The 131,212-nt window shown below is 52.4% G+C and overlaps 5 protein-coding genes across 6 annotated transcripts; 2 read left to right on the forward strand and 3 right to left on the reverse strand.

The window, feature by feature from the left end:
* The first annotated feature begins 728 nt into the window (after positions 1 to 728).
* RASL10B (RAS like family 10 member B) lies at positions 729 to 14,345 on the forward strand. Its single transcript, XM_038759401.1, has 5 exons — positions 729 to 761; positions 2,576 to 2,917; positions 11,311 to 11,435; positions 13,278 to 13,610; positions 14,282 to 14,345. Exons 2-4 carry the CDS (start codon positions 2,702 to 2,704, stop codon positions 13,546 to 13,548), a joined length of 612 nt encoding a protein of 203 aa, XP_038615329.1. The 5' UTR covers positions 729 to 761; positions 2,576 to 2,701; the 3' UTR covers positions 13,549 to 13,610; positions 14,282 to 14,345.
* A 440-nt stretch (positions 14,346 to 14,785) lies between these two features.
* On the reverse strand, positions 14,786 to 33,499 carry GAS2L2 (growth arrest specific 2 like 2). The gene is made up of 9 exons (XM_038758853.1): positions 33,115 to 33,499; positions 30,169 to 30,386; positions 26,276 to 26,383; positions 22,633 to 22,729; positions 19,567 to 19,847; positions 16,937 to 18,049; positions 15,792 to 15,817; positions 15,428 to 15,561; positions 14,786 to 15,348 (listed from the first exon to the last, which is right to left on the reverse strand). Exons 1-9 carry the CDS (start codon positions 33,497 to 33,499, stop codon positions 14,786 to 14,788), a joined length of 2,925 nt encoding a protein of 974 aa, XP_038614781.1.
* A 1,189-nt stretch (positions 33,500 to 34,688) lies between these two features.
* C17H17orf50 (chromosome 17 C17orf50 homolog) lies at positions 34,689 to 40,634 on the forward strand. Of its 2 annotated transcripts, none has more exons than XM_038759749.1 (4): positions 34,689 to 34,752; positions 36,795 to 37,155; positions 37,759 to 37,916; positions 40,484 to 40,634. In XM_038759749.1, exons 1-4 carry the CDS (start codon positions 34,689 to 34,691, stop codon positions 40,573 to 40,575), a joined length of 675 nt encoding a protein of 224 aa, XP_038615677.1. In that variant the 3' UTR covers positions 40,576 to 40,634. The 2 variants fall into 2 exon arrangements, with proteins under 2 accessions (XP_038615677.1, XP_038615678.1); XM_038759750.1 differs by having other exon boundaries at positions 40,487 to 40,634.
* A 2,444-nt stretch (positions 40,635 to 43,078) lies between these two features.
* MMP28 (matrix metallopeptidase 28) lies at positions 43,079 to 59,277 on the reverse strand. Its single transcript, XM_038759520.1, has 8 exons — positions 59,025 to 59,277; positions 55,082 to 55,161; positions 54,834 to 55,009; positions 51,304 to 51,528; positions 50,786 to 51,031; positions 48,720 to 48,869; positions 47,274 to 47,441; positions 43,079 to 43,618 (listed from the first exon to the last, which is right to left on the reverse strand). The coding sequence occupies exons 1-8, from the start codon at positions 59,160 to 59,162 to the stop codon at positions 43,224 to 43,226; spliced, it is 1,578 nt and encodes a 525-aa protein (XP_038615448.1). The 5' UTR covers positions 59,163 to 59,277; the 3' UTR covers positions 43,079 to 43,223.
* Positions 59,278 to 88,013: 28,736 nt separating this feature from the next.
* Positions 88,014 to 121,038, reverse strand: TAF15 (TATA-box binding protein associated factor 15). Its single transcript, XM_038759066.1, has 16 exons — positions 120,935 to 121,038; positions 107,698 to 107,737; positions 106,094 to 106,145; positions 105,920 to 106,004; positions 105,703 to 105,808; positions 103,639 to 103,832; positions 102,646 to 102,766; positions 96,945 to 96,979; positions 96,185 to 96,217; positions 95,206 to 95,315; positions 94,951 to 95,080; positions 93,579 to 93,674; positions 90,576 to 90,660; positions 90,395 to 90,483; positions 89,915 to 90,302; positions 88,014 to 88,390 (listed from the first exon to the last, which is right to left on the reverse strand). The coding sequence occupies exons 1-16, from the start codon at positions 120,942 to 120,944 to the stop codon at positions 88,351 to 88,353; spliced, it is 1,614 nt and encodes a 537-aa protein (XP_038614994.1). The 5' UTR covers positions 120,945 to 121,038; the 3' UTR covers positions 88,014 to 88,350.
* Positions 121,039 to 131,212: the final 10,174 nt, after the last annotated feature.

Raw genomic sequence — 131,212 nt, forward strand, 5'->3', positions numbered from 1 at the left:
CTAAGCGCTTGGGAAGTCCAAGTTGGCAACAGAGAGAGACGGTCCCTACCCAGCAATTCAAATTCAATCGTATTTATGGAGCGTTTACTGTGTGCGGAGCACTGGACTAAGCGCTTGGGAAGTCCAAGTTGGCAACATAGAGAGACGGTCCCTACCCAGCAATTCAATTCAATCGTATTTATTGAGCGTTTACTGTGTGCAGAGCACCGTACTAAGCGCTTGGGAAGTCCAAGTTGGCAACAGAGACGATCAATCAATCAATCGTATTTATTGGGCGCTTACTGTGTGCAGAGCACTGGACTAAGCGCTTGGGAAGTCCAAGTTGGCAACATCTAGAGACAGTCCCTCCCCAACAGCGGGCTCACGGTCTAGAAGGGGGAGACGGACGACAGAACCCAACATATTAATAAAATAAATGGAATATAAATCTGCGCTCTGCCCAAGCGCTTAGCCCAGCGCTCTGCACACAGTAGGCGCTCAATAAATACGATTGAATGAATGACTGCTCCCAGTCCCCGCTCCAGGAAGACGATGGAATGAGGGAATCTTCCCGACTGGGGGACCCAGCGGAATCCCGGCCTGGCCGCGCCCCTTCCCCATCTGTCCCATTCCTCCTCCTCCTCCTCCTCCTCCTCCTCTTCCTCCTCCTCTTCCAATTCCCAGCCAGCGTTGTTCCAGAGGGAGACCCGGCCAGCCGGAGCCCCCCACCCCCCAACCACCACCAACACGACGCCTCCCTGCGGGACCCCCGGGACCCCCGGGTAAGCCGAGCCCCCCCCCTCCCCGGCTGGAGGGATGATGGAGAGAGAGGAGGGGAGCGGAGGGGACGCCTCCACGTGAGCCGCGTTATAGGGAGGGAGGGAGGGAGGGGCTCTAGTGATGCTGACCCGCTCTCCCATCCATCCCCCCCTCCCCACCATCCCAGGCCTCGGACACGTGTGCACATGTGACCCCAAACATGCCAGCTGTGCCAGCCTGGGGGGCGAGGCTGGAGACCCCAAAGGTGGCTGCTCTTTGATGATGATGATGATGATGGCATTTGTTAAGCGCTTACTATGTGCAAGGCACTGTTCTAAGCGCTGGGGAGGTTGGGTTGGGGAGCCGCCCCCTACCCACCCTGGCAGGCCCAAGCCCTGGCATCATCTTGCCCCCCTGCCATCCTGGCTCTGGCCAGGGGCCCACTTGGGACCCCAAGGCTCCCCCCCGTTAGAGAGCACCCCTTCCTCCAAAGCCTCAGGCCGGGGACCCCCCCGGGGCCCCCACCCGGCTCCTGCCATCAGAGGATGGCCGCCCACCTGTCCATGCCCGGGAGACGGCATTCCTGGCTCCCGTCGCCTCTATCGTGTCCGTTTGTCCGCCACGTCCCCCCTCACCATCACCCACCCACTCGCTCCCACTCTCTGCTGACCCCTCTCCCAGCCCCTGGGCTGCAACGGGACCTGGAGGGATTGGGATGCTGGAAGAGGCCGGGCCTGGAGCTGGGAAGGGAGGCCTGGGGGGCTGGAGGAGGTCAGGCCTGGAGCTGGGAGGGAAGGAGAGATGGAGAGAGGGATGGAAATGCTGGAGGAGGCCGGGCCTGGAGCTGGGAAGGGAGGCCTGGGGGGCTGGAGGAGGTCAGGCCTGGAGCTGGGAGGGAAGGAGAGACAGAGAGAGGGATGGGAATGCTGGAGGAGGCCGCACCTGGATTTAGAAGGGAGGGCCGGGAGGCCGGGACCAAAACTGGGAGAGAAGGAGAGACGGAGGGAGGGATGGGAATGCTGGAGGAGGCTGGGGCTGGGAAGGGAGGGCCGGGAGGCTGGAGGAGGTCAGGCCTGGAGCTGGGAGGGAAGGAGAGACAGAGAGAAGGATGGGAATGCTGGAGGAGGCCGCACCTGGAGTTAGGAGGGAGGGCCGGGAGGTCGGAGGATGCTGGGACCAAACCTGGGAGAGAAGGAGAGACGGAGGGAGGGAGGGATGGGAATACTGGAGGAGGCCGGGCCTGGAGCTGGGAGGGAGGGCCGGGATGGAGGGAGGGATGACAATGTCAGAGGAGGCCGGGCCTGGAGCTGGGAGGGATGGAGGGCCGGGAGACCGGAGGAGGTCAGGCCCGGAGCTGGGAGGGTTGGGAATACTGGAGGAGGCCGGGCCTGGAGTTCGGAGGAGGGAGGACTGGGAGGCTGGAGGAAGTCAGGCCTGGAGCTGGGAGAGAAGGAGAGACAGAGGGAAGGATGGGAATGCTGGAGAAGGCCGCACGTGGAGCTAGGAGGGAGGGAGGGCCGGGAGGCCGGAGGAGGTCAGGCCCAGAGCTGGGAGGGATGGGAATACTGGAGGAGGTCGGGCCTGGAGTTAGGAGGAGGGAGGACTGGGAGGCTTGAAGAAGTCAGGCCTGGAGCTGGGAGAGGAGAGACGGAGGAAGGGATGGGAATGCTGGAGGAGGCTGCACGTGGAACTAGGAGGGTGGGAGGGCCGGGAGGCTAGAGGACGTCAGGCCTGGAGTCGGGAGGCTGGAAGAGGCCGGGCCTGGAGCTGGGAAGGAGGGAGAGCCGGGCAGGCCCGGAGGGAGCCAGCCGTGTTTGTGTCGCTGTCGCCCTGGCAGGGTGGGGCGGGGCCCGTCCGGAGCGAGGAGAGATGCTTGCGGCCCGGGTCTGACCTCGCCGGCCCTGGACTATGCCGCCGCGGACGCTTCCTGGCAGCGCAGACACGGCGGGCCGGGGCGGGCGGCATGGTGGCAACCTACCGGGTGGCTGTGCTGGGGGCGCGAGGCGTGGGCAAGAGTGCCATCGTGCGCCAGTTCCTCTACAACGAGTTCAGCGAGGTGTGCGTGCCCACCACCGCTCGACGCCTGTACCTGCCCGCCGTGGTCATGAACGGTCACGTGCATGACCTGCAGATCCTCGACTTCCCGCCCATCGCCGCTTTCCCCGTCAACACCCTGCAGGTACGGACGCCCAGGAGCAGCAGGGCGGCCCCGCGGGTAGAGCCCGGGCCCGGGGGGCGGAAGGCCCCGGCTTCTAATAATAATAATAATTATAGCATTTATTAAGCGCTTACTATGTGCAAAGCACTGTTCCAAGCGCCGGAGAGGTTACAAGGTGATCAGGCTGTCACAGTCTTAATCCCCATTTCCCAGATGAGGAAACTGAGGCCCAGAGAAGCAAAGTGACTTGCCCGAAGTCACACAGCTGACAACTGGTGGAGCCGGGATTTGAACCCGTGACCTCTGACTCCAAAGCCCGGGCTCTTTCCACTGAGCCGCGCCGCTTCTCTGTCCGGCTCTGTCGCTGGGTGACCTTGGGCCAGTCATTTCGCTTCCCTGGGCCTCGGTTACCACACCTGTAAAACGGCGACCCCCACGTCGGGTAGGGATTTGCTTTATCCACCCCGGCGCTTAGTACAGTGCCTGGCACATAGTAAGCGTGATTATTACTACACGACCGTCCAGGCTCCGCCACTCTGTCTCGGCCCCCTCGCTGTGGCAATAACTGCCAAGTGTTAAGTGCTTCCGCTGTCCTGAGCCCTGGGCTAGATATTCATTTGTTCATTCAATTGTATTTATTGAGCGCTTACTGTGTGCAGAGCACTGTAACAATAATAATGATGATAATGGCATTTATTAAGCGCTTACTATGTGCCAAGCACCCTTCTAAGCACCGGGGAGGTTACAAGGTGATCAGGTTGTCCCCCGGGGGGCTCACAGTCTTCATCCCCATTTGACAGATGAGGGAACTGAGGCCCGGAGAAGTCAAGTGGCTGGCCCAAAGTCACCCAGCTGACAACTGGAGGAGCCGGGATTTGAACCCATGACCTCCGACTCCAAAGCCCGGGCTCCTGCCACTGAGCCACGCTGCTGTACTAAGCGCTTGGGAAGGACAGATAGGATTTTCTGTCCCCCCCCTTCTAGACTGCGAGCCTGTCGTTGGGTCGGGATCGTCTCTATCGGTTGCCGAATTGTGCTTTCCAAGCGCTTAGTACAGTGCGCTGCACACAGTAAGCGCTCAATAAGTACGATGGAATGAATGAGTGAGTGAAGAAGATAATTGGGTCAGATACGACCCCTCCCATCTCATTCGTTTGTTCATTCAGCCGTATCTACTGGGCGCTTACCTTGTGCAAAGCACTGTAATAATCAATCAATCAATCAATCGTATTTATTGAGCGCTTACTGTGTGCAGAGCACTGGACTAAGCGCTTGGGAAGTACAAGTTGGCAACCTATAGAGGCAGTCCCTACCCAACAGTGGGCTCACAGTCTAACAATAATAATAATAACGATGGTATTTAAGCGCTTACTATGTTCTAAGCACTGGGGAGGTTACAAGGTGATCCTTCCCTTCCCCACAGCACCTGTATATATGTATATATGTTTGTACGTATTTATTACTCTATTTATTCTATTTATTTTACTTGTACATATTTATTCTATTTATTTTATTTGGTTAATATGTTTCGTTTTGTTGGCCGTCTCCCCCTTCTAGACTGTGAGCCCGCTGTTGGGTAGGGACCGTCTCTAGATGTTGCCCACTTGGACTTCCCAAGCGCTTAGTACAGTGCTCTGCACACAGTAAGCGCTCCATAAATACGATTGAATGAATGAACGAATGAATTTTATTTGTACATATTTATTCTATTTATTGTATTTTGTTAATATGTTTTGTTTTGTTCTCTGTCTCCCCCTTCTAGACTGTGAGCCCGCTGTTGGGTAGGGACCATCTCTAGATGTTGCCAACTTGGACTTCCCAAGCGCTTAGTACAGTGCTCTGCACAAAGTAAGCGCTCCATAAATACGATGGAATGAATGAATGACTGAATCAGGTTGTCCCACGGGGGGCTCACAGTTTTAATCCCCATTTTCCAGATGAGGGAACTGAGGCACCCGAGAAGCGAAGGGACTGGCCCAAAGTCACACAGCTGACAGTTGGCGGAGCCGGGATTTGAACTCATGACCTCTGACTCCAAAGCCTGTTTCCTTTCCACTGAGGCACGCTGCTTCTCCACTGTACTGAGCGCTTGGGAGAGTATGCTATAACTGTAAACAGACACGTTCCCTGCCTACAACGAGCTCACAGTCCAGGGCAGGGGGGAGAACGGGGCTTCATCCCCATTTTACAGGTGAGGCAACCGAGGCCCAGACAAGTTAATTGACCTGCCCAGGGTCACACAGCGCACAGGGGGTGGAACTGGGATTAGAACCACGTTGAAGCAGCGTGGACTAGTGGAGAGAGCCCAGGCCTGGGAGCCGAAAGACCTGGGTTCTAATCCTGGCTTGCTGTGTGACCTTGGGCAAGTCACTTAACTTTTTGGGTGCCGCAGTTTCCTCAGCTGGAAAATGGGGGTACTCAGACAGTGAGCCCCATGCAGAACTGGGACTGCGTCCCACCTAATTAATTAACTTGTGAGAAGCAGCGTGGCTCAGTGGCAAGAGCCCGGGCTCTGGAGTCAGAGGTCGTGAGTTCAAATCCCGGCTTCGCCAGTTGTCAGCTGGGTGACCTTTGGGCAAGTCACTTCACTTCTCTGGGCCTCAGTTCCCTCATCTGGAAAATGGGGATGAAGACTGTGAGCCCCCCGTGGGACGACCTGATCACCTTGTAACCTCCCCAGGGCTTAGAACAGTGCTTTGCACATAGTAAGCACTTAACAAATACCATCATTATTATTATTATTATTATTCTCGGTGCCTCAGTTCCCTCATCTGGAAAATGGGGATGAAGACTGTGAGCCCCCCGTGGGACGACCTGATCACCTTGTAACCTCCCCAGCGCCTAGAACAGTGCTTTGCACATAGTAAGCACTTAACAAATACCTCATTATTATTATTATTATTATTATTATTCTCTGGGCCTCGGTTACCTCATCTGGAAAATGGGGATGAAGACTGTGAGCCTCCCGTGGGACCACCTGATCAGAGAAGCAGCGTGGCTCAGTGGTAAGAGCCCGGGCTTTGGAGTCAGAGGTCACGGGTTCAAATCCCGGCTCTGCCACTTGTCAGCTGGGTGACTTTGGGCAAGTCGCTTCACTTCTCCGGGCCTCAGTTCCCTCATCTGTCAAATGGGGATGAAGACTGTGAGCCCCCCGGGGGACAACCTGATCACCTTGTATCTCCCCAGCGCTTAGAACAGTGCTTTGCACATAGTAAGCACTTAACAAATACCATCATTATTATTATTATTCTTGTAACCTCCCCAGCACTTAGAACAGTGCTTTGCACGTAGTAAGTGCTTAATAAATGCCATCATTATTATTATTATTATTATTATTATTATTATTATCTACCCCAGGGCTTAGAACAGTGTTGGACACATAGTAAGCCCATCTCTAGGCTGGAAGGACATCGTGGGCAGGGAATGTGTCTGTTTATCGTTCTGTTGTCCTCTTCCAAGCGCTTAGTACAGTGCTCTCACACAGTAAGCGCTCAATAAACGCGATGATTGAACGAATGCCTCGTCCCCAAACCTCTTAAGTGCCGGACGGGGCCAAGGCAGTTGGGTTTCTGCCGGGAAAAAGCAGTGTGGCCTAGTGGGTAGAGCCCAGGCCCGGGAGTCAGAAGGACCTGGGTTCTAATCCTGGCTCTGCCATTTGTCTGCTGTGTGAAGTCACTTCACTTCTCCGGGCCTCGGTTCCCTCACCTGGAAAAGAGACCGTCTCTATATGTTGCCAACTTGTACTTCCCAAGCACTTAGTACAGTGTAGCACACAGTAAGCGCTCAATATATACGATTGATTGATTAACTGTGAGCCCCGTGCGGGACGGGGGCTGCGTCCAGTCCGATTTGCTTGGATAATAATAATACTAATGGCATTTATTAAGCGCTTACTATGTGCAAAGCCCTGTTCTAAGCACTGGGGAGGTTACAAGGTGATCAGGTTGTCCCCCGGGGGGCTCACAGTCTTCATCCCCATTTTCCAGATGAGGGAACTGAGGCCCAGAGAAGTGAAGTGGGTTGCCCAAAGTCACACAGCTGACAGTGAATAAAAATAATACAATTTGGTATCTGTTAAGCACTTACTATGTGCAAAGCACTGTTCTAAGGTGATCAGGTTGTCCCGTGTGGGGCTCACAATCGTAATCCTCATTTTACAGATGAGGGAACTGAGGCATAGAGAAGTGAAGTGACTTGCCCAAAGTCACCCAGCTGACAAACGGCGGAATCGGGATTTGAACTCATGACTCTGACTCCCAAGCCCGGGCTCTTTCCACTGAGCCATTGGCAGAGCCGGGATTCGAACCCATGACCTCTGACTCCAAAGCCGGGGCTCTTTCCACTGAGCCACGCTGGATCCATCCCGGCGCTTAGTACAGTGCCTGGCACATAGTAAGTGCTTAACAAATACCGCAGTTATTATTATTATTATTATTAGGAGGAGGAGGAGGAGCGGGCAGCTCCCACAGCCCCAGCTGCCTTTCCACACCCCTGGCTCCCGACCCCACCAATCAATCAATCAATCGTATTTATTGAGCGCTTACTGTGTGCAGAGCACTGTACTAAGCGCTTGGCAAGTCCAAGTTGGCAATATATAGAGACAGTCCCTACCCAACAGTGGGCTGACGGTCTAAAAGGGGGAGACGGAGAACAAAACCAAACATACTAACAAAATAAAATCAATCAATCGTATTTATTGAGCGCTTACTGTGTGCAGAGCACTGTACTAAGCGCTTGGGAAGTCCAAGTTGGCAACATTTAGAGACGGTCCCTACCCAACAACGGGCTCACAGTCTAGAAGGGGGAGACAGACAACTAAACAAAACACGTGGACAGGTGTCAGGTCATCAGAATAAATAAAGATAAAGCTAGATGCACCTCATTAACAAAATAAATAGAACCAAAACCTGGAGCCCTAGCACTAAGCCAAGCCCTAAGCGCTTAGTACAGTGCTCTGCACACAGTAAGCGCTCAATAAATACGATTGAATGACCGGTCATGTCGTCCATCGCCCTCTGCGCCGCCCTCGTGCCGCCCCGTTTCCCCCCCTCAGCTTTTATTTTTTGTATTTATGGTACTTCATTCATTCAATCGTACTTATTGAGCGCTTACCATGTACAAATCACTGTATTAAGCGCCGGCGTGGATCTAAGCAAATCGGATTGGACGCGGTCCCCGTCCCAAACGGGGCTCACAGTCTTCATCCCCCTTTTACAGAGGAGGAAACCGAGGCCCGGAGAAAGGAAGCAACTGGCCCCAGGTCATGCTTATTAAGTGCTTACTATGGGCCGGGCACCATACTAGACGCTGGGGGAGAAGCAGCGTGGCTCAGTGGAAAGACCCCGGGCTTGGGAGTCAGAGGTCATGGGTTCTAATCCCGACTCCGCCACTTGTCAGCTTGGTGACGTTGGGCGAGTCACTTCTCTGGGCCTCAGTGACCTCATCTGTCAAATGGGGATGAAGACTGGGAGCCCCACGGGGGACAACCTGATCACCTCGTATCCCCCTAAGCACTTAGTACAGTGCTCTGAACACAGTAAGTGCTCAAAAAATACGACTGAATGAGTGGTCATGTCGTCCATCCCCCTCCGCGCCACCCGCCTGCCGCCCCGTTTTCCCATCAGCTTTTATTTTATCTATTTATGGTACTTAATTCATTCAATCGTACTTATTGAGCGCTTACCATGTGCAAAGCACCGTACTAAGCGCCGGCGTGGATCTAAGCAAATCGGATTGGACGCGGTCCCCGTCCCAAACGGGGCTCACAGTCTTCATCCCCCTTTTACAGATGAGGGAACTGAGGCCCGGAGAAAGGAAGCGACTGGCCCCAGGTCATGCTTATTAAGCGCTTACTATGGGCCGGGCACCATACTAGATGCTGGGGGAGAAGCAGCGTGGCTCAGTGGAAAGACCCCGGGCTTGGGAGTCGGAAGTCATGGGTTCTAATTCCGACTCCGCCACTTGTCAGCTTGGTGACGTTGGGCGAGTTAGTTCTCTGGGCCTCAGTTCCCTCATCTGTCAAATGGGGATGAAGACTGGGAGCCCCACGGGGGACAACCTGATCACCTCGTATCCCCCTAAGCACTTAGTACAGTGCTCTGAACACAGTAAGTGCTCAAAAAATACGACTGAATGAGTGGTCATGTCGTCCATCCCCCTCCGCGCCACCCGCCTGCCGCCCCGTTTTCCCATCAGCTTTTATTTTATCTATTTATGGTACTTAATTCATTCAATCGTACTTATTGAGCGCTTACCATGTGCAAAGCACCGTACTAAGCGCCGGCGTGGATCTAAGCAAATCGGATTGGACGCGGTCCCCGTCCCAAACGGGGCTCACAGTCTTCATCCCCCTTTTACAGATGAGGGAACTGAGGCCCGGAGAAAGGAAGCGACTGGCCCCAGGTCATGCTTATTAAGCGCTTACTATGGGCCGGGCACCATACTAGATGCTGGGGGAGAAGCAGCGTGGCTCAGTGGAAAGACCCCGGGCTTGGGAGTCGGAAGTCATGGGTTCTAATTCCGACTCCGCCACTTGTCAGCTTGGTGACGTTGGGCGAGTCACTTCTCTGGGCCTCAGTGACCTCATCTGTCAAATGGGGATGAAGACTGGGAGCCCCACGGGGGACAACCTGATCACCTCGTATCCCCCTAAGCACTTAGTACAGTGCTCTGAACACAGTAAGTGCTCAAAAAATACGACTGAATGAGTGGTCATGTCGTCCATCCCCCTCCGCGCCACCCGCCTGCCGCCCCGTTTTCCCATCAGCTTTTATTTTATCTATTTATGGTACTTAATTCATTCAATCGTACTTATTGAGCGCTTACCATGTGCAAAGCACCGTACTAAGCGCCGGCGTGGATCTAAGCAAATCGGATTGGACGCGGTCCCCGTCCCAAACGGGGCTCACAGTCTTCATCCCCCTTTTACAGATGAGGGAACTGAGGCCCGGAGAAAGGAAGCGACTGGCCCCAGGTCATGCTTATTAAGCGCTTACTATGGGCCGGGCACCATACTAGATGCTGGGGGAGAAGCAGCGTGGCTCAGTGGAAAGACCCTGGGCTTGGGAGTCGGAAGTCATGGGTTCTAATTCCAACTCCGCCACTTGTCAGCTTGGTGACGTTGGGCGAGTTAGTTCTCTGGGCCTCAGTTCCCTCATCTGTCAAATGGGGATGAAGACTGGGAGCCCCAGGGGGGACAACCTGATCACCTCGTATCCTCCCGGCGCTTAGAACGGTGCTTCGCACGTAGTAAGCGCTTAACAAATGCCGTCATCATTATTATTATTAGAAACGGGGTCCAGTGGGAGACGAGGGTGGCCGGAAGCGGGGATCCCGGGTGGCCGTTCAGCATCATATATATGCCGTATATTCAATCGTATTTATTGAGCGCTTACTGTGTGCAGAGCACTGTACTAAGCACTTGGGAAGTCCAAGTTGGCAACATCTAGAGACGGTCCCTACCCAACAGCGGGCTCACAGTCTAGAAGGTATATATACCTGTATATATGTTTGTACGTATTTACTATATTTTATCTGTACATATTTATTCCATTGATTTTATTTTGTTAATATGTTTGGTTTTGTGGTCCGTCTCCCCCTTCTAGACTGTGAGCCCGCTGTCGGGTAGGGACCGTCTCTAGATGTTGCCGACTTGGACTTCCCAAGCGCTTAGTCCAGTGCTCTGTGCACAGTAAGCGCTCAATAAATACGATTGAATGAATGAATGGTGACCGGGGCGATTGGGGCTTTCTGGTCTGGCAGCCACCCCTGCCCTGTGCCAGGCAGGGTGGGCACGGGGGGCCGGGGCTGGGGGGCCCGCCCTGACCCTCCCCGCACCTTATTTATTTATTTTACTTGTACATATCTATTCTATTTATTTTATTTTGTTAGTATGTTTCGTTTTGTTCTCTGTCTCATCATCATCAATCGTATTTATTGAGCGCTTACTATGTGCAGAGCACTGTACTAAGCACTTGGGAAGTACAAATTGGCAACATCTAGAGACAGTCCCGACCCAACAGTGGGCTCACAGTCGAAAAGGGGGAGACGGAGAACAAAACCAAACATACTAACAAAATAAAATAAATAGGATAGATATGTGCAAGTAAAATAAATAAATAAATAGAGTAATAAATCTGTACAAACATATATCCATATATACAGGTGCTGTGGGGAAGGGAAGGAGGTAAGGCGGGGGGGATGAGGAGGGGGAGAGGAAGGAGGGGACTCAGTCTGGGAAGGCCTCCCCCTTTTAGACTGTGAGCCCGCTGTTGGGTAGGGACCGTCTCTCTATGTTGCCAACTTGGACTTCCCAAGCGCTTAGTCCAGTGCTCTGCACACGGTAAGCGCTCAGTAAATACGATTGATTGATCGATCGATTGATTGATTCCCTCCCCCCGCCGCGTCCGTTCCAGGAGTGGGCGGACGCTTGCTGCCGGGGCCTGCGCAGCGTCCACGCCTACATTTTGGTCTATGACATCTGCTGCTTCGACAGCTTCGAGTACGTCAAGACTCTCCGGCAGCAGATCCTGGAGACGAGGTGAGGGGCCGGGCCCCGCTGCCCCCCGCGCCCCGGGGGGCGGCTCGGGGGGCGAAGGAGAGGCGCGGGGCGGGCGGCCGCTGGCCCACTGGACACGAGAAGCAGCGTGGCCTCGTGGCTGCAGCCTGGGCTTGGGGGTCAGAACGACCTGGGCTCTAATAATAATAATAATAATGGCATTTATTATTTCTGTCTCCCCCTTCTAGCCTGTGAGCCCACTGTTGGGTAGGGACCGTCTCTACATGTTGCCAACTTGGACTTCCCAAGCGCTTAGTCCAGTGCTCTGCACACAGTAAGCGCTCAATAAATACGATTGATTGATTTATTAAGCACTTAGTATGTGCCAAGAACTGTTCTAAGCGCTGGGGAGGTTACGAGGTGATCGGGTTGTCCCATGAAGGGGCTCACATCTTCATCCCCATTTGACAGATGAGGGAGCTGAGGCCCAGAGAAGTGAAGTGACTCGCCCGAAGTCACCCAGCTGACAATTGGCGGGGCCGGGATTTGAACCCACGACCTCAGACTCCAAAGCCCCGGCTCTTTGCACTGAGCCACGCTGCTCTAATCCCAGCTCTGCCATTTAATAATAATTATAATAATAATGGCGTGTATTAAGCGCTTACTCTGTGCCAAACACCGTTCTAAGCACCAGGGAGATACGAGGTGATCAGGTTGTCCCACATGGGGCTCACAGTCTTCATCCCCATTTGACAGATGAGGGAACTGAGGCCCAGAGAAGTGAAGTGACTCGCCCAAAGTCACCCAGCTGACCAGTGGCGGAGCTGGGATTTGAACCCACGACCTCCGACTCCAAAGCCCGGGCTCTTTCCACTGAGCCACGCTGCTCTAATCCCGGTTCCGCCTTTTAATAATAATAAGAATGATAATAATGATGATGGCATTTGTTAAGCGCTTACTCTGTGCCAAACACCGTTCTAAGCACTGGGGATATACGAGGTGATCAGGTTGTCCCACGTGGGGCTCACAGTCTTCATCCCCATTTGACAGATGAGGGAACTGAGGCCCGGAGAAGTGAAGTGATTTGCCTAAAGTCACCCAGCTGACAATTGGCGGGGCCAGGATTTGAACCCATGACCTACGACTCCCAAGCCCGGGCTCTTTCCACTGAGTCACGCTGCTCTAATCCCTGTTCCACCATTTAACAATAATAATAATAATAATAATAATAATAATGGCATTTGTTAAGCGCTTACAATGTGCCAAACACCGTTCTAAGCGCCGGGGAGATACAAGGTGATGAGGTTGTCCCACCTGGGGCTCACAGTCTTCATCCCCATTTTACAGATGAGGTCACTGAGGTCCAGAGAAGTTAAGCGACACACCCAAAGTCACACTGTGACCTTGGGCAAGTCACATCGCTTCTCTTAGAGAAGCAGTGGAAAGAGCCCGGGCTTTAGAGTCAGAGGTCGTGGGTTCAAATCCCGGCTCCTCCGCTTGTCAGCCGGGTGACTTTGGGCGAGTCACTTCACTCCTCCCGGCCTCAGTCCGAGGTCAGAGGTCGTGGGTTCGAATCCTGGCTCCGCCACCTGTCTGCTGTGTGACCTTGGGCAAGTCACTTAACTTCTCGGAGCCTCAGTTCCCTCATCTGTAAAGTGGGGATGATGACTGTGAGCCCCACGCGGGACAACCTGATCACCTTGTATCCCCCCAGCGCTTAGAACAGTGCTTTGCACATAGTAAGCGCTTAACAAATGCTATGATTATTATTATTATTATTAAGAAATACCGTTAAAAGACAGGGGCGCGGGAGAAGGGGCGCGTCTTTCGCCTCCACCCTCAGCCGTCCGCCCTTCTCTCCCCGTCCGGCCCCGCCGGCCGCAGAGTCATCGGCACCTCGGAGACCCCCATCATCATCGTGGGCAACAAGCGGGACCTGCAGCGGGGCCGGGTGATCCCGCGCTGGAACGTCTCCCACCTGGTGAGGAAGACCTGGAAGTGTGGCTACATCGAGTGCTCGGCCAAGTACAACTGGCACATCCTGCTGCTCTTCAGCGAGCTGCTCAAGAGCGTGGGCTGCGCCCGCTGCAAACACGTCCACGCCGCCTTGCGCTTCCAGGGCGCCCTCCGTCGCAACCGCTGCACCGTCATGTGAATCTCCCTCCACGTGCCCGCCGGGCCGGGCCGCGTGCCCGCCGGGCCCGGACGCCCGACCAGGTCAGGCCCTGCCCGCGCCCCCGCCGTCCCCGGCAGGCCCCGGCCTCTACCGGAGCAGCCCGGGGAGGGAATTGGGCCCGACCCCCGCGGCCCCTCGGCGGGAGGGAGACCCCGAGGCCGAGGACGGGTGGAGAAAGCGGGTCGTCGCCCCCAACTTCCTCTCAGCCCGTCCCTTCCCGCTCTGGAAGCGATGGGCCCACGGAGCGTCCCCTCCCCGTTCCTCCTCTCCAGCCCCCAGTGCCTTCCCAGCGTGTCCGTCCCCTTCCCGGCCGCAGTCGCCCGCCGGCCCGGGTGTCCCCTCCGACCGTCCGTCCGTCCATCCCGCCTCAGGTCTGTCCTTCTGCGCAGCTCTTCCGTCGAGCGTCCGTCCGGGTCTGGCCCTCGGCGCGTCCGTCCGTCCGTCCCCTCCGCTCCACGCCCTCGCACCGGCCTGCCCTTCCACGCCAACCCCAGGGGGAAAGGGGCGACCCCCGGCCCGGGCCCGCGGGGTCAGGGGTCAAGACCGAGTTGGGATCCTCCCGGCCCACCCCGTCCCCCGTCCCCCACAGACACAACCAACCTACCCACCAGCCTTAACTCCACGGCCCAGCCCACCCCCAGCCCCGCCGGAGACCCCCGGGGGAGGAGCCTCGGCCCGACAGTGCCCGGGTTTTTAATTTTTTTATTTCTAGACAGTTCGAAGACGGAGCCAAAAAACACAGAAATCCCACCCCTCGTCCTCCCGGCCGGTTTTCCCGGGCCTACCAGCAGGGATGGCTCCCTAGGCCTCACCTGCCTTCCCATCCGGTCTCCGGCCTCGACCCCCCCCTTCCCCCGACCCAGCTGCCTCCCGTTTTCCCGGCTCCCAGCCGGCCTTCTACCTCTCGTCGCCGGAGCCGACCACTGTCCATTTTGTACCGATTTTGAGCTCACGATAACTTTCCCGCAGCGACGCCGGAGATCGGGGTCCCCGGGGCCGCCCCGGAGGGAGGGGGAGAGAAGACCCAACGACGCTTAGAGGCCGAGCCCACCGGGCAGCGTGGATATAAGTCGACCCCAGGCGGGGCTGGGGAAGGCCCTCCGGCCCGCGGCTTCTAGGGGAAGATGCCCGGTAGCCCTCGGCAGGCAGCTGCCTCGAAGGGCTGATGGATGGAGGCAGCGGAGCCCCGGGGAGGGCGCGGTATTTACTGGCTCCCTTAGGGGAGGGGGCCTTTCCCCTCGATCTGTTTATTCCCCAGCTTGGGTCGAGGGGCTCTTCTCATCCCTCCGTCCCGCAGCTTCTCTGCTAGGTAGAGCCGCCGGCTCCCTTGCTCTCGGGTCGGTTTTCCCAAGTCCTCGCCCTTCCTCACTCCCATGTGCCGCGTGACCTGGGCCCAGATGCTATCCTCCTCTGAGCCTCTGAAACAGGGATAAGGCTCCCCCTTTTTCCTCACCCGCCCCGGGGCTCCCGGAGGAAGGAAAGAGCGGGCGCCGTGGTTGAAACACAAGGGCTTGTGACCCCCGACCCCCGCCAGACCCCCCCGCTGCCGGAAGCACAGGCCACCCGCCGGTCCCTCGCGGCGGCGGCGGCCCGATCCTGCCCAGCTCGACCCGGGCACCCGAGGGTGGGTTAGGAGGAGGCCTTTCCCAGCGGGATGCCGGGACTTCTGTAATTCCGGAAGCCCGGGGCACAGACGCACATGCACAAAGAAACACGCGCCCTCCGGCCTTCTGCGGGCATCGCCGTGCCCCCCACCCACCCCCAGCCCTTCGTAGGCCCCTAAACGGGGAGAGCGTGAGGGTGAAGGGGCGTCGAGCTCTGGCCGAGCGGGCCGGGCCGCCCCCTCTCCGCCTCCCACCCGGGGCAGCTGGGGTGACCCCGGCCCCAGAAGATCCTCCAGAATGTATCACGCTGGATTTCCCTTCCCCTGCGCCCCCGCCCCTGGTTTTCCTGCCCCGGGGGGCTGGGAGGGTGCGTTGAGCCCGCACCCCGCTGTAATTGAGAGTCGGATTAAAATCAGGGAACGTTTTCCCTCGTTTCTGTACCGAGGCCTCTGTTCTCTCCCAAGGCGGGACCCCCAAAGTTCAAGGCCTCGACCCCGTGGGCTCACGGCCTCTCCTCCCCGTCCCACCCTGCGCCGTCTCCTTGGTAGGATTTGCGCCCAAACCCTTCCCGCTGGGCCCCTCCGTGGCCTTCCTGCCCTCTCTGGGGGGAAGTCTAACCTGAATCTGTTCTGCTGCAGTTTCAGCTGGGAATAACATCGATTGTGGCACTCATTAAGGGCTTAGGGCGTGCCAAGCGCTGCACTGGAACCGGGGTAGGTAAGCGATCGTCAGGTCCCACACGGGGGGCTCGCTGTCTAATCAATCAATCGTATTTCAATCAATCGTATTTATTGAGCGCTTACTGTGTGCAGAGCACTGAACTAAGCACTTGGGAAGTACAAGTTGGCAACATATAGAGACGGTCCCTACCTAAGCAGGAGGGAGAACGGGGATGGAATCCCCATTTTGCAGATGAGGTAACTGAGGCTCAGGGAAGCAAAGTAGCCAATGGAGCCTGCCTGTGAGCCAGATACAAGGGGAAGCAGCGTGGCCTAGTAGCTAGAGTCCGCTCCTGGGAGTCGAGAAGGTCGTGGGTTCTAATCCCGGCTCCGCCACTTCTCTGCTGTGTGACCTCGGGCAAGTCACTTGGCAGCGTGGCTCGGTGGAAAGAGCCCGGGCTCGGGAGTCAGAGGTCATGGGTTCTAATCCCGGCTCTGCCGCTTGTCAGCTGGGTGACTTTGGGCAAGTCACTTCACTTCTCTGGGCCTCAGTTACCTCATCTGTAAAATAGGGATTAAGACTGTGAGCCCCGTGAGGGACAACCTGATCACCTTGTAACCTCCCCAGCGCTTGGAACAGCGCTTTGCACATAGTAAGCGCTTAACAAATGCCATCATCATTATTCTTTGGGCCTCAGTGACCTCATCTGGAAAAGGGGGATGGAGACTCTGAGCCCTACGTGAGGCAGGGACCAGGTCCCACCCGATTTGCTTGTATCCCCACCCGGCGCTTGGTACAGTGCCTGGCACACAATAAGCGCTGAAAAATACCAGGTTCATTATTATTACGAGGGGGAATTAGGGGGACTGGCAGATTGGACTGGGTGGTGGGGGTCAGAGATTGGGTCTTGCCCCTTCTGAGCAGGGGCAGGGCATCCTCTGGGAAGACCCTGGGGGAGGCGTGGGGGGGACATGTGAGGACCCAGGAGGACCCTCCCTCCCAGTCCAGTAGTAAAGGCCACGTCAGGCCCTCGGGCCCCGTCCCTTCCAGCCGGGCCGCCTCGTCCGGTGTCCAGGGGTGGACTGGACCCGGCCTGTTCAGACCCAGGCCTCCTCGTCCTCATTTGGGGGCTCGGACCCGCTGCTGTCGGGCCCGGCGGCCTCCCCGGCTGAGGCCCCATCCGCCCCGCTGCCCGGCCCGGCCGACCTCCGGCCTCCGGCCCCACGCCCCCCGCCCCGGCGGAAGCCCACCGGGGTCGGGATCCTCGACGGTGGCCTCCCGGCCCGATGGTCCCGCCGGGGCCGGCCCCGGGGTCGCAGCTTCAGCTTGTAGATGGATGGGATGCGCTCGGGCTCGCGGAGGGTCCGGCGGGTCTTGTCCGGAGCCGGGCCTGGCCCCGGCCCTGGCCCTGTAGAAGCGCTGGGGGTCTCCAAGGAGGCCACAGTAGTCTCCCGGGAGACCCCTCCGCTGACTGCACCCTCTCCGGCCCAGTTTCTCCCCAAACTGTTGCCCTCCCCCTGGGCCCGGGCTACGGCCAACAGCGGGGGCAGCCCCCGGCTCAGCTCCTGGACCACGAGATCGTAGGGGGACCCCGGGCCGGGCACGTGGACACCGCTCTGGGGGGTCCCGGGGGCTCCGAGGGGGCAGGACGCCCTCCCCGGGTGGGCCTCGGCCGCCCTCATTCCCTGGGCCCGCACGTGGGCTGTGACCTCGGCCTCCGGGCGCCCAAAAGGTGCCCTCTCCAGGGACCCGGAGAACGGCCGTGGTGGGCCCCCTCGGTCACCAGGGCAACAGCCCGGCCTGGTCCTGCCCTTCAGTACCGGGGCAACTGAGAGGTGGGGGCTCTCCTCCTCCCCAGGGAAGGAGGGACGAGGGGACGAGACCGGCTTTTGGGGTCTCTGTGGGTGAGGGGGCCGCCCGGGAGTGGGGGGCTTACTGGAGGGCTTGGTGGCCCCCGGGGAGGGGGACCGGGTAAGGCTGGGGTCCCTGGGGAGAGGCGCTGCGGCCCCCTCCGCTTGCCCCCGGAAACCTCGCCCGGCCTCCGGGAGGACCGATTGGAGGGGAGGGGGCTTGGTCGGACTCGGGGGGCAGAGGGGACGAGGTGAGATGGCCTCCTGGGGGTCCCGTGGCCTCCGGGGCGTGGGGTCTCTCAGCCCGCAGCCCCTGGACTGGGAGAGTCCGGGGTCAGTGGGGGGCTGGGCCTGCTGGGACCTCGGCTGTGGGTTCGAGGGACCAGGGGCGTCGACGAGGCCATCTTCGAGAGGCGCTGGTTTCCGGGCTGGGGTCGCGGATCTTCCCCTCTCCCTATAACAAAAAAAAACCCCCGAGTCCTCGACCCGGACGATGCCTAGACGAGGTCATCCCCGCCATTCCCCTGCCTCCGGGAATGGCAGGGCCTACCCTAATTCAATCCGAAAGGTGGGGAGAAAGCAGGAGTCCCCCTGTTCAAAAAGACTCTGCGGTCCCCTGCTCCCTCTTAGGGTCAAGAAGTTTTCCCTCAGTCCAACCTAAATCCACCCCGCTGCAGCTTAAGCGCATTTCTGAAGCCCTGTATGGAGCTGGAAGACAGGTGTTCTCCATCCCCCGGTCAGAGCCCTGAAGGCGGTGAGTTTCAATCCTCAGTCTTTTTCAACCCTGACTAAAAGTAATAATAGTAGCGGTATTCGTTAATCGCTTACTGTGCATCAAGCACTGTTCTAAGCGATGGGGCGAATCCAAGATAATCGGGTTGGACGCATCCTGCCCAACTGGATAATCCGCCCAATTTTCCTTCTGATCCCAGAACGACTCTCGTCTGTATAATAATAATAATGATGGCATTTGTTAAGCGCTTACTATGTGCAAAGACTGTTCTAAGCGCTGGGGAGGATGCAAGATGATCAGGTTGTCCCTCGTGGGGCTCACAGTCTTCATCCCCATTTTACAGATGAGGGAACTGAGGCCCGGAGAAGTCAAGTGACTTGCCCAAGGTCACAGAACTGACAGTAATAATAATAATGATGGTATTTGTTAAGCGCTTACTAAATGCAAAGCACCGTTCTAAGCGCCGGGGAGGTTACAAGGTGATCAAGTTGTCCCACGTGGGGCTCACAGTCTTCATCCCCATTTTACAGATGAGGGAACTGAGGTCCGGAGAAGTCAAGTGACTTGCCCAAGGTCACAGAACTGACAATAATAATAATAATGATGGTATTTGTTAAGCACTTACTAAATGCAAAGCACCGTTCTAAGCGTTGGGAGGTTACAAGGTGATCAGGTTGTCCCACGGAGGGAGTTTTAATCCCCGTTTTACAGATGAGGTAACTGAGGCACAGAGAAGTGAAGTCACAGTCAATTCTAGACCGTAAGCCCACTGTTGGGTAGGGACCGTCTCTATATGTTGCCAACTTGGACTTCCCAAGCGCTCTGCACACAGTAAGCGCTCAATAAATACGATTGAATGAATGACTGGATGAAGTGACTTGCCCGAAGTCACCCAGCTGACAGTTGGCGGAGCCGGGATTTGAACCCCTGACCTCTGACTCCCAAAGCCCGGGCTCTTTCCACTGAGCCACGCTGCTTCTCAGTGTACGCCCGCCCCGACCCTTTCTCCAGCCCGATGGACGCGGTCCGGAGAATGGGGGGGAAAGGGGAGGAGAAAGGGGGCTCCCCTCTCCTCTGCCACGTGGCAGAGGAAGCCGAGTTGGGAAGGGGTGGAGACCCCACGCCCCCCACCCTGTTTGGACGCCGGTACCTTGTGGAGGGCGAGCCCGTCCTGGGCCCGGGCGATTCTCGGGCCCGTGAGGGCCGACGGCCTTGAGGGTCCGGGGAGGAAGGGGCGACCACGGCGGGGGGGGAGGCCGAGGCCTTGGGGAGCGTAGGTGGTCCAGGCCACGGGGGCCGGCGGGCTCTGAGCGCGACGGACGGTGACCGTGGGTGGCTGCCGTCCGTCGGGACGCCCGGGCCGTCGGCGGACTTCCACCTCGTGCTGGGCCGGCGCGGGCGGCGGGCTCTGGGGGCTCCCCGCTTTGTGGGCTGCCAATACAGAGCCCCCAGGGAAGGGGTGCAGAATCAGCCCCCTGCTTGCCCCCCATGCCACCCTAGGCCGGCGACGACCACGACGCCCGCCGTAAAAGTGTGAACCCCACTTGGGACAGGGCCCGTGTCCAACCTGATTTAATCGTATCCACCCCGGCGCTTCGAACAGTGCTTGGCATATAATAATAATAATGGCATTTATTAAGCGCTTACTATGTGCAAAGCACTGTTCTAAGTACCGGGGAGGTTACGAGGGGATAAGCTTGTCCCACGTGGGGCTCACAGTCTTCATCCCCATTTTACAGATTCATTCATTCATTCAATCGCCTTTATTGAGCGCTTACTGTGTGCGGAGCACTGGACTAAGCGCTTGGGAAGTACAGGTTGGCAACATATAGAGACGGTCCCTACCCAACAGCGGGCTCACAGGCTAGAAATGAGGTAACTGAGGCACAGAGAAGTGAAGTGGCTTGCCCAAAGTCACACAGCTGGCATATATATATATATGTATATTTATGGCATATATGGCATATATAGTGAGTGCTTAACAAATACCGTAATTATGATTATAATAATAATAATAATAATAATGGCATTTATTAAGCGATTACTATGTACCAAGCATTGTTCTAAGCGCTGGGGAGGTTACGAGGTGATCAGGTTGTCCCACGGGGGGCCCACATAATCCTAATTATATGATTATAATTCTCTCCTTTAGTTCAGACCTCAGTGTCCCTCTCCGGTCACTGGGTGCCGTCTGTTGGATATGCCCTATTGCGTCAGCTCAGGTTTCGGTCACCCAGTATCTCTGGGGAATAATAATAATAATAATAATAATAATAATAATAATAATGGTGGCATTTATTAAGCTCTTACTATGTGCAAAGCACTGTTCTAAGCACTGGGGAGGTTACAAGGTGATCAGGTTGTCCCACGGGGGGCTCACAGTCTTCGTCCCCATTTTCCAGGTGAGGGAACTGAGGCCCAGAGAAGTGAAGTGACTTCCCCAAAGTCACACAGCTGGCATATATAGTGAGTGCTTAACAAATACCGTAATTATGATTATAATTATCTCCTTTAGTTCAGACCTCAGCGTCCCTCTCCGGTCACTGGGTGCCGTCTGTTGGATATGCCCTATTGCGTCAGCTCAGGTCTCGGTCACCCGGTGTCCCTGGAGAATAATAATAATAATAATAATGATGGCATTTATTAAGCTCTTACTATGTGCAAAGCACTGTTCTAAGCGCTGGGGAGGTTACAAGGTGATCATGTCGTCCCACAGAGGGCTCACAGTCTTCATCCCCATTTTCCAGATGAGGGAACTGAGGCCCAGAGAAGTGAAGTGACTAGCCCAAAGTCACACAGCTGGCAGTTGGCGGAGCCAGGATTTGAACCCACGATCTCTGACTCCAGAGCCCGGGCTCTTTCCACTGAGCCACGCTGCTTCTCCCCTCCTCAAAGTTCAGGGCTGGGGGTGGTCTTTCCTTTTCCCTAAAAAGTCCTCCCGCCACCTTGACGGGTGGGCCCTGCCCCTCTTTGAAGTCTCCCCCAATTTGGGGGCTGGGGATGCCCCGGGGGCTGGGGGGTGGTCTTTCCATTCCTCCTGGACAGCCTTCCTCCTCTCCCCCAACTCCACCTTTAGGGGTGGGCCATGCCCCTCTTGGGAATACTAATAATGATGAGGATGGTATTTGTTAAGCGCTTACTGGGTGCCAGGCACTGTACTAAGCGCTGATCTCCCCCAATTTCGGGGCTGGGGATCTCCTGGCAGGGGGAATATCGTGGCTCAGTGGAAAAAGCCCGGGCTTTGGAGTCAGAGGTCGTGGGTTCAAATCCCAGCTCCGCCACTTTTTTTTATGGTATTTGTTAAGCGCTTACTATGTGCAAAGCACTGGGGAGCTTACAAAGTAATCAGATTGTCCCACGTAGGGCTCACAGTCCTCATCCCCATTTGACAGTTGAGGTAACTGAGGCCCAGAGGAGCTAAGTGACTTGCCTAGGGTCACCCAGCTGACAATTGGCGGAGCCGGGATTTAAACTCATGACCCCTAACTCCAAAGCCTGGGCTATTTCCATTGTTATCAGCTGTGTGGCCTTGGGCAAGTCGCTTCACTTCTCTGGGCCTCATTTCCCTCATCTGTCAAATGGGGATGAAGACTGTGAGCCCCACGGGGAACAACCTGATTATCTTGTATCTACTCCAGCGCTTGGGACGTAGTAAGCACTTAACAAATACCAACATTATTATTATTATTATTATTATTATAATCCTCCCGCCCCCTACACCACTTTCAGGGGTGGGCCCTGCTTCCCTTGGGGACAGGGATCCCTGGGTCCCCGGCTTATCTGCTTGGCCCCGATCCGGCCTTCCGTGGCCTCCCCGCAGGCCCATGTCTCCCCGTCCCCGGCCCCCCGAAAGGAGAGGAGGGACGACCTTGGGCGGAGGGGAGAGAAGACCTCAGTATATAGTGAGTGCTTAACAAATACCGTAATTATGATTATAATTATCTCCTTTAGTTCAGACCTCAGCGTCCCTCTTCGGTCACCGGGTGCCGTCGGTTGGATATGCCCTATTGTGTCAGCTCAGGTCTCGGTCACCCGGTGTCCCCGGAGAATAATAATAATAATGATGACGGCATTTATTAAGCGCTTACTATGTGCAAAGCACTGTTCTAAGCGCCGGGGAGGTTACAAGGTGATCATGTCATCCCACGGAGGGTTCACAGTCTTCATTCCCATTTCTCCCCCATCTCGGGCGCGGGGGAGATAGAGGGAAACTCACAGAGGGAGGTGCAGCGGCAGGGATCGTGCTTGTCTAAGTAATGGTCCAGGGTGTCCCAGCCGCCCCCAATGCGCACCATCACATGGCTCCGCAGGATCTAAAGGGGACATAATAACGATAATAATAATAATAATGATAATAATAATAATAATGATGGCATTTGTTAAGCGCTTACTATGTGCAGAGCACTGTTCTAAGCGCTGGGGGGGAATACAAGGTGATCAAGTTGTCCCACGTGGGGCTCACAGTCTTAATTCCCATTTTACAGATGAGGGAACTGAGGCTCAGAGAAGTTAAGTGACTTGCCCAAGGTCACACAGCAGATACGTGGCAGAGCCGGGATTAGAAATTCATTCATTCATTCAATCGTATTTAGTGAGCGCTTACTGTGTGCGGAGCACCGGACTAAGCGCTTGGGAAGTCCAAGTTGGCAACATCTAGAGACGGTCCCTACCCGACAGCGGGCTCACGGTCTAGACGGGGGAGACGGGCAACAAGACGTGTTAACAAAAGAAAATAAATAGAATAAATAGGTACAAGTAAAATTAATAGAGTAATAAATCTGTACGGACATATAGCCAGGAGCTGTGGGGAGGGGAAGGAGGTGAGGCGAGGGGGAGAGGAAGGAGGGGGCTCAGTCTGGGATAAAGAGGTGAGAGAGACGTGAAGGATGAGAGAAGAGAGATGAGATAGAGACAACCTGATCACCTTGTAACCTCCCCAGCGCTTAGAACCGTGCTTGGCACATAGTAAGCGCTTAATAAATCCCATCATTATTATTATTATTCTCTGGGCCTCAGCTCATCTGTCAAATGGGGATTAAGACTGTGAGCCCCCCGTGGGACAACCTGATCACCTTGTAACCCCCTCCAGCGCTTAGAACCGTGCTTTGCACATAGTAAGCGCTTCATAAATGCTATCATTATTGTTACTATTATTTATGATAGATAATTTAAGGACCTGTACATACGTGCTGTTGGGTTTGGAGGTGAGGCGAATAGCTGAGCAATCAATCAATCGTATTTATTGAGCGCTTACTGTGTGCAGAGCACTGGACTAAGCACTTGGGAAGTACAAGTTGGCGACATATAGAGACGGTCCCTACCCAACAGTGGGCTCACAGGCTAGCTGATAATAATAATAATAATGATGATGGCATTTGTTAAGCGCTTACTATGTGCAAAGCACTGTTCAAAGCGCTGGGGGGGGGGATACAGTGTGATCAAGTTGTCCCACGTGGGGCTCACAGTCTTAATCCCCATTTTTACAGATGAGGTAACTGAGGCTCAGAGAAGTTAAGTGACTTGCCCAAGGTCACACAGCAGACTTGTGGTGGAGTGGAATTCGAACCCATGACCTCTGACTCCAAAGCCCGGGCTCTTTCCACTGAGCCACGCTGCTTCTCTAGAAGATGTCCAAAGGTCACAGATTGAAGGGCACGGATCTGCCCCAAGACCCTGTCCTTTGGGGTGCCACCAAGGACCCCAGAGACCTTCCACCTCCCCTGCAAATCCCCCACCAGGGTCCCCTCCCTCAAGTCTAGACGCCATCCCTCTTCCCTAGAGAACCAGCGCGGCCTAATAGGTAGATCCTGGGCCTGGGCATCAGAAGGACCCGGGTTCTAATCCCGACTCCGCCGCTTGTCCGCTGGTTGCCCTTGGGCCAGTCACTTCACTTCTCTGGACCTCAGTTCCCTCATCTGTAATAATAATAATAATAATAATGATGGCATTTATTAAGCGCTTACTATGTGCAAAGCACTGTTCTAAGCGCTGGGGCGGAGTTACCTCATCTGTAAAATGGGATTAAAACTGTGAGCCCCCCCCCCCCCCCTGTGGGACAACCTAATCACCTGTATATATGTTTGTACATATTTATTACTCTATTTTATTTGTACATATTTATTCTATTGATTTTATTTTGTTTATATGTTTTGTTTTGTTGTCTGTCTCCCCCCTTCTAGACTGTGAGCCCGCTGTTGGGTAGGGACCGTCTCAACTTGGACTTCCCAAGTGCTTAGTACAGTGCTCTGCACACAGTAAGCGCTCAATAAATACGATTGAAAGAATGAATACAAGTAATGAGCCCGTTGTTGGGTAGGGACCGTCTCTATATGTTGCCAACTTGGACTTCCCGAGCGCTTAGTACAGTGCTCTGCACACAGTAAGTGCTCAATAAATACGATTGAATGAATGAATACAAGGTGATCATGTTGTCCCATGTGGGGCTCACAGTTGTAATCCCCATTTTACAGATGAGGTGAACCCACGGTTGGGTAGGGACCGTCTCTAGATGTTGCCAGTGTGTACTTCCCAAGCGCTTAGTACAGTGCTCTGCACACAGTAAGCGCTCAATAAATACGATTGAATGGTTGAATGAATGAATGAATGCCATCGTTATTATTCTTATCTCTCTTTCTCTCTCCCCTTTGTCTCTCTCCATCTCTCTGCTCACTATCTTTCATCTCTCTGTCTCTCTTCATCTCTCTTCTCTCTTTCATCTCTCTCTCTCCCCTTTGTCTCTCTCCATCTCTCGGCTCACTGTCTTTCATCTCTCTCTCCATCTCTCTTCTCTCTGTTTCATCTCTCTCTCCCCTTTGTCTCTCTCCATTTCTCTGCTCACTATCTTTCATCTCTCTCTGTCTCTCTCCTCTCTGTTTCATCTCTCTCTCCCCTTTGTCTCTCTCCATCTCTCTGCTCACTATCTTTCATCTCTCTCTGTCTCTCTCCTCTCTGTTTCATCTCTCTCTCCCCTTTGTATCTCTCCATCTCTCTTCTCACTATCATCTCTGTCTCCATCTCTCTTCTGTCTGTTTCATCTCTCTCTCTCCCCTTTGTCTCTCTCCATCTCTCGGCTCACTATCTTTCATCTCTCTGTCTCTCTCCATCTCTCTTCTCTCTTTCATCTCTCTCTCCCCTTTATCTCTCTCCATATCTCAGCTCACTATCTTTCATCTCTCTGTCTCTCTCTATCTCTCTTCTCTCTTTCATCTCTCTCTCTCCCCTTTGTCTCTCTCCATCTCTCTGCTCACTATCTTTCATCTCTGTCTCTCTCCATCTCTCTTCTCTCTGTTTCATCTCTCCCCTTTGTCTCTCGTCATCTCTCTGCTTGCCATCTCTATTTATTCTATTGATTTGATTTTGTTAATATGTTTTGTTTTGTCGTCTGTCTCCCCCTTCTAGACTGCGAGCCCGCTGTTGGGTAGGGACCGTCTCAGTATGTTGCCAACTTGTACTTCCCAAGCGCTTAGCCCAGTGCTCTGCAGTAAGCGCTCAATAAATACGATTGAATGAATGAGGCCCAGAGAAGTGACGTGACTTGGCCAAAGTCACCCAGCTGACAAGTGGCGGAGCAGAGATTTGAACCCATGACCTCTGACTCCAAAGCCCGGGCTCTTTCCACTGAGCCCTGCTGCTTCTCACAGTAAGACCGTGAGCCCCATGTGGGATGGCGACTGTGTCCAACTGGATTACCTCGCCCACTCTAGCGCTCAGTACAGTGCCCGGCACGTCGTTGGCGCTTAGCAAATACCAATAAAAAAAATAGAGGCCTCAGCCCCTTGTTGGGCTCCCCAACTCTCAGGGTCCAGGGGTGGGGAAAGGGACCCCCTCCCACCCCAAAGTTTGGGACGGGGTGGTCTCACCCTGATGAAGATGAGGGTGCTGGAGTCCCCCACGCGATATTTTCCCTCCGACACCTTGACCATGGCGAACTGGACGGGACAGGTGCAGCGGCTCACCAACTTCTGGACCTGGGGGATAATAATAATAATAATAATAATGTCGGTATTTGTTAAGCGCTTACTATGTGCAAAGCACTGTTCTAAGCGCTGGGGAGGCTACAAGGTGATCAGGTTGTCCCACGGGGGGCTCGCAATTTTAATCCCCATTTTACAGATGAGGTAACTGAGGCACAGAGAAGTTAAGTGACTTGGCCAAAGTCACACAGCTGACAGTTGGCAGAGCTGGGATTTGAACCCATGACCTCTGACTCCAAAGCCCAGGCTCTTTCCACTGAGCCACAGTAGTGGGGAGGACGGGTGGACGTTCAAGACCCCCCTCCCCAGACCCCCCCCCAACCTCAGCCTGCTCCGGTCCTTTCCCAAACCATCGCCCCCCAAGAAGATTAAGTCGCCAAGGGGTCTTGGATTGGAAGCCCATCCCCATGGCAAAAAAATCTGGGAGGGGGCCGGATGATGATGGTATTTGTTAAATAATAACAATGATAGCATTTATTAAGCGCTTACTATGTGCAAAGCGCTATGCTGAGCGCTAAGGAGGTTACAAGGTGATCAGGTTGTCCCACGGGGGGCTCACAGTTCCAGATGAGGGAACTGAGGCCCAGAGAAGTGAAGTGACTTGCCCATTTTACAAATGAGGAAACTGAGGCCCAGAGAATAATAGACTGTGAGCCCACTGTTGGGTAGGGACTGTCACTAGATGTTGCCAACTTGGACTTTCCAAGCGCTTAGGACAGTGTTCTGCACACGGTAAGCACTCAATAAATACGACTGAATGAATGAATGAATGAATAATAATAATAATGATGATGGCATTTGTTAAGCGCTTACTCTGTGAAGTGACAATAATAGTAGTGATGGCATTTATTAAACGCTTACTATGTGCAAAGCACTGTTCTAAGCGCTAAGGAGGTTATAAGGTGATCAGGTTGTCCCATGGGGGGCTCACAGTCTTAATCCCCATTTTACAAATGAGGGAACTGAGGCCCAGAGAATAATAATAATAATAATAATAATAATAATAATAACGGCATTTGTTAAGCGCTTACTATGTGAAGTGACTTAATAATAACAATAGTGATGGCATTTATTAAACGCTTACTATATGCAAAGCACTGTTCCAAGCGCTAAGGAGGTTACAAGGTGATCAGGTTGTCCCACGGGGGCTCACAGTCTTCATCCCCATTTTCCAGATGAGGGAACTGAGGCCCAGAGAAGTGAAGTGACACGCCCAAGGTCACACAGCAGACAAGTGGCGGAGCTGGGATTCGAACCCATGACCTCTGACTCCCAAGCCCGGGTTCTTTCCACTGAGCCATGCTGCTTCTCAGCGGCCTAGCGGATGGAGGCCCGGTCTAGGAGTCCGAGGGCGTGGGTTCTAATCCCGGCTCTGCCACACGTCTGCTGCGTGACTTTGGGCAAGTTACTTAACTTCTCTGTGCCTCAGTTACCTAATCTGTAAAATGGAGATTAAGAATGTGAGCCCCCCGTGGGACAACTTGATCAACTTGTATCCTCCCCAGTGCTTAGAACAGTGCTTTGCACCATAGTAAGCGCTTAATAAATGCCATCATCATCATTCTTATTATTAGAACAGTGCTTTACACATAGTAAATGCTTAACAAATGCCATCCACAGTATTATTATTATTATTACAGTTCCTGGCACATAATAAGATCTTAACAAATACCATTATTATTATTATTATTATTCTCTGGGCCTCAGTTCCCTCATCTGTCAAATGGGGATGAAAACTATGAGCCCCCCATGGGACAACCTGATCACCTTGTATCCTCCCCAGTGCTTAAAACAGTGCTTTGCACGTAGTAAGCGCTTAGCAAATGCCATCCTCATTTTTATTATTATTACTATTACGGTGCCTAGCACATAATAAGTGCTTAACAAATACCATTATTATTCTCTGGGCCTCAGTTCCCTCATCTGTCAAATGGGGATGAAAACTGTGAGCCCCGCATGGGACAACCTGATCACCTTGTATCCTCCCCAGCGCTTAGGACAGTGCTTTGCACATAGTAAGTGCTTAACAAATGCCATCCTCATTATTATTATTATTATTATTATTATTATTATAATTACAGTGCCTGGCAATAATAAGCGCTTAACAAATACCATTATTATTATTATTATTATTCTCTGGGCCTCAGTTCCCTCATCTGTCAAATGGAGATTGAGACATGTATAATAATAATAATAATAATAATAATAATAATAATAATAATGATGGCATTTTATTAAGCACTTACTATGTGCAAAGCACTATGTACTAAGGACTGTATCCACCCCAGCGCTTAGTACGGAAGCAGCGTGGCTCAGTGGAAAGAGCCCGGGCTTTGGAGTCAGAGGTCGTGGGTTCAAATCCCGGCTCCGCCACTTGTCAGCTGTGTGACGTTGGGCAAGTCACTTCTGTGGGCCTCAGTTCCCTCATCTGTCAAATGGGGATGAAGACTGTGAGCCCCTCGTGGGACAACCTGATTACCTTGTATCTACCCCAGCGCTTAGAACAGTGCTTTGCACATAGTAAGCGCTTAACAAATCCCAACATTTTTATTATTATTACGGTGCCTGGCACGTAGTAAGGGCTTAACGAACACCGTCATCACCGTCATAATTAGTAATAATAATAATAATAATACTGAATATTATGATTCATTCATTCAATCGTATTCATTGAGCGCTTACTGTGTGCAGAGCACTGTACTAAGCGCTTGGGAAGGACAAATCAACAACATACAGAGACGGCCCCTACCCAACAATGGGCTCACGGTCTAGAAGCGGGAGCAGATCAACAAAATGATCTGTTGGCTCACGGTACATGCCCTACATAAGGCTCACACAGTCTTAATCCCATTTGGCAGATGAGCTAACTGAGGCACAGAACCATTGCCCAAGATCACACACGAGGTGGTGAAGCAGGGATTAGAACTCAAGTCTTCACCCCGAGGCCCATGTTCTTTCCACTAGGCCACTTTGCTACCCTTTAGTAATAATAATAATAATAATAATGGCATTTATTAAGCGCTTACTATGTGCATGCTCTTTCCACTAGGCAGCGTCGCTACCCTTTAGTAATAATAATAATAATAATAATGGCATTTATTAAGCGCTTACTAAGTGCATGCTCTTTCCACTAGGCCACATCGCTACCCTTTAGTAATAATAATAATAATAATAATAATAATAATGGCATTTATTAAGCGCTTACTATGTGCATGCTCTTTCCACTAGGCCACGTCGCTACCCTTTAGTAATAATAATAATAATAATAATAATGGCATTTATTAAGCGCTTACTATGTGCATGCTGTTTCCACTAGGCCACGTCGCTACCCTTTAGTAATAATAATAACAGTAATGGCATTTATTAAGCGCTTACTATGTGCATGCTCTTTCCACTAGGCCACGTCGCTACCCTTTAGTAATAATAATAATAATAATAATGGCATTTATTAAGCGCTTACTATGTGCAAAGCACTGTTCTAAGCGCTGGGGAGGTTACAAGGTGATCAGGTTGTCCCACGGGGGGCTCACAGTCTTAATCCCCATTTTACCGGTGAGGGAACTGAGGCCCAGAGAAGTCAAGTGACTTGCCGAAAGTCACCCAGCTGACAATTGGCGGAGCCGGGATTTGATCCCGTGACCTTTGACCCCAAAGCCCGGGCTCTTTGCCACTGAGCCACGCTGCTTCACGACCAATGTGGAATTCTGGGGCAGGATGAAACATTCAATGCAGGGGCCACGCAAAAGTATTTTAATTTCGGGGTGGGTGGGGGTCCTCACTATCTGGTCCAGGTTGTGGAAGTGGCAGGGTCGGCGCGGAGGGGGGTCCGGGTCCGGCTGGGGCCTCAGTTCTTCCTCGATCTCCGCCTCCATCTGCACCAGGGTGGGGGCCGCCACCCCAAGCCGTGCCCCCTGCCTTGCCAGCTCCAGGAGGCACAGCACCACCTGCTTCTCGTTCTTCCGCATCACCAGGTCATCCGTCTCGAACATCAGCACCTCTGCCGGGACCGGACCGGGGGTGGTCTTCCTCAGGGGGGTCCGGCCTGCCCCCCGCCCACCCCGGCGGCCACCCCCGTTACCAGGGAGGCTGCCCAGCTGGGTAAGGGGAAGACTGGGGAGAAGCAGAGAGGCAGGCCGTCTCCTAAGGACAAGGAGGGACTGCGTCCGCAGCAGGAGGGATTGAGGTTAGACTCAATAATAATAACAATTTTGGTATTTGTTAAGCGCTTACTATGTGCAAAGCGCTGTTCTAAGCGCTGGGGAGGATACAAGGTGATCGGGTTGTCCCACGTGGGGCTCACAGTCTTCATCCCCGTTTTGCAGATGAGGTCACTGAGGCCCGGAGAAGTGAAGTGACTTGCCCAAAGTCACCCAGCTGACAAGCCGCAGAGCCGGGATTTGAACCCATGACCTCTGACTCCAAAGCCCGGGCTCTTTCGGGCGCCCTTCCTTCCTTCCTTCCCTTCGTAGACTGTGAGCCCGCTGTTGTTGGGTAGGGACCGTCTCTCTATGTTGCCAACTTGGACTTCCCAAGCGCTTAGTACAGTGCTCTGCACACAGTAAGTGCTCAATAAATCAATCAATCGTATGTATTAATATTTATTAATATTTATTATATACGTATATATATTAATATATATATTAATTCCCTGACTCTTCTGGGACTCGGAAGCCCCCATCAATCAATCAATCGTATTTATTAATATTTATTAATATTTATTATATATATATTAATATTTATTAATACGATTGATTGATTGATGGGGGCCTCCGAGTCCCAGAAGAGTCCGGGAGGAGAAAGGGTTGGGCGGGTGGACTCTCTGGGGGCAAACCGGACTTGTAAATTCTGCATTGAATGACCCTTGGAAGGCTCTGCACGCGTCCCCCACTTCCCGCCGTCGGCGGGCACGACGGGGCTGGACGAGGGGGGCCGGTGGGGAAAGGGAGTCTAACCTCAGTCCCCCCAATCCTCGCCCGGAGAAGGGGCCCGAGGAAAGAGCCCACCAGGGGCTGGAGGAGGCCGCGGCCAGGGCGGGCTGAAACGCGGCCTAGTGCGGCCTGTCCCTCTGCCACGCTCAGAACAGTGCTTGGCACATAGTAAGCGCTTAACAAAGACCATTATTATTATTATTATTGGGGTGGTGGGGCCCCGGGGGTGGAGGGAGGGACCTCTGCCGTCCTAGCTACCCGAGGAAGGGATGTGCCAGTGTGATAGACAGCTAAGCCCCATGCTCAGAACAGTGCTTGGCACATAGTAAGCGCTTAACAAAGACCATTATTATTATTATTATTGGGGTGGTGGGGCCCCGGGGGTGGAGGGAGGGACCTCTGCCGTCCTAGCTACCCGAGGAAGGGATGTGCCAGCGTGATAGACAGCTAAGCCCCACGCTCAGAACAGTGCTTGGCACATAGTAAGCGCTTAACAAAGACTATTATTATTATTATTAGTAGTAGTAGTAGTAGTATTATTAGGGTGGTGGGGCCCGGGTGTGGAAGGAGGGACCTCTGCCATCCTAGCTACCCGAGGAAGGGATGTGCCAGTGTGATAGACAGCTAAGCCCAGAGCCAAGTGGGTGGGTGGGTGTCTTTTAGACTGTGAGCCGACTGTTGGGTAGGGACTGTCTCTATATGTTGCCAATTTGTACTTCCCAAGCGCTTAGTACAGTGCTCTGCACACAGTAAGCGCTCAATAAATACGATTGATGATGATGATGTTTTGGAGGGAGGGCCAGGCCTCAGTGGGCTTGTTTGTGTGTCTGTGTGTTTGTGTGTGTTTCTGTGGGAGAGGGCACCAGGGCCCGATCAATCAATCGATCAATCGTATTTATTGAGCACTTACTGTGTGCAGAGCACTGTACTAAGCGCTTGGGAAGGACAAGTTGGCAACATATAGAGACAGTCCCTACCCAACAGTGGGCTCACAGTCTAAAAGGGGGAAACAGAGAACAAAACCAAACATCCTAACAAAATAAATAGAATAGATATGTACAAGCAAAATAAATAAATAAATAGAGTAATAATTATCATCATCATCATCAATCGTATTTATTGAGCGCTTACTGTGTGCAGAGCACTGGACTAAGCGCTTGGGAAGTACAAGTTGGCAACATATAGAGACAGTCCCTACCCAACAGTGGGCTCACAGTCTAAAAGGGGGAGACAGAGAACGAAACCAAACATCCTAACAAAATAAAATAAATAGAATAGATATGTACAAGTAAAATAAATAAATAGAGTAATAATTATCATCATCATCATCAATCATATTTATTGAGCGCTTACTGTGTGCAGAGCACTGGACTAAGCGCTTGGGAAGTACAAGTTGGCAACATATAGAGACAGTCCCACCCAACAGTGGGCTCACAGTCTAAAAGGGGGAGACAGAGAACAAAACCAAACATACGAACAAAATAAAATAAATTAGAACAAAACATGGAGACAGGCGTCAACGCCATCAGAATAAACAGACAGCATGCTTCCCAAGCGCTTTAGGCCGGTGCTCTGCACCCAGTGAGCGCTCACTAAATACGACTGAATGAATGAATCATGAAGAAAAGAAATGCGTGGAAAATAAATGGACTAGTAAAGGAATTCTGCCTTTCCCTTGGGAAGGAGGGATGCCGGCCCGATGCCACTGGGTGTGTTTGTGTGTTGGGGTGGCGCGATCCCCGGGGGAGGAAATGAGGCCGGTGGGTCGGGGGTTAGGGGGTCGTCGGGGGCGGCTACCTCGGATGCCCATCTCCTCCCGGCACCAGCCGATGAAGTTGGAGACGTTATCCCGGGCCTGGAAGGTGCCCGGCCGGGCCTCCGGGTTGCAGCTGACCCCGCGGCGGGGCCGGCGGAGGCCGGGGCCCGGGGTTCCGGGGGCGAGGCCGGCCCGGGCCACCCGGGTGACGTGGTTGGCGTGGTGGCACAGCACCCGTCCGGTGGCCAGGACGTCCAGGAAGTTGTCTTTGTCGACGCGCAGCGGGTACAGGCCTCGCAGCCACTCGGCCAAGTCCTCCTTCACCGCCGCCACGTACTGGGAGCTCGACGCGAAGGCCCGCGGCCCACGTGGCCACGCCGGGGGCACGGGGGGCAGCGGCCCGGCCCACGCCGGTGCCCCCCACATCTCCCCTCCGGGCCCAGGGCCTGGTGCCCGAGCCCCAGCCCGCCGGTCCTGCCCGGCTCGGCCCCCTTCTCCTTGGCGACCGGCCTGCTACAAACCGCCCGGCTAACCCGGCCCTGCCTGGACTTGCCCGACGGGAGGCCGGGGGGTGGGGGCAGCGCCCAGAGAAGAAGGGGGGACCCCAATTACCCCCCCAAAAGGGGCAGAGCATATGGCTGCTGTTATCGACAAGTAGGGTGCCAAATAGGTTAATCGGTGTCAATCGGCCGCAGGGTTCGTGTACCCAACGTGGTGACGCAGACAGTAATAACGGCAATTATTAAGCGCTTACTATGTGCAAAGCACCGTTCTAAGCGCTGGGGAGGTTACAAGGTGATCAAGATTGTCCCCCCGGGGGGGCTCACAGTCCTCACCCCCATGATTGATTTATTACTCTATTTATTTCACTTGTACATATCTATTCTATTTATTTTGTTGGTATGTTTGGTTTTGTTCTCTGTCTCCCCCTTTTAGACTGTGAGCCCTCTTTTGGGTAGGGACTGTCTCTATATGTTGCCAACTTGTACTTCCCAGGCGCTTAGTACAGTGCTCTGCACACAGTAAGCGCTCAATAAATACGATTGATTGATTTATTACTCTATTTTACTTGTACATATCTATTCTATTTATTTTATTTTGTTGGTATGTTTGGTTTTGTTCTCGTCTCCCCCTTTTAGACTGTGAGCCCACTGTTGGGTAGGGACTGTTTCTATATGTTGCCAACATGTACTTCCCAGGCGCTTAGTACAGTGCTCTGCACACAGTAAGCGCTCAATAAATACGATTGATTGATTGATTTTACAGATGAGGGAACTGAGGCCCGGAGAAGTGACTTGCCCAAAGTCACCCAGCTGACAAATGGCGGAGCCGGGATTTGAACCCCTGACCTCCGACTCCAAAGCCCGGGCTCTTTCCACTGAGCCACGCTGCTTCCCGGTGACTAGCCAGCGCTTAGAACGGTGCTTTGCACATAGTAAGCGCTTAACAAATGCCATTATTATTATTATTACTATTATTAGAGGGGAAACGGGTGTAGTGAGCGGGTGAGTGAGCCCACCATCCCCCCCTGGGATGCCCTTTGACCCCCAGGGTGCTCCATCCCGTGTGACCCAACAGGAGGATGGCACGGTTGCCCAGCAACCGAGGTGGCACGATGGGGGTGGTCTCGGGTTCCCACAGGCCCCCGAGACCTCTCTCCGCAGGGATGGATCAGCAAGGTTAGAGCTCGCCAACGGGGCAGCCCATCCAGCGGTGCTATTTAGTGAGCGCTTCCGCCCCATCCTGAGCGCTGGGGAGCCTACACCGCAACAGAGTTGGCCTCCCCTTCCCGGCTCCTGCTGGTAGAGAAGCAGTGTGGCCCAGTGGAAAGAGCCCGGGCTTTGGAGTCATTCACTCATTCATTCAATCGTATTTATTGAGCGCTTACTGTGTGCGGAGCACTGGACTAAGCGCTCGGGAAGTACGAGTTGGCCAACATTCATTCATTCATTCATTCAATCGTATTTATTGAGCGCTTACGGTGTGCGGAGCACTGGACTAAGCGCTTGGGAAGTACCAGTTGGAGGTCATGGGTTCAAATCCCGGCTCCGCCAGTTGTCGGCTGGGTGACTTTGGGCCAGTCACTTCACTTCTCTGGGCCTCTGTTCCCTCATCTGGAAAATGGGGATAAAGACTGTGAGGCCCATGAGGGACAACCTGATCACCTTGTAACCTCCCCAGCGCTTAGAACAGTGCTTTGCACATAGTAAGTGCTTAATAAATGCCATTATTATTATTATTATTATTGCACCACAACAGAGTTGGCCTCCCTTCCCGGCTCCTGCTGGAAGAGAAGCAGTGTGGCTCAGTGGAAAGAGCCCGGGCTTTGGAGTCATTCACTCATTCATTCAATCGTATTTATTGAGCACTTACTGTGTGCGGAGCACTGGACTAAGCACTTGGGAAGTACCAGTTGGAGCTCATGGGTTCAAATCCCGGCTCCGCCAGTTGTCAGCTGGGTGACTTTGGGCCAGTCACTTCACTTCTCTGGGCCTCAGTTACCAAATCTGTAAAATGGGGATTAAGACTGTGAGCCCCCTGTGGGACAACCTGATCACCTTGTAACTTCCCCAGCATTTAGAACAGTGCAATGCACATAGTAAGCGCTTAATTAATGCCATCATTATTATTATTATGTTACAGTCTAGAGCCGTGGCTTCCTTGCCCCCAATACCTTACACACCTGTAATTACGATAAAAGGCGATTATTATGCTGTTGGTTAAGCGCTTACTATGTGCCATTCATTCATTCAATCATTCATTCAATCGTATTTATTGAGCGCTTACTGTGTGCAGAGCACTGGACTAAGTGCTTGGGAAGTACAAGTTGGCAACATATAGAGATGGTCCCTACCCAACAGCAGGCCTCACAGGCTAGAAGATGTCATTCAATCGTATTTATTGAGCGCTTACTGTGGGCAGAGCACTGGACTAAGCGTTTAGGAAGTACAAGTTGGGCTGTACTAAGCGCTGGGGTGGGTTAGAGAAGCAGCGTGGCACAGTGGAAAGAGCCCGGGCTTTGGAGTCAGAGGTCATGGGTTCAAATCCCGGCTCCGCCGCTTGTCGTCTGGGTGACTTCGGGCGAGTCACTTCACTTCTCTGTGCCTCAGTTCCCTCATCTGGAAAATGGGGATGAAGACCGTGAGCCCCCCGTGAGACAACCTGCTAATAAGAATAATAATAATGATGGCATTTATTAAGCGCTTACTATATGCAAAGCACCGTTCTAAGCGCTGATCACCTTGTAACCTCCCCAGTGCTCAGAATGGTGCTTTGCACATAGTAAGCGCTTAATGAATGCCATTATTATTATTATTGTTGGGTAGGGACTGTCTCTATATGTTGCCAACTTGCACTTCCCAAGCGCTTAGTACAGTGCTCTGCACACAGTAAGCGCTCAATAAATACGATTGATTGATTGATTGATTGATTATCAGAACCTCTGTCGGGTAGGGACCGTCTCTAGATGTTGCCAACTTGGACTTCCCAAGCGCTTAGTCCAGTGCTCTGCACACAGTAAGCGCTCAATAAATAGGATTGAATGAATGAACCCGGGTCCCCCCGGCTCCCGGGCCCGGGCTCTGATCGCTTACGTTGCCAACTTGTACTTCCCAAGCGCTTAGTACAGTGCTCTGCACACAGTAAGCGCTCAATAAATACGATTGATTGATTGATTGATCGCTTCTGGGCCGAACTTTTCCTTTCTCCGCCCGACGCCCAGACCTGACCAGCCTCCTGCGAATGGAGGAGGGAAGGGACGAGGACCCTCTGGAGCTGGAGGGCGAGGAGGAGGAGGAGGACGAGGAAGAGGAGGAGGAGGAGGAGGGAGAGGAGGAGGAAGAGGAGGACGACGAGGAGGACGAGGGCGAGGAAGAAGAGGCAGACGCGGAAAGGTGGCCGGGGGAGCCGGCCAAGTCAGGAAAGGACTCAGAGGACACCGTGTCTTACCTGCCCCTGCGTCAGGCGTCCAGCACAGAGGAGGGGGCGGAAGCGGAGCCGACGCTGAGGCGCTCGGAGAGCAGTTTCTGGACCTGGTTTTCCCCCCTCAGCCTCCTCTCCGGCCTGGGCGCCGCCTCCGACAGGTACAATCAATCAATCAATCAATCAATCGTCTTGATTGAGTGCTTACTGTGTGCAGAGCACTGTACTAAGCGCTTGGGAAGGCCAAGTTGGCAACACAGAGAGACGGTCCCTACCCAACAGTGGGCCCACAGTCTAGAAGGCTGCGAAGCCAGGGGTCCCGGCCCTAGCTCCATCCGTTCGGGCGGGGTCGTATCTCTTGGGAAGCAGCGTGGCTCAAGTGGAAAGAGCATGGGCTTTGGAGTCAGAGGTCACGGGTTCGAATCTCGGCTCCGCCACATGTCTGCTGTGTGAACTTGGTTAAGTCACTTCACTTCTCTGGGCCTCAGTGACCTCATCTGTAAAATGGGGACTGTGAGCCCCCCGTGGGACAACCTGATCACCTTGTAACAGCCCCAGCGCTTAGAACGGTGCTTTGCACATAGTAAGCGCTTAATAAATGCTATCATTATTGTTATTATTATTGAGCACTGACGTGTGCCCAGCACTGTACTAAGCGCTCAGGAGAGGTCAACAGGGCGACGCACAGACACATTCCCCGCCGCCGTCCGCGTACGGCTTCGCGCCTGACCTCCCGGGGCCGGTCCGACCCCTTCCGCCTCCAGGAAGAGGTCCCCCCCGGGATCGGAGCTGTGCTCCCTGGAAAAGCCGAGACCCCCCGGCCGCATCTGCCCCCGCTGCGAGATCCTCTTCTGCAGGAAGTGCGAGACCTTACACAGCGACCCGGCCTACGTGGACCACTGCGTGCTGGCTCACGGCGAGGGTGAGGACGAGGGCCCGGGCGGGCGTGGGCATTCAGTCAGTAGCCGGTATCTGGTGACTGTGAGCCCACTGTTGGGTAGGGACCGTCTCTATATGTTGCCAACTTGTACTTCCCAAGCGCTTAGTACAGTGCTCTGCACACCGTATGTGCTCAATAAATACGATTGATTGATTAATGAGTGCTGGACTAAGCGCTTGGGAGAGTCCGACAGGACAGACCCATTCCCTGCCCACGACTAGCTCAATAATAATAATAATGTTGGTATTTGTTAAGCGCTTACTGTGGGCCAAGCACCGTTCTAAGCGCCGGGGAGGTTACAAGGTCATCAGGTTGTCCCCCGGGGGGCTCCCAGTCTTCACCCCCATTTTCCAGAGGAGGGAACTGAGGCCCAGAGAAGTGGATTCACCCAAAGCTAAGTGGCAGAGCCAGGATTCGAACCCGTGACCTCTGACTCCAAAGCCCGGGCTCTTTCCACTGAGCCATGCCGCTTCTCTAGTTTACAGTCTAGAGGGGGAGACCGACGTGACCAGTAAGAAATACAGGACGGATGCGGGCGTGAGCGGTGTGGGGCGGGGAGGGGGCATTCGGGACGACGCAGAGGGGAGTGGGAGACGAGGAAAAGTGGGGCTTATTCATTCGTTCATTCAGTCATATTTATTGAGCGCTTACTGTGTGCAGAGCACTAGACTAAGCGCTTGGGAAGTCCAAGTTGGCGACGTATAGAGACGGTCCCCCCCAACAGTTTGTGAGCCCGCTGTTGGGTAGGGACTGTCTCTCTATGTTGCCAACTTGGACTTCCCAAGCGCTTAGTACAGTGCTCTGCACACAGTAAGCGCTCAATAAATGCGATTGAATGAAAGAATGAATGAATGAATGAACAGCGGGCTCACAGTTGGGGAAGGCCTCTCGGAGGAGACGGGCCTCGGACGTGGGGGTGAGGAATTGTCTGTACTTGTACTTAACTTGTACTTCCCAAGCGCTTAGTCCAGTGCTCTGCACACAGTAAGCGCTCAATAAATACGATTGAATGAATGAATGAATGAATGAATGAATGAATGAACAGCAGGCTCACAGTTGGGGAAGGCCTCTAGGAGGAGACAGGCCTTGGACGTGGGGCAGAGGAATTGTCGGTGGGATTGTACTTGTACTTAACTTGTACTTCCCAAGCGCTTAGTACAGTGCTCTGCACACAGTAAGCACTCAATAAATATGATTGAATGAATGAATGAATGAATGAATGAACAGCAGGCTCACAGTTGGGGAAGGCCTCTCGGAGGAGACAGGCCTTGGACGTGGGGCAGAGGAATTGTCTGTGGGATTGTACTTGTACTTAACTTGTACTTCCCAAGCGCTTAGTACAGTGCTCTGCACACAGTAAGCGCTCAATAAATACGATTGAATGAATGAATGAATGAATGAACAGCGGGCTCACAGTTGGGGAAGGCCTCTCGGAGGAGACGGGCCTCGGACGTGGGGGTGAGGAATTGTCTGTGGGATTGTACTTGTACTTAACTTGTACTTCCCAAGCGCTTAGTACAGTGCTCTGCACACAGTAAGCGCTCAATAAATACAATTGGATGAATGAATGAATGAATGAATGAATGAATGAATGTACAGCAGGCTCACAGTTGGGGAAGACCTCTAGGAGGAGACAGGCCTTGGACGTGGGGCAGAGGAATTGTCGGTGGGATTGTACTTGTACTTAACTTGTACTTCCCAAGCGCTTAGTACAGTGCTCTGCACACAGTAAGCGCTCAATAAATACGATTGAATGAATGAATGAATGAATGAACAGCGGGCTCACAGTTGGGGAAGGCCTCTCGGAGGAGACGGGCCTCGGACGTGGGGGTGAGGAATTGTCTGTGGGATTGTACTTGTACTTAACTTGTACTTCCCAAGCGCTTAGTACAGTGCTCTGCACACAGTAAGCGCTCAATAAATGCGATTGAATGAATGAATGAATGAATGAACAGCGGGCTCACAGTTGGGGAAGGCCTCTCGGAGGAGACGGGCCTTGGACGTGGGGCAGAGGAATTGTCTGTGGGATTTTTACTTGTACTTAACTTGTACTTCCCAAGCGCTTAGTACAGTGCTCTGCACACAGTAAGCGCTCAATAAATACGATTGAATGAATGAATGAATGAATGAATGAATGAATGAATGAACAGCAGGCTCACAGTTGGGGAAGGCCTCTTGGAGGAGACGGGCCTTGGATATGGGGGTGAGGAATTGTCTGTGGGATTGTACTTGTACTTAACTTGTACTTCCCAAGCGCTTAGTACAGTGCTCTGCACACAGTAAGCGCTCAATAAATACGATCGATTGATTATCTGGAGTTCCAGGCCAGAGGCGGGACGTGGGCGAGGGGTTGGCGGCGAACGAGGTTGGCATCAGACGAGCAATGATTTTGGGCCCAACACGGCGTCCCCCCCAAGCCCCCACGTTGATGCTACCCACTGGGCGACCCCCTCCGTGCCTCAGTTACCCCGGGGGTGGTGGGGATGGAGTGGGGGTCCGCTCTGGGGTCCGGGTGATGGGGGTGACTGTGCCCTTTCACCCCTCACCAGCAGCAGAGCTCGATGTGCCATCGTCCCGGGCCTCGGCGGCCGAATCCCAGACGGCAGAGTGGCCGGGTTTGGGAGGAAACGAGTCGCCCTGATCGTCCTGTTCACAGGACACCCCCCCAAGACCGTCCAATAAAGTCCCACCTCTCCCCAGGTCTCCGATCCTGGCTTCAGCATAAAGACGGGCGGCACGGGCGGTTCTATAGTTCATTCATCCACTCAGTCGTATTTATTGAGCGCTAGCAGTGTGGCTCTGTGGAAAGAGCCCGGGCTTTGGATTCAAATCCCAGCTCCACCACTCGTCAGCTGTGTGACTTTGGATGCCTCAGTTCCCTCATCTGTAAAATGGGACCCCCCCGTGGGACAACCTGATCACCTTGTGAGCTCCCCGGTGCTTAGAACAGTAGTAAGCGCCTAATAAATTCCATTATTATTATTATTACTGTGTGCAGAGCACTGTAGCTTGGGTGGCCCGGGCCCCAAGTTGCCCACGACCAATCAATCAATCAGTCGTACTTATTGAGCGCTTACTGTGTGCAGAGCACTGTACTAAGCGCTTGGGGAGTACAAGTTGACCACCGGTTCAGAGCTGCAGGAGCTATTATAACAGCGCTGATTGTTAATAATAATAATAATAATAATGGCATTTATTAAGCGCTTACTATGTGCAAAGCACTGTTCTAAGCGTTAATCACCCCGGCATTTATTAGACACTGCGCTGAGCGCCGGGGTGGAGGCAATACAATCAGATCAGACCCAAGCCCTGTCGCTCAGTGGAAAGAGCCCGGGCTTTGGAGTCAGAGGTCATGGGTTCAAATCCAGGCTCTGCCAATTGTCAGCTGTGTGACTTCGGGCAAGTCACTTCTCTGGGCCTCAGTTCCCTCATCTGTAAAATGGGGGTGAAGACTGTGAGCCCCATGTGGGACAACCTGATCCCCCCAGCGCTTAGAACAGTGCTTTGCATATAGTAAGCGCTTAACAAATACCAAAAAAAAAGGGGGCTCACAGTCTAAGAGGTAGGGAGGGTGGGTATCTTACCCCCTTTGGGTCGACGAGGAAACGGACGCTCAGAGAGGCGAGGCGACTCACCTAAGGTCACACAGCAGGCCCGTGGAGGAGCCGGGACTAGAACTCGGGGCTCCCGGGCTCCGGTCTCGTGGGGGTCCCGCTTGGTTTCCTGTCTGCATCCTGGGCCTGGGCCCGTGGGCGCTGGAAATGGACCCGCCCCACGTCCAGCTCCCCGCTCAGGAATCTCCGCTATTCCCAAGGCCCCATTCCAGAACGCAAGGAATGCCAGGCGCACAGCTGGCCACGCTCAGTGGAGAATGAGGCTGTTGTCGGCACTGACCTCAAGTTGGGTCCCCTCGAGAGCCTCAGTGTGTCCGTCCAGGCAATGGGGAGAAGTGAGGGGAATAATAATGACGGCATTAATAAGCGCTTACTCTGTGCAAAGCACTGGGGCCTGCTCCCCCGGGGAAAGCCCTAGGCCCCACCGGACAAGAGAAGCAGTGTGGCCTAGTGGTCAAAACCCAGGCCCGGGACTCAGAAGGACCCGAGTTCTACTTCCGGCCCTGCCACTCATCTGCTGTGTGACCTTGGGCGAGTCTCTTTACTCCTCTGCACCTCAGTTCCCTCCTCTGGAAAACGGGGATAATAATAATAATAATAATAATGATAGGCATTTGTTAAGCGCTTACTATGTGCAAAGTGCTGTTCTAAGCGCTGGGGAGGATACAGGGTGATCAGGTTGTCCCACGGGGGGCTCACAGTCTTCATCCCCATTTGACAGATGAGGTCACTGAGGCCCAGGGAAGTGATGTGACTTGCCCAAGATCACACAGCAGACCCGTCAGGGAATGAACAGGCACAGAGTCAACTGAAGGTGCTTTCTATGACTTTCTAGGCATCGTCCTTGAATAATTTCAGCCTAGGAATCCTGAAATTCTTGAAGCAAACGTGATACCCTAATCCTCAAATAATCCGGATGCTGTTTCTCCCCTAATCATCAACTCCAAAAGTTTGCAGGCTCTTTGTGGACAGGGGACGTGTCTCCCAACTTTGCTGTACTGTACTCTCCTGAGCCTTTAGCACAGTGTGTGCTTCACCCAGCAAGTGCTCAGTAAACAGCATGGCTCTGGATAGGCCTGGGAATCAGAAGGACCTGGGTTCCAATCCCGGCTCCTCCGCCACTTGTCTGCTGAGTGCCTTTATGAAAGTCTATTACCCTATTTATTTTGTTTGTACATATTTATTCTATTTATTTTATTGTGTTAATATGTTTTGTTTTGTTGTCTGTCTCCCCCTTCTAGCCTGTGAGCCCACTGTTGGGTAGGGACCGGCTCTAGATGTCGCCAACTTGGACTTCCCAAGCGCTTAGTCCGGTGCTCTGCACACAGTAAGCGCTCAATAAATACGATTGAATGAATGAACGTGTGGCGGAGTCGGAATTCGAACCCATGACCTGACTCCAAAGCCCGGGCTCTTTCCACTGAGCCACGAAGAGCTGAGCCCCAAGGGGGGGCTTAAAAGCGTCCAACCGGATTAGCTTGTACCCACCCCAGTGCTCAGTGCGGTGCCTGGCACCTAGTAGATGCTATATCTTGTAACCTCCCCAGTGCTTAGAACAGTGCTTTGCACATAGTAAGCGCTTAATATTATATACCCTTAAAAATAGAAAGTGGGGCCGCGGGGGTCCCAGAGACAGTCTGTTCGTGCGGGGGGCGAGCGGGATCGGGCCCGCGCCTCAAAACAGAGCACCCCCCGAGTTGGCGTCCCCGCAGCCGGTCCAGGCCAACTCGCTGGCCCAATGCCCGGTGCCCACCACCCTCAGCCGGGCCTGGTCGAAGCGCCAGTAGCGGTCGGCCCGGAAGAAGTAGACGGAGCCGTCGGGGCGGGGCAGGGCGCCGCGGACCCCCGGGGGGACCCCCTTCCAGTCCCGCAGGTGGCGGGGGTAGTCGGGCTCGGGCCGCAGGGCCCCCTCGGCCAGCACGAAGTACCGCGAGTCCTTGAAGACTACCAGGCGGCCCAGCGGGCCGAAGAAGAGGGCCGCGTCCGGGTGGCGGGGGACGCCTCCTCCTTGGCAGCGCTGGGGGAAGCCCGGCTCCAGCGTCGAGCCCCGGAAACGCCAGCAGCGGCTCCCTGGGGGAACATCCCGATGGTAGCTGGTGAGCGCTTACTACGCGTCCCGGGCGCCGCGGCGGACACGGGCTAATCAGGTTGTCCCACGCGGGGCTGGCGGCCTTCGTCCCCGTTTTACAGATGAAGTAACCGAGGCGCAGAGGGGTGAAGTGACTTGCCCGCGGGCACAGTCAGGCCGGGTCATCGTCATCAATCGTATTTATTGAGCGCTTACTATGTAAGCGCTTGGGAAGTACAAATTGGCAACATATAGAGACAGTCCCGACCCAACAGTGGGCTCATTCCTCTATTTATTTATTTTACCTGTACATATTATTTATTTTACTTGGGTCATATTTATTACTCTATTTATTTTACTTGTACCTATTTATCCTACTGATTTTATTTTGTTAATCTGTTTCGTTTCGTTGTCCGTCTCCCCCTTCTAGGCTGTGAGCCCGCTGTTGGGCAGGGACCGTCTCTAGGTGTTGCCAACTTGGACTTCCCAAGCGCTTAGTACAGTGCTCGGCACACAGTAAGCGCTCAAGAAATTCGATTGGATGAATGAATGAGTGAATGAATGAATGAATCCCACCCAAGCTGGAAGCCGAGAGGGAGGTGGGGGGTCATTCTTTCATTCGATCGTATTTATTGGGCGCTTACGGTGTGCAAAGCACTGTATTAAGCGCTTGGGAGAGTCCCTATCGGGTCCGTCCGGACTGTAAGCTCATTCATTCCTTCTGTCGTACTTATTATTTTTTTAATGGCATTTATTAAGTGCTTACTATGTGCAAAGCACTGTTCTAAGCGCTAGGGAGGTTACAAGGTGATCAGGTTGTCCCACCGTGGTGGCTCACAGTCTTTATCCCCATTTTCCAGATGAGGGAACTGAGGCCCAGACTCGCCCAAAGTCACCCCGCTGACAATTGGCGGGGCTGAGATTTGAACCCATGACCTCTGACTCCAAATCTCGTGCTCTTTCCATTAAGCCACACTGCTTCTCTTGAGCGTTTACCGTATGTAGAGCACTGTACTAGCGCCTGGGAGAGTACGACAGAACGAGTGGACACGTTCTCCGCCCACAACGAGCTCAGAGGGGGAGACAGACAGGAACCCGTCTACCGACTCCGTTGCGTCGGACCCTCCTATGCGCTTAGTACAGTGCTCTGCACACAGTAGGTGCTCAATAAATGTGACCGATGGAATTGCTGGGGTGTCGTTTTCTGAGTCCTCCGCAAAGGTCTCTTTCTTCTCCTCTTCCCGCGCCTCCCGCGGCCAGGGTGGAGGCCCGGAGGCAGAGGCCGGCACCCCCAGGGTCACGGGTTCCAGTTCAGCTGCGGCCGCGCCGTTCCCGGAATGGGGAAGAGGGAGGAGGCGGGATGGGCCGAAATCGGGAACAAAAGGGTTTTTCACAGTCCATAGGGAGAGCCGGGGGTCGGGAGGCAGGAAGACTAGGCCCAAAAGCCCTGGCTAGAACCCGGGCCTGGGAATTAGAGAAGCAGCGTGGCTCAGTGGAAAGAGCCCGGGCTTTGGAGTCAGAGGTCATGGGTTCAAATCCTGCCTCCACCACTTGTCAGCTGTGCGGCTTTGGGCAAGTCACTTCTCTGGGCCTCAGTGACCTCATCTGGCAAATAGGGATGAAGACTGTGAGCCCCACGTGGGACAACCTGATCACCTTGTAACCTCCCCAGCACTTAGAACAGTGCTTTGCCCATAGTAAGCGCTTAATAAATGCCATTATTATTATTATTATTATTATGGGTTCTAATCCCAGCTCCGCCACTTGTCAGCTTTGTGACTTTGGGCAAGTCACTTCACTTCTCTGGGCCTCAGTTCCCTCATCTGGAAAATGGGGATTGACACTGTGAGCCCCACGCGGGACAACCTGATGACCTTGTATCTACCCCAGCGCTTAGAACAGTAAATACTCTATTCATTTTACTTGCACATATTTACTATTCTATTTATTTTATTTTGTTAATACGCTTTGTTTTGTTCTCTGTCTCCCCCTTCTAGACTGTGAGTTATTTATTTATTTTATTTGTACATATTTATTCTATTTATTTTACTTTGTTAATATGCTTTGTTTTGTTATCTGTCTCCCCCTTCTAGACTGTGAGTTATTTATTTTATTTGTACATATTTATTCTATTTATTTTATTTTGTTAATATGTTGTGTTTTGTTCTCTGTCTCCCCCTTCTAGACTGTGAGGCCGCTATTGGGTAGGGACCATTTCTGTATGTTGCCAACTTGGACTTCCCAAGCGCTTAGTCCAGTGCTCTGCACACAGTAAGCGCTCAATAAATACGATTGAATGAATGAATTTGCCAACTTGTCCTTCCCAAGGGCTTAGTACAGTGCTCTGCACACAGTAAGCGCTCAATAAATACAATTGAATGAATGAATGAATGTTGCCAACTTGTCCTTCCCAAGCACGTAGTACAGTGCTCTGCACACAGTAAGCGCTCAATAAATACGATTGATTGAATGAATGAATGTTGCCAACTTGTCTTTCCCAAGCGCTTAGTACAGTGCTCTGCACACAGTAAGCGCTCAATAAATATGATTGAATGAATGAATGAATGAATCAATCAATCAGTTGTATTTATTGAGCGCTAACTGTGTGCAGAGCACTGTACTAAGCGCTTGGGAACTACAAGTTGGCAACATATAGAGACAGTCCCTACCCAACAGTGGGCTCAGAGTCTAAAAGGGGGAGACAGAAAACAAAACCAAGCATACTAACAGAATAAAATAAATAGAATAGATATGTACAAGTAAAATGAATAAATAAATAGAGTAATGATTCTGTACAAACATATATACATCTATACAGGTGCTGTGGGGAAGGGAAGGAGGTAAGATGAGGGGGATGGAGAGGGGGACGAGGGGGAGAGGAAGGAAGGGGCTCAGTATGAATGAATGTTGCCAACTTGTCCTTCCCAAGCGCCTAGTCCAGTGCTCTGCACACAGTAAGCGCTCAATAAATACGATTGAATGAATGAATGAATGTTGCCAACTTTTCCTTCCCATGCGCTTAGTCCAGTGCTCTGCACACAGTAAGCGCTCAATAAATACGATTGAATGAATGAATGAATGTTGCCAACTTGTCCTTCCCAAGCACCTAGTCCAGTGCTCTGCACACAGTAAGTGCTCAATAAATACAATTGAATGAATGAATGAATGTTGCCAACTTGTCCTTCCCAAGCGCTTAGTCCAGTGCTCTGCACACAGTAAGCACTCAATAAATACAATTGAATGAATGTTGCCAACTTGTCCTTCCCAAGCGCTTAGTCCAGTGCTCTGCACACAGTAAGCGCTCAATAAATAAGATTGAATGAATGAATGTTGCCAACTTGTCCTTCCCAGGCGCTTAGTCCAGTGCTCTGCACACAGTAAGCGCTCAATAAATACGATTGAATGAATGAACGTTGCCAACTTGTCCTTCCCAAGCGCCTAGTCCCGTGCTCTGCATACAGTAAGCGCTCAATAAATATGATTGAATGAATGAATGAATGTTGCCAACTTGTCCTTCCTAAGCGCCTAGTCCAGTGCTCTGCACACAGTAAGCGCTCAATAAATATGACTGAATGAATGAATGAAACAGTACTCGGCAGAGAGTAAGGGCTTAACAAATACCAGAACTATTATTATTATTATTATTATTATTATTACCTTTGAAGAAGTAGAACTTGCCGTCGACCTCGGACACGGCGGCCGCTTCCACGCGCGGGGGCAACCGGGGCCACCTCGTCCGCAGGGGCCACGGCCCCGTGGCGTTGCCGTCCACTCCCACCTCCCAGAAGTGGCCCCCCTTGAAGACGTAGACCCGCTGCTCCCCATCTGTCGCGGCAACGAGAGAGCCAGCGTTCGTCCAGTCCTATTTATTGAGCGCTTACTGTGCGCCAAGCACCGGACTAAGCGCTCTGCAAAGTACAGCAACAGACACGCTCCCTGCCCACAGTGAGCTCACGGTCTGGAGGGGCGTCGCGGCTAGAGCCCGGGCCTGGGCGCGGGTTCAAATCCCCGCTTGGCCACTCACCTGCTGTGTGACCTTGGGCAAGTCAGTCTGCTTCTCTGGGCCTCAGTGACCTCATCTGGAAAATGGGGATCGAGACCGGGAGCCCCGTAGCTGTGTGATTTTGGCCAAGTCACTTCACTTCTCTGTGCCTCAGTTCCCTCATCTCTCAAATGGGGATTAAAACGGTGAGCCCGCTGTGGGACAACCTGATCACCTGGTAACTTCCCCAGCGCTTAGAACAGTGCTTTGCACATAGTAAGCGCTTCATCATCATCATAGAGAAGCAGCGTGGCTCAGTGGAAAGAGCCCGGGCTTTGGAGTCTGAGGTCGTGGGTTCAAATCCCGGCTCCGCCAATTGACAGCTGGGTGACTTGGGGCAAGTCACTTCACTTCTCTGGGCCTCAGTTCCCTCATCTGGAAAATGGGGATGAAGACGGTGAGCTCCCCGTGGGACAACCTGATCACCTTGTAACCTCCCCAGCGCACACAGCGCGGCTCAGTGGAAAGAGCCCGGGCTTTGGAGTCAGAGGTCATGGGTTCGAATCCCGGCTCCGCCACACGTCTGCTGCGTGACCTTGGGCAAGTCACTTAACTTCTCTGGGCCCTCAGTTACCTCATCTGTAAAATGGGGATTAAGACTGGGAGCCCCCCGTGGGACAACCTGATCCCCTTGTAACCTCCCCAGCGCTTAGAACAGTGCTTTGCACATAGTAAGCGCTTAATAAATGCCATTATTATTACTTAACTTCTCAGAGCCTCAGTTCCCTCGTCTGTAAAATGGGGATGATGACTGTGAGCCCCCCGCAGGACAACCTGATCACCTTGTATCCCCCCCAGCGCTTAGAACGGTGCTTTGCACATAGTAAGCGCTTAACAAATGCCATCATCATCATTAGAACAGTGCTTTGCACATAGCAAGCGCTTAACAAATGCCATCATCATTATTATTATTATTATTAACTACCGTAGTTGTTGTTACGATCGCCTCGGGGCAGAATCTTTGCCCGCCGGGCAGCGAGATGTGGGGGCTTTGGGGGGCAAAGCGAGGAATCCAAGGGAAAGGAGGGAGTAGGGGCGGGAGGGTGGTGGGGCCGACTCACCCACGGTGATGGCGTCGAAGAAGGAATGGCAGTAGTGGGGTCCCCGGACCCCTGACCGCTCCTGGTCGCCGGGACCGTCGGGGCTCCAGGCCTCAAAGTCCGTGAAGAGACTCCCGGGGAGCTGCACGGCTGACCCCCGCAGCGGCTTCCCTGGACCCCGTGGGAGAGACGGTCAGGCGGACACGCGTGGGCACGCGTGGGCTGCAAGCTCGTTGTGGGCAGGGAATGTTCATTCATTCATTCATTCATTCATTCATTCATTCATTCAATCGTATTTACTGAGCGATTCATTCCTTCATTCATTCAATCATATTTATTGAGCGCTTCCTGTGTGCAGAGCACTGGACGAAGCGCTTCCCTTCCCCACAGCACCTGTATATATGGATATATGGTTGTACATATTTATTACTCTATTTATTTATTTATTTATTTATTTTACTTGTACATTTCTATCCTACTTATTTTATTTTGTTGGTATGTTTGGTTCTGTTCTCTGTCTCCCCCTTTTAGACTGTGAGCCCACTGTTGGGTAGGGACTGTCTCTATGTGATGCCAATTTGTACTTCCCAAGCGCTTAGTACAGTGCTCTGCACATAGTAAGCGCTCAATAAATACGATTGATTGATTGATTGATTGATATGTTTGTACATATTTATTACTCTATTTATTTTACTTGTACCTATATATTCTATTTATTTTATTTTGTTAATATGTTTGGTTTTGCTCTCTGCCTCCCCCTTCTAGACTGTGAGCCCACCGTTGGGTAGGGACTGTTCCTAGATGTTGCCAACTTGGACTTCCCAAGCGCTTAGTACAGTGCTCTGCACACAGTAAGTGCTCAATAAATACGATTGATTGATTGATTGATTCCCTTCAAGGCCCTACTGAGAGCTCACCTCCTCCAGGAGGCCTTCCCAGACTGAGCCCCTTCCTTCCTCTCCCCCTCGTCCCCTTCTCCATCCCCCCATCTTACCTCCTTCCCTTCCCCACAGCACCTGTATAGATGGTTATATGTTTGTACATATTTATTACTCTATTTATTTATTTATTTTATTTGTGCATGCCTATTCTATTTATTTTATTTTGTTAGTATGTTTGGTTTTGTTCTCCATCTCCCCCTTCTAGACTGTGAGCCCACCGTTGGGTAGGGACCGTCTCTAGATGTTGCCAACTTGGACTTCCCAAGCGCTTAGTACAGTGCTCTGCACACAGTAAGCGCTCAATAAATACGATTGATTGATTCCCTCATCTGTAAAATGGGGATTAAGACTGTGATTCCCCCGTGGGACAACCTGATCACCTTGTATCCTCCCGAGCGCTTAGAACAGTGCTTTGCACATAGTAAGCGCTTAACTAATACCATCATCATCATCCTCGTCATCACGGGCCTGGGCATTCTGATCCCGGCTCCGCCACTTGTCCGCTGTGTGACCTTGGACGAGTCACTTCATTTCTCCGTGTCTCAGTTCCCTCGTCTGTAAAATGGGGATGGAGACTGGGAGCCCCACGTGGGACGGGGACTGCGTCCAACCCCATCTACTCGGATCAGATTCGCTTGTATCCACCCCAGCGCTTAGTAGAGTGCTTAGTGAAGCGACCCGCCCAAGGTCATATTCATCCATTCAATCGTATTTATTGAGCGCTTACTGTGTGGCAGAGCACTGGACTAAGCGCTTGGAAGGGGCGGAGGTGGGATTAGAGCCCAGGCCCGGGCTCTATCCGCCACGCTGGCGCTCAGTACAGTGCTTGCCCCCGGGAGGCGCTTAGAGGAGATCACAGTCATCAGAGAAGCAGCTTGGCTCAGGGGAAAGAGCCCGAGCTTTGGAGTCAGAGGTCACGGGTTCAAATCCCGGCTCCGCCACCTGTCAGCTGTGTGACTTGGGGCAAGTCACTTCACTTCTCTGGGCCTTCTGGAAAATGGGGATTAAGACTGCGAGCCCCCCGTGGGCCAACCTGATCACCTTGTAACCTCCCCAGCGCTTAGAACAGTGCTTTGCACATAGTCAGCGCTTAACAAATACGATCATCATTATTATTATTGTCGGGGAGGGGGAGGCGCGGCTCACCGTACAGGTTCTGGATGGCCAGGACGTCGTCCCGGCTGAGCACGGCGGCCCGGCCCAGCTTCTTGTAGTAGGGGGCCATGAGGGCGCCGCGGGCGGGCGAGTGGGCCAGGCCCAGGGTGTGCCCGACTTCGTGGGCCAGCACCACGAACAGCCCGCGGCCCCGCCGGCTGTACAGGGACCAAGGCTCCTCGCTGTCGAAGTGGGCCTCCCCGCGCCGGGGCAGGAAGGCGTGGGCCAGGGTACCCCCTGAGAACGGGAACGGGCACGGCCGCCCGGGTCAGCGGACGGGGCAGCCACGACGGCCCAAGCCGCGAAGGCCCGGGGCCTACTGGCACGTGCGCCCGGAGAGAAGGAGGGTGCGAGGGTCGGAGTGGGGGAGGCATGCAGCAGGATGGATTTGGGCCAGACTCCCCAACCGTTGGGATGGTGAGACACCCCCCCCTCCCCCCACCACCACGCGTCGCCAACCCCGAGACCCCGGTGTAAGAGAGCGGCTTACGGGGGGGAAGGGTCAGCACCTGGCCCGTCAAAGGCGTTGGCCAGCCCGTCGTTGTGGTCGCCCCGGAAGAAGGTGAGGCGGATGTCGGCGGGCCCGGACGGCGCCTCCCAGAAGTCCAGGGCCGAGACGTTGGCCCACAGCTGGAAGGCCGCCCGCACGGCCTCCCTCACTCGCCCCTCGGGGAGGTGTCGCGGCCAGTTGACCAGGCGGTAGGACAACTGGAGCTTGTACCACTTCCCGTTGGCTGGGAGGGGCGACACCGGGAGGGCGAGCCTGGGGTGCGTGGGCCGGGCCGGGGGGGTCTATCCCCCGGCCCGTCCCTCGCCCCCGACTCCCCTCAGCTTTTGTGGGTGTCCGCCGCCAGACCGATGGGGTCAGAGGTGGCAGAAACTCCTCACCCTGGGCTTCAAGGCTGTCCATCCCCTCGCCCCCTCCTACCTCACTTCCCTTCTCTCCTTCCACAGCCCAGCCCGCACCCTCCGCTCCTCTGCCACCGCTAACCTCGTCACCGGGCCTCGTTCTCGCCCGTCCTGCCGTCGACCCCCAGCCCAGGTCCTCCCCCTGGCCCGGAATGCCCCCAATCCCTCTGCCCATCCGCCAAGCTCGCTCTCTTCCTCCCTTCAAGGCCCTACTGAGAGCTCCCCTCCTCCAGGAGGCCTTCCCACACTGAGCCCCCTCCTTCCTCTCCCCCTCCTCCCCCTCCGCCTTACCTCCTTCCCTTCCCCACAGCACCTGTATATATGGATATATGTTTGTATGGATTTATTACCCTATTTATTTATTTTACTTGTACATATTTATTCTACTTTTTTTATTTTGTTAATATGTTCTGTTCTGCTCTCCGTCTCCCCCTTCTAGCCTGTGAGCCCACTGTTGGGTAGGGACCGTCTCTAGATGTTGCCGACTTGGACGTCCCAAGCGCTTAGTCCAGTGCTCTGCACGCAGTAAGCGCTCAATAAATACGATTGAATGAATGAATGCATGCATTTATTACTCTATTTCATTTGTACATATTTATTCTATTTATTTTATTTGGTTAATATGTTTTGTTTTGTTGTCCGTCTCCCCCTTCTAGACTGTGAGCCCACTGTTGGGTAGGGACCGTCTCTAGATGTTGCCGACTTGGACTTCCCAAGCGCTTAGTCCAGTGCTCTGCACACAGTAAGCGCTCAATAAATACGATTGAATGAATGAATGGCGGGGAGACCGAGGTGTCGGGGGGAGGTGAAGGGAAGAGTACCCCAAACGGAGCTTATTTTTACCCCATTGCTCGCCTCGTTCTCACCCCCTGGCATCGGTCCGTGCCCAGGAGGAGGAGTGGCTATCTGGTGGGGGTGGAACTGGGGCCCAGGGAGGAAGTCACGGCCGAAGAGGAAGAAGTCGGTCGGACGCCTGAGTTATCAACACCGGGCACTCGCTGGGTTGGGTTTCCTCTTCCCTGACGCCCCGGTGGGCGGGAAGGATTCGTGGGGGGAGCAGGGCCACCGGCCCCCTCCTCTTTTTCCCCTCCCATTCCTCCCCCAAAGATCCCCAAGCACTTCACGCTACCACCCTCACCGTCCCGGGAGTGTGTGTGTAGTGGGGAGGAAAGAGATGAACCAGGGATGAATAACTTAAAGCGGGCAGGGCCTGGTTTCTGTCCGGGGGCCAGATATAATAATAATAATAATAACAATGGCATTTGTTAAGCGCTTACTACGTGCAAAGCACTGCTCTAAGTGCTGGAGGGGATACAAGGAGATCAGGCTGCCCCACGTGGGGCTCACGGTCATCATCCCCATTTTACAGATGAGGTCACTGAGGCTCAGATAATGATAATAATGATGGTATTTGTTAAGCGCTTACTATGTGCAAAGCACTGTTCTAAGCGCTGGGGGGATAAAAGGTGATCAGGTTGCCCCACATGGGGCTCATGGTCTTCATCTCCATTTTACAGATGAGGTCACTGAGGCTCAGAGAATAATAATAATGATGGTATTTGTGAAGCGCTTACTATGTGCAAAGCACTGTTCTAAGCACTGGGGGGGGATACAAGGTGATCAGGTTGCCCCACATGGGGCTCATGGTCTTCATCTCCATTTTACAGATGAGGTCACTGAGGCTCAGAGAATAATAATAATGATGGTATTTTTTAAGCGCTTATTATGTGCAAAGCACTGTTCTAAGCGCTGGGGGGGTTACAAGGTGATCAGGTTGGCCCACGTGGGGCTCACGGGCTTCATCCCCATTTTACAGATGAGGGAACTGAGGCTCAGAGAAGTTAAGTGGCTTGCCCAAGGTCACACAGCGGACAAATGGCGGAGCCGCGATTTGAACCCATGACCTCCAACTCCAAAGCCCGGGCTCTTTCCACTGAACCAATGAGGTCAGAGTCGGGGCCACGGGGCGGGCGAGGAGGGCGGCCCCGATCAGAAGGTGGTGGGGAGGGGAGATGAGGTCAGAGGTCAGGGCCCAGAGAGGCCGGATAGGGCGAGGAGGGTGGGAAATGGAAAATAACCCCCAACTCCTCCAGTTTGGCTGCCAGCTGGCCCGGAATAATAATGATGGCATTTATTAAGCACTTACTATGTGCAAAGCACTGTTCTAAGCACTGGGGAGGTTACAAGGTGATCAGGTTATCCCCCTGGGGGGCTCACAGTCTTCATCCCCATTTTCCAGATGAGGTCACTGAGACCCAGAGAAGTGAAGTGACTTGCCCAAAGTCACACAGCTGACCATTGGCAGAGCCGGGATTTCAACCCATGACCTCTGACTCCAAAGCCCGGGCTCTTTCCACTGAGCCACGCTGCCTCCCTTCCTTCCTCTCCCCCTCGTCCCCCTCTCCATCCCCCCTGCCTTACCTTCTTCCCTTCCCCACAGCACCTGTATATATGTATATCTGTTTGTACATATTTATTACTCTATGTATTTATTTCTTTTACTTGTACATATCTATTCTATTTATTTTATTTTGTTAGTATGTTTGGTTTTGTTCTCCATCTCCCCCTTTTAGACTGTGAGCCTGCTGCTGATGTTTGGTTTTGTTGTCCGTCTCCCCCTTTTAGCTTTTAGACTGTGAGCCCGCTGTTGGGTAGGGACCGTCTCTATATGTTGCCAACTTGTACATCCCAAGTGCTTAGTCCAGTGCTCTGCACACAGTAAGCGCTCAATAAATGCGATTGATTGGTTGATTGATTCTCACCACCCCCGCCCCCCACTTTCACCCGACCGCAGCCTGACATCGCCCCTCCCAGCCGGGCAAGACTTGGATAAATCCAGGGAGCAGGAGGAGGGGGCTGGGGGTTTGGGGACAGGAAAACCGCGGCTTCGGCCCTGCCCCGTGTGCTGGGCCTGGGGAGGATGGGGCCGGGCCGCTGTCGGGGTGCTGGGAGATGGGCCTCGCATGCCCTCCTCGAACCCCGGGGGCTGGGGGTCTTTTAGACTGTGAGCCCAATGTTGGGTAGGGACTGTCTCTATATGTTGCCAATTTGTACTTCCCAAGCGCTTAGTACAGTGCTCTGCACATAGTAAGCGCTCAATAAATATGATTGATTGATTGGGGGGTCTCACCCCGCGGCTGGACGTAGCGTTTCCGCAGCCTCGGGGCCCGCCGGGCGGTCACTCTCCGGGCCCAGGCCTGGCGACTCTCGGCGTCGGCCACCCCACAGCGCGGGCGCTTCATCTGGCGCAGCGTGGCCGCGTCCAGGACCCCGCTGACCGGCAGGTGGGCGGTCCACTGGAACTCCCTGCGGGGGGACGGCGGGGGTCCGGCTCGGGCTCCCGGGGCACCCCTCGGTCCCCTCCTCCGTCCCGCTTACCTGACGGCGTCTTCGAAGCTGTCGGGGCTGGGGCCTTCCCCATTACCCTCCCGAAAGTAGCCATATCGGCCCAGGAACACCTGCCAGGGAGGAGTGGGGGTCCCACGAGTCAGCGTCTTGGACGGGGTCACCCCACCGCCACCCCCATCTACTGCAGAGGACTGTACTGAGCGCCCGCTGAACCACCTACTGAAAGCAGAAAGAGCCCGGGCTTCGGAGTCCGAGTTCATGGGTTCAAACCCCGGCTCTGCCAGTTGTCAGCTTTGTGACTTTGGGTAAGTCGCTTCACTTCTCTGGGCCTCAGTTACCTCATCTGTAAAATGGGGGTTAAGACTGTGAGCCCTACGTAGGACAACCTGATCACCTTGTAACCTCCCCAGCGCTTAGAACAGTGCTTTGCACATAGTAAGCGCTTAATAAATGCCATTATTATTATTATTATTAATTCACTCAACCGTATTTACCGAGCGCTAACTGTGTGCAGAGCACCGACAGCGAGCGAGTTCCCACTGCGGACAGTGAAGACGGTCGGTCCGTCTGAAATAATTTCCACGAGGCTCCGGGGCCGAGGAGCGCTTCCGTTGACGAAGGGGCTGGGCCGAGTTCTCGCCCTCAGAACTCCCGATCCCTGCGGCTCTCCCCCTGTCTGCCCTTTCCCAACCACCTTCGTGGAATCATCCGGCCCGGAGAAGCTTCGGAAACCACCCCAAACAAAGAACGTTGCCCCGGAAATAATAATAACGATGGCATTTGTTAAGCGCTTACTATGTGCAAAGCACTGTTCTAAGCGCTGAGGGGGATACGAGGTGATCAGGTTGTCCCACGTGGGGCTCACAATCTTAATCCCCGTTTTACAGATGAGGTAACTGAGGCTCAGAGAAGTTAAGTGACTTGCCCAAGGTCACACAGCAGATATGTGGCAGAGCTGGGATTCGAACCCATGACCTCTGATTCCCAAGCCCGGGCTCTTTCCACTGAGCCACGCTGCTTCTCCAAAAAAGCGCTTACTATGTGCAAAGCACTGTTCTAAGTGCTGAGGAGGTTACAAGGTGATCAGGTTGCCCCACGGGGGGCTTCACAATCTTCATCCCCATTTGACAGATGAGGTCACTGAGGCCCAGAGAAGTGAAGTGACTTGCCCAAAGTCACACAGCTGACAATCGGTGAAGCTGGGATTTGAACCCATGACCTCTGACTCCAAAGCCCGGGCTCTTTCCACTGAGCCCCGCTGCTTCTCAGCTCAGGAAAACTCTTGACCTTAGAACGACTCGTCTACAGACACACATGGTTCACATTTCCATTTAGAGCTTTCAAAGCCTTTCTGTTCCCACCCTGATTTTTCAACGGCTGCCGGGCTCCCAACTAAATTAAATTAACTGGAAGAAATGTGAAAGGAATTAAGGACCCCCCCAACACCGGAAAGCACATTCCCACTTCCCTCAACCCATCACTCCAAGAAACATTCTCCTTCGGAGCCCGGTTTTCTCTCTTTCTCTGGCCTCTCTTCCCTCCCCACTTCCAACAGAGCTATTATCTCTGTCCCGGAGCCAAAATCTGTCTGGAGTTGCGGAGGGCGGCAGTCCCAGAAACATTTCCCCGGCTGGACGGGCGCCAAAACTTCCAGAGACGTGAGAATCCTGTCGGGAACGTCGCAGGCCCTCCGCTTGGGGAAAATGGGAAGTAGAGCTGGCCTGAGCCTCTTAGGGCCCAGAGGAGTGGGAACCCGGGGGTCCCGCTTCTCAGAGCCGGTTCCCAACACCGAGCCCGGCTCTGTGCCAGGGATGAGGGAGGATCTGGCCCAGCTATTCCTGGGAACTTGGTGCCCCTCGACTCTGGCCCCCCCCCGGGATGGAAGGGGCAGGCCTCACTGGCTGTTTCTGCGTGGGGAATCCGGCTGCGGAAAACCCCTCGTCTGTCTGGCCTGAATTCCCACACTGCTGTGTGACCTTAGGCAAGTGGTTTGACCTCTCTGGGCCCTGGTGTCCCCTTCCCTCCTTTCTGAAGATGCCGCGAGGCCAAAAAAGATGCCACAAAGTCTTGGGAAGGTTGGACAGCCCTGTGGATAGGACAGACTTTCACCAGCCCCACCGAATGTCCACCCAAGTACCCAATTCCTCTACCCGGAGGAGGCTACGTAATAATAATGATAATAATGAGGGCATTTGCTGAGCGCTTAGTGGGTGCCAAGCACCGTTCTAAGCGCTGGGGTAGATACAAGCTCATCAGGTTGTCCCACGTGGGATTCACGGGATTAGAAACCCGTTCTCCCTCCATTTGTCTCCTGGGTGAACTTGGGCGAGTCACATCACTTCTCTGGGCCTCCGTGAACTCGGCTGCAATAATAATGATGGCATTTGTTAAGCGCTCACTATGTGCAAAGCACTGTTCTAAGCGCTGTAAAATGGGGATTAGGACCGTGAGCCCCACGTGGGGCATGAAATCTGTCTTCTCCACAACCGGCTCCACACTCATCTCCCGACTCGATTATGTTGTTCTCTCCCAAGTGCTTAGCCCAGAGCTGTGCGTGCTGTAAATGCTCAATAGATATGATTGATCGATTGACGGTGTTGATTGATTGGCGCTGCCCTGGTTCCGTACTGCGCGTCGCGGGGAAGGGGCTGGTTAAATCCCAGTCCCGGGGCCGCTACCGAGCCACAGCGGAGACCGTCGGGGAAGACGCGATGCTTGGGGATGGCGGGGAGGGAAAGCATGCAGCGGGGAAGCAGTGTGGCCTAGTGGAGGGTGCAGAGGTCTGGGATTTGGAAAAATTTTAGCCCCCTTTTCCTTTTCTTCCACTCCCTTCCGCATCGCCCTAACTGGCTCCCTTTATTCATCCCCCCCCCCCCCCCCCACTCCGGCCCCACAGCACTTATGTCTTTATCCATCATTTATTTATTTCTATTCATTCATTCACTCAATCAATCGTATTCATGTCTGTCTCCCCCTCTAGACTATAAACTCATGGTGGGCAAGGAAGGTGTCTGTTGCATTGTCCTCTCCCAAGCGCTTAGAACAGTGCTATGCACCCGATAAGCGCTCAATAAATACGATGAAGTGACTGATTGGGGTCCTAATCCCGCTCTGACACTTCTCTGCTGTGTGACCCTGGGCAAGTCACTTCTCTAGGCCGCAGTGACCTCATTCAGCGCTTAGAACGGTGCTTTGCACATAGTAAGCGCTTCATAAATGCCATCATTATTATTATTATCTGTAAAATGGGGAGCGAGACTGTGAGCCCCGCGTGGGACAGGGACCGACCCAATTTGCCTGTGTCCACCCGGGCGTTTGGTACAGTATCTGGCTCATAGTAAGTGCTTAACAAATACCACAATCATTATTATTTTTGCCTCAGTTCTCTCCTCTGTAAAACGGGGCGTGAGACTGTGAGCCCCACATGGGACAGGGACTGTGTCCAACCCAATTTGCTGGTGTCCACCCCAGCGCTCAGTACAGTGCCTGGCACATAGTCAGCGCCTACCAAATACCCTTATTACTAAAATGGGGATGAAGACTGTGAGCCCTGCGTGGGACACGATCCGTTTAGCTTGTACGGGGGAAGCGGCGTGGTTCAGTGGAAAGAGCCCGGGCTTTAGAACCAGAGGTCATGGGTTCAAATCCTGGCTCCGCCGCTTGTCAGCTGTGTGACTTTGGGCGAGTCACTTCACTTCTCTGGGCCTCAGTTCCCTCATCTGTAAAATGAGGATTAAGACTGTGAGCCCCACATGGGACAACATGATCACCTTGTATCCTCTCCAGGGCTTAGAACAGTGCTTTGCACATAGAGCTTAACAAATACCAAAATTATCATTATTATTATTATCTCTCCCAGGGTCGAATTCGGTGCCTGGCATGTAGTAAGCGCTGAACAGAAAATCGAGGCCACCCGCGCGTCCTGGGCAGTTCTGGGCCCCCCACCCTTCGGGCCTTGGGGCCTTGGGCTTACCTGGGCTGCAGTCTGGGGGTCTCCATCTCCTTGGTCCATTGGGTCTCCGGGGGCGGCCCTTCCCAGGACGGGGCCCGGGCCTAGGCCCAGTCCCAGCAGCAGCGGGAGCAGCAGTGGGGTCCTGGCGGCCGCCCCCATCTCTCTCTCTCTCTCAGTCTCCCCCCTTCTTGGGGGTCGGGCTTCCTCTCCTCCCTCCCTGGACTTTGGGGGGGTGGAATTTAGGGCACCCCCATTGCTTCCCCGGAGGGGACGGCCGGTCCTACCCACCCTTACCTGGCCCTTGGGATCCTGGGGAGGGGTCGCCTCTGCATGCCACTGCCAGGCCCTCTGCCCCCCTTTCCCCCCTGCTTCCCCTCCTCCCCCCCCACACCGCTTCCCTTCCCCTCCCCTCTCTGCTCCCCCTCCTCTCGTCCCCTTCTCCTCGCCCCTCTGAAACCCCTTCCTCTTCTGCTCCCCCTCCTCTCCCTTTCCCCTGGCCCCTCTGAGCCCCTTCCTCTTCTGCTCCCCCTCCTCTCCCTTTCCCCTGGCCCCTCTGAGCCCCTTCCTCTTCTGCTCCCCCTCCTCTCCCTTTCCCCGGCCCCTCTGAGCCCCTTGGTCTTCTGCTCCCCCTCCTCTCCTCTTCCCCTGGCCCCTCTGAGCCCCTTCCTCTTCTGCTCCCCCTCCTCTCCCTTTCTCCTCCCCCCTCTGCTCCCCTTCCTCTCCTCTTCACCTGGCCCTTCTGAGCCCCTTCCTCTTCTGCTCCCCTTCCTCTCTCCTTCCCCTCACCCCTCTAAGCCCCTTCCTCTTCTGCTCCTCCTCCTCTCCCCTTCCCCTCGCCCCTCTGAGCCCCTTCCTCTCACCCCTCTGAGCCCCTTCTTCTTCAGCTCCTCCTCTCCCCTTCCCCTGGCCCCTCTGAGCCCCTTCCTCTTCTGCTCCCCTCTGAGCCCCTTCCCCTCGCCCCTCCTCTCCCCCGGCCCCTCTGAACCCCTTCCTCTTCTGCTCCCCCAACTCTCCCCTTCCACCGCCCCTCTGAGCCCCTTCTTCTTCTGCTCCCCCTCCTCTCCCCTTCCCCTTGCCCCTTCCTCTTCTGCTCCCCCTCCTCTCCTTTTCCCCTGGCCCCTCTGAGCCCCTTCCTCTTCTGCTCCCCCTCCTCTCCCCTTCCCCTCACCCCTTCCTCTTCCTTTCCCCTGGCCCCTCTGAGCCCCTTCTTCTTCTGCTCCCCCAACTCTCCCCTTCCCCCGCCCCTCTGAGCCCCTTCCTCTTCTGCTCCCCCTCCTCTCCCCTTCCCCTCTGAACCCCTTCCTCTTCTGCTCCCCCTCCTCTCCTTTTCCCCTGGCCCCTCTGGGCCCCTTCCTCTTCTGCTCCCCCTCCTCTCCCCCTCCCCTCGCCCCTTCCTCTTCTGCTCCCCCTCCTCTCCTTTTCCCCTCGCCCCTCTGAGCCCCTTCCTCTTCTGCTCCCCCTCCTCTCCCCTTCCCCTCTGAGCCCCTTCCTCTTCTGCTCCCCCTCCTCTCCCTTTCCCCTCTCCCCTCCTCTCCCCTTCCTCTTCTGCTCCCCCTCGTCTTCTGCTGTCCTCCTGCCCAGTCCTGCCCAGTGCCCTGCTGGTCCAGGCCGGACCCTGGGAGAGCAGATGGCCTGGGCAGCGGCCGGCGGGAGGGCGACAGCCCATGTGGACAGACCCACCCCCGGGCCCGGGCCCGGCCCCAACTGGGCAACTCCCCCCCTCTTTCCGCTGACCATGTCCGGCCCCGCCAGCCGGCCAGACCGAAAAAAAACCAGACACAAAGAACATGGGGCCTTGGGAAAGGTGGAAAGAGCCCGGGCTGGAGAGTCAGAAGTCATAATAATAATAGTGATGGCATTTGTGAAGCGCTTACTATGTGCAAAACACTGTTCTAAGCGCTGGGGAGGTTATAAGGTGATCAGGTTGTCCCGGGGGGGCTCACAGTCTTCATCCCCATTTGACAGATGAGGGAACTGAGGCACAGAGAAGTGAAGTGACTTGCCCAAAGTCACATAGATAATAATAATAGTAATAATAACTATAGTAATAATAATAATGGCATTTTTTTAGGCACTTACTATGTGCCAAGCACTGTCCTAAGCACTGGGGAGGTCACAAGGTGATCAGGTTGTCCCACAGGGGGCTCACAGTCTTCATCCCCTTTTGACAGATGAGGGAACCGAGGCCCAGAGAAGTGAAGTGACTCGCCCAAAGTCACCCAGCTGACAGCTGGCGGAGGCGGGATTTGAACCCATGACCTCTGACTCCAAAGCCCGGACTCTTTCTACTGAGCCACATTGCTTCTCAGCCACGAATGAATGGACTGGTTCTTGGGACAAGGCCCCTTTCCTGGGCGGGGAGGGAGGGCAGATCTTCCTGCACAAAGGGCAGGACGTAAATTCCCGTTCCATGGAAAGCGAGTTTATTTTATTTTGTGACTATGTTTTGTTTTGTTGTCCGTCTCCCCCCTCCTAGACTATGAGCCCACTGGTGGGTAGGGACCGTCTCTAGATGTTACCAACTTGGACTTCCCAAGCACTTAGCACAGTGCTCTGCACACAGTAAGCGCTCAATAAATACGATTGATTGACTGATATGTACAAGTAAAATATTATGACGATGATTGATCTAGACTGTGAGCCCACTGTTCGGTAGGGACCGTCTCTAGATGTTGCCAACTTGGACTTCCCAAGCGCTTAGTACAGTGCTCTGCATACAGTAAGCGCTCAATAAATATGATTGAATGAATGAATGAATGAATGAAACCAAGGCTCTGAGCGGCCCCGACAACCGTTCGGTTGAATCCCGTTTGATGACTCAAAAACATTCCTTTCCTCAGACATACACACAATAATAATAATAATAATAATGGTGGTATTTGTTAAGTACATATTTATTTACCTGTATATATGTATATATGTTTGTACATATTTATTGCTCTCTTTATTTATTTTACTTGTACATATCTATTCTATTTTATTTTCTTAGTATGTTTGGTTTTGTTCTCTGTCTCCCCCTTCTAGACTGTGAGCCCACTGTTGGGTAGGGACTGTCTTTATATGTTGCCAACTTGTACTTCCCAAACGCTTAGTACAGTGCTCTGCACACAGTAAGCGCTCAAGAAATACGATTGATTGATTGATTATTACTCTATTTATTTTACTTGTACATATCTATTCTATTTATTTTATTTTGTTAATATGTTTGGTTTTGTTCTCTGTCTCCCCCTTCTAGACTGTGAGCCCACTGTTGCATAGGGACTGTCTCTAGATGTTGCCAACTTGGACTTCCCAAGCGCTTAGCACAGTGCTCTGCACACAGTAAGCTCTCAATAAATACGACTGAATGAATGAATGAATGAATGAAACCAAGGCTCTGAGCGGCCCCGACAACCGTTTGGTTGAATCCCATTTGGTGACTTAAAAACATTCCTTTCCTCAGACACGCACACAATAATAATAATAATAATAATGGTGGTATTTGTTAAGTACATATTTATTACTCTATTTATTTTACTTGTACATATCTATTCTATTTATTTTATTTTGTTAATATATTTTGTTTTGTTCTCTGTCTCCCCCTTCTAGACTGTGAGCTCACTGTTAGGTAGGGACTATCTCTATATGTTGCCAACTTGTACTTCCCAAGCGCTTAGTACAGCGCTCTGCACACAATAAGCGCTCAATAAATACGACTGATGGATTGATTGATTAAGCGCTTACTATGTGCCAAGCACTGTTCTAAGCGCTGGGGGCCATACAAGGTGATCAGGTTGTCCCACTTGGGGCTCACAGTCTTCATCCCCATTTTACAGATGAGGTAACTGAGGCCCAGAGAAGTTAAGAGGCTTACCCAAGGTCACACAGCTAAGCGGCGGAGCCGGGATTCGACCCCACGACCTCTGACCCCCAAGCCTGGGCTCTTTCCACTGAGCCACGCTGCTTCCCCTAAGCGCTCACCCTTCCCAAACGCTTAGTACAGTTCCTTTTCATTACTCCTGCTCCAGGCCCACGAACCTAAACTCTCCGCCCCGTGAAGCCCCCCACATTCTAGGTCTCCATCCCCATTTTACAGATGAGGGAACTGAGGCACAGAGGGGATAAGTGACTCGCCCAAGGTCATGCAGCAGACAAATGGCAGCAAACCTTGTGACTCCCAGGCCCGTGCCCTATCCCTATGCAGCAGACAAATCAATCAATCAATCAATCAATCGTATTTATTGAGCGTTTACAGTGTGCAGAGCACTGTACTAAGCGCTTGGGAAGTCCAAGCTGGCAACATATAGAGACAGTCCCTACCCAACAGTGGGCTCACAGTCTAAAAGGGGGAGACAGAGAACAAAACCAAACATACTAACAAAATAAAATAAACAGAATAGATAGGTACAAGTAAAATAAATAAATAAATAGAGTAATGAATATGTACAAACATATATCCATATATCCAGGTGCTATGGGGAAGGGAAGGAGGTAAATGAGGGGGATGCAGAGGGGGACGAGGGGGAGAGGAAGGAAGAGGCTCAGTGTGGGAAGGCCTCCTGGAGGAGGTGAGCTCTCAGTAGGGCCTTGAAGGGAGGAAGAGAGCTAGCTTGGCAGAGGGGCAGAGGGATCGGGGGCATTCCAGGCCCGGGGGAGGACGTGGGCCGGGGGTCGATGGCAGGACAGGAAGGCTGAGTAGGTGCGAATGACATTGTCGTTAATGTAACTTGGTGATAACAAGGGCCTTTTTGGGGGGCGGGAGTCAGTCAGGACCGGACTGGGAAAGGGGTTTGGGGGTCACTAGAAGGAAGGTCACTTAAGTGGGGGGGTGGGGGTGGAAGCAGGGGGCGTCTATGGTGGCGCTCGGAGGAGAGGAGCCTTCCGGAAGCAGCGGGGGCCACACGGTGTGATGGCGGGCGGGCGGGCGGGCCGGCCTCTCGGGAACGGAGTCCCAAATGGCAGCAAAGCTTGTGACTCCCAGGCCCGTGCCCCAACCCCATGCAGCAGACAAATGGCAGCAAACCTCGTGACTCCCAGGCCTGTGCCCTGTCCCCATGAAGCAGACAAATGGCAGCAAACCTTGTGACTCCCAGGCCCGTGCCCTAACCCCATGCAGCAGACAAATACGGAGTGGGCTCCTTCTACACTCTGCTCCTCTGCCGCTAATCTCCTCCCTGTACCTCCTTCTTGCCTGTCCCGCCGTCGACCCCCGGCCCACGTCATCCCCCGGGCCCGGAATGCCCCCAGTCCCTCTGCCCATCCGCCAAGCTTGCTCTCTTCGTCCCTTCAAGGACCTACTCACCTCCTCCAGGAGGCCTTCCCAGACTGAGCCCCTTCCTTCCTCTCCCCCTCGTCCCCCTCTCCATCCCCCCATCTTACCTCCTTCCCTTCCCCACAGCACCTGTATAGATGGATATATGTTTGTACATAGTTATTACTCTATTTATTTATTTTACTTGTACGTATCTATTCTATTTCATTTTGCAGTATGTTTGGTTTTGTCTCCCCCTTTTAGACTGTGAGCCTACTGTTGGGTAGGGACCATTTCTATATGTTGCCAATTTGTACTTCCCAAGCGCTTAGCACAGTGCTCTGCACACAGTAAGCGCTCAATAAATACTATTGATGATGATGATGATGACAAATGGCAGCAAGCCTTGTGACTCCCAGGCCCGTGCCCTAGCCCCATGCAGCAGACAAATGGCAGCAAACCTTGTGACTCCCAGGCCCGTGCCCTGTCCCTATGCAGCGGACAAACAGCAGCAAACCTTGTGACTCCCAGGCCCGTGCCCTGTCCCCACGCAGCAGACAAATGCCGCAAGCCATGCGACTCCCAGGCCCGTGCCCTGTCCCCATGCAGCAGACAAATGGCAGCAAACCTTGTGACTCCCAGGCCCGTGCCCTGTCCCCATGCGGCAGACAAATGGCAGCAAACCTTGTGACTCCAGGAGGCCTTCCCAGACTGAGCCCCTTCCTTCCTCTCCCCCTCGTCCCCCTCTCCATCCCCCCCATCTTACCTCCTTCCCTTCCCCACAGCACCTGTATATATGGATATATGTTTGTACAGATTTATTACTCTATTTATTTATTCATTTATTTTATTTGCACGTATCTATTCTATTTATTTTATTTTGTTAGTATGTTTCATTTTGTTCTCTGTCTCCCCCGTTTAGACTGTGAGCCCACTGTTGGGTAGGGACTGTATATGTTGCCAATTTGTACTTCCCAAGCGCTTAGTACAGTGCTCTGCACATAGTAAGCGCTCAATAAATACGATTGATGATGATGATGATGATGATGACTCCCAGGCCCGTGCCCTGTCCCCATGCAGCAGACAAATACAGGGTGGGCTCCTTCTCCAGCCCAGCCCACACCCTCCGCTCCTCTGCCACCACTAATCTCCTCCCCGTACCTCATTCTCGCCTGTCCTGCCATCGACCCCCGGCCCACGTCCTCCCCCGGGCCTGGAATGCCCCCAATCCCTCTGCCCATCCGCCAAGCTAGCTCTCTTCCTCCCTTCAAGGCCCTACTGAGAGCTCACCTCCTCCAGGAGGCCTTCCCACACTCAGCCCCTTCCTTCCTCTCCCCCTCGTCCCCCTCTCCATCCCCCCCATCTTACCTCCTTCCCTTCCCCACAGCACCTGTATGTATGGATATATGTTTGTACAGATTTATCACTCTATTTATTTATTTATTTATTTATTTATTCATTTATTTTACTTGTACATATCTATTCTATTTATTTTATTTTGTTAGTATGTTTGGTTTAGTTCTCTGTCTCCCCCTTTTAGACTGTGAACCCACTGTTGGGTAGGGACTGTCTCTATATGTTGCTAATTTGTATTTCCCAAGCGCTTAGTACAGTGCTCTGCACACGGTAAGCGCTCAGTAAATACGATTGATGATGATGATGATGACAAATGGCAGCAAGCCTTGTGACTCCCAGGCCCGTGCCCTAACCCCATGCAGCAGACAAATGGCAGCAAACTTTGTGACTCCCATTCCCGTGCCCTGTCCCCGTGCAGCAGACAAATGGCAGCAAACCCTGTGACTCCCAGGCCCGTGCCCTGTCCCCATGCAGCGGACAAATGGCAGCACACCTTGTGACTCCCAGGCCCGTGCCCTAGCCCCATGCAGCAGACAAATGGCAGCAAACCTCGTGACTCCCAGGCCTGTGCCCTGTCCCCATGCAGCAGACATCGTGACTCCCAGGCCCATGCCCTAACCCCATGCAGCAGACAAATGGCAGCAAACCTTGTGACTCCCAGGCCCGTGCCCTGTCCCCATGCAGCAGACAAATGGCAGCAAACCTCGTGACTCCCAGGCCCGTGCCCTGTCCCCATGCAGCAGACATCGTGACTCCCAGGCCCATGCCCTAACCCCATGCAGCAGACAAATGGCAGCAAACCTTGTGACTCCCAGGCCCGTGCCCTGTCCCCATGCAGCAGACAAATGGCAGCAAACCTCGTGACTCCCAGGCCTGTGCCCTGTCCCCATGCAGCAGACATCGTGACTCCCAGGCCCATGCCCTAACCCCATGCAGCAGACAAATGGCAGCAAACCTTGTGACTCCCAGGCCCGTGCCCTGTCCCCATGCAGCAAACAAATGGCAGCAAACCTTGTGAATCCCAGGCCCGTGCCCTGTCCCCATGCAGCAGACAAATGGCAGCAAAGCTCATGACTCCCAGGCCCGTGCCCTGTCCCCATGAAGCAGACAAATGGCAGCAAACCTTGTGACTCCCAGGCCCGTGCCCTAACCCCATGCAGTAGACAAATGGCAGCAAAGCTTGTGACTCCCAGGCCCGTGCCCCAACCCCATGCAGCAGACAAATGGCAGCAAACCTTGTGACTCCCAGGCCCGTGCCCTGTCCCCATGAAGCAGACAAATGGCAGCAAACCTTGTGACGCCCAGGCCCGTGCCCTAACCCCATGCAGCAGACAAATACAGGGTGGGCTCCTTCTACACTCTGCTCCTCTGCCGCTAATCTCCTCCCCGTACCTCCTTCTCGCCGGTCCCGCCGTCAACCCCTGGCCCACGTCATCCCCCGGGCCTGGAATGCCCTGCTCCCTCTGCCCATCCGCCAAGCTTGCTCTCTGCCTCCCTTCAGGGCCCTACTGAGAGCTCACCTCCTCCAGGAGGCCCTCCCACACTGAGCTCCCTCCTTCCTCTCCCCCTCATCCCCCCTCCATCCCCCCCATCTTACCTCCTTCCCTTCCCCACAGCACCTGTATATATGGATATATGTTTGTACATATTTATTACTATATTTATTTATTTATTTTACTTGTACCCATCTATTCTATTTATTTTATTTTGTTAGTGTGTTTGGTTTTGTCTCCCCATTTCAGACTGTGAGCCCACTGTTGGGTAGGGACCGTCTCTATATGTTGCCAATTTGTACTTCCCAAGCGCTTAGCACACTGCCCTGCACACAGTAAGCGCTCAATAAATACGATTGATGATGATGATGATGACAAATGGCAGCAAGCCTTGTGACTCCCAGGCCCGTACCCTGTCCCTATGCAGCAGACAAATGGCAGCAAACCTCGTGACTCCCAGGCCTGTGCCCTGTCCCCATGCAGCGGACAAATGGCAGCAAACCTTGTGACTCCCAGGCCCGTGCCCTGTCCCCAATGCAGCAGACAAATGCAGCAAGCCTTGCGACTCCCAGGCCCGTGCCCTGTCCCCATGCGGCAGACAAATGGCAGCAAACCTTGTGACTCCAGGAGGCCTTCCCAGACTGAGCCCCTTCCTTCCTCTCCCCCTCGTTCCCCTCTCCATCCCCCCCATCTTACCTCCTTCCTTTCCCCACAGCACCTGTATATATGGATATATGTTTGTACAGATTTATTACTCTATTTATTCATTCATTTAGTTTATTTGTACGTATCTATTCTATTTATTTTATTTTGTTAGTATGTTTGGTTTTGTTCTCTGTCTCCCCCTTTTAGACTGTGAGTCCACTGTTGGGTACGGACTGTCTCTATATGTTGCCAATTTGTACTTCCCAAGCGCTTAGTACAGTGCTCTGCACATAGTAAGCGCTCAATAAATACGATTGATGATGATGATGATGATGACTCCCAGGCCCGTGCCCTGTCCCCATGCAGCTGACAAATGGCAGCAAACCTTGTGACTCCCAGGCCCGTGCCCTGTCCCCATTTAGCAGACAAACGGCAGCAAACCTTGTGACTCCCAGGCCCGTGCCCTGTCCCCATGCAGCAGACAAATACGGGGTGGGCTCCTTCTCCAGCCCAGCCCACACCCTCTGCTCCTCTGCCACCACTAATCTCCTCCCCGTACCTCGCTCTCGCCTGTCCCGCCATCGACCCCCGGCCCACGTCCTCCCCAGGGCCTGGAATGCCCCCAATCCCTCTGCCCATCCGCCAAGCTAGCTCTCTTCCTCCCTTTAAGGCCCTACTGAGAGCTCACCTCCTCCAGGAGGCCTTCCCACACTCAGCCCCTTCCTTCCTCTCCCCCTCGTCCCCCTCTCCATCCCCGCCATCTTACCTCCTTCCCTTCCCCACAGCACCTGTATATATGGATATATGTTTGTACGTATTTATTACTCTATTTATTTATTTATTTTACTTGTACATATCTATTCTATTTATTTTATTTTGTTAGTATGTTTGGTTTAGTTCTCTGTCTCCCCCTTTTAGACTGTGAGCCCACTGTTGGGTAGGGACTGTCTCTATATGTTGCCAATTTGTATTTCCCAAGCGCTTAGTACAGTGCTCTGCACACAGTAAGCGCTCAATAAATACGATTGATGATGATGAAGATGACAAATGGCAGCAAACCTGGTGACTCCCAGGCCCATGCCCTAACCCCATGCAGCAGACAAATGGCAGCAAACCTTGTGACTCTCAGGCCCGTACCCTGTCCCCATGCAGCAGACAAATGGCAGTAAACCTTGTGACTCCCAGGCCCATACCCTGTCCCCATGCAGTAGACAAATGGCAGCAAAGCTTGTGACTCCCAGGCCCGTGCCCTGTCCCCATGCAGCAGACAAATGACAGCAAACCTTGTGACTCCCAGGCCCATGCCCTGTCCCCATGAAGCAGACAAATGGCAGCAAACCTTGTGAATCCCAGGCCCGTGCCCTAACCCCATGCAGCAGACAAATACGGGGTGGGCTCCTTCTACACTCTGCTCCTCTGCCACTAATCTCCTCCCCGTACCTCCTTCTCGCCTGTCCCGCTGTCGACCCCCAGCCCACATCATCCCCCGGGCCCGGAATGCCCCCAATCCCTCTGCCCATCCGCCAAGCTTGCTCTCTGCCTCCCTTCAAGGCCCTACTGAGAGCTCACCTCCTCCAGGAGGCCTTCCCACACTGAGCTCCCTCCTTCCTCTCCCCCTCATCCGCCCTCCATCCCCCCCGTCTTACCTCCTTCCCTTCCCCACAGCACCTGTATATATGGATATATGTGTGTACATATTTATTACTCTATTTATTTATTTATTTTACTTGTACCCATCTATTCTATTTATTTTATTGTGTTAGTGTGTTTGGTTTTGTCTCCCCCTTTTAGACTGTGAGCCCACTGTTGGGTAGGGACCGTCTCTATATGTTGCAAATTTGTACTTCCCAAGCGCTTAGCACAGTGCTCTGCACACAGTAAGCGCTCAATAAATACGATTGATGATGATGATGATGACAAATGGCAGCAAACCTCGTGACTCCCAGGCCCGTGCCCTGTCCCCATGCAGCAGACAAATGGCAGCAAACCTTGTGACTCCCAGGCCCGTGCCCTGTCCCCACGCAGCAGACAAATGCCGCAAGCCTTGCGACTCCCAGGCCCGTGCCCTGTCCCCATGCAGCAGACAAATGGCAGCAAACCTTGTGACTCCCAGGCCCGTGCCCTGTCCCCATGCGGCAGACAAATGGCAGCAAACCTTGTGACTCCAGGAGGCCTTCCCAAACTGAGCCCCTTCCTTCCTCTCCCCCTCGTCCCCCTCTCCATCCCCCTCATCTTACCTCCTTCCCTTCCCCACAGCACCTGTATATATGGATATATGTTTGTACAGATTTATTACTATATTTATTTATTCATTTATTTTATTTGCACGTATCTATTCTATTTATTTTATTTTGTTAGTATGTTTGGTTTTGTTCTCTGTCTCCCCCTTTTAGACTGTGAGCCCACTGTTGGGTAGGGACTGTCTCTATATGTTGCCAATTTGTACTTCCCAAGCGCTTAGTACAGTGCTCTGCACATAGTCAGCGCTCAATAAATACGATTGATGATGATGATGATGATGATGACTCCCAGGCCCGTGCCCTGTCCCCATGCAGCTGACAAATGGCAGCAAACCTTGTGACTCCCAGGCCCGTGCCCTGTCCCCATTTAGCAGACAAACGGCAGCAAACCTTGTGACTCCCAGGCCCGTGCCCTGTCCCCATGCAGCAGACAAATACGGGGTGGGCTCCTTCTCCAGCCCAGCCCACACCCTCTGCTCCTCTGCCACCACTAATCTCCTCCCCGTACCTCATTCTCACCTGTCCCGCCATCGACCCCCGGCCCACGTCCTCCCCCGGGCCTGGAATGCCCACAGTCCCTCTGCCCATCCGCCAAGCTAGCTCTCTTCCTCCCTTCAAGGCCCTACTGAGAGCTCACCTCCTCCAGGAGGCCTTCCCACACTCAGCCCCTTTCTTCCTCTCCCCCTCGTTCCCCTCTCCATCCCCCCCATCTTACCTCCTTCCCTTCCCCACAGCACCTGGATATATGGATATATGTTTGTACATATTTATTACTCTATTTATTTATTTATTTTACTTGTACATATCTATTCTATTTATTTTATTTTGTTAGTATGTTTGGTTTAGTTCTCTGTCTCCCCCTTTTAGACTGTGAGCCCACTGTTGGGTAGGGACTGTCTCTATATGTTGCTAATTTGTATTTCCCAAGCACTTAGTACAGTGCTCTGCACACAGTAAGCGCTCAGTAAATACTATTGATGATGATGATGATGACAAATGGCAGCAAGCCTTGTGACTCCCAGGCCCGTGCCCTAACCCCATGCAGCAGACAAATGGCAGCAAACCTCGTGACTCCCAGGCCCGTGCCCTGTCCCCATGCAGCAGACAAATGGCAGCAAACCTTGTGACTCCAAGGCTCGTGCCCTGTCCCCATGCAGCGGACAAATGGCAGCAAACCTTGTGACTCCCAGGCCCGTGCCCTGTCCCCATGCAGCAGACAAATGCGGGGTGGGCTCCTTCTCCAGCCTAGCCCACACCCTCCGCTCCTCTGCCACCACTAATCTCCTCCCCGTACCTCATTCTCGCCTGCCCGCCATCGACCCCCGGCCCACGTCATCCCCCGGGCCTGGAATGCCCTCCCTCTGCCCATCCGCCAAGCTAGCTCTCTTCCTCCCTTCAAGGCCCTACTGAGAACTCACCTCCTCCAGGAGGCCTTCCCACACTCAGCCCCTTCCTTCCTCTCCCCCTCGTCCCCCACTCCATCCCCGTCATCTTACCTCCTTCCCTTCCCCACAGCACCTGTATATATGGATATATGTTTGTACATATTTATTACTATATTTATTTATTTATTTATTTTACTTGTACATATCTATTCTATTTATTTTATTTTGTTAGTATGTTTGGTTTAGTTCTCTGTCTCCCCCTTTAAGACTGTGAGCCCACTGTTGGGTAGGGACTGTCTCTATACGTTGCCAATTTGTATTTCCCAAGCGCTTAGTACAGTGCTCTGCACACAGTAAGCGCTCAATAAATACGATTGATGATGATGAAGATGACAAATGGCAGCAAACCTGGTGACTCCCAGGCCCATGCCCTAACCGCATGCAGCAGACAAATGGCAGCAAACCTTGTGACTCCCAGGCCCGTGCCCTGTCCCCATGCAGCAGACAAATGGCAGCAAAGCTCGTGACTCCCAGGCCTGTGCCCTGTCCCCATGAAGCAGACAAATGGCAGCAAACCTTGTGACTCCCAGGCCCGTGCCCTAACCCCATGCAGTAGACAAATGGCAGCAAAGCTTGTGACTCCCAGGCCCGTGCCCCAACCCCATGCAGCAGACAAATGGCAGCAAACCTTGTGACTCCCAGGCCCATGCCCTGTCCCCACGCAGCAGACAAATGGCAGCAAACCTTGTGACTCCCAGGCCCATGCCCTAACCCCATGCAGCAGACAAATACGGGGTGGGCTCCTTCTACACTCTGCTCCTCTGCCGCTAATCTCCTCCCCGTACCTCCTTCTCGCCTGTCCCGCCGTCGACCCCCGGCCCACGTCATCCCCCGGGCCTGGAATGTCCTGCTCCCTCTGCCCATCCGCCAAGCTTGCTCTCTGCCTCCCTTCAAGGCCCTACTGAGAGCTCACCTCCTCCAGGAGGCCTTCCCACACTGAGCTCCCTCCTTCCTCTCCCCTTCATCCCCCCTCCATCCCCCCCATCTTACCTCCTTCCCTTCCCCACAGCACCTGTATATATGGATGTATGTTTGTACATATTTATTACTCTATTTATTTATTTATTTTACTTGTACCCATCTATTCTATTTATTTTATTTTGTTAGTGTGTTTGGTTTTGTCTCCCCCTTTTAGACTGTGAGCCCACTGTTGGGTAGGGACCGTCTCTATATGTTGCCAATTTGTACTTCCCAAGCGCTTAGCACAGTGCTCTGCACACAGTAAGCGCTCAATAAATACGATTGATGATGATGATGATGACAAATGGCAGCAAGCCTCGTGACTCCCAGGCCCGTGCCCTGTCCCTATGCAACGGACAAACAGCAGCAAGCCTTGTGACTCCCAAGCCCGTGCCCTGCCCCATGCAGCAGACAAATGGCAGCAAACCTTGTGACTCCCAGGCCTGTGCCCTGTCCCCATGCAGCAGACAAATAGCAGCAAACCTTGTGACTCCCAGGCCCGTGCCCTGTCCCCATGCAGCAGACAAATGGCAGCAAACCTTGTGACTCCAGGAGGCCTTCCCAGACTGAGCCCCTTCCTTCCTCTCCCCCTCGTCCCCCTCTCCATCCCCCCCATCTTACCTCCTTCCCTTCCCCACAGCACCTGTATATATGGATATATGTTTGTACAGATTTATTACTCCATTTATTTTATTTGTACGTATCTATTCTATTTATTTTATTTTGTTAATATGTTTGGTTTTGTTCTCTGTCTCCCCCTTTTAGACTGTAAGCCCACTGTTGGGTAGGGACTGTCTCTATATGTTGCCAATTTGTACTTCCCAAGCGCTTAGTACAGTGCTCTGCACATAGTAAGCGCTCAATAAGTATGATTGATGATGATGACAAATGGCAGCAAGCCTCGTGACTCCCAGGCCCGTGCCCTGTCCCCATGCAGCAGACAAATACGGGGTGGGCTCCTTCTCCAGCCCAGCCCACACCCTCCGCTCCTCTGCCACCACTAATCTCCTCCCCGTACCTCATTCTCGCCTGTCCCGCCATCGACCCCCGGCCCACGTCATCCCCCGGGCCTGGAATGCCCTCCCTCTGCCTATCCGCCAAGCTAGCTCTCTTCCTCCCTTCAAGGCCCTACTGAGAACTCACCTCCTCCAGGAGGCCTTCCCACACTCAGCCCCTTCCTTCCTCTCCCCCTCGTCCCCCTCTCCATCCCCCCATCTTACCTCCTTCCCTTCCCCACAGCACCTGTATATATGTGTATATGTTTCTACATATTTATTACTCTATTTATTTATTTATTTATTTATTTTACTTGTACCTATCTATTCTATTTATTTTATTTTGTTAGTATGTTTGGTTTAGTTCTCTGTCTCCCCCTTTTAGACTGTGAGCCCACTGTTGGGTAGGGACTGTCTCTATATGTTGCTAATTTGTATTTCCCAAGCGCTTAGTACAGTGCTCTGCACACAGTAAGCGCTCAGTAAATACGATTGATGATGATGAAGATGACAAATGGCAGCAAACCTGGTGACTCCCAGGCCCATGCCCTAACCCCATGCAGCAGACAAATGGCAGCAAACCTGGTGACTCCCAGGTCCGTGCCCTGTCCCCATGCAGCAGACAAATGGCAGCAAAGCTTGTGACTCCCAGGCCCGTGCCCTGTCCCCATGAAGCAGACAAATGGCAGCAAACCTTGTGACTCCCAGGCCCGTGCCCTAACCCCATGCAGCAGACAAATACGGGGTGGGATCTTTCTACACTCTGCTCCTCTGCCGCTAATCTCCTCCCCGTACCTCCTTCTCGCTTGTCCCGCCGTCGACCCCCGGCCCAAGTCATCCCCTGGGCCTGGAACGCCCTGCTCCCTCTGCCCATCCGCCAAGCTTGCTCTCTGCCTCCCTTCAAGACCCTACTGAGAGCTCACCTCCTCCAGGAGGCCTTCCCACACTGAGCTCCCTCCTTCCTCTCCCCCTCATCCCCCCTCCATCCCCCCCATCTTACCTCCTTCCCTTCCCCCCAGCACCTGTATATATGGATATATGTTTGTACATATTTATTACTCTATTTATTTATTTATTTTACTTGTACCCATCTATTCTATTTATTTTATTTTGTTAGTGTGTTTGGTTTTGTCTCCCCCTTTTAGACTGTGAGCCCACTGTTGGGTAGGGACCGTATCTATATGTTGCCAATTTGTATTTCCCAAGCGCTTAGCACAGTGCTCTGCACACAGTAAGCGCTCAATAAATACGATTGATGATGATGATGATGACAAATGGCAGCAAGCCTTGTGACTCCCAGGCCCGTGCCCCGTCCCCATGCAGCAGACAAATGGCAGCAAACCTCGTGACTCCCAGGCCCGTGCCCTGTCCCTATGCAGCGGACAAACAGCAGCAAGCCTTGTGACTCCCAGGCCCGTGCCCTGTCCCCATGCAGCAGACAAATGGCAGCAAACCTTGTGACTCCCAGGCCCGTGCCCTGTCCCCATGCAGCAGACAAATGGCAGCAAACCTTGTGACTCCAGGAGGCCTTCCCAGACTGAGCCCCTTCCTTCCTCTCCCCCTCGTCCCCCTCTCCATCCCCCCCATCTTACCTCCTTCCCTTCCCCACAGCACCTGTATATATGGATATATGTTTGTACAGATTTATTACTCTATTTATTTATTCATTTATTTTATTTGTACGTATCTATTCTATTTATTTTATTTTGTTAGTATGTTTGGTTTTGTTCTGTCTCCCCCTTTTAGACTGTGAGCCCACTGTTGGGTAGGGACTGTCTCTATATGTTGCCAATTTGTACTTCCCAAGCGCTTAGTACAGTGCTCTGCACATAGTAAGCACTCAATAAATACGATTGATGATGATGATGATGATGACTCCCAGGCCCGTGCCCTATCCCCATGCAGCAGACAAATGGCAGCAAACCTTGTGACTCCCAGGCCCGTGCCCTGTCCCCATGCAGCAGACAAATGGCAGCAAACCTTGTGACTCCCAGGCCCGTGCCCTGTCCCCATGCAGCAGACAAATGGCGGCAAACCTGGTGACTCCCAGGCCCGTGCCCCAACCCCATGCAGCAAACGGCAGCAAACCTTCTGACTCCCAGGCCCGTGCCCTGTCCCCCTGCAGCAGACAAATACGGGGTGGGCTCCTTCTCCAGCCCAGCCCACACCCTCCGCTCCTCTGCCACCACTAATCTCCTCCCCGTACCTCATTCTCGCCTGCCCCGCCATCGACCTCCGGCCCACGTCATCCCCCGGGCCTGGAATGCCCTCCCTCTGCCCATCTGCCAAGCTAGCTCTCCTCCTCCCTTCAAGGCCCTACTGAGAGCTCACCTCCTCCAGGAGGCCTTCCCACACTCAGCCCCTTTCTTCCTCTCCCCCTCGTCCCCCTCTCCATCCCCCCATCTTACCTCCTTCCCTTCCCCACAGCACCTGTATATATGGATATATGTTTGTACAGATTTATTACTCTATTTATTTATTTATTTTACTTGTACATATCTATTCTATTTATTTTATTTTGTTAGTATGTTTGGTTTAGTTCTCTGTCTCCCCCTTTTAGACTGTGAACCCACTGTTGGGTAGGGACTGTCTCTATATGTTGCCAATTTGTATTTCCCAAGCGCTTAGTACAGTGCTCTGCACACAGTAAGCGTTCAATAAATACGATTGATGATGATGAAGATGACAAATGGCAGCAAACCTGGTGACTCCCAGGTCCGTGCCCTGTCCCCATGCAGCAGACAAATGGCAGCAAAGCTTGTGACTCCCAGGCCCGTGCCCTGTCCCCATGAAGCAGACAAATGGCAGCAAACCTTGTGACTCCCAGGCCCGTGCCCTAACCCCATGCAGCAGACAAATACGGGGTGGGCTCCTTCTACACTCTGCTCCTCTGCCACTAATCTCCTCCCCGTACCTCCTTCTCGCTTGTCCCGCTGTCGACCCCTGGCCCACGTCATCCCCCGGGCCTGGAATGCCCTGCTCCCTCTGCCCATCCGCCAAGCTTGCTCTCTGCCTCCCTTCAAGGCCCTACTGAGAGCTCACCTCCTCCAGGAGGCCTTCCCACACTGAGCTCCCTCTTTCCTCTCCCCCTCATCCCCCCTCCATCGCCCCCATCTTACCTCCTTCCCTTCCCCACAGCACCTGTATATATGGATATATGTTTGTACATATTTATTACTCTATTTATTTATTTATTTTACTTGTACCCATCTATTCTATTTATTTTATTTTGTTAGTGTGTTTGGTTTTGTCTCCCCCTTTTAGACTGTGAGCCCACTGTTGGGTAGGGACCGTCTCTATATGTTGCCAATTTGTACTTCCCAAGCGCTTAGCACAGTGCTCTGCACACAGTAAGCGCTCAATAAATACGATTGATGATGATGATGATGACAAATGGCAGCAAGCCTTGTGACTCCCAGGCCCGTGCCCTGTCCCTATGCAGCGGACAAACAGCAGCATGCCTTGTGACTCCCAGGCCCGTGCCCTGTCCCCATGCAGCGGACAAATGGCAGCAAACCTTGTGACTCCAGGAGGCCTTCCCAGACTGAGCCCTTTCCTTCCTCTCCCCCCCTTGTCCCCCTCTCCATCCCCCCCATCTTACCTCCTTCCCTTCCCCATAGCACCTGGATATATGGATATATGTTTGTACAGATTTATTACTATATTTATTTATTCATTTATTTTATTTGTACGTATCTATTCTATTTATTTTATTTTGTTTGTATGTTTGGTTTTGTTCTCTGTCTCCCCCTTTTAGACTGTGAGCCCACTGTTGGGTACGGACTGTCTCAATATGTTACCAATTTGTACTTCCCAAGCGCTTAGTACAGTGCTCTGCACATAGTAAGCGCTCAATAAATACAATTGATGATGATGACAAATGGCAGCAAGCCTTGTGACTCCCAGGCCCGTGCCCTGTCCCCATGCAGCAGACAAATGGCGGCAAACCTCGTGACTCCCAGGCCCGTGCCCTGTCCCCATGCAGCAGACAAATACGGGGTGGGCTCCTTCTCCAGCCCAGCCCACACCCTCCGCTCCTCTGCCGCCACTAATCTCCTCCCCGTACCTCATTCTCGCCTGCCCCGCCATCGACACCCGGCCCACGTCCTCCCCCGGGCCTGGAATGCCCCCAATTCCTCTGCCCATCCGCCAAGCTAGCTCTCTTCCTCCCTTCAAGGCCCTACTGAGAGCTCACCTCCTCCAGGAGGCCTTCCCACACTGAGCCCCTTCCTTCCTCTCCCCCTTGTCCCCCTCTCCATCCCCCCATCTTACCTCCTTCCCTTCCCCACAGCACCTGTATATATGGATATATGTTTGTACAGATTTATTACTCTATTTATTTATTCATTTATTTTATTTGTACGTATCTATTCTGTTTATGTTATTTTGTTAGTATGTTTGGTTTTGTTCTCTGTCTCCCCCTTTTAGACTGTGAGCCCACTGTTGGGTAGGGACTGTCTCTATATGTTGCCAATTTGTACTTCCCAAGCGCTTAGTACAGTGCTCTGCACATAGTAAGCGCTCAATAAATACGATTGATGATGATGATGATGATGACTCCCAGGCCCGTGCCCTGTCCCCATGCAGCAGACAAATAGCAGCAAACCTTGTGACTCCCAGGCCCGTGCCCTGTCCCCATGCAGCAAACGGCAGCAAGCCTTGTGACTCCCAGGCCCGTGCCCTGTCCCCATGCAGCAGACAAATACGGGGTGGGCTCCTTCTCCAGCCCAGCGCACACCCTCTGCTCCTCTGCCACCACTAATCTCCTCCCCGTACCTCATTCTCGCCTGTCCCGCCATCGACCCCCAGCCCACGTCATCCCCCGGGCCTGGAATGCCCCCAATCCCTCTGCCCATCTGCCAAGCTAGCTCTCTTCCTCCCTTCAAGGCCCTACTGAGAGCTCACCTCCTCCAGGAGGCCTTCCCACACTCAGCCCCTTCCTTCCTCTCCCCCTCGTCCCCCTCTCCATCCCCCCCCATCTTACCTCCTTCCCTTCCCCACAGCACCTGTATATATGGATATGTGTTTGTACATATTTATTACTCTATTTATTTATTTATTTATTTATTTATTTATTTATTTAACTTGTACATATCTATTCTATTTATTTTATTTTGTTAGTACGTTTGGTTTTGTCTCCCCATTTTAGACTGTGAGCCCACCGTTGGGTAGGGACTGTCTCTATATCGTCATCATCATCAATCGTATTTATTGAGTGCTTACTATGTGCAGAGCACCGTACTAAGCGCTTGGGAAGTACAAATTGGCAACATATAGAGACAGTCCTTACCCAACAGTGAGCTCACAGTCTAAAATATGTTGCCAATTTGTATTTCCCAAGCGCTTAGTACAGTGCTCTGCACACAGTAAGCGCTCAATAAATACGATTGATGATGATGATGATGACAAATGGCAGCAAGCCTTGTGACTCCCAGGCCCGTGCCCTGTCCCTATGCAGAAGACAAATGGCCTCAAACCTTGTGACTCCCAGGCCCGTGCCCTGTCCCCGTGCCATACTGGTTCTCTATCGATGGTTATCGATTGATCTCTGCTATGTACTGAGCGCTCGCTTGCTTTGTGGAGAGCCCCGCACAAAACGCTCGGGAGGGTCCGCTCCAACAGAGTCGGTCGATGGGACCCCTGCCCACAAGGAGTTTAGAGGAGGAGTTGGGCGTTAAAAACAGATTTTTCGGATTGGTTTCATCACACCCCACAGACAAACGTTTTCAGTCACTGCCTGCCAGTGACAAAGGAAGAAATCATCTTTAGGAGGCGTGAAGATGGAGCCGTCTAGTCTCCGCTTGCTACCGCTTCAGCAGAACCCTTTCATTTTGGCCTCGTGAGAAGCAGCGTGGCTGAGTGGGAAGAGCGTGGGCTTTGAAGTCAGAGGTCATGGGTTCGAATCCCAGCTCTGCCAGTTAGCTGTGTGACTTTGGGCAAGTCACTTCACTTCTCTGGGCCTCAGTTACCTCGTCTGGAAAATGGGGATTAAGACTGTGAGCCCCCCGTGGGATAACCTGATCACTTTGTAACCTCCCCAGTGCTTAGAACAGTGCTTTGCACATAGTAAGCGCTCAATAAATACGATTGATGATGATGATAGTAAGCGTTTAATAAATGCCATTATTATTATTATTGTTGTGGCTTCTGCTTAGTTACTCGGTTTGATGAAGAAAAATTGGATCTGGCACCTGCTGTATTGGGGAACATCCAGCTCCTCAGTTTTACTCGCTTTTGGCCCGCCATACAACCCCTGGCCTGGAATACCCCTCCTCCCCACATCCGCCAAGCTAGCTCTCTTCCTCCCATCAAGGCCCTACTGAGAGCTCACCTCCTCCAGGAGGCCTTCCCAGACTGAGCCCCCTCCTTCCTCTCCCCCTCCTCCCCCTCTCCATCCCTGCCGCCTTACCTCCTTCCCTTCCCCACAGCACCTGTATGTATGTTTGTACGTATTTATTACTCTATTTATTTTACTTGTACATATCTATTCTATTTATTTTATTTTGTTAATATGTTTTGTTTTGTTCTCTGTCACCCCCTTCTAGACTGTGAGCCCACTGTTGGGTAGGGACCGTATCTATGTGTTGTCAACTTGGACTTCCCAAGCGCTTAGTACAGTGCTCTGCACACAGTAAGCGCTCAATAAATACGATTGATTGATTGATTCTACAAACCCCAGGCAGTGACACAAATTTCCCACCAACAATTTGACCCCTTATGCACCGATCCCTCCACTCCCACCTCGGTTCCACCTGTCATATACCGGGCTCTTGTGTGGCCTAATGATGATACCTGTATATATGTTTGTACGTATTTATTACTCCATTTATTTATTTATTTTATTTGCACATATTTATTCTATTTACTTTATTTGGTTAATATGTTTTGTTTCGTTGTCCATCTCCCCCTTCTCGACTGTGAGCCCGCTGTTGGGTAGGGACCAGCTCTAGATGTTGCCAACTTGGACTTCCCAAGCCCTTAGTCCAGTGCTCTGCACACAGTAAGTACTCAATAAATACGATTGAATGAATGAATGTATGTATTTATTACTCTATTTCATTTGTACATATTTATTCTATTTATTTTATTTGGTTAATATGTTATGTTTTGTTGTCCGTCTCCCCCTTCTAAACTGTGAGCCCGCTGTTGGGTAGGGACCGTCTCTAGATGTTGCCAACTTGGACTTCCCAAGCGCTTAGTCCAGTAATCTGCACACAGTAAGCGCTCAATAAATACGATTGAATGAATGAATGTATGTATTTATTACTCTATTTTATTTGTACATATTCTATTTATTTTATTTTGTTAATATGTTTTGTTTTGTGTCCGTCAGTAAGCGCTCAATAAATATGATTGAATGAATGAATGAATGTACGTATTTATTACTCTATTTTATTGGTACATATTTATTCTATTTATTTTATTTTGTTAATATGTTTTGTTTTGTTCTCTGTCTCCCCCTTCTAGACTGTGAGCCCGCTGTTGGGTAGGACCGGCTCTAGATGTTGCCGACTTGGACTTCCCAAGCGCTTAGTACGGTGCTCTGCACACAGTGAGCTCTCAATAAATATGATTGAATGAATGAATGAATGTACGTATTTATTACTCTATTTTACTTGTAAATATTTATTCTATTTTATTAATATGTTCTGTTTTGTTCTCTGCCTCCCTCTTCTAGACTGTGAGCCCCGTGTTGGGTAGGCACCGTCTCTAGATGTTGCTGACTTGGACTTCCCAAGCGCTTGGTACAGTGCTCTGCACACAGTAAGCGCTCAATAAATACGATCGAATGAATGAATGAATGATCGAATGAATGAATAATAATTATAATGGTATGTGTTCAGCGTTTACTGTGTGTCAGGCACTGGACTAAGCGCTGGGATGGATACAAGCAAATAGGACTGGACGCAGTCCCACGTGGGGCTCACAGACTCAATCCCCATTTTCCAGATAAGGTAACTCAGGCCCAGAGAAGTGAAGTGACTTACCCAAGGCCATGCATAAGACAGTCCAGTGCTTAGAACAGTGCTTTGCACAGAGTAAGCGCTTAACAAATGCCATTATTATTATTATTAAGTGGTGGAGCCGGGATTAGAACCCACGCCCTTCTGACTCCCTACCTCTTTCCCCTGTGTATATGTTTGTACAGATTTATTACTCCATTTATTTTACTTGTCCATATTTACTATTCTATTTATTTTGTTAATGAGGTGCATCTAGCTTTATTTCTATTTATTCTGATAACTTGACACCTGTCCGCGTTTTGTTGTCTGTCTCCCCCTTTCATTAATTCATTCAATTGTATTTATTGAGCGCTTACTGTGTGCAGAGCACTGGACTAAGCGCTTGGGAAGTACAAGTTGGCAACATATAGAGTCTAGACTGTGAGCCCGTTGTTGGGTAGGAACCATCTCTATCTGTTGCCAACTTGTACTTCCCGAGCGCTTAGTACAGTGCTCTGCACACGGTAAGTGCTCACCTGTATATACGTTTCTACAGATTTATTACTCTATTTTACTTGTCCATATTTACTATTCCATTTATTTTGTTAATGATGTGCATATAGCTTTATTTCTATTTATTCTGATAGCTTGACACCTGTCCACATGTTTTGTTTTGTTGTCTGTCTCCCTCTTCTAGACTGTGAGCCCGCTGTTGGGTAGGGACCGTCTCTAGATGTTGCCAACTTGGACTTCCCAAGCGCTTAGTACAGTGCTCTGCACACAGTAAGTGCTCAATAAATATGATTGATTGATTGATTGTGAGCCCGTTGTCGGGTAGGGACCATCTCTATATGTCTCTGACTTGGACTTCCCAAGCGCTTAGTACAGTGCTCTGGACACAGTAAGCACTCAATAAATACAATTGAATGAATGAATGAATATGTTTGTACAGATTTATTACTCTATTTATTTTACTTGTACATATTTACTGTTCTATTTATTTTGTTAATGAGGTGCATCTAGCTTTATTTCTATTTATTCTGATAGCTTGACACCTGCCCACATGTTTTGTTTTGTTGTCTGTCTCCCACTTCTTGACTGTGAGCCTGTTGTCAGGTAGGGACCGTCTCTATATGTTGCCAACTTGTATTTACCGAGCTCTTAGTACCGTGCTCTGCACACAGTAAGCGCTCACCTGTATATATGTTTGTACAGATTTTTTACTCTATTTTACTTGTACATATATACTAGTCTATTTTGTTAATGAGGTGCATCTAGCTTTACTTCTATTTATTCTGATGACTTGGCACCTGTCCACATATTTTGTTTTGTTGCTTGTCTCCCCCTTCTTGACTGTGAGCCCGTTGTCAGGTAGGGACCATCTCTATATGTTGCCAACTTGTACTTCCCGAGCGCTTAGTACAGTGCTCTGCACACAGTAAGCACTCAATAAATACAATTGAATGAATGAATGAATATGTTTGTATTTGTACAGATTTATTACTCTATTTTACTTGTACATATTTACTGTTCTACTAATTTTGTTAATGAGGTGCATTTAGCTTTATTTCTATTTATTCTGATAACTTGACACCTGTCCACATGTTTTGTTTTGTTCTCTGTCTCCGCCTTCTTGACTGCGAGCCCATTGTCTGGTAGGGACCATTTCTATATGTTGCCAACTTGTACTTCGTGAGCACTTAGTCCAATGCTCTGTACACGGTAAGCGCTCACCTGTATATATGTTTGTACAGATTTATTGCGCTATTTTACTTATACGTATTTACTATTCTATTTATTTTGTTAATGAGGTGCATCTAGCTTTATTTGTATTTATTCTGATAACTTGACACCTGTCCACATGTCTTGTTTTGTTGCTTGTCTCCCCCTTCTTGACTGTGAGCCCGTTGTCGGGTAGGGACCATCTCTATATGTTGCCAACTTGGACTTCCCGAGCTCTTAGTACAGTGGTCTGCACACAGTAAGCACTCAATAAATACAATTGAGTGAATGAATGAATATATTTGTACAGATTTATTACTCTATTTATTTTACTTGTACATATTTACTGTTCTATTTATTTTGTTAATGAGGTGCATCTAGCTTTATTTCTATTTATTCTGATAACTTGACAGTGCAGTGCTCTGCACACAGTAAGTGCTCACCTGTATATATGTTCGTACAGATTTATTACTTTATTTTACTTTTACATATTTACTGTTCTATTAATTTTCTTAATGAGGTGCATCTAGCTTTATTTCTGTTTATTCTGATAACTTGACACCTGTCTACATGTTTTGTTTTGTTGTCTGTCTCCCCCTTCTTGACTGTGAGCCCGTTGTCAGGTAGGGACCATCTCTATATGTTGCCAACTTGTACTTCCCGAGCGCTTAGTACAGTGCTCTGTACACGGTAAGCGCTCACCTGTATATATGTTTGTACAGATTTATTGCTCTATTTTACTTGTCCATATTTACTATTCTATTTATTTTGTTAATGAGGTGCATCTAGCTTTATTTGTATTTATTCTGATAACTTGACACCTGTCCACGTCTTGTTTTTTTTGCTTGTCTCCCCCTTCTTGACTGTGAGCCCGTTGTCGGGTAGGGACCATCTCTATATGTTGCCAACTTGTACTTCCCGAGCTCTTAGTACAGTGGTCTGCACACAGTAAGCACTCAATAAATACAATTGAGTGAATGAATGAATATGTTTGTATAGATTTATTACTCTATTTATTTTACTTGTACATATTTACTGTTCTATTTATTTTGTTAATGAGGTGCATCTAGCTTTATTTCTATTTATTCTGATAACTTGACAATGCAGTGCTCAGCACACGGTAAATGCTCACCTGTATATATGTTTGTACAGATTTATTACTTTATTTTACTTTTACATATTTACTATTCTATTTATTTTGTTAATGAGGTGCATCTAGCTTTATTTGTATTTATTCTGATAACTTGACACCTGTCCACGTCTTGTTTTTTTGCTTGTCTCCCCCTTCTTGACTGTGAGCCCGTTGTCGGGTAGGGACCATCTCTATATGTTGCCAACTTGTACTTCCCGAGCTCTTAGTACAGTGGTCTGCACACAGTAAGCACTCAATAAATGCAATTGAGTGAATGAATGAATATGTTTGTATAGATTTATTACTCTATTTATTTTACTTGTACATATTTACTGTTCTATTTATTTTGTTAATGAGGTGCATCTAGCTTTATTTCTATTTATTCTGATAACTTAACAATGCAGTGCTCTGCACACAGTAAGTGCTCACCTGTATATATGTTTGTACAGATTTATTACTTCATTTTACTTTTACATATTTACTATTCTATTTATTTTGTTAATGAGGTGCATCTAGCTTTACTTCTATTTATTCTGATGACTTGACACCTGTCCACATGTTTTGTTTTGTTGTCTATCTCCCCCTTCTTGACTGTGAGCCTGTTGTCGGGTAGGGACCGTCTCTATATGTTACCAACTTGTACTTCCCTAGCGCTTAGTCCAGTGCTCTGCACACGGTAAGTGCTCACCTGTATATATGTTTGTACAGATTTATTGCTCTATTTTACTTTTACATATTTATTATTCTATTTATTTTGTTAATGAGGTGCATCTAGCTTTATTTCTATTTATTCTGATAACTTGACACCTGTCCACATGTCTTGTTTTGTTGTCTGTCTCCCCCTTCTAGACCGTGAGCCCGTTGTTGGGTAGGGACCGTCTCTATCTGTTGCCAACTTGTACTTCCCAAGCGCTTAGTACGGTGCTCTGCACACGATAAGCGCTCACCTGTATATATGTTTGTACAGATTTATTACTCTATTTTACTTGTACATATTTACTATTCTATTTTGTTAATATGTTTTGTTTTGTCATCTGTCTCCCCCTTCTCGACTGTGAGCCCGCTGTTGTGGAGGGACCGTCTCTAGATGTTGCCAACTTGGACTTCCCAAGCGCTTAGTCCAGTGCTCTGCACACGGTAAGCGCTCAATAAATACGATTGAATGAATGACTGAACAAGCGGCGGAGCCGGGATTAGAACCCACGCCCTTCGACTCCCGGGCCTGGGCTGTAGCCACCGCAACATTTCCTCCTCCTCTGTGTTTTCCACTTGGTAGGATGTGGGTTTGTTTGGACGCCTGCCAGTAGCACCCCCCCTTTCCCCTCCAACCCACCCACTCCCAGGGCTCCATAATAAAGCCGACAAAAACACGGCCAGAAACTCAGCCGGGTTCCGGCCCACTTCCCTTGGCCGCTCAAAAACTGCCCAGCCACCGCCTGCGGAGTTAAAAGCCCAGCGGGGATGGGGCGAGCAGCTGCTGTTTTGCTCCAAGACCCAATTCCAGGAAGCGTCCGGTCCCTTCCCGCCCAAACAGGAAAGTCTGATCGCCCCCGGTCAACACCGGGCACAATCGGAGAGGCCTTGGAAGTGTTAAACCCTTCTCTATTTCATTTTCAATGGTATCTGTTAAGCGCCTACTCTCTGCCAGTCATTGTACTGAGTGCTGGGGTAATAATAATAATAATAATAATGGCATTTATTAAGCGCTTACTATGTGCAAAGCGCTGTTCTAAGCGCTGGGGAGGTTACAAGGTGATCAGGTTGGACACAATCCCTGTCCCACCTGGGACTCCCAGGCTTTATCCCCATTTTACAGATGAGATAGCTGAGGTCCGGAGTTCTGCCGATTTTGACACCCGTCTCCGTGTTCTGCTCTGTTGTCCGTCTCCCCCTTCTAGACCGGGAGCCCGTTGTTGGGTAGGGACCGACTATGTGGCCGACTTGGACTTAAACTGGGAAATAACCTGGGCCTGGGATTCGGAAGACCCGAGTTCTAATCCTTGTCCATATTTACTATTCTATTTGTTAATGCTGTGCATCTGGCTTTATTTCTAGTTATTCTGATGACTTGACACCCGTCCACATGTTTCGTTTTGTTGTCCGTCTCCCCCTTCTAGATCGGGAGCCCGTTGTTGGGTAGGGACCGGCTCTCTATGCGGCTGACTTGGACTTAACCGGGGAAATAACCTTATTTATTTCTATTTATTCTGATGACTTGACACCCGTCCACATGTTTTGTTTTGTTGTCTGTCTCCCCCTTCTAGACCGGGAGCCCGTTGTTAGGTAGGGACCGGCTCTCTATGTGGCTGACTTGGACTTAACCTGGGAAATAACCCGGGCCTGGGATTCAGAAGACCCAAGTTCTAATCCTTGTCCATATTTACTATTCTATTCATTTTGTTAATGAGGTGCATCTAGCTTTATTTCTATTTATTCTGATGACTTGACACCTGTCCATGTGTTTCGTTTTGTTGTCCGTCTCCCCCTTCTAGACCGGAACGGCGCATCTCTCTCCACTACGGGACCTGTATGTATGTATATATACGTATATACAAATACGACTGAATTTCAGAAATAGTGATGAAATCGCCACTATTTTTGAAATGATGTTCGCAATAATAATAAAAAGTTATATTTATTATGATGATGATGATGGTATTTAAGTGCTTACTACTATATGCCAGGCACAGGATTTGAACCCATAACCTCCGACTCCCAAGCCTGGGCTTTTTCCACTGAGTCACGCGGCTTCTCTATGAAATCAATCGTATTTACTCAATCAATCCCACAGACAATTCCCCTCTCCGCCTTCAAAGCCTTACTGAAGGCCCATCTCCTCCAGGAGGCCTTCCCTAAATCCCGCTAGACTGTAAGCTCACTGTGTGTCTGTTTATCCTTGTTTTGTCCTCTCCCAAGCGCTCAGTACAGTGCTCCGCACACAGTAAGCGCTCAATAAATACCACTGACTGACCCCTTGCTGGGCTCTTCCTGGTCTCCAGGGCTCGGACTGAGAGCGGGGAAGCAGTGTGGTCTAGTGGTTAGAGCCCGGGCTCTTTCCACTGAGCCATGCTGCTTCTCCTAGCTGAAATCAATAGCCGGGGGTCTTCTCCCCGCTCTCCAAACAGCCCCCTTTCTGGGAGACCCTGCTGCCATCCTTCCTCAGCCGGAATGCCGCTCCCAATCGTTCCCAATTGAGAAGCAGCACGGAGCGCGGTTCCTGGGAGCTAGAAGATTCCCGGTCCCGCCACTTCCCTGCTGCATGACCTTGGGCGAGTCACTCTGCCTCTCTGTGCCTCCATTACCTTGTCTGTAGAATGGGAATTAAGACCGTGAGCCCCACGTGGGACTCACTCACTCGCCTGTTCCCACCCCAACGCTTAGTACATCGGTGGAAAGAGCCCGGGCTTTGGAGTCAGAGGTCATGGGTTCAAATCACTTGTCAGCTGGGTGACTTTGCACAAGTCACTTCACTTCTCTGGGCCTCGGTTCCCTCATCTGTAAAACGGGGAGGAAGAAAGAGCCCGGGCTTTGGAGTCAGAGGTCACGGGTTCAAATCACTTGTCAGCTGGGTGACTTTGAGCAAGTCACTTCACTTCTCTGTGCCTCGGTTCCCTCATCTGGAAAACGGGGATGAAGACTGTGAGCCCCCCGTGGGACAACCCGATCACCTTGTAACCTCCCCGGCGCTTAGAACAGTGCTTTGCACATAGTAAGTGCTTAATAAATGCCACCAGTAAGCACATAAATGCCAAAGTTACTAGTCATCTTTTCCCCCTTTCTTGGGGGTCTGAGTCTCCTGCCGCCGGCAGCTAGAAGAGTCCGGCCGGGACGAACCACGCTCCAGCCCGATTCCACAAATAAAACAGGCAGCCTTTATTGCAGTATTACAAAACACTTTCCATTTTGGCAATATTTTACAACGCACTCGGCTTCTCGGGGGAGGCGGGGAGGGGAGAAGGGGGCCGTGGGGGAGGAGGAGGAGGGAGACGGATGGAAATTTAAAAGGGGGAAATCTCAGTGGATGCTGCTAAAAGAAAAGAACCGCCCCTTCCCGCCCACCAAAATGAAAATCCGAAGGTCACGTAAATCCCACTACCCGAGGAGGCCGCGAGGAAAGCAGCAGGCGGAAACTCTGGTGATTTCACTGTCGGGAAGGTCACAGTCTGAGGGGCGTTCACAGTGGGCTTCAATAAGGCCGGTTGCGTTGATCGTTTCTGTAGTCGTTCCTGGGAGGGAAGAACTGAGGTACTGAGGCCTGCTCTTCTTGGAGGCCTCCCTGGAGGGGAGACCGCCCTTCCGGGAGAACGTCACCTCACGCGGGCTGAAACCAGGGGGACGCGGCTCTGTGTTTCGCGGTGCTTAGCGCGGAGCTAAAACCCTCCGCTAGATAGAGATATATATATATATATATATATATATATATAGCCAACTTGTACTTCCCAAGCGCTTAGTACAGTGCTCTGCACACAGTAAGCGCTCAATAAATACGATTGATTGATTGATATATGTTATACCTGTATATATGTATATACCTGCATATACATATGTACGTATTTATTACTCTATTTTACTTGTGCATATCTATTCTATTTCGTTAATATGTTTTGTTTCATTCTCTGTCTCCCCCTTCTAGACTGTGAGCCCGCTGTTGGGTAGGGACCGTCTCTAGATGTTGCCGAATTGGACTTCCCAAGCGCTTAGTACAGTGCTCTGCACACAGTAAGCGCTCAATAAATACGATTGATTGATTGATTGATAAGGTTTCTGGGTGACTCAGAGGGGCAGGAGGTTGGCCCCTGGGGGTGCCGAGCGGTCTGGTGGCTAGGAGTCAGAAGGACCTGGGTTCTAATCCCGGCTCCTGCCACTCGTCTGCCGTGTGACCTCGGGCAAATCCCTTCGTTTCTCCGGGCCTGACTTACCTCGCCGGTAAAATGGGGGTGAAGACCGTGAGCCACGCATGGGACAGGGACTGTATCTAATCCGATTTGCGGGTCTCCATCCCAGCGCTTAGTACAGTGCCTGGCCCTGGTTAACTCTGGTTAAAGCCTGTCGCTCCGGGCCCTCTCCCCCGACCCACGGTCCTTGTCGGGGGGCTCGCTGGCACGTAAGCGGAACGAGTCCCGCCCCGTCTCCTCCGCGGGCTCCGGTGACCCGGCCCTCACGGCCGCCGTCGGTTCTCCCGCCACCTGGTCACCTTTCCGGACCTCCTCGTCGCCTTCCCCGATGCCTGGAATTTCCTCTCGCTTCGCCTCGGGAAGAAGGCTGCTCTCCCCCTCTTCCAAGCCCTCTTATAGCCACACCTCTTCCCGGAGGCCTTCCCTGAGTGACCTCAACTCCCCTCCCCATATCCCCCAACTGCCCTCCTCACTCACTACGTAACCGAGCCCCCCGCCCCATCCCCTTAATCACCACAGGGCTGTGAGCTCACCGAGGGCAGAAATGTTTCTGTTGTTATATGGTACCCTCCCCACGTGCTTAGTACAGTGCCTGGAACACGCTGAGCGCTCAATAAGTACGGTTTAATAAAAGTGCTCGCGTTCACATCTTCGGCACTCCAGCACGAACTCACTGGCCCGTCTTCCTACCTGCAAATCGCTTTAGTGCCCGTCTCCTCCTCTAGCAAGGAGTTTTCTTGAGGGCGGGGACCGGCCTACTAACTGGACGTCCTCTCCCGAGCCTCTAGCTCCCCGCTCCGCAACCAAGAGGGCTTCCACCTCGAGTGACCGGCCGGCCTCCGGAGCCCCACTCACCGTCCTCCCATTTTGCCGCCGTAGCCGCCCCCTCGGTCTCCGCCGTAGCCGCCGCCTCGGTCTCCGCCGTAGCCGCCGCCTCGGTCTCCCCCGTAGCCGCTGTTCCTGTCTCCGCCGTAGCCGCTGTTCCGATCTCCCCCGTAGCCGCTGTTCCGGTCTCCGCCGTAGCCGCCCCCTCGGTCTCCGCCGTAGCCGCTGTTCCGGTCTCCGCCGTAGCCTCCGCCTCGGTCGCCCCCGTACCCTCCGGATCGGTCTCCGCCGTACCCGCCGCCGCCGCCGCCGCCGCCGCGGTCTCCGCCGTACCCGCCGCGGTCTCCGCCGTACCCGCCGCCTCGGCCTCCGCGGCCTCGGTACCCCCTCTCCCCACCGTAGCCTCTTCCCCGGAAGTCTGCCGGGAGGGAAGACAAACCGGTGAGCGGCCCGGGAGCCAGCCCCGCCCCCCCCGCGGCCCGGCCCCCCCCGGCCGGCCAGCCGACCCACCTCCTCCTGGGGGCCGGGAGTCCTCCGGCCGGGGTTCGTTGCACTGGTTGCAGGAATTCCGCCGAGCGAAGTTCATGTTCCCACAGGACCTGGGGCGGGAGGAGACGGCGGGTCCCTGGGCCGGGCCTCGACGGCGCCGCTCCGGCCCCGGCCCCCCGGCCCCCGGAGAAGCGCTACTTACGGATTTGGACAAACCCAGTCGCCGTTTTTGGGGTCCCCGCCTCTCCCCTGGTAGCCTCCTCGGCCTCGGTAGCCTCCCCGTGAGCCTGGGAGGAGGGGGAGAAGGGGCCAATGATCCTCGGGCCCCTCCCTCGCCGCCCCCCGGGTCGTGGAGGCCTGACCCACGGCCTCCAGATGCGGATACGTATATAATAATAATGATAGCATTTATTAAGCACTTACTATGTGCTAAGCGCTGGGAAGGTTACAAACTGATCACGTTGTCCCACGGGGGGCTCACAGTTTTAATCCCCATTTTGCAGATGAGGTAACTGAGGCCCAGAGAAGTGAAGTGACTAGCCCAAAGTCACTCAGCTGACAATTGGCGGAGCCGGGATTTGAACCCATGACCTCTGACTCCAAAGTCCGGGCTCTTTCCACTGAGCCACGCTGCTTCTCTATGTATATATATGTATACATACTTGTATATATGTATGTACATATTTATTACTCTATTTTACTTGTACATATTTATTCTATTTATTTTATTTTGTTAGTATGTTTGGTTTTGTTGTCTGTCTCCCCCTTCTAGACTGTGAGCCTGCCGTTGGGTAGGGACCGGCTCTATCTGTTGCCAACTTGGATTTCCCAAGCGCTTAGTACTGTGCTCTGCACACAGTAAGCGCTCAATAAATACGATTGAATGGAATGAATGAATGAATGTGGATCCGAGGGGAGCGGCGCCACCCGGAGGCTGCTCCGTGTGCTGCCCACTTCCATCCATTCATTCATTCAATTGTATTTATTGAGCGCTCACTGTGTGCAGAGCACTGGACTAAGCGCTTGGGAAGTACAAGTCGGCAACATCTAAGCAGCGTGGCTCAGTGGAAAGAGCTGGGGCTTCGGAGTCAGAGGTCAGGGGTTCAAATCCCAGCTCCGCCACGTGTCAGCTGTGTGACTTTGAGCAAGTCACTTCACTTCTTTGGGCCTCAGTTCCCTCATCTGGAAAATGGGGGTGAAGACTGTGAGCCCCCTGTGGGACAACTTGATCACCTTGTATCCTCCCCGGCGCTTAGAACAGTGCTTTGCACATAGTAAGCGCTTAATAAATGCCATCAAAAAAAAAAAAAAGCAGCGTGGCTCAGTGGAAAGAGCCCGGGCTTTGGAGTCAGAGGTCATGGGTTCAATTCCCAGCTCTGCCAATTGTCAGCTGTGTGACTTTGGGCAAGTCACTTCACTTCTCCAGGCCTCAGTTCCCTCATCTGTAAAATGGGGATCAAGACTGCGAGCCCCCTGTGGGACAACCTGATCACCTTGTAACCTCCTCAGCGCTTAGAACAGTGCTTTGCACATAGTAAGTGCATAATAAATGCCATCATCATTATTATTATCATCTAGAGACGCTCCCTACCCAACAACGGGCTCACAGTCTACAAGGGGGAGACGGACCATAAAACAAAACACGTGGACGGGTGTCAAGCCATCAGAATAAATAGAAATGGATGCACATCATTAACAAAATAAAGAGAATAGTAAATATGGACAAGTAAAATAAATAGAGTAATAAATCTGTACAGACATATATACAGGGGCTGTGGGGAGGGGAAGGAGGTAGGGCATCAGTGGAGGGCGGCCCTCCCCGCCCTGTTTAGCTCCCACCCCCGGCCCCCTGCCCCCCATTGCGGCCTTGGGGTGAGGGGGAGAGACCCCACCTGGCTCCCGGCCTGCTCGGGAACATCCAAACGCTTTGGGAAAACCCTTCCCAAGGAGCCTGGAAACCCTCCCCAGGACACCCCCCGCCCACATTCCCCTCCCTGTGGGACTATAAGGGGGAATTTTCAACACTTCTAGACTGTGAGCCCACTGTTGGGTAGGGACCGTCTCTATATGTTGCCAACTTGTACTTCCCAAGCGCTTAGTACAGTGCTCTGCACACAGTAAGCGCTCAATAAATACGATTGAATGAATGAATGAACACTTGCTAGTCACCCCACCCTCAGCCCCACAGTGCACATCTGTCTTTTATTTCTACTGATGCCTGCCTTCCCCTGAGAGAAGCAGCGTGGCTCAGTGGAAAGAGCCCGGGCTTGGGAGTCAGAGGTCATGGGTTCAAATCCCGGCTCCGCCAACTGTCAGCTGGGTGACTTTGGGCAAGTCACTTCACTTCTCTGGGCCTCAGTTACCTCATCTGGAAAATGGGGATTAAAACTGTGAGCCCCCCTGTGGGACAACCTGATAATAAATAATGACGGCATTTATTAAGCGCTATGTGCCAAGCACTGTTCTAAGCACTGGGTGGGGGGATACAAGGTGATCAGGCTGTCCCACGTGGGGATTTCCAAGAGCCCAAGAGACCCAAGCACAGAGGCCACGAACCCAAGGAGCTCCCGATCCCCAAAGGCCAGACCCTCAGGGCCCCAGGGGCCCAAAGACCCTAGCCCCCCAAAGACCCAGGAGCCCTAAGAGCCCCAAGACCCCAGAGCCAAGAACCAAAAGTTCCCAGGAGCCTCACAGACAGAGAGAGGCCCCCATAGACAGTGCTGTCCCTGGAGCCTGGGGCCAGCCTACTGGCCTTAATAATAATAATAATACTAATGATAGCATTATTAAGCGCTTACTATGTGCAAAGCACTGTTCTAAGCGCTGGGGAGGTTACAAGTTGATCAGGTTGTCCCACGGGGGGCTCCCAGTCTTCAACCCCTTTTGACAGATGAGGGAACTGAGGCCCAGAGACGTGAAGTGACTTGCCCAAAGTCACCCAGCTGACAAGTGGCGGGGTCGGGATTTGAACCCATGACCTGTGACTCCAAAGCCCGGGCTCTTTCCACTGAGCCACGCTGCCTTCGCTATTACAGGCTGCCTGCAGTTGAAGGTGGGGGAAAACTTCCCCTACTTTCAGGGCATGATCCCGAGAGCAGCCCTCAGCCCCTGGGAAGTCAATGGTGGGGGGAGAGGGGAGTGGGGAAAACCAGGAACCGCCTTCAGGACCTCCGGGATTGGGGCCGGGTGGTCCCTGCCCACTCACCTCTCCGGCCCCCTCCTCCGCTCCCGCCACCTCTCATGAATTCGGGCCGCCGGGTGGCGAAGGACACTTTGATGACGTTGCCATTAAACTGTTTCCCTGGGGGAAGAGGACACGTTTTAGAGGGGGAGCTTTCCGAAAGGGGAGGGCCGCGTGGAAAACCGCCGCCCGGGGAATCCGTCCGGAAGGCCCGGGGAGCGAGCACGGCCAGCTCCCGAGGGGGTTTGTGGTCCCCATCCGGACACAAACAGCCCACCCGCTTCTGACCTCGAATGGCTTACGGAGCTGAACTCATTCAGTTTGGCAAGCATGGGAGTCGGGTGGCCGAGGGAGTTAGTCTCCCGTTCTATGGACGGGGAAACTGAGGCCCCGAGAAAGGAAACAAGGCATCACGGGGGCAATCTGCGAGTCAGTGGGAAAGATTCCGGGGGGGCGAATCGATTCATCCAGCAATCCACAATGGGATATCGGAGAGAGGGTCAGGGACGGAGGGGGGAGAGTCAGGGGTGTTGGATGCTCTGGACTGGGTCACCGGGGGAGGCGGGGGTGTGGGATGGTCCTGGCCAGGCCACTTGCGGAGTGCTTCCCCAAACTTGTACTTCCCAAGCGCTTAGTACAGTGCTCTGCACACAGTAAGCGCTTAATAAATACGATTGATTGAATCGGGGATGGAGGGGGAGAGTCGGTGGGGGGGGGGACGGCCCACACTGGGTCACTGTAGGGGGATAGTCAGGGAGGAAGAGGGGGAAGAGTCGGGACGTTGGATGGTCTGTGATGGTCACTGGAGCCAGGAGTGTGGGTTAGTCTTTACCGGGTCACTGGGGAGAGTAAGGGATGGAGAGGAGAGAGTCAGGAGTGTTGGATGCTCCGTGCTGGGTCACTGGGGAAAGAGTAGGGATGGAGAGGGGAGAGTCAGTGGTGTTGAATGGTGACCCATGATGGGTCCCTGGGGGAATTGAGGGCCGGAGAGGGGAGTCAGGGGTGTTGGATGGCCCGGGCCGGGTCCCTGAGGGAGGCTCAGAGCTGTGGAGAGAGCACGGGCCTGCTCATCGGGAGGACCTGAATTTTAATCCTGGCTCTCTGGGGTGACCTTGGCCAAGTCACTTCACTGGGCCTCAGTGACCTCATCTGTAAAATGTGGGTCTGTACCGGCGGAGAGTCGGGGGTACGGGACGGTCCGTCCCAGGTTGCCCAGGGGAGAGTCAGGGACTTAAATACGCAGAAGAGTACAACAGCAGATCCTTCAGACTAGCTAAGGGTCAGAATGGACTCCCATTCCATCTTCCCGGATCAAAGGGGTCCATTTCCCGGGAGAGATCGGAGGCGGCGCCGCGCCCGCCCCCAGCGCGGCCACCCGGGCCCCCGCCGCCCGTACCGTCGAACCAGTCGATCGCCGCCTTGGCGGAAGGAGGGTCGTCGAAAGAGACCGTCGCCTCCCCTTTGGGTTTGCCGGTGTCCTTGTCAGTGTAGAGGTTGATCATCAGTTTGCCCGTCTTCTTGTTTGTCTGTGGCGGAGACAGAGAGGTTCCCCTTAGCTCTCAGCCCTCACCTGGATCCCGGAGCCCCGAGCGGGTGGGAGCGGGTCGACCCCCAAAATGCCGGTACCGGGCCCGCGGCCGCCGCACCTCACCTTGATGATGCCAATCTGCTTGAAGAAGTCGCCCACTTGATCGGTGGACACATCATCGCCCAGACCTTGCACGAAGATGGTGTTGTTGTCGGAGTTGTCCGACTCTGAGTCTGGGAGGGGAAGAGGCGGACGACGGTCAGGGTTCGGGAGGCGGGGAGCGCGGGGGCCGGGCTGCCGGGCGGGGGGCCCGCGGGGGGCCTGGGATGCAGCTGCTCGTTTACAGACGAGGCCCAGAGAAGTGAAGTGACTTGCCTAAGGTCACCCAGCAGACAAGTGGCGGAGGTGGGATTAGAACCCAGGTCCTTCTGACTCCCAGGCGCTGGTTTTTCCCAAGTGACAACTAGAGTACGGTGCACACAATGGAGCCTCGGTACTTCTGAACCGACTGATCCCACAAGCCCAGGGGAGAGTTAGGGGTGGATTTGCAGATGGCACGCCTTTGCCCGCTGCCCTCTTCTTTCCGCCTGCCAGTCGGACGGTAACCTGGGGGTGGTGACGGTCCTAAGGAGGAACTCCAGGGGAACCTGGAAAGCAAGCGTGGCCTAGTGGAGACAGCACGGGCCCGCTCATCGGGAGGACCTGACTTTTAATCCTGGCTCTCTGGGGTGACCTGGGCCGAGTCACTTCACCGGGCCTCAGTGACCTCATCTGTAAAATGGGGAATAAGGCTGGGAGCCCCATGCGGGACGCGGACTGTGTCCAACCTGATTAACTTATATCTGCCCCAGCGCTTAGTACAGAGGCTGGTACAGTGCTTAATAGATTCCATTAAAAAAAAAAAAGGGGCGGGGGGACGGTCCTCTCAGAGAAGAGAGAACAGTGGAGTGGGGGTCGGTGGTTCTCCCAAAATCCCACCTAATTTTTCCCATTCCCTCCATGCCAAGCTCCCCCGACCCCCGCCGTCCCAAACACACACTCACTCACTCTCTCTCTATTCCCTCCATCCCCCCCTTGTTCTTATTAACTCCACATAGCTTACCGGCATCTGCTTTTGGTCCGTAATCCCGGTGCCCTAGGCGGGGGGGAAAAAAAAATACACCGCAGCTATTAAAGGCCACCCGTTTGCAAGGAGATTTAAAAACATCAAAATCCCTCCCCGAAAAAAGATAACAGAAAAACAAATACAAATCAAAACGGCCCCACCAAAAGAAGAAGAAGAAGAAGAAAAAAAAAAAAAGACCAGGAAAATTCAACAACGTCTCTACGACTTAAGAGGTGAGCCGTCACAAATCTAGAGAGCGTAATATTTGGGTTGAGAGCGATTTTTCTTTTGGTGACGGGTTTCGGCTACGGCCATCTGAGTCGGAAGTCAGCAGTTCCTTAAAGTTGGCCCAGAGAGCCCCTGGCGTGCTGGTCTGCACTGGTCTGGGTTTTGTCTCCGCGACCGCGCTGGCCCTTCTCCTGTCTACGACTGCGTCCGGGCAAATTCCCGGTGGAAGGCACCACGGGTCACTGTAGATCCTTTTATGCAGTGTCACAAAAGTAGAAATCCACTGACCTGACCAGAGATCAACATTTGCCTTCTTTTTTTTTCTAAAAATCCCCTTTCTTTCTCGCTCTTTTTGAGGGGGACGGGGAGGGGTGAGGTATAGAAGGGAGGGTTTGTTCGAAAGCACACGACACACACCGGCCTCGGCAGAAACAGGACCTCGCTCTACACTGCGGCTATCGGATTATCGGTGGCTTTTAGGTTCATACAGCATTTCCACTGAAACATTGTCCGGAGACTCGGCACTTACCACCAAAATTTTTGAAGCCACCGCGGTCACCACCACTGCAGAGGAAAAATTGAAGAAATGATTTCTTCCTTCCGTCTCTATCGGGCTGAGCCCTGGGCTCAAAACTACACGTAGCTGACCTCCCGAGGGGAGAACTTCGGGCCTGGGGGAAGAACCCGGGCCCCTCCGGCCCGGCCAGGGGGGTCGAGTTGGCCGACGGCCCCGAGGGCCCTTTCCGGCCGAGTCCTCTCCCGGGGCGGGGGGACGGGCGGACGCTAGATCTGCCGGAGCCGCTGGGAGCTAAGGGTCTCAAAGTCCCCACCGACTCTGAAAGCGCCCCGAACCCGGGCGGGAGGGGAACGCTCTGGGAGGGCGAGGTCCCAGAGGCGGGCTTCTCCGAGGGGTACGGAGCTTCGCCCGCCTGCTCATCCCCAAGGGAACGGGGCCGCGAGAGCGGGGATCCGCTAAGTAGCAGGAGACGAGGAATTTGGTGGGATGGTGGGAAGAGGCTCCCCCGGAGCGTAAGATCCTGAGGGCAGGGACCGTGTCTTCTAACGCGATCACGCTCCGGCCGGGCGCCGGGTACAGTGCTCTGCAAGCCGGAGGTGCCCGCGACGGACCCTGGTTGGCCGTGACGGCCTGGTTTCCGTCCTCTCCACGGCCCCGGGAGGCTAGGGGAGACCACCACCGTTACTTCCCCTTTCTGGAAGACTGGAGGGGTCGGGCCGCTGGCCGAGAGCCCCGCGGGAAAGCGGGCCCGGGCATCCCGTCTTGACCCTACGTCCCTCCCGCCGGACCCTACTATTAAGACGTACTGGGGGTCCGATTCTGCGGGTGGGGAAAGGGAGGAGGCCTTGTCACCCGGCCGGGGAGTGGACTGGGCTACTTCTCAGAGGGCCCTAAGGCTTGTCCGCTGCCGAGTCTCTGGGGTGACCCACGACGGGGAGTTTACCAACTCGCTCTGGCCGTGGGACACGCTCAAACCCCAGCCTGCTGCCCCCGGCCCGGACTAGCCCCCTCCAAACACCTTGCCCTTTGGATTTGTTTCTGGGCTGGCGGGGCCTGCCCCCGCCTGAAGGCGCAGAAGGGCGGGCCATCGCGCCGGACACCCGGGGCCGAGCATCCCAGGATCGTGTGGGCAGCAGAACCCTTGACCGAAGCCTCCGAGGATTAGGGGAATCCATCCCCCTTCTGTCCAGCCCCACTGAATCGTGCCCGCCCGAAAACCCTCCCGGGCCCAACGGGTGCCGTGTCCCTCAGTCGTATTTATTGAGCGCTTACTGTGTGCAGAGCACTGTACTAAGCACATGGGAGAGTATAATAATAATAATAATAATAATGGCATTTATTAAGCGCTTACTATGTGCAAAGCACTGTTCTAATCACTGGGGATGTTACAAGGTGATCAAGTTGTCCCACGGGGGGCTCACAGCCCTAATCCCCCATTTTCCAGATGAGATAACTGAGGCTCAGAGAAGTGAAGTGACTTGCCCAAAGACACACAGCTGACAGTTGGCGGGGCCGGGATTTGAACCCATGACCTCTGACTCCAAAGCCCGGGTTCTTTCCACTGAGCCACGCTGCTTCTCCCAGGGAATGTGTGTATAACAGAACACACGTTCCCTGCCCACAACGACGGGATTTCCTGCAACGGGACGGGGGCAGCCCAGCCTCGTCTCTACCGGCCCGGGACGGCCGTCCCGTGCCACCCTGTCCCGGGCACAATGGGCTTCAGTCCCCCACGGGCCCCAACGCTTAAGGTGCTGGACATCCCACCCACCCCCGGAATTCCCAGGTCCTTTCTGGGAAAGAGACGACCTCCCGGATCTCTGCTGATGTAACCCACTGGAGGGGCTCCAAGCGGGAATGGGAGAAACCCAGGAAGTCCGGGGGGGAGCAAAGGTGGGAGAATTTTAGCACTGGCCCCTACTGCGCCTCTCCATTTCCTCCGCTCGACCTGGGAACTCCTCCAGGGTAGGGATGGAGGTGTCTAACAATAATAATAATTGTGGTATTTATTAAGCGCTTACTATGGGCCAGGCACTGTGCTAAGTCCTGGGGGGGGGGGGCGGATACGAGCGAATCAAGTTGGACACAGTCCCTATCTACGTGGGGCTCACCGTCTCGCTCCCCATTTTAGAGATGAGGTAACTGAGGCACGGAGAAGTTAAGTGACTTGCCCTGGGCCACGCAGCAGACAAGTTTTACCGTCCCAAGTGCTTCGCTCAGAGCTGGCGCCCGACTAATCACAGTCTTCTAGACTGTGAGCCCACTGTTGGGTAGGGACTGTCTCTCTATGTTGCCAACTTGTACTTCCCAAGCGCTTAGTACAGTGCTCTGCACACAGTAAGCGCTCAATAAATACGATTGATTGATTGACTAATGTCATCGACTGAATGGAGGCCCCGAGGCCTTGAAGCCCGGCCGGGCCTTGTTACTGAGGTGGCCACCGCTCAAGCAGTAGCCTTAACTCCCCCGCCCCCGCCCCCAAAATGAAGCCACTGAGGGTAATATGCAGCATGGCCTAGTGAATAATAATAATACAGATTTATTACTCTATTTATTATACTTGTACATATGTACTACTCTTATTTACTTTGTTAATGATGTGCATATAGCTATAATTCTATTTATTCTGACAGTTTTGACACCTGTCTACGTGTTTTGTTTTGTGGTCCGTCTCCCCCTTCTAATAATAATGATGGCATTTATTAAGCGCTTACTATGTGCAAAGCACTGTTCTAAGCCCTTCTAGACTGTGAGCCCGTTGTTGGGCAGGGACCGTCTCTATATGTTGCCAATTTGTACTTCCCAAGCGCTTAGTACAGTGCTCCGCACACAGTAAGCGCTCAATAAATACGACTGAATGAATCAATAGTGGATGGAGCCCGGGCCTGGGAATCAGAGGACCAGGGTTTTAAATCCCAGCTCTGCCACTTGAGTGCCGTGTGACCGCGGGTAAGTCACTCCACTTCTCCGGGCCTCAGTTACCTCGCCTGTAAAATGGGGATTAAAACCTGAGCCCCGTGTGGGACGTGGACTGTGTCCAACCTGATGAGCTTGGCTCTACCCCGGCGCTTACTAGAGTCCCCGGCATATACTAAGCACCTAAACACCATTTCAAAAAACCCCAAAAAATCTTGCACATGGGTTAAGGAGTCTGGGAGTTCCTCACTGTGGTCTGGGAACGTGTCTACCAACTCTGCTCTATTGCACTCTGCCAAATGTTTATTACAGTGTTCTGCACACCGTGAGCGCTCAATAAAGAGAAGCATCATGTACTAGAGGAAAAAGCCTGGGCCTGTGAGTAGGAGGACCTGGGTTCTAATCCTAGCTCCGCCACTCGTCTGCTTTGGGGCCTTGGGAAAGTCACTTCATCCTCTGGGGCTCGGTTCCCTCATCCGCAAAATAGGGGTGAAGACGGGGAACGCCTTGGGAGACAGGGACTTTATCCAACCTGATTAGCTTGTATCTACCCCAGTGCTTAGTACGGTGATGGGACATAGTAAGCGCTTAATAGATGGCACAGAGTAAGCGCTTGATAGATACCATTAAAAAAACCACATTGACTGGATTGATTGAGGCAGGGCCTTGGCAGGGAGGTGGCTAATTTAACAGTCAAGGTGACAATCTGTTTGGCCAAGTGGCTGGGCCCCTGGCAATCAGCGGCCCGCCGGGGCCACCCCGAGTTGCTCTCCCGTGACCGCAGGGGTGCCGTCTCCTTTCCCTGACAGTTGGGGGGTTGTGGGGGTGGTTAAGCAGACCCCAAATGGCACCCCCCTCGCCACAAGAATCCCCTCCGACCCCATGCTTCCCGGGTCAAGGTCCCGTTAGGCTCCGCGCACTATTCCTCTGGCGGGCTCCCGGTTTCCCCCTGCCTCTCCGCTCCGGGCTGGCGACCCAAAGGCCAAGACCTCGTTTGGGGTTTCAGGGAAACCCGGAACGTGTCGGGAAGGGAAGAGGGGTTTAGATTTTCCTCAGTCGAGCGCAAATCTACTTTTCTCAGCTTCCTAGCCCAACCATCTGAGGCGATCTGTGGTGGGACCGAGACAGCGACGAAGCGGGAGGGGATGGCCAGGATGACGCTGGGCTGGCGTCGGGGTCTTGGGGAGTGCGGGCCGGACCCCAAGGGCCCCGGGGCTCATTTCTGCCCTCCCCGGGGCGGGGGTCACGCTAAGAGCGGTCAGCTGTGGTGTGCGGCGGCGGACTAGGCCGGGCCAAGAGGATGAGGACGAAGAGACACCCGGGGGCCTCGTCTGGGCGGGAGTTCTCCTTCCTACGTCAAGTCGGGCCGGGCCCGCCACCTCAGGTTTCTGGGTCTGTCGAGACAGCTGAGACGGGGTCCCCATGGGGCTGGCACCCCAGTTGTCTGGAGCTTCTCTTTCTGTGGGGGCCAAAAAAATGCCCCAATTCTGAAGAAAACTCATTCCTTAGGCCTGAGGTTCAGGATGCTCCTGGCCAAAGACTCTAGGCTTTCCTAACCCAGGGAGGGACGGAGAGAGGAAGGAGAATCCGAGCCTTTGGAAAGACCCATATCCGGGGAATTTGGGTCCCATAAGCGCCCAGCAGTGCACACAGGGACAAGCACGCACGCACACACAAGCGCACAAAACACACGTGCACGCTGCCCACCCCCCGCCTCTGGTACGCTGACTGCCACACGCTCTAGGTAAGGCTCTGATAACTACAGGCTCGGAGAAATTCAGACTTAAGTGTGATCCACCCAAAGCCAGTCTCTCTGACCCCTGGGAAACGCTGGGTATCGGGGGCAGGGATGCCTGGGTTCCTCACGGAAGCCTGGACTCCGGCTGGTTCGCTTTCCGCTAATCCTTGGCAATCTGGCCTACCAAACGGCCGCTTATCAATCTTCGGCCAAGGGAGAGGCCTCCACCTAATCTTTCTCTAGGGCTCACATTGCCCGAACGGCTAAGCTTCCGGCGCCCCTGGAGAATAACTGATCAAGTGGCGCTCGGTAGCATTTCTTCTCGAGACTGAAGCCAGAGGATAGCATCAAATGCAAATCAATCGATATCCTGGCCTTTCTTGACAACCGAGAAATACTCGGGGCAACGGGGCGGGGGGAAGACACCCCATTTCTCGAAATGACTTCGGTTTTGTGAAGTCGCCCTATGGGCGTCAGCCACTCCCCGGAAAAAGGGCCGAGTCTGATGCCATCGGCTGGATAACCTCTCCAATCTTTCCAGGACAAGGCCCCCGACTTAAAGACGCCCCCGCCGCCGCCGCTGCACGGGGCTTTGGGCCGGGGCACACTCACGCTGACGACCTCTAATTCTCCGTCTTGAACGCTGAACTTACCTTTCTCGAACTGCAAAACTCCCTAAAACCGCCTTTTACGAGGGTTTTGGACTCAGGCCGGAGAAACGGAAGACGGGCGGTGGCCGGGCCAGGACCAGGGAAGGCGGCATTGCGACTCAAATGGTATTACTCTTCTAATCGGGGCGACCGTCTTTCCTGACTCACCCGCGTCCCCCGGGCTAAGCCGAGGTCAAGTGACCGTTTGGCATTTCGGGGTCGGGAGGCAGCGGGGCACCCTCTCTCATTACCCCCCTCCCGCCTCCCCGATTCCCTTACAGGAGGCGGGACCCCCCCCGGCACCAGGTCCCCGAGTTTCCCGCTAGATAGGAGACCCCGGAACCGCACAGGTTAAACGACAAAGGAAGAGGACAGAGGAGAGCAGAGACATCGAGGAAGGCAAACTTACCTGGAACCTGCCATGGGACCTCTTCCATCCTTGTCATATCCCCCACGCCCTCTACCTCCTCCCTGAGACCCGCCAAAGCCTCTATTATCTTCTCCATACCTATTCACGTCGCGACGGTCATCTGCAGAGACAGAGGAGCCCCGTCACCTTTCTGGCCGGCCCCCTCCCCTCGAGCCCCGGCTCCCCCGGGGCCCCATCGGGAAGTCTTCCTGCATCCCGGAGCCCATCGGGGCCAACCTGCTCCCGACTGTAAGCCCGCTGTTGGGTAGGGACCGTCTCTATATGTTGCCAACTTGTACCTCCCAAGCGCTTGGTAAAGCGCTCAATAAATACGATTGATTGAATGAATGAATGAGAGAACGATCCTGCCTGGGGGAGGGGGTGTCGGTGGACCCACGAAGGACCATGCCCGTCTGGAGGGCCGCGGGCTCTTGCTATAAGCTAGACCGTGAGCCCGCTGTGGGCAGGGATGGTCTCTCCTTATTGCTGTACTGTACTTTCCAAGCGCTTAGTACAGTGCTCTGCACGCAGTAAGCGCTCAATAAATCCCATCGAATGAAGGAATAAGCGTTCCCGAATTATTTGGCGCTTTCAAACCGGAAGGCGGTGGTGTCCCTTGGGGCCTTTGTGCTTTACACAAAAGAGGGGTGACTGGGGCTCTCCCTGAGAAGACTGAGGACAGAAGGGGTCGGGGCGCCCCTCTGCAGCTCGGGCTCCTGAAGAAACCGTCCGAGTTCCCTTAACTAACCACCGGCCTGCTCGCGAGAGATCACCTGCAGCCAGAAACCCAAGAGGAACTCCATCTGATGGGAACTTAATGATAACAATAATAACGACTGTGGTATTTGTTAAGCGCTTACTATGTGCCAGGCACTGTACTAAGCGCTGGGGTGGATACAATCAAATCCAGGTTGGACGTGGGATGTTGGTTTGGGGGGGAACCCTGAGCTCACTCCAGACGGCCTCCCCCGACCCCGGGGCCCCCCCGGTTACCTTGCTGGTGATGGCTGTACCCATCCCTCTGAGAGGAATACGACTGTTGGTTTTGATTATACGAGTCCTGCTGCTGATCGTAACCGGACTGCTGGTCGTAGGAGCCTTGGTGCTGGTCATAGCCGGACTGCTGCTCGTAAGAGTCCTGGGGACCGTACTCTGACTGGCCGTAGGAAGAGGCCCGTCCACCTTGGCTGAACGGGGATCCAGAGGTCAGGAGGCTCCAGCACGGGGCCGCCCGCGTCCTTCGGCTGGGCTGAGCGCTCCCGGCCGCCGCGGCCTCCTCCCCCGGGATCCGGGCGCCTCCCGAGTCCCACCCGGAGAAGCCGAGAGGGCGCCGAAGGGGGGCCGAGATGCCCACGGGGCTACCGTCACCACAGACCTCCGTCCGCGGTGAGCCCCCGGGCGACAACGGTCTGGCCCACCCGGCTCGGTCCCTAAAATCACCCGGCTTCCTCCTGGATGCTTCCTCGGATAAGATGGCTGCGGCCCACCCCGCTATTCCCACTTCTCCCAGGTGCAGGCCGCTCTGCCTTCCGCTGGCCCGACAAACCCAGAAACACTCAGACGCGCGCCCACACGCAGGCCACATTTATCCTCCTTCCCCTTACCACAGACACCGAGCAGGGCAAAGCGGGTCTGCCCCTGCCCGCAGCTAGGACTGACTAGATGGCAACAGCCGGAATTAGACCCCGATCTTTAATCTGAGGGAGGATTCCCCACTCCCCACCTTCAAAGCCTTATTAAAAGGCACATCTTCTCCAAGAGGCCTAAGCCCTCATTTCCTCTTCTCCCGCTCTCTTCTGTGTCGCCCTTTATTTACCCCTCCCTCACCCCCACAGCACTGGGGCACACATCCGTAATTTATTTCTTCACATTACTGCCTGCCACCCAGACTAGACCGCAAGCTTGCTGTGGGCAGGGAACCCGTCTCCCAACTCTGCTAGGCTGTACTCTGGCAAGCACTTAGTACAGTGCTCTGCACGTACTAAGTACTCCGATCGAATGGCGGATTGAACTAAAAGAGGTCTGGAACCTCGGGCTGAAGGCCAAAAATGACACTTATTCTAATCATTCGTTCATTCCATCGTACTTATTGAGCACCTACTGCGTGCAGAGCACTGTACTAAGTGCTTGAGGGAGTCCACTCTACCAATAGACATATTCCCGGCCCACAGTGAGCTTACAGTCTGGAGGCTGTGGACTTCTCTCACGGTTAATGAGGCAGGTCAGTCTTAGGGGAATACGACCATCGTAATCGCTCCTACACCTATACACACCTGCCAAAGACGTGAACGCCAGACAAGGGCCAAGGCAAAACACTCTCACACAGGAGGTCGCCGCAATCACACAAACACACACACAGCTGCCAAAGAAGTGAAAGCCAGACAGGAGTCACTGCAAAGCACTCTCTCTCTTCTTCCCAAAGACATGAATGCCAGATAGAAGCCACCACAATATATCCATACATATATTTATACACATACGCATATATATAGCTCACACACAGACAGCTGCCAAAGATGTGAACATCTGACAGGGACCACTGCAAACGCACAAGCGCCGCCTCCAAAGACGGCTAGGACAAACTATACTGCAACAGCCCGAATTAAACCCTGATCTCTTATCTGAGGGAAGATTCCACCCTCCCCACCTTCAGAGCCTTATTAAAAGGAACATCTATAAGCCCTCATTTCCTCTTCCCCCGCTCCGCACGTGGCAAGTGCTCAATAAGTACGGCTGAATGACCGAACGGACGGAATAAGTGACATTTCCGAAGTCTCCGACCCGCGTGAGTTCAATCCGCCAATCGATCGGTGGGATCTGAGCGCTTGCTGCGCGCAGGGCGCTGTACTAAGTGCCTGCAAAGACGTGAACCCAAGGGGGGGGGCTGGCGTGGACACACACACACACAAACACACCCAAGCGGAGATGAAGCCCGGAGGTTCGGCCCTGAGAGCGGAAAGGGGTGATTGGGGAGGGGGAGGAGGCGATGGGGCGCCGGCCACCTGTGCCGTCCCTCCTCCCCCGGCCCGGCCGAGCCCTTCCGGTGACTTTCCTTACCCTCCTGACGACTCTGTGCTGTGCTGCCCCTGGTTGCTGTGACACTGCTGCTGGCCGTAGGAGCTCTGCTTTGGGTTTTCATAACCGCCGTAGGACTGGCAGTAACCTAAGGGAGAGGGTGGGTGAGGGGGCGCGCCCGTCCCCCAGAGGCCGGGTTCCCGTTTCCCCTCCGCACGCCTCCCCGAGGGCCAAGGGGAACGGGGGTAACCGGCCCGACCTGATTGGCCTTGTCCGTAACTGGAGTAGCCGCTGTAGTTCTGTCCGTAAGAGGAGTCGGACGATTGCCCGTAGCCGGAATAACCCTGCAATTTAGGGAAACGCCCCCGTTTCATCGCCCGGCCGCCCCGGGCGGGACGGCCCCCGGCCGCGCGTGGCGAGGGCGCGATCTTACCTGGGACGTCTGTCCGTAGCTTTGACTGCTCTGGTTACCGTAGGAGGGGTAGCTGTAAGACAAACGATCCATCAATCAATCAATCAATCAATCAATCGACCGACCGAACTGACTGGCGGCCCGCTGGATGCCGAGCGGGGAACGTATCTCTTTTTACATTGAACTCTCCCAAGCGCTTAGTACGGTGAAAGGCAGCACGGCTAAGTGGGTAGGACCCCACAGCCTGGGAGGCCCAAGGATCCGGGTTCTAATCCCCGCTCCGCCGCTGGTCTGCTGTGTGACCCTGGGCAAGTCACTTCCTTTCCCCGGGCCTCGGTTACCGTAGCTGCAAAATGGGGATCGAGATTGAGCCCCACGAGGGGTAAGGACTGTGTTCAACCTGATATAACCTATATTTACCCCAGAGCTTAGTACGGTGCCCGGCTCGTAGCGAGCGCTTAGAAGCAGTGTGGCTCAGTGGAAAGAGCCCGGGGTTTGGAGCCGAGGTCATGGGTTCGAATCCCAGCTCCGCCACATGTCTGCTGTGTGACCTTGGGCAAGTCACTTCACTTCTCTGAGCCTCAGTTCCCTCATCTGTCAAATGGGGATGAAGACTGTGAGCCCCCCGTGGGACAACTTGATCACCTTGTATCCCCGCCAGCGCTTAGAACAGTGCTTTGCACATAGGAAGCGCTTAACAAATGCCATCATTATTTTAAAAAAAGCGCTCTGCACACAGTGAGCGCTCAATAAATACGACTGACTGACTGCTGTAGAGTTTGGAGACAGAACCCTCCCCCTGCCCTCCGGGAGCTTTATCTCTCTGGGGAGGTGGAAGCTAGAGGAATTTAGAGGTGGAGGTGGACAAAGGGAGGGCGGATGTGATGAGCGAGTGTTTTCCGTAGTGTTCGAAGCTGGCCAGAAACGCTACGGGCCGGGGTGATTTTCCCAGTTGATACCAAAGGGTAGAGAAGCAGCATGGAGTAGTGGCTGGAGTCAGAAGGTCATGGGTTCTAATCCTGGCTCCGCCACCTGTCTGCTGCGTGATCTTGGGCCAGTCACTTCACTTCTGGGGGCCTCAGTTACCTCAGCTGTAAAACGGCGATTAAGACCGCGAGCCTCATATGGGGCAGGGACTGTTTCCGACCTGATTTGCTCGCATCCACCCCAGTGCTTAGTACAGTGCCTGGAACTTAGTAAGCGCTTAAATACCATTTTTTTTTTTTAAAAAAAGGCAGCCCATTTGTCAATCATTACAGGTGGAAGGCCATTGACTTGTGACTTTGGGACGGTCACATAACCTCTCTGTGCGTCAGCTTCCTCAGCTGGAAAAAGGGAATTAAATCCTACTCCCACTTAGGCTAAGCGCCCCAAGGGGGATGAGGACTGTGTCCAACCTGATGCTCTTATATCTACTTACCCCATAGCACGCACTTAACCAATACCATAATTAGGATGATTATTATTGCTACCCAGGTCGTTTTCTGTCCCCTTTCCCATCTGCTGCTCACGGGGGCTTCGCCACTTTCCCTTGAGAGGAGCCGGAATTTAATCCCTGCCAAGACACCACGGTTGAGGGACGGGGTGAGGCCCGCCTGGGTCGATGTGATGGGAACACACTGTACCTTTGCTGCTGGCTCCCGGACTGACTGTAATTTCCGGAATCTACGACACAAGGAAAAGGTTTCAGAATCTCACGGAGGGTGGCCTGTCCGCTCAGAGCTCAACTCTAAGCCGAGGGTCCCAAACTAAGAGGTTTTGGGGGAATGTGGGGGCCCGCTTCCGGGCCGGGGCCAAGCGAATCGCCTCTGGATTATCCCAACTCACCCGCCTTTCAACCCTCTTATTCCGAAAAGCTTTCCAGCAAGGATCTGGGTTCAACCCTGGCTCCACCCCTTGTTTGCCGTGACCTCGGGCAAGTTGCTTCACGGCTCCGGGCCTCAGTTTCCTCCTCCGTGAAACGGGGATTGAGGCTGTGAGCCCCACGTGGGACAGGGACTGTGTCCAACCTGATTAGCTTGCATCCACGCCAGTGCTTAGCAGAGTGGCTGGCACGTAGTAAGCGCTTAAATACTACAATTACTATTATCAAAGCCGTATGGATCCACAAAAAGGAAGACAACAGGCTATCGTCACGCGTAACCTCCCATGAGCCATACGAACCCTTACGCTGTAAAACCCCAGACTAAAGATCGGAAAACGCCGGATATGTCTTTCAAAGCCTTCAAATGCCCCCAAACAAAACGAGCTTTTGAACTTTGGTCTCAATCGGTGTTATTCAGGCGGCAAAACAGAGCTTAGTTGCCAGGCTTGGGGCTGGTGGCCCATCAGAATCAAACCGAAGTTATTCAGCAAACTCTCGGGACGGCGAAACTGGGCCTTCGCGAGCCAAGAGCCTGTTCGTTCGGGCTCTAAAAATACTCTTTGAGCTGGACTCTGATACCACTTTGGCCACAATATACGGGTGGCCTCGAAGGGGACTCAGGAGCCAAGTATTTCTGGAGCTCGAGTTGGCCGGATGGCTTTAGCCCAGCCCTGGAAGTCTGTAAAACCAAACTCTTGTATTTTCCTGGGGCTCCTTACAAGTTTCTCAACATTTCCTCATTCTCCTGCTGAACGGCCCCGCTCAGGAGCGAGGGGGCCTGGCCCAGAATTTATTTTGAGACAAGATTCCAAAAGCCGACCGGCTGATGGAGCCGTTTGCAGTCTGCCCCGAGTTCGAGTCCCTAGGCTGCTCTGGATACCCGTGTCCCTAATTACAAATGAACTCCGCAGCGACGATGCTCAAAAAAACCCACGTTTTCAAGTTAGAGATAACTTCCGAAACTAATCAAACTCTCCCCTCCTCACCACCTGGTCCCCCACGACTCCGGTTCTCCCAGCCATGATTGGGGGGCGAGAAATGAGAGGTCGGGCTCTCTGTCCACCTTCGCTTAATGGAGTGTTAGCTTAACATCCTCGTGTCCTTCTGAGTTTTCTCGGCTCCAAAACCAAGTCGGAAGACGGAGACCGCGTCCTCTATGAGGCGGGAGACGTCGGCCTTGGTGACGCTCCCGCCTGGCGATGTAATCGACTTTCCGATCCCGGGGTGCCGGGCTTTCTCCCACCAGACCCGTGGCCAGTGAGTGGTCTCTTGGAAATTCACCGGCTCGAGCCGGGAGACAGCGGGACATGTGACACTCCAGCGGGCTTGGCTCCGGCAACAGAAAACTTGGGGGGGCCGGAAAGTGGTCAGATTAACAAAGGTGGAGGCCCCAACACGGTGACCGCTAATTTCCGATCCACGCTCTCCTCGGACCGAGGTATCCGAAACCATCGGGACACCGTCGCTGGTTGCTGGATCTAAGATCGAGACCTCGGATTCCAGCGAGGGGGGTTTTCGCTTTGGATTCCCCGACCAAATCGTCCAAACGGAAGAGTCACAGAACCATCTTCTCCATTCACTACTCAGAGAGAACGGAGCCGGGGGGGATGAAGTATTGTAAAACACTTGGGGGAAGGTAGACGTTTTTAATGGAATTACAAATCTGTTGGCCTAGACCCAGAGAGAAGCATGATGATAACCAAAAGGGAAGGATATGAGGCTTTCTTTCGCCTGGCCCACGCCAGGACACCGCTTGGATGTTTTCTTTATTTCTCAGATTAGTTTGATTTCTGCACCTTATAATGAGTATTTGGCTAAACGTATTAGGGGACACAACTCTTTTGACGACGGTTCTCTACAGTTGAGTAAAAACAGCTCCTGGGAATGCAACAGGAACCATGCCACTTCCATGTTATTATAATTATTATTACTTCCAGAATTGGGCCCAACCTCGAATAAATCCCCAATTCTTTCACCCGCGCCGGTGCCACAACTTCGAGGCGGGGAAAACCGCTCGACTCCAGTGAATCTTGGTTTTCAGACCCGTTTCCGTGCTTCAACCTGCTCGGACCCTGATTTTCCCTTACGTCGTTTTTCAAAAATATCCCTGTTTAAAGGGCCCGCCGCTGGACTCTGTGCTGTGCTGCCTAGAATGCACTGGGCTGATCGCTGCGCTGCCCAAACTCAATTTATCGCATCTGTTCCTAAAATGTTCGGGGGCTCGTGCTGATTTGACTCTAGCCCGTCTTGACTCGCCCCCCGATGTTGCCCCTCAAACTGAGGAAACTACTGAGATTTAAACTTGAAAACGTACGCCAAACACCTTTCGATGGTTTGGTCTTTGGTCACAGCCCCCATACGGTGCAAGGACCCGACGACCAAGTCTCTCATTGTACATTTGTGATTGCTTTTATAAAGTATCGCTTCAGTGTGGCTCAGTGGAAAGAGTATGGGCTTTGGAGTCAGAGGTCATGGGTTCAAATCCCAGCTCCGCCGCTTGTCAGCTGTGTGACTTTGGGCAAGTCACTTCACTTCTCTGGGCCTCAGTTACCTCATCTGTAAAATGGGGATTGATTGTGAGCCCCACATGGGACAACCTGATCACCTTGTATCCTCCCCAGTGCTTAGAACAGTGCTTGGCACATAGTAAGCACTCAACAAATACCAAAATTATTATTATTGTTATTATTCATTCATCCAATCGTATTTATTGAGCACCTACTGTGTGCGGAGCACTGTACTAAGCGCTTCATCCTGTACCATCATTAACAACTCTCCAGTTCCACACGGCAGGGTTAGCCCTACTCGATTTGATCTACTTAAACTTTCCCCAAAACTGGAAGGGGAAGGTGGGGCGGTGAAGATGCCCTTATAAGCGGACGATGAAGTGCCCAGGCTTGGGACTCAGAGGTCCTGGGTTCAAATCTAAGCTCTGCCAATTGTCAGCTGCGTGACTTTGGGCAAGTCACTTCACTTCTCTGTACCTCAGTGACCTCATCTGTCAAAATGGGGGTGAAGACTGTGAGCCCTGCGTGGGACAATCTGATCACTCTGTATCCTCCCCAGCACTTAGAACAGTGCTTTGCACGTAATAATAATAATAATAATGGCATTTGTTAAGCGCTTACTATGTGCAAAGCACTGTTCTAAGCGCTGGCGGGGGGGATACAAGGTGATCAGGTTGTCCCACGTGGGGATCACAGTCTTAATCCCCATTTTACAGATGAGGGAACTGAGGCTCAGAGAAGTTAAGTGACTTGCCCAAGTTCACACAGCAGACGTGGCAGAGCAGGGATTCGAACCCATGACCTCTGACTCCAAAGCCCGGTCTCTTTCCACTGAGCTAAGCTGCTCCTCCTACTCCTGCACATAGTAAGCGCTTAACAAATGCCATCATTATTATTATTCTAAGCAGCTTTTTGCTTCCAAATTCAAACTTGCGGTTGAGTCATCTAGATTTGCTGGAAGTTTGTTGCCAACTTGTACTTCCCAAGCACTTAGTACAGTGCTCTGCACACAGTAAGCGCTCAATAAATACGATTGATTGATTGAATATTGCTTTCAAAAGCCAGAGATTTTGTGGTGTATAAAAATGCTAGCGGTTTTGACTGCAATCTGCCTTGTTGAATTTGCCGGAGGGGAACAATACAAAAATTGTAAGAATTAATACTCTGACCCGGGTGTATTTCTACGGTTATAATCTGAGGCAGGGTTCGCAGGGCCTAGCGGCGAGAGCACCGGCCTGAAGGCCCTGGGTTCTAATCCCGGCTCCGCCAGTTGTCTGCTGTGTGACCGCTGGCAAATCATTTCACTTCCTCTGTGCCTCAGTGACCTCATCTGTAAAACGGGGATCGAGACGGGGCGCCCCACGGATTGTGTCCAACCTGATTAGCCTGTATCTCCCCCGGCGCTCAGTACAGTGCTCGACACACAGTCGGCACTTAAATACCATTATTATTCTGTTAACTTAGTTCTCCCGTTGAAGTCAAAAACAAAAAAATCACCACTGTCCCTTATCCACTTGTCTCAGGTTCTCTTTCAACAACTCCAGTGAATACAGCGCGGGCCCGGGCGTGAGAAGGACCTGGGTTCTAATCTCGGCTCCGCCACTTATCTGCTGGGTGACTTAGGGCAAGTCACTTCACTTCTCTGGGCCTCAGTTACCTCAGCTGTAAAATGGGGATTAAGACAGCGAGCCCCACATGGGGCAGGGACTGTACCCTACCTGATTCATTCATTCAATCGTATTTATTGAGCACTTACTTTCATTCATTCATTCAATCGTATTTATTGAGCACTTACTGTGTGCAGAGCACTGTACTAAGCGCTTGGGAAGTACAAGCTGGCAACATATAGAGACGGTCCCTACCCATCCACCCCGGTGCACAGAGTAGGCACAACAAATATAACAAATGCCACAATTATTATTATTATTATTAATAATTGGGAAGAAAGGTCCAACTCCCCTGCTGACTTTGATTTTTCCCCCTTCATCTTCCTGCTGCGTTGCTTAATGGCTAAAACTCTCATTACACTTTAAGGACAACTAAATCCACAGCAAATTTTAAGAGCGGAGGTGGGGCAATGGAGCATACAAACTTTAGGCTACAGAGCTGACCTTGAAATAAATCCACTGAGCCGTACTACGGCTCCAGAGCCCTAAGCAGTGTGGTTCAGTGGAAAGGGCCCGGGCTTTGGAGTCAGAGGTCATGGGTTCAAATCCGGCTCCGCCAACTGTCAGCTGTGTGACTCTGGGCAAGTCACTTCACCCCTCTGGGCCTCAGCTCCCTCATCTGTAAACTGGGGATGAAGACTGTGAGCCCCCCGTGGGACAACCTCATCACCTTGTAACCTCCCCAGCCCTTAGAACAGTGCTTTGCACATAGTGAGCACTTAGGAAGCAGCGTGGCTCAGTGGAAAGAGCATGGGCTTTGGAGTCGGAGGTCATGGGCTCGAATCCTGGCTCCGCCACATGTCTGCTGTGTGACCTTGGGCAAGTCACTTCACTTCTCGGGGCCTCAGTTCCCTCATCTGTAAAATGGGGATTAAGACGTGAGCCCCACATGGGACAACCTGATCACCTTGTATCCCCCTCGGCGCTTAGAACAGTGCTTTGCACGTAGTAAGTGCTTAAAAATGCCATCATTATTATTATTATTAATAATAATAACTGCCATTATTATTATTCTTACTTTGGGTCTTGGTTAATTAAAAAAAAATAAAACCAATTAGAGACGTGAATTTGGCTCTCTCGGGTTTGCAACTGTTCCTCTGGCCAGGGCAGGCCACAGCCGGCCGACACGAGCCCCAGAACCCCAAGGCGATCAAGTGGTGGCCCTATTTGATTACACAGTGGCCTCCATCCATCCCTTCAGATCGAAATCCCGAAATCCCACCTGCCGGCAACCGTATCCGCGATCTTTCTGGTTCTTCCCGAGAGCAAACTTAGGCTGGCTCACTGAGCGAGCACTACTGAAGCGCGCGGGCCCCTCTCCCCCCGGATTTCATTCGTCCGGATGGAGTTTCTCATCGGCGATAGATCGGAGAGCGGATCATTTCTATTTTTCTGGGCTCGCTGGAGTTTAGGCTTGGTGTTTTTCAACTCTCCGTCGCTTCAAGTGGGATAACTGGGCCAACAAAATGGCCAAACTCCCACAACTGACGTTTTCTAGGTGAGGCCGCATCCCGTTGTTGGAATAAACGGTGGGCGGGGAAGGCCTAGGGAGACCCCACCTAGTAGCTAACGGTTGGGGACTGGGAAGTGATTCCGTTCCCATCAATTCCTCCCTTGGCTACCTGCTTCCCACCAAAGGCAGGCACACCTGCCCTCATCCAGTGCTGGCAGTCAGAAGGGGCTGGGTTCTAATCCCGGCTCTGCCGCGTGACCCTGGGCAAGTCACTTTGCTTCTCTGGGCCTCAGTTCCCTCATCTGTAAAATGGGGATCAAGAGTGTGAGCCCCGTGTGGGCCAGGAAGTGTGTCCAACCTGATTAACTTGTATCCACCCTTAGCACATAGAAAGCGCTGCACAACTACCATCATCATATTACTCTATTTTACTTGTACATATCTATTCAATTTATTTTGTTAATGTTTTGTTTTGTTCTCTGTCTCCCCCTTCCAGACTGTGTACAGATTTATTACTCTATTTTACTTGTACATATTTGCTATTCTATTTATTTTGTTCATGATGTGCATTTAGCTTTAATTCTATTTATTCTGATGACACCTGTCCACGTTTTGTTTTGTTGTCTGTCTCCCCCTTCTAACCTGTGAGCCTGTTACTGGGTAGGGACTGTATATATATCGCCAACTTGTACTTCCCAAGCGCTTAGTACAGTGCTCCGCACACAATAAGCGCTCGATAAACACGATTGAATGAATGAATGAATGAGCCCACTGTTGGGTAGGGACCGTCTCTATATAATAATGATGGCATTTATTAAGTGCTTACTATGTGCAAAGCACTGTTCTAAGCACTGGGGAGGTTACAAGGTGATCAGGCTGCCCCAAGGGGGGCTCACAGTCTTCATCCCCATTTTCCAGATGAGGTAACTGAGGCCCAGAGAAGTGAAGTGACTTGCCCAAAGTCACCCAGCTGACAATCGGCGGAGCCGGGGTTTGAACCCATGACCTCTGACTCCAAAGCCCGGGCTCCATATATATGTTGCCAACCTGTACTTCCCAAGCGCTTAGTACAGTGCTCTGCACACAGTAAGCGCCCAATAAATACAACTGATTGATTGACTGATCATCTCCAGTCTTTCCTCTGTGTGCCCACTGTTGGGTAGGGACTGTCTCTATATGTTGCCAACTTGTACTTCCCAAGTGCTTAGTCCAGTGCTCTGCACACAGTAAGCGCTCAATAAATCATCATCAATCGTATTTATAATAACGGTTTATTATCATAAATTATTATATATTATATATTATTATTATAAATACAACTGATTGACTGATTGACTGAGCTCTGTAAATCTGTTTTTGTGTGTTTTGTTTTTTGGAGGGAGGCACTTAAGCCAAGAGCCTGGGAGTCAAAGACCTGGGTTCTAATCCCCACCCTGCCCCTTGTCTGCTGTGTGGCAAGTCTGTGCCTCGTTTTCCCTCCCCTGAAAAATGGGGACTGCACCTCCGAGCCCCATCCAGAACCGGGCAGACTGTGGTCCCTCCTTCTACCTCCCTGGGCGTTTAGCACAGTGCTTCGCACCTGGTAAGCTCTGAAGCCCCATAGGGAAGAAAACCGTGGCACCGCGCGAAGCAGCATGGCCTAGTGGCTAGAGCCCGGGCTTGGGAGTCAGAAGGTCATGGGTTCTAATCCTGGCTCCGCCACTTGTCTGCTGGGTGACCTGGGGCAAGTCACTTAGCTTCTCTGGGCCTCAGTTCCCTCACCTGGAAAATGGGGATGGAGACTGGGAGCCCCACGTGGGGCAGGGCCTGTGTCCAACCCGACTGGCTTGAATCCACCCAGCGCTTGGTACAGTGCCTAGCACACAGTGAGCACTCAACAAACGCCATCATCGTTATCCAGCGCTTAGAACAGTGCTTTGCACATTGTAAGTGCTGAATAAATGCCATTATTATTATTATAATTATATGAGAAGCAGCGTGGCTTAGTGGAAAGAGCCCAGGCTAGGGAGTAAGAGGTCCTGGGTTCTAATTCCGCTCTGCCACCTGTCTCCTGTGTGTCCTCGGGCAAGCCACCTCTCTTTGCCTCAGTTACCTGTAAAATGGGGATTAAGACTGTGTGCCCCATGTGGGACAAACTGATTGCCTTGTATCTATCCCAGCACTTAGAACAGTGTTTGGCACATAGTAAGCGCTTAACAAATGCCAACATCATTATTATTATTATTATTACCCCAGTGCTTAGAACAGTGCTTGGCACATAGTAGCGCAAAACAAGTACCATCGGTATTATTATTACCACCTCACCTGTAAAAGGGGGACTAAGACTGTGAGCCCCACGTGGGACAACCTGATGACTTGGTATCCCCCCCAGTGCTTAGAACAGTACTTGGCACATAGTAAGTGCTTAACAGAGACCATCGTTATTATTATTATTATTATTTGTTTTAGTATTTGTTACTATTATGGGGGTGAAGACTGTGAGCCCCACACGGGACACCCTGATTACCCTGAATCCACCCGGTGCTTAGAACAGTGCTTGGCATATAGTAAGGGCTTAACAAAGACCATTATTATTATTATTATTATGGGGATAAAGGCTGTGAGCCCCACGTGGGACAACCTGATGACCTTGTATCCCAGTGCTAACAACAGTGCTTGGCACATAGTAAGCGCTCAACAAAGACCATCATTACTATGGGGATGGAGCCTGTGGGCCCCATGTGGGACAACCTGATGACCCTGTATCCCTCCCAGCGCTTACAACAGTGCTTGGCACAGAGTAAGCGCTCAACAAAGACCATCATTACTATGGGGATGAAGCCTGTGGGCCCCACGTGGGACAACCTGATGACCCTATATCCCTCCCAGTGCTTACAACAGCGCTTGGCACATAGTAAGCGCTCAACAAAGACCATCATCATTATTATGGAGGTGAAGCCTGTGGGACAACCTGATGACCCTGTATCCATCCCAGCACTTATAACAGTGCTTGGCACACAGTAAGCGCACAACAAAGACCATCATTATTACTATGGGGATGAAGCCTGTGGGCCCCACGTGGACCTGATGACCTTGTATCCCCCCAGCGCTCACAACAGTGCTTGGCACATAGTAAGCGCACAACAAGCAGCTTGGCTCAGTGGAAAGAGCCCAGGCTTTGGAGTCAGAGGTCATGGGTTCAAATCCCGGCCCTGCCAACTGTCAGCTGGGTGACTTTGGGCAAGTCACTTGACTTCTCTGGGCCTCAGTTCCCTCATCTCTAAAATGGGGATGAAGACTGCGAGCCCCCCCACTCCGCCCCCATGGGACAACCTGGTCCCCTGATTTCTAGACTGTGAGCCCACTGTTGGGTAGGGATCGTCTCTGTATGTTGCCAACTTGGACTTCCCAATCACTTAGTACAGTGCTCTGCACACAGTAAGCGCTCAATACGATTGAATGAATGAATCACCTTCTAACCTTCCCAGCGCTTAGAACAGTGCTTTGCACATAGTAAATGCTTAACAAATGCCGTCATTATAATTATTATTAACAAAGCCCATCATTATTACTATGGGGATGAAGCCTGTGGGCCCCACGTGGAACAACCTGATGACCCTGTATCCCTCCCAGGGCTTACAACAGTGCTTGGCACATAGTGAGCGCTCAACAAAGACCATCATTATTACTATGGGGATGAAGCCTGTGGGCCCCACGTGGGACAACCTGATGACCCTGTATCCATTCCAGCGCTTACAACAGCGCTTGGCACATAGTAAGCGCTCAACAAAGACCATCATTACTATTATGGGGATGAAGCCTGTGGGACAACCTGATGACCCTATATCCATCCCAGCGCTTACAACAGTGCTTGGCACATAGTAAGCGCTCAACAAAGACCATCATCATTATTATGGGGATGAAGCCTGTGGGACAACCTGATGAGCCTGTATCCCTCCCAGCGCTTACAACAGTGTTTGGCACATAATAAGTGCTCAACAAAGACCATCATTATTATTATGGGGATGAAGCCTGTGGGACAACCTGATGACCCTGTAACCCTCCCAGCGCTTACAACAGCGCTTGGCACATAGTAAGCGCTCAACAAAGACCATCATTACTATGGGGATGAAGCCTGTGGGCCCCCCGTGGGACAACCTGATGACCCTGTATCCCTCCCAGTGCTTACAACAGTGCTTTGCACGCCCTCGTCCCCCTCTCCATCCCCCCATCTTACCTCCTTCCCTTCCCCACAGCACCTGTATATATGGATATATGTTTGTACATATTTATTACTCTATTTATTTATTTTACTTGTACCTATCTATTCTACTTATTTCATTTTGTTAGTATGTTTGGTTTTGTTCTCTGTCTCCCCCTTCTAGACTGTGGGCCCACTGTTGGGTAGGGACCGTCTCTCTATGTTGCCAACTTGGACTTCCCAAGCGCTTAGTTCAGTGCTCTGCACACAGTCAGTGCTCAATAAATACAATTGATTGATTGATTGATCCAGGGCGGTGGTTATTATTCTTTTAGACTGTGAGCCCACTGTTGGGTAGGGACCGTCTCTAGATGCTGCCAGCTTGGACTTCCCAAGCGCTTAGTCCAGTGCTCTGCACACAGTCAGTGCTCAATAAATACGATTGATTGATTGATTGATCCAAGGCGGTGGTTATTTTTCTTTTAGACTGTGAGCCCACTGTTGGGTAGGGACCGTCTCTAGATGTTGCCAGCCTGTACTTCCCAAGCGCTTAGTCCAGTGCTCTGCACACAGTCAGCGCTCAATAAATACAATTGATTGATTGATTGATCCAAGGCGGTGGTTATTATTCTTTTAGACTACGAGCCCACTGTTGGGTAGGGACTGTCTCTATATGTTGCCAACTTGTACAGTGCTCTGCACACAGTAAGCGCTCAATACGATTGATTGATCCAGGGCGGTGGTTATTATTCTTTTAGACTGTGAGCCCACTGTTGGGTAGGGACCGTCTCTAGATGTTGCCAACTTGGACTTCCCAAGCGCTTAGTCCAGTGTTCCGCACACAGTAGGCGCTCAATAAATACGATTGACTGATTGACAATACCATATTATGTCTCCGACTTGTACTTCCCAAGCGCTTAGTCCACTGCTCCGCACACAGTCGGCGTTCAATAAATACGACTGATTGACTGATTATACCATATTATGTCTCCCACTTGTACTTCCCAAGCGCTTAGTCCAGTGCTCTGCACACAGTCGGCGCGCAATAAATACGATTGATTGATTGACAATACCATATTATGTCTCCGACTTGTACTTCCCAAGCACACAGTCCAGTGCTCTGCACACAGTCGGTGCTCAATAAATACAACTGATTGATTGATTGATTGATTGACAATACCATATCATGTCTCCGACTTGTACTTCCCAAGCGCTTAGTCCAGTGCTCTGCAGCGCTCAATACGGTTGATTGATTGATTGATAGTAAGCGCTATCATCATCACCATCATCAATCGTATTTACTGAGCGCTTACTGTGTGCAGAGCGCTGTACTAAGCGCTTGGGAAGTACAAATTAATCCATCACTCAATCCATCATCATCCGTATCCAGGATACGGGCTCAACCAAGGCGGTGGTTATTATTCATTCTGCTGCTGCTGCTGAGCCTCCCGGGAGCACGTGCGGGTCAGACCGGCCCCCCGGGCCTCAATGGCCGCAGCTTCCGGTGGGGAAAATGGGCACGGGGGGGGGGGGGGGGGGGGGGGGGGGGGGGGGGGGGGGGGGGGGGGGGGGGGGGGCAGGACCGGCTGCCCCAAGGGGGGGTCCTCTACACACAGTAAGCGCTCAATAAATATGATTGATTGATTGATTGATTGAAGTACAAGTTGGCAACATATAGAGACAGTGTCTCCCCACAGCCCACTGCTGGGTGGGGACCGTCTCTAGATGTTGCCAACTTGGACTTCCCAAGCGCTTAGTCCAGTGCTCTGCACACAGGAAGAGCTCAATAAATATGATTGATTGATTGATTGGATCACCAATGGAGCTCATTGGTATGATGTGGAAGCCCAGTCCGCACCCTCCGCTCCTCTGCCACCGCTGATCTCCTCCCCGTACCTCGCTCTCGCCTGTCCCGCCATCGACCCCCGGCCCACGTCCTCCCCCGGGCCTGGAATGCCCCCAAACCCTCTGCCCATCCGCCAAGCTCGCTCTCTTCCTCCCTTCAAGGCCCTGCTGAGAGCTCCCCTCCTCCAGGAGGCCTTCCCACACTGAGCCCCTTCCTTCCTCTCCCCCTCGTCCCCCTCTCCATCCCCCCATCTTACCTCCTTCCCTTCCCCACAGCACCTGTATATATGTATATATGTTTATACATATTTTTTACTCTATTTATTTTACTTGTACATATCTATTCTATTTATTTTGTTAGTATGTTTGGTTTAGTTCTCTGTCTCCCCCTTTTAGACTGTGAGCCCACTGTTGGGTAGGGACTGTCTCTACATGTTGCCAATTTGTACTTCCCAAGCGCTTAGTACAGTGCTCTGCACATAGTAAGCGCTCAATAAATACCATTGATTGATTGATTGAAGTCCAAGTTGGCAATATATAGAGACAGTCCCTCCCCACAGCCCACTGCTGGGTGGGGACCGTCTCTCGATGTTGCCAACTTGTCTTCCCAAGCGCTTAGTCCAGTGCTCTGCACACAGGAAGCGCTCAATAAATAAGATTGATTGATTGATTGATTGAAGTCCAAGTTGGCGACATATAGAGACAGTCCCTCCCCACAGCCCACTGCTGGGTAGGGACCGTCTCTATATGTTGCCAACTTGGACTTCCCAAGCGCTTAGTCCAGTGCTCTGCACACAGGAAGCGCTCAATATGATTGATTGATTGATTGATTAAAGTACAAGTTGGCAACATATAGAGACAGTCCCTCCCCACATCCCACTGCTGGGTAGGGACCGTCTCTAGATGTTGCCAACTTGGACTTCCCAAGCGCTTAGTCCAGTGCTCTGCACACAGTAAGCGCTCCATAAATACAATTGAATGAATGAATGAATCTGTTTGGTTTTGTTCTCCGTCTCCCCCTTCTAGCCTGTGAGCCCGCTGTGGGGTAGGGACTGTCTCTAGATGTTGCCAACTTGGACTTCCCAAGCGCTTAGTCCAGTGCTCTGCACACAGTAGGCGCTCAATAAATAGGATTGATTGATTGATTGATCCAGCCCCACCCCCCACCCCCAAAAAGGGGGGGGGGGGATGCAGCTAGGCCCAGGTTGGTCCACTCTGGGGGGGGGGGGGCAACCGGAAGTGCCCCCCCCAACATGGCGGCGACGGGTGGGTCTCCCTCCCTCCCTCCCTCAGGGGGGTGGGGGGAGGGGTCGAGGCGGCCAACGGGCCCCCGCGGGGGGACCTACCCGAAGACATGACGAACCGCCACGGCCACCGGCCAGGAGGAGGAGGAAGGAGGGAGGAAGAGGAGGAAGAAGAGGAGGAGGAGGAGGAGGAGGAGGATGATGAGCGAGGCCCAACCGCGTCGGCCTGACGACTGAGGGCGGGCCGTCGGCCGAAGCGGGACTGCGGGGCCCCGCCGGCCAATCAGGAGCCGGCAGGAGGGGCACGTGACCCCCCGACGTGAGGGGGCACGCACGCCACGCACGGCACGCTCCTCGACGCCCCCTGGCGCCCCCGGCCCGTACCACCGCAAACCAGCGGGGGGAATGAGAATAAAGGAGCGTACCAACGCCACCTTCCCTGGCGGGGGTGTATTAGCCTGATCATCATCAATCATCATCAATCAATCATATTTATTGAGCGCTTACTGTGTGCAGAGCACCGTACTGAGCACTTGGGAAGTACAAACTGGCAACATATAGAGACAGTCCCTACCCAACATTGGGCTCACAGTCTAAAAGGGGGAGACAGAGAAAAAAGAGAAACAAAACCAAACCTACTAACAAAATAAAACAAATAGAATAGATATGTACAAGTAAAATAAATAAATAAATAGAGTAATAAATATGGACGAACATATATACATATATATCGTATTTATTGAGCGCTTACTACGTGCAGAGCACTGGACTGAGCGCTTAGTCAGGCAACAAGTCATCAGAATAAATAGAGGTAAAGCTAGATGGACATCATTGACGGAACAAATAGAAGAGTAAATATGTACCAGTGAAATAAATAGAGTAATAAATCTGTACAAACATATATACAGGGGCTGTGGGGAGGGGAAGGAGGTGAGGCGGGGGGGATGGGGAGAGAAAGGAGGGGGCTCAGTGTGGGAGGCCCTCCTGGAGGAGGTGAGCTCTCAGTAGGGCTTTGAAGGGAGGAAGAGAGCGAGCTTGGCGGATGGGCGAAGGGAGGGCATTCATCATCATCAATCGTATTTATTGAGCGCTTACTGTGTGCAGAGCACTGGACTAAGCGCTTGGGAAGTACAAATTGGCAGCCTACAGAGACAGTTCCGACCCAACAGTGGGCTCACAGTCTAAAAGGGGGAGACAGAGAACAAAACCAAACATACTAACAAAAATAAAATAAATAGAATAGATAGGTACAAGTAAAATAAATAAATAAATAAATAGAGTAATAAATATGTACAGACATATATACATATAACTTCCCTGGGGGGTGTATTAACCTGATCACTCTGTCTCCCCCCAGCGCTTAGAGCACTGCCTCGCACATAGGAAGCGCTTAAAAATACCGTTATTATTATTATTAGTAAACGGTATTTTTAAGCGCTTACTATGTGCGAGGCACTGTTCTAAGCGCAGGGCGGGGGGATACAGGGTGATCAGGTTGTCCCATGAGGGGCCCGCAGGCTTCATCCCCGTTGTACAGATGAGGGAACTGAGGCCCAGATACGTTCATAATAATAATAATAATAATAATAATAATAGTGGTATTTTTAAGCGCTTACTATGTGCGAGGCAGTGTTCTAAGCGCTGGGGGGATACAGGGTGATCAGGTTGTCCCATGAGGGGCCCACAGGCTTCATCTCCATTGTACAGATGAGGGAACTGAGGCCCAGAGACGTTAATAATAATAATAATAATAATAATAGTAATAATAATAATAATAATAATAGTGGTATTTTTAAGCGCTTACTATGTGCGAGGCAGTGTTCTAAGCGCTGGGCGGGGGGATACAGGGTGATCAGGTTGTCCCATGAGGGGCCCACAGGCTTCATCCCCATTGTACAGATGAGGGAACTGAGGCCCAGAGATGTTAATAATAATAATAATAATTAAAAATAATGGTATTTTTAAGCGCTTACTATGTGCGAGGCAGTGTTCTAAGCGCTGGGGGGATACAGGGTGATCAGGTTGTCCCACGAGGGGTCCACAGGCTTCATCCCCGTTGTACAGATGAGGGAACTGAGGCCCAGAGACGTTAATAATAATAATAATGATGTCATTTATTAAGCACTTACTATGTGCAAAGCACTGTTCTAAGTGCTGGGGAGGTTACGAGGTGATCAGGTTGTCCCACGGGGGGCTCACAGTCTTAATCCCCATTTTCCAGATGAGGGAACTGAGGCCCAGAGAAGTGAAGTGACTTGCCCAAAGTCACACAGCTGACAATTGGTGGAGCTGGGATTTGAACCCATGATCTCTGACTCCAAAGCCCGGGCTCTTTCCATTGAGCCACGCTGCTTCCATTATAATAATAATGGTGGTTTTTGTTAAGTGCTTACTACTACTACTAATAATAATGATGACATTTGTTAAGCGCTTACTATTCGTGTAGCACTGTTCTAAGCGCTGGGGGGGATACAGGGTGATCAGGTTGTCCCCCGGGGGGGGGGGGGGGGGGGGCACAGTCTTCATCCCCATTGTACAGATGAGGGAACTGAGGCCCAGAGACGGTCATAATAATAATGGAGGCTTTTGTTAAGCGCTTACTACTACCACTAATTATAATGATAGCATTTGTTAAGTGCTTACTATGTGCCAAGCACTGTTCTAAGCGCTGAGGGGATACAAGGTGATCAAGTTGTCCCACGGGGGGCCCACAGGCTTCATCCCCATTGTACAGATGAGGGAACTGAGGCCCAGAGACGTTAATAATAATAATGGTGGCTTTTGTTAAGTGCTTACTACTACTACTAATAATAATGATGGCATTTGTTAAGCGCTTACTATGCGCGAAGCACTGTTCTAAGCGCTGGGGGGGATACAGGGTGATCAGGTTGTCCCACTGGGGTGGGGGGGGGGCACAGTCTTCATCCCCATTGTACAGATGAGGGAACTGAGGCCCAGAGATGGTCATAATAATAATGGTGGCTTTTGTTAAGCGCTTACTATTACTACTAATTATAATGATAGCATTTGTTAAGTGCTTACTATGTGCCAAGCACTGTTCTAAGCACTGGGGGGATACAAGGTGATCAGGTTGTCCAGCGGGGGGCCCACAGGCTTCATCCCCATTGTACAGATGAGGGAACTGAGGCCCAGAGACGTTAATAATAATAATGGTGGCTTTTGTTCAGTGCTTACTACTAGTACTAATGATAATGATGGCATTTGTTAAGCTCTTACTATGCGCAAAGCACTGTTCTAAGCACTGGGGGGGATACAAGGTGATCAGGTTGTCCCACGTGGGGCTCCCAGTCTTCATCCCCATTGTACAGATGAGGGAACTGAGGCCCAGAGATGTTCATAATAATAATGGTGGCTTTCGTTAAGTGCTTACTACTACTACTAATAATAATGACTTGCCCAAAGTCACCCAGCTGACAATTGGCAGAGCTGGGACTTGAACCCATGACCTCTGACTCCAAAGCCCGGGCTCTTTCCACTGAGCCACGCTGCTTCTCAGCGTGAAATATTGACCGAGTACCTTCTGTGTGCGAAGCGCTAGACTAAATGCTTTTTTTAATGGTATATAATAATAATAATAGTGGCGTTTATTAAGCGCTTACTATGTGCAAAGCACTGTTCTAAGCGCTGGGGAGGTTACAAGGTGATCAGGTTGTCCCACGGGGGGCTCACAGTCTTAAGCCCCATTTTCCAGATGAGGTAACTGAGGCCCAGAGAAGTGAAGTGACTTGCCCAAAGTCACCCAGCTGACAAGTGGTGGAGCCGGGATTTGAACCCATGCCCTCTGACTCCAAAGCCCGGGCTCTTTCCACTGAGCCACGCTGCTTCTCTATATGTTAGGCACTTATTGGGTGCCAGCGTCTCTAAGCGCTTGAAAGAGAACAGTAGCATCAGCATTAGAGAAGCAGCGTAGCTCAGTGGAAAGAGCCCGGGCTTTGGAGTCAGAGGTCATGGGTTCGACTTCCGACTTCGCCACATGTCTGCTGTGTGATCTTGGGCAAGTCACTTCACTTCTCTGGGCCTCAGTTCCCTCATCTGTAAAAGGGGGATGAAGACTGTGAGCCCCACGTGGGACAACCTGATCACCCTGTGTCCTCCCCAGCGCTTAGAACAGTGCTTTGCACATAGTAAGTGCTTAATAAATGCCAATTATTATTAGCAGTAGACGTGAAGCAGTGTGGCCTAGCAGGAAGAGCACAGACCTGGGAGTTTGAAGAGCCGAGTTCGTTCATTCAGGCGTATTTATTGAGCGTTTACTGGGTGCAGAACACTGTACTGAGCGCTTGGGAAGTACAGTTCAGCAACAGAGACAATCCCGGCCCACAGTGGGCTAATTCCCGCTCCACCGCTTAGCCTGTGTGGCCAGGGGCAAGCCACGGCTTCCCGTACCTCATGGGCTCCTGCTGATCAATAAATAAAATATTTACTTTATTGGTACTTATTTATTCTATTTATTTTATTTTGTTAATATGTTTTGTTTTGTTCTCCGTCTCCTGCTTCTCGTAGAGAAGCAGCATGGCTCAGTGGAAAGAGCCTGGGCTTTGGAGTCAGGGGTCATGGGTTCGAATGCCGGCTCTGCCAGTTGTCAGCTGTGTGATTTTGGGCAAGTCACTTCACTTCTCTGGGCCTCAGTGACCTCATCTGGAAAATGGGGATGAAGACTGTGAGCCCCCAGGGGACAACCTGATCACCTTTCATTCATTCATTCATTCATTCATTCATTCAATCGTATTTATTATTATAATAATAATGAGGCATTTATTAAGCTCTTACTATGTGCAAAGCACTGTTCTAAGCGCTGGAGAGGCTACAAGGTGATCAGGTTGTCCCATGTGGGGCTCACAGTCTTAATCCCCATTTTACAGATGAGGTAACTGAGGCACAGAGAAGTTATGTGACTTGCCCAAGTCACACAGCTGACAATTGGCAGAGCTGGGTTTTGAACCCATGACCTCTGACTCCAAAGCCCGGACTCTTTCCACTGAGCCACGCTGCTTCTCGAGCGCTTACTGTGTGCAGAGCACTGTACTAAGCGCTTGGGGAGTCCAAGTTGGCAACCTAGAGAGACGGTCCCTACCCAACAGCGGGCTCACAGTCGACAAAGGGGAGACAGAGAACAAAGCAAAACATATTAACAAAGTAAAATAAATAGAACAAATATGTACAAATAAAATAAATCTCAGGCTTTAACCCATTAATCAGTCAATTCGATGGTATTCATTGAGCTCTTACTGTGTGCACAGCACTGGACTAAGCGCTTGGGAAAGCACAATAGAACAGAGTTGGTAGACCTGTTCCCTGCCCACAACAAGCTTACAGTCCAGAGGATCAGTCTAGAGTCAATCAGTCAATGATATTTATTGTTCCCAGCGCTTAGAACAGTGTATTGCACATAGTAAGCGCCTAACAAATATCATTATTATTATTATTATTATTATTATTATAAAACAAAAAGCCAATTCCCCTGCCCCTGGTGATTTCCCAGGCTGTGCAGAGGACAGAAGCAATTGACAGGGGGCGCCAGTTGTCCATTGATAATAATAATAATAATAATAATAATAATAATAAAATAATAATAATAATATAATGGCATTTATTAAGCGCTTACTATGTGCAAAGCCCTGTTCTAAGCGCTGAATGGCATTTATTAAGCACTTACTATGTGCAAAGCCCTGTTCTAAGCGCTGAATGGCATTTATTAAGCACTTACTATGTGCAAAGCCCTGTTCTAAGCGCTGAATGGCATTTATTAAACACTTACTATGTGCAAAGCCCTGTTCTAAGCGCTGAATGGCATTTATTAAACTCTTACTATGTGCAAAGCACTGTTCTAAGCGCTGAATGGCATTTGTTAAGCACTTACTATGTGCAAAGCCCTGTTCTAAGCGCTGAATGGCATTTATGAAGCACTTACTATGTGCAAAGCCCTGTTCTAAGCGCTGAATGGCATTTATTAAGCACTTACTATGTGCAAAGCCCTGTTCTAAGCGCTGAATGGCATTTATTAAGCACTTACTATGTGCAAAGCACTGTTCTAAGCGCTGAATGGCATTTATTAAGCACTTACTATGTGCAAAGCCCTGTTCTAAGCGCTGAATGGCATTTATTAAGCACTTACTATGTGCAAAGCACTGTTCTAAGCGCTGAATGGCATTTATTAAGCACTTACTATGTGCAAAGCACTGTTCTCAGCGCTGGGGAGGTTACAAGGTGATCACGTTGTCCCATTGGGGGCTCACACTGTGAGCCCGCTGTTGAGTAGGGACCGTCTCTATATGTTGCCAACTTGTACTTCCCAAGCGCTTAGTACAGTGCTCTGCACTCAGTAAGCGCTCAATAAATATTATCGAATGAATGTTATGTTGCCAACTTGTACTTCCCAAGCGCTTAGTACAGTGCTCTGCACACAGTAAGCGCTCAATAAGTACGATTGAATGAATGTTATGTTGCCAACTTGTACTTCCCAAGCGCTTAGTCCAGTGCTCTGCACACAGTAAGCGCTCAATAAATACGATTGAATGAATGAATGAATAAATGAGTGAAAAGCCCCATTTTCCAGATGAGGGAACTGAGGCCCAGAGAAGTGAAGCGACTTGCCCCAAGTCACCCGGCTGACAAGTGGCGGAGCCGGGATTTGAAATAGAATAGTGGATATGTACAAGTAAAATCAATAGAGTAATAATCCGTACAAATGTATACAAGTGCTGTTAAATCCCATTTTAATAATAATAATGATAACGATGGCATTTATTAAGCACTAACTATGTGCAAAGCACTGTTCTAAGCGCTGGGGAGGTTACATGGTGATCAGGTTGTCCCATGGTGGGCTCAAAGTCTTCACCCCCATTTTCCAGATGAGGTCACTGAGGCCCAGAGAAGTGAAGTGACTTGCCCAAAGTCACCCAGCTGACAAGTGGTGGAGCTGGGACGTGAAATAGAATAGTAGATACGTACAAGTAAAATAAATAGAGCAATAATCCATACAAATGTATACAAGTGCTGTTAAATCCCATTTTAATAATAATCATAACGATGGCATTTATTAAGTGCTTACTATGTGCAAAGCACTGTTCTAAGCGCTGGGTAGGTTACATGATGATCAGGTTGTCCCCCGGTGGGCTCCCAGTCTTCATCCCCATTTTCCAGATGAGGTCACTGAGGCCCGGAGAAGTGAAGTGACTTGCCCCAAGTCACGCAGCTGACAGTTGGCGGAGCCGGGATTTGAACCCCCGACCTCTGACTCCAAAGCCCGGGCTCCTTCCACTGAGCCGTCACGCTGTTACCATCATCATTATTACCCTATTTATTTACTTATTTATTTTACTTGTACCTATCTATTCTATTTATTTTATTTTGTTAGTATGTTTGGTTTTGTTCTCCGTCTCCCCCTTTTAGACTGTGAGCCCACTGCTGGGTAGGGACGGTCTCTATATGTTACCAACTTGGACTTCCCAAGCGCTTAGTCCAGTGCTCTGCACGCAGTAAGCGCTCAATAAATACCATTGGTGATGATGATCATCATCATCAATGGTATTTATTGAGCGCTTACTACGTGCAGAGCGCTTGAGAGAGTACAGTCCAACTGAGTCACGCTGCTTCTCTGCTTCACGTTACTGTCGAGGGCCCAGAGAAGTGAAGTGACTTGACCAAGGTCACGCAGCAGATCAGCGGCGGAGCCGGGATGGGAATGCGGGTTTTCCGGTCCCCGCAGGCCTGGGCTGTAGCCATCCGGGCACGCCACCACACAGCTGTTGCCAGTCTCCAAGGTCAGGGAAGGGCGCTTACTCTACTCCCGGGGTCCCAGCTGGATGACCACCGGCCCTGGGGGTGGCCCCAGCTGGGCAGACCACACGGACGGCCCCGGGGGCAGCTGTGACCCGCAGAAGGGGCCAAGGATGCTGTTGCCATGGAGACGGGAGGGTCAATCAATCAATCAATCAATCAATCGTATTTATTGAGCGCTTACTATGTGCAGAGCACTGTACTAAGCGCTTGGGAAGTACAAATTGGCATCACATAGAGACAGTCCCTACCCAACAGTGGGCTCACAGTCTAAAAGGGGGAGACAGAGAACAGAACCAAACATACCAACAAAATAAAATAAGTAGGATAGAAATGTACAAGTAAAATAAATAAATAAATAAATAAATAAATAGAGTAATAAATATGTACAACCATATATACATATATACAGGTGCTGTGGGGAAGGGAAGGAGGTAAGACAGGGGGATGGAGAGGGGGACGAGGGGGAGAGGAAAGAAGGGGCTCAGTCTGGGAAGGCTCCCCACCAGTGGTCTCAGGGCTCCCCACCAGTGGGGTCAGAGGTCACGGTCCCTGGCATCCTGCGGATCCTGCTGCAGCGTGGCTCAGTGGAAAGAGCCCGGGCTTTGGAGTCAGAGGTCGTGGGTTCGAATCCCAGCTCCGCCACATCTGCTGTGTGACCTTGAGCAAGTCACTTCACTTCTCCGAGCCTCAGTTCCCTCATCTGTAAAACGGGGATGAAGACTGTGAGCCCCCCGGGGGACAAACTGATCACCTTGTAACCTCCCCAGCGCTTAGAACAGTGCTCTGCACATAGCAAGTGCTTAATAAATGCCATTATTATTATTTTTTTTTTCGGGGGCCTTCGGGGTGGGGCTATATGTTGCCAACTTGTCCTTCCCAAGCACTTAGTACAGTGCTCTGCACACAGTGAGTGCTCAATGAATACGATTGATTGATTGATTGATTGATTGAAGAATGCCTCCACCTTCCCGGTTTCCCCATTCCCGCTCTCCCCGTCCTTTGAAGCGGAGGGTGAGGGACTTTGGCGATGTCCCAACTCCAGCTCCTCCCTGCAGGGATCTGTTGGGAAAACCCGGGAGTCTCCGGCTCAGCCCGGGGAGGGAGGAGGAGGAGGAGGCCACTGATGGGATGTGGGCCCGGGCTTTGGAGTCACAGGTCAGGGGTTCAAATCCCGGCTCCACCACTTGTCAGCTGGGTGACTTTGGGCAAGTCACTTCACTTCTCTGGGCCTCAGTTCCCTCACCTGGAAAATGGGGATTAAGTCTGTGAGCCCCATGTGGGACAACGGAAAATGGAAAATGGGGAAAATGGAAAGTGGAAAATGGGGATGAAGATGGTGAGTCCCACGTGGGACAACCTGTATCATCTTGTATGTTGGGTAGGGACCGTCTCTATATGTTGCCAACTTGTACTTCCCAAGTGCTTAGTCCAGTGCTCTGCACACCGTAAGCGCTCAATAAATACGATCGATTGATTGATTGACAACATGATTACCCTGTATCTACCCCAGCGCTTAGAACAGTGATTTGCACATAGTAAGTGCTTAATAAATGCCATTATTATTATTATTATTCTCTGGGCCTCAGTTCCCTCATCTGGAAAATGGGAATGGGGGCGAGGCTCCCGAACTCCAGATCAGCCGACAAGTGTGCGCATTCCTTTCGGGGGTGTTTACGGAACATCTTATTCTTGGTTTTGTTTACTGTTCTCCACTTTCCAGCAGGTGCAGTTCTGTGTTTCCCTGTTGGCCCAGTAACTTAAGCCCAGAGAGGTTATGTAATAAGAAGAAGAATAATAAGAATAATAATGATGGTGTTTGTTAAGCGCTTACTAATGATGGTGTTTGTTAAGCGCTTACTAAGTGCCCAGCACCGTTTTACGCATACAAGGTCATCAGGTTGTCATTCGTTCATTCAATCGTATTTATTGAGTGCTTACTAAGCACTTGGGAAGTCCAAGTTGGCAACACATAGAGCCGGTCCCTACCCAACAGTGGGCTCACAGTCGAGAAGGAGGCCAGACGACAAAGTAAAGCATATTAACAAAATAAAATATAGTAAATATGTACAAATAAAATAAATAGAGTAATAAGTAAGTACAAACATATATACAGGTGCTGTGGGGAGGGGAAGGAGGTAAGGCGGGGGAGAGAGAAGACTTGAGAAGAAGGCGGAGGGAGTGAAGAAGAAGTGAAGCTGGGGGAGAGGGACAGTGAGAAATGGACCGGTGGGGAGGAAAGAGGGGAAATTGAGGCATCGGGGGCCAAAGTGGAAGGATGTGGAGGTCCGGGGAGGGGAATCTGGCTCAGAACGTCTCCCGGAATCCATCCGTCCATCCCCCCTCCTGGTTGTCACTCGTGGGGCTCGCAGTCTTCATCCCCATTTTACAGAGGAGCTCACTGAGGCCCAGAGAAGTGAAGTGACTTGCCCGTTGTTACCCAGCAGACAAGTGGCAGAGCCGGGATTAGAACCCAGGACCTTCTGCCCCCCCAAGGCTGGTGCGCTAGCCACCATGCCACGCTGCTCCCACCGTCTCACAGAGAAACTGAGGCGGAGCGGGAATCCCGCGCCCTTCGGA

Source organism: Tachyglossus aculeatus, chromosome 17, assembly GCF_015852505.1.
Source record: "Tachyglossus aculeatus isolate mTacAcu1 chromosome 17, mTacAcu1.pri, whole genome shotgun sequence".
In the NCBI taxonomy this organism is placed as follows: domain Eukaryota; kingdom Metazoa; phylum Chordata; class Mammalia; order Monotremata; family Tachyglossidae; genus Tachyglossus; species Tachyglossus aculeatus.

Excerpts from the sequence above, each read along its gene's own strand:
- RASL10B (XM_038759401.1), top strand. The coding sequence starts at position 2,702 with ATGGTGGCAACCTACCGGGTGGCTGTGCTGGGGGCGCGAGGCGTGGGC. Across the intron at positions 2,918-11,310 it reads TCCCCGTCAACACCCTGCAG|GAGTGGGCGGACGCTTGCTG; the intron begins GTACGGACGCCC and ends CGTCCGTTCCAG. Across the intron at positions 11,436-13,277 it reads CAGCAGATCCTGGAGACGAG|AGTCATCGGCACCTCGGAGA; the intron begins GTGAGGGGCCGG and ends CGCCGGCCGCAG.
- GAS2L2 (XM_038758853.1), bottom strand. The coding sequence starts at position 33,499 with ATGTGGGGGGCACCGGCGTGGGCCGGGCCGCTGCCCCCCGTGCCCCCG. Across the intron at positions 22,730-26,275 it reads GCACCCTCATCTTCATCAGG|ATCCTGCGGAGCCATGTGAT; the intron begins GTGAGACCACCC and ends TGTCCCCTTTAG. Across the intron at positions 19,848-22,632 it reads CTGCCGCTGCACCTCCCTCT|CCCACAAAGCGGGGAGCCCC; the intron begins GTGAGTTTCCCT and ends CTGTATTGGCAG.
- C17H17orf50 (XM_038759749.1), top strand. The coding sequence starts at position 34,689 with ATGGGGGTGGTCTCGGGTTCCCACAGGCCCCCGAGACCTCTCTCCGCA. Across the intron at positions 34,753-36,794 it reads CGCAGGGATGGATCAGCAAG|ACCTGACCAGCCTCCTGCGA; the intron begins GTTAGAGCTCGC and ends CCCGACGCCCAG. Across the intron at positions 37,917-40,483 it reads CGTGCTGGCTCACGGCGAGG|CAGCAGAGCTCGATGTGCCA; the intron begins GTGAGGACGAGG and ends ACCCCTCACCAG.
- MMP28 (XM_038759520.1), bottom strand. The coding sequence starts at position 59,162 with ATGGGGGCGGCCGCCAGGACCCCACTGCTGCTCCCGCTGCTGCTGGGA. Across the intron at positions 55,162-59,024 it reads ACCCCCAGACTGCAGCCCAG|GTGTTCCTGGGCCGATATGG; the intron begins GTAAGCCCAAGG and ends CCTCCCTGGCAG. Across the intron at positions 43,619-47,273 it reads CAAGTTCTACTTCTTCAAAG|GGAGCCGCTGCTGGCGTTTC; the intron begins GTAATAATAATA and ends ATGTTCCCCCAG.
- TAF15 (XM_038759066.1), bottom strand. Across the intron at positions 90,484-90,575 it reads GACTGGGTTTGTCCAAATCC|GTCCTGTGGGAACATGAACT; the intron begins GTAAGTAGCGCT and ends CTCCCGCCCCAG. Across the intron at positions 90,303-90,394 it reads CTCCCGGCCCCCAGGAGGAG|ACTTCCGGGGAAGAGGCTAC; the intron begins GTGGGTCGGCTG and ends CCCTCCCGGCAG.